General features: G+C 41.6%; 1 long non-coding RNA gene and 1 pseudogene across 1 annotated transcript; one reads left to right on the top strand and one right to left on the bottom strand.

Annotated features, from left to right (window-relative positions):
* Nucleotides 1–78,760: 78,760 nt before the first annotated feature.
* Gm34133 lies at nucleotides 78,761–121,455 on the bottom strand. The gene is made up of 4 exons (XR_390579.2): nucleotides 121,333–121,455; nucleotides 121,025–121,179; nucleotides 79,622–79,845; nucleotides 78,761–79,179 (listed from the first exon to the last, which is right to left on the bottom strand). It is a non-coding gene; the product is annotated as a predicted gene, 34133 (long non-coding RNA).
* Nucleotides 80,005–82,228, top strand: Gm12479 (predicted gene 12479; annotated as a pseudogene).
* Nucleotides 121,456–121,896: the final 441 nt, after the last annotated feature.

Raw genomic sequence — 121,896 nt, forward strand, 5'->3', positions numbered from 1 at the left:
CTCCTTAAATGAACCCCAGGCTATCTTCTGAACATCTACTGGTCAAGGACATGGATATGCTTATTTTGGAAAGCAGTTGTGAATCAGAGCTCTCCAGACACCAATCAAATAAGAATGACACCGAACATGGCTGAAATTAGGAATGTGAAAAAGAAAGGTCAACAATTCAGAAGCCTGGAGACATATTTCCACGACAGTAAGCAATCATTATTTTTTAATTTGTTAGAAGGAATCTGTGACTCGTGAACAAAGAGGGACAGGAGAATGCTTTGGTGTCTGAGAACACAGACAGAAAATGCAGGTCTTGTCTGTTATTTAGCCAACAACTGAAGAGAGCCATCAACTCCTTGGTATGTCTCCACACCAGGTCCCTCTTTGGTACCCTGTATGTTGGCATTCAGCTCTTCCTCTTAGGTCTACTCCACAGCTCACCCACACTTCAAGACCTCACTGATTATCCAAGCTTGCCTCAGTCTTTTCCTTAGAGTCCCTAGAGTATTCTGTGTAGAGAAAAACTCAGCAACACACTGCTTCAGAGACCTTACTAACATCTTTATGAGTCTTGTTTCTTGAGCCACATTATAACTTAATCACAGGCCAGAGTCATGTTCCCCTTGCTGTTTGCTATGGAGTACACTGTGGGTATTCTGAAGGGTTTGTTGATTCTGGTTGGAATGAGAAAATGGCCAGCATTGCAGTTGAATCCAGGCCAATGGCATTCTCAGGAGAGAGCAATGCTTTCCTTTTTGAAAAACCTGTTTATGCTTCAAGATGTAGTCCAAAATGTCACCACCTCTGCCAAAGGCCCAGTGACTGAAGGGCTTCAGAGTTCTGGGGCCAAACCAAATAATATAACATGAGATAATACTTGAAAACCACTGGAAAGATGGCATGTTATCCTCTGGCCTGGAGGGGACTTTTTAAATCAAGATGTGCATTTTGGGCAGCATTGAACATTATCCTTACAATCTTTGCATGAGAGAATGAAATCAATTTTTTTTAAATCCCCAATGTAATAGGTTGAAAAGAGCCTTAATCATCATCTTAATCCAATAATGGCCTGCCTACCTTTATAATAGAATACAATGCAGCTATGCAAAATGCAACCAAAATATATGGAATGATGTCTAAAATACAGTTCTACATGGGAAATAAAGTTGCCCATAAGTAACACAGATGCATAGTTCATTTGTATAACTGCATGGATTTGGATAATATATAATCATATGTGTTTTCTAAAAGATAGCCACCAGTTGTGTTCTTTCTGGGATCATGATTTGGATGTGGGAGGAGGAGAGTTAGAACTTGAGTAACTCATTCCTAGCTTTGCAAATCTTACAGTAAAAATGTCTTTGCTACTTAAGTCACTTTAAAGTCAATATTGTAGAATGTTCTAGAAAGTCACCAACCTAAGTCTTTGCTTCTCTCTCACTGACCCACCAAACTTCTGTGATCTCTCCCTGGAGCAGTCCTGCCCTTCCCTGTACTTTGGCCAGTGCTCTCTTCTCAGCCAGGAATATCCATCCCTCTCATTTCTCTGATGAAGTTGAGAAATTGCCTTTCAGCAGCCATTGAAATTCACCCCTGCTCTCTGGTGTCACTAATGAATTAGTTGCTCGCAAAGTTGATTTCCCTAGACAGTGTTCATGCATGTCTACTATAAACACACATATTTTCATAAAATTATAGGCAAAGAAGCCACCTCTGTCTGCCTACTTAGAAGGAGCTTCTTCAAGGAAGTCTCCATCTGCATTCTGTTCCTCACTGGCACCGCCTTCAGCACCTGGCCCAGTGCCTGAGATACAATGTGTACTGACACAAATGCAAAAACTGGTGCCTCTGAGATGCTTTCCCGTAACGCACACACTCCTCACTGGAACATCTCAAGGAACAATCTTGTTCCAGATATTTGTAATAAACTACTGTCTTTGCTTCCTAGTTATAATGCTGCAACCCTTTAATACAGTTCTTCATGTCTTGGTGATCCCCGACCATAAAATTATTTTCATTGCTACTTCATAACTGTAATTTTGCTACTGTTATGAATTATAATGTAAATATCTGATATGCAAGATGTCTGATATTAGACCCCTGTGAAAGAATCATTAGACACTTCCTCTCAAAGGGGTTATAACTCATAGGTTGAGAACTGATGTTCTAGGCTAACCAGAGGCAACCTTTTTGATTGAATTAAGGAATTAAAAACAAAATAAAAGGGTTTTTGTGAGAGAAGAAATTTATACAGAGGATCCCAGGCAGCCTTTCAGGCTTCTTGGATTAAGCTGACAGAAAATGAAGATGAGCCATCTGTTAAGTCAGTATGTAGAAACCAAACCATCTTTCCAGGTCAACACTCAGTAACTGGCCCAGCTCAAAAAGACTTCTCTGTTCTGCATTACACTTCACCTCTGAGAGCCTCATGTTCATCAGCTTTCAGAAAAATAGATCCCAGGATTCTCTCTGCCAAGGATAAGCTAAGCTATAAGAAGGCTTGTTACCATGCAACAGAAAGCATTCCATACAATATAGTCTGCTTAGTTTCCTTAGCTCTCCAAGGAGAGAACTATCAAGCCTGCCCTATGAAGGGGACTACTGCACACCACAGAGGTTCAGTAGCTAATTTGCTTGTGGTAGCACAACTACTAAGTGGCAGAGCCCATGTTAAAAATCTGACAGCCTGTGGCTGTCAACCTAACACGCACATGCACACACATGTGCACACAGTGACATACACACCATGTACACACACACCCATGCATGTAGGCACTCGGGCACACATACATCCAGTTTCAAATCAATAACCTTTCACAGTCATGAGGGATTTATTTTTGTTACCAGCAGCCACAGATCTTTCTCCATCTTCTATCAACTATTGATCCAAATGTTTATTCATTAAGCACTCAATAAATACCCATAATGTATCAGACATCAGAGCAAGTGCTTGGAATGAATTTCAAGAGATAAATAATATGTCCTCTGAGATCCCAAGCCAAACCCATTGATACTTCACGACAAGAACTCATTGAAAGTAGGGCTATTTTATATTAGAGCAATTTTCTATAAAGAAAATAACTACTGTGGCTATATGAATATTAATAACAGCCAGCATTAACCAGCATTGGCTTATCCTAGATCCCCTTCAAAGAATATCCCATACACTAATCCACTTAACTCACCATAAGTCTGGAAGTGGGATAAATATCATTTCTACGATGTTACAAATAAGAAAACTAGGGTGCAGAGAACTGAAGTACTCAAGGTCAGGCAGCTAAGAAATAGCAGAATCAAGATGCCACCCAGGCAGCATGAATGGAGCTGCCCCAAACATTCTCATGCCAGGTTTTCTCTAAATAAATATCCTATTTCCTCTAGGACAGAACCATATCACAGGCAATGTGTTCACACCTACCATCATATCTTTCCCAAAGTGGCCATGTGAATCTGCATTCCTTTTCTACCATGGGGACATACTCCTACTACATCATTTAGTCATCTCTTAAAGCAACATACAAACTGCATCTGTAACATTCCTCTACTATAAACTGAATGTATGCATATGAACTGCATCTGCAATATGTCTCTATTATGTACCATTTCTAGGAACATAGGGGGAAATTGCAGGCCAGTGCTTTCCAGTGTTAATGGAGTAACGATGTAACTCAGTAGAAGAGCAGTTGCCCAGCATGCACCAGTACCTTGGTTTGATGCCAATCATTTACATATATGTTAATAGTAATACTAACTTGCAGATTTGACAGCATTCTAGCATCTGTGTGTGTGTGTGTGAGTGTGTGTGTGTGTGTGTGTGTGTGTGTCTGTGTGTCTGTGTGTGTCTGTGTGTGTATGGCCAAGCATGGCAGTACACAACTTTAATCCCAGCACTCTAAAAGCCTGGTCTACACAAGGTCTTCTGAGTCAGCCAAAACTACATAGTGAGATCCTACCTCCAAAAAAATTATTTATACATATATAAATACATATATGCATCTATAACTTTTGTAAGTATATATGTTTACAATAACCTAGTAGGTTGCAAACAATTTTTACTTTCCTCCTTTGTTTTCTTTCCATTTCACAGTATCTTGTATGACTTTAAGAATATGAATATATATATATATGTATATATATGCATGTGTGTGTGTGTGTATATATATATATACATATATATATATATATATATATAGTGTTTTTCTAAAGGAAAAGATCAACAGAATACCTAATCAAAGTATTTTATTCTAGCCTAAAAGGTTGAGCTATGGAAATAATCAGTCATACGCCCAGCATCCCAGAGGAAAAAGTAAAATATCTTGGCCTGAAGAAGTGAACAGTTGTAGGTAAATTCACCTATGGAAAACCCATCCTTTTCTGTGAGCCTTCTCTTCAGTGCTTGTGTGTGGGGATAAATCAAAGGCTGCCATACCCTTTTTATTCTCCATATTTCTGTTGGGATCTAGAGTTTTCTGCCTAGATGATAAGCTCTGTCTCATTTCTCTGAAGCAAGAACATAATAGATGCTCGGTATGTAAAATTAATGGGCACCCCATGAAAAAATGCAGTTTGCATAGTGACCATAGCTAAAGCATAAGCCAGCATTAATGCCAATAAAGGGGAGATTCAAGATATAATGGATGTTTTTGCACAACATGAGCAATGCCTAGTTACACACGGCACTGGAATGCAGCAACCCACAGAAGGCACAAGGAGCCTACATAACCATAAAGAACAATCAGGGAGTTATAATCAGTGTGATTCTTCCTTATCTTTCAGCAGAAACTCAAGTCACAAGAAATAATATAATTTTTCTCCAACTAGTTGTATCAAAAAAAATTTAAATAGTCCACACGATATTTTCAAGTGAAAAAAAGTCCTACTTTCAGATTATCCCATGTCAGATGTTTACAGGAGATAACTAGTATCTGTGGTGTGCTTGTCTGTCTGTCTGTCTGTCCGTCAGTGGCACTGGGATTGAACCAAGAGCCTTATTCATGATAGGCAAGTGTTGCATCAGGAAGCTCCATCTCTAGACCCCAAATGTCCCTCTTCAGCCTCATCAACACTCTGCAAAGGATGTACCAAGAATATCCACCCAGAGAGGGGGAGCAGCACACCGGACAGTCATTTGCTCCAAATCGCTTGCATTGTAAGAAACAAAACTGGCCTCTGAACTGAAGTCAAGTCTCACAGCGTAGGTGCACGTTAGCTCAGTTTTATTCTGTGACAATACTAATCAAAGTAATAATATTAATCAAAGTAATGAAAAGCTCACGTTGCAGGCTGCACAAGCAATATCCTTTTGGGATGAGTTAGGATGAAACAGCATCTAATTAGTAGATCATGAGGATGTCCAACCTGCTTGCCTGTCTCCGTGAAAGTGTGAATTGAAGAGAGTGAAGCCATCTGTCTCGCACAGTCTAGAATGGGTGTATGGGTGTGTGAGGAGGGAAGGGGATGTCTTAGAGATTTATTTTGAGTATGTGTATATGTGCGTGCACATGGATGTATGTGTGAGTGAGTGTGTGTGTGTGTGTGTGTGTGTGTGTGTGTGTGTGTGTGTGTGTGTGTGTGTGTGTGTGCAGGTGCCCCTTTGGTCAGAAGAGGACATCAGACACTCTGCAACTGGAGTTACAGGGAGTTATAAGCTGTTCAATATGGGTGCTGGGAACAGTACAAGAACTGCAAGTGCTTTTAATCAGTGAGCAAGCCACCTCTCCAGACCCTATGGTAGATGCTTTTTATGAGGTTACTCTAAAATATGACTCACAGGACCATGGACAGAAGTTGCCGGGGTTTACTTCCACTTTTAACTGGAACGATGTCAAATCTGCAAGTCTTTCAACAGTATTAACACTAACAATGAGACTTCTGACTCTAGAGTCAGAACCTCAGACTTTGATTATTAGTGCCTCAGGAAAAATTGCCAGATATCTTTTCTGTGCCTTAGTTTTTCCCACCTAAAATGGGAATAAAGGGGGCTAGAGACATGGCTCTGAAGTTAAAAGCATGCACTACTCTTACAGAGAACTCAAATCTAGTTCCAAGCACCTACATGGGGCTGTTCACAATCTACTGTAACTCTAGCTCTAGAAAAACCAATGCCCTCTTCTAGACTCTGTGGGTGCACATGTATGTACACACACACACACACACGCATACACCACACACAAATACCACACACACACTCACACACATATCACACACACACAGACACACACACTCACATATGCCACACAACACACACACACACACACACACTCACACATACCACACAACACACACACACATACCACATCTCATACACACACACACACACACACACATACCTTAAAAAGTAATTTAAAAATGTTAAAATGGGAATAAAATTTGAAATCACTTCATATAGTTACTATGAAGACTGGGGACGATAATCCGTAGAAGTGCCAGAAGTCAAGGGTTGAGGCCATACATCCCCTTCTAGGCATGTGCCCTAGAACCCATGGAAAGAATCCAGGAGTGACCGTTAATAAGCCAGGATAGTCCATAAGTACACTAACTATTTGCCCTTCCTCCCATAGATAAGTATGGCTTTCACCCCTCACCAAAGAAACTTCTCTTTCCAACAGATGGGGCTACCACAGAAAACCACAGCTGATCAAAACACAAAGCTGCGGACCCTGGTCCCAAAGGAAACAATTACAAAACGATCCTACGCCTAAAGCTCACGGGTCATTTTGAAAGAGGGGTTGGAAAGATCGTAAGAGCCAGAGGAGAGGGGAGTTTACTATGAGTTGGTGTCTCTTAGACATGTCAGAAAGCTGCACCCATAAAACCTCACCAACATGACTGCCTAAACATGACTTGAATAAAGACGACATCAGTGGATGTGCCAACACGGGAGGGGGAAACCTCAAGGAATCTTCAACCCTGGACAAAGAACTAAGGAATGCTGGGAGCAGGAGAAATATGAATATCCTCAGAGACGACCGCATCAGTCAGTTGTCTAATACCGAATAGTCGGCCTTGAAAACATGCATACATGTAACACTAAATGGACTGAGAGACTGTATTTATATGTTTAGCAGTATGCACACATGCACACACACAATAACAACAATGACAACAACAATCAAAGGAAAGGTGGCCATGGATTTGGAAGAGAGCAAGGAGGGGAGGAGTATGGGAATAAGGAAAAGGGGAAATGATGTGATTAGATTGCAATCTCAAAAAAAAAGTAAAAACAAAACAAAACAAAAACTGTAAAGTCTGGAAAAGCATGTGCTAATAAATGGAAACAGGCAGATCTCTGGAGATCTCTGACCAGGCCAATAAGAGACTCGGTCTCCAAAGATAAGGTGGATGGCTCATGAGGAGTAACACTCAAGGCTGAGCTCTGCCTCTACAACCATGGGTACTTACATGAGTGTCCATCCCACCCCCAGACATGTAGAAACATATACAAGAGATGAAGAAAGAAAAAAAGAAAGAAAGAAAGAAAGGAAGGAAGGAAGGAAGGAAGGAAGGAAGGAAGGAAGGAAGGAAGGAAGGAAGGAAGGAAGGAAGGAAGGGGAAAAGAATAAAGGAAATATATTCAGACATAAAACCACATACACCTAATACTTTCAGCTAAATTACTTTAATTATTTACTTTAATTATTTACTTTAATTTCTGTCATGTTTTGTGTTTTTTAAGACAAGATCTCTCTGCATAGCCATGGTTGTCCTGGAACTAGCTATGTAGACAAGGCTTCCTCAAACGCCACAGAGATTTGCCTTCCTCTGCCTCTTAAGTGCTGGGATTAAAGGTGTGTGCCACCATACCTGGCTATTTTTCTTGCTGAGATATTATTATAATCACGTCACTTCCTCCTTCCATTTCTCTCTCCAAATCATCCTATAAAGCCTTCCTTGGTCTTTTTCATATGTGTGACTTCTTTTTTCATTAATTGTTGTTACATATACATGTGTGTGATACATGCATGTATGTGTGTGTGTGTGTGTGTGTGTGTGTGTGTGTGTGTGTGTGTGTGTATCGTGTATGTATTTCTAAATATAACCTGTTTATTTGGTATAATGTTACTTGAATGTATCTCTCACGGATCTTTGTGGAAGAGAAGGCAGAAAGATTTTAAGAGGCAAAGGAATCAGGAATTTTCTGTGAGATTGTATCTCCTAGGAATGTCAGAAGCTACGCTCATGAAGTCTCACGAACATGGCTGCCTAAACTCTACAACAACAATAGCCATGCTAATGTGGATAGGGGTGGGGGCAGGAAGTCTACACAAAGAACTACAGGCGACAGGGGAATGTGGAGGGAGAGTGAGAGAAATAGTCTTCCCTGGGGAAGAACACACCAATTGGTTATCCAGTACCAAATGGTAAATTACTTTTAATAAGATGTTATTTCCTTAGTACATGGGATTTACTGGTTCAGAACAGCAATTAATTTGGTATTATTAAGAAAACATTTGTTTAATGAGTGAATGAAAAATGTCCATTATAGTTTTAATGCATTACACTACTTCAAAAAGATAACAGGTATTTAAACTAAAATAGCGAAAAGAGGCTAATGTAACTAAAACGTATCAGCGTAGAAAGGTTCCCGGGCTACCGACTTTAAAACATGAGCTAAGCTAAGCATTTGCCTGTGAACACATCTCTGAAGAGTGTCTTTTATTAGACAGAGTAAGGAATCCATCAGGCCAAGCTATCTAAGAATAATACTGTCCCCCACACAAAGCAATCTCACTGACTAAAAAAGCCCCCAAACACCGTTACTTTAACTGATGTTAAATTGGTTCTTAGGAAAACTTCAAACCATATGGACTCCGGAAAGAAAATTTGCACGCCAGCCTCTCTGCCCATTCTAGCTGCAGGTAGAGCTTAGGTGAGCCAAATGCAACGAGTCACTGGTGTGTGGAGCTGTGTGTCAGAAGTCCCTCTGCTCTTCCAGAGCACAGCTTCAGGAAGACACCTGCTCTGTCTCTTCCTACAGCCTCTCCCAGGGCAGCCCTCAGCTCTTTGGATAATTTTTTCTCTGAGGGTGTATATATGTATACTGTTGCTGTGTGTGGGTACATGTGCAGGTGGAAATCAGAGAACAACTTCATCTTCAAGTATCATTCATCATGCACTGTTTTTTCCTTCCTTCTTCTCTTCCTTCTTCCTCTCTTCCTTTCCTTCTTTCTCTGTCTCTCTGTTTCTCACTGTGTCTCTGACTGTCTCTGTCTATCTCTTCCCTCCCTCTTTTCTCTCTCTCTCTCTCTCTCTCTCTCTCTCTCTCTCTCTCTCTCTCTCTCTTTCTTAGATAGGCTTAGAAGTCACCACTAAGATGACTTGGTGACTGGTCAGTCAGCCCACCTGTCCCGTTATCATCACCCGAATTAGAAGAGAACACCGCCATAGCAGTCCTTTGGGTTCTGAGGACTGAATCCAGGTCCACATGCCTTAATGCCAGGGTAAGCTCTTTCTTGACTGAACTACCTCCCCAGGGCTCTTTGGATCATTTTTCATTACACTGCTTTCAACACATCTGCCCCCATGGTACTTTCCTTCTAGACTTTCTTCTCTTTGATCCTTTTGCCTTCTGCTTCGATTACCCAAAGTGGGCATGTCATGTGGGGCCGGGTGAGAGTAATTCTTAAGATATCGCAGTGGTGATCAGTTTTTCATTCCTGTGACAAGATACCTGAGAAAAGCTAACAAGAGAAATGGTTTATATTGCTCCCTTGTTTCAGTCCACATTCATTTGCTGCCATGCTGGGCCTGCGGTGAGGCAGAACAACATAGTGGGAAACATATGGCAGAAAAAGGACAGTCATACCAAGGTAGACAGAAGACAGATGTGGAGGGATGGAGGGAGGGAAGTCCAGGGATGAGACAAATCCTTCAAAGGCATGTTCCTTGTGACCTACTTCCTCTAAGAGGATCTCACCTACTAAAATTCCATTCAGCTATGAATTTATCAGTGAGTTAATAGACTCATGATCCAGTTTTTTTTAATTAATAGTGCCACCAGCTAGAAGTGAATCCTTCAATCTATTAGTCTCTTGGGACCACTTCCTATCAAAGCAAAGTATATTGTTTGTTTGGGATGCAAGATTACTCATAATATTTATTTATTTGGTATGACTTATACCAACTTTAGAAAAGCTCCATGACTGCTCCTATTTCTTCCTATTTTTGAGGAGAAACGGAAGTATATGTTTTCAGTGTTCCGCAAACAAACAGAACAATGGGTTGTATGTGTACCTGTGCATGTCTTTGAGTGTGTGCCTGTACCTGTGAACGTGTAAATGATGAGACAATGACATATACTAACTGACACAATGGGTTGACATGAGTATAGGAGACTGGAAAACTCGGACTCAAAAGCCAAAGACATAGCAACACTCTTAGTCTAAGGTCATGGATCAAGAATCATTGATGAAAATCTGAATCAGATTACCATCAGTGTGAATGCGCATGAGGCTAGGGGTGAGAGCAAAATGGCCTCTCATCTCAAAGACCATCTAGCAGACAGAGGAAAAACAAAACAAGACAAGACAAACAAAATGATGTTTAATTGGTCATCTGTGCCTAGTCCCTTGGCCTAGTCCCCTTACCTATGAATTAATCATTGGAGCTGCTTTGTGCTAGCCCCACCTTCCACCTTGAAAATCCTCTACTTCTTACTGATTCATTTGCATGCACTTTAAGTATTTCCCTGTTCCATTTCTTTCAAAATATCCTCATCATCTCAGATTTAGGAGATCTTGGATACTGATTCCCCTAGCCCTATCATTAAGCAACCCTCCCAAATTGCCATGCACAGCCTTGCTCTAATATGTTTTCTAATAGAAAATACTAAACCACCATGAAGAGAGTCATTGGCAAAGCTTGGTTCCACCCAGCCATTAATCCATTCTCTCTAAGTGTGGCTATTCATTAGCTATTGTCTATTTAACAGTATCATCAGTAAGCGCTGTCTCCACAGCCTGCAGAGCTCCAGAATAAAACCCTGCCAGGCCTTCCTGCAAGACTCCTTCATCTTCACACACCCTCTTTAGATACATGAAAAAAGAATGGAACCCAGATACTGTGGCATTTCCCTTACTGATCAGTCTATCAACCTTGTTGAAAAGAAGTTAATCTAGCATGCTCAGTTTGCTCTGTGGATTCACGGTACCTCCCAAGCTTTATAATCCATCTCTTTAATGATCTTGAGATCTTTGCTCAGGGACAAACGTTCAAACCACTGGTGAATAAATCTACCTTTTTAAAAAAATATGTATGCTTCCAAATAAAATCAAAAGTGGATTAACTGATTATTATTTCTCCCTCTAGAGTAAAACCAGACGGTATATTCTGGATGCTGATTCTTGGTCGAGGGGTAGTGCTGCTCCACGGGTCTGGGAAAGTTGATTTTGATCATTGTTTCAAATTTGATACTTCCTAGCTGTTAACTCAATCATCTATATGTTTTCTACCACTCCCTCATTGAAGTGAAAAATGCTCTCATTTAGTAAACCTGCCTCATTCACCCATCTACAAAGGACTGCGCAAAGTAATCTTGGTGCCCTTCTTTTCAAGGTCCATAGCTCAAGAGTCTTCCTTTGGGGTAGAATTCAAAGCACTTGTATATGGACTCTTTTAAGGGTGGTCCTCCTACTTTGTACTCCATGATAAGCTTAACCCTCACTAACATTCCTGAGTATGCATCTGACTTGTCCAGATGGTAAGATTTGAAAGACAGACTGAATCAATAACTAAAAATTGGGGGGTTTGCAAACACAAAATTTCTTCCACAAAGAGGTTTCTGAAACTGTGAAAAACCAAATACGGGGAAAGAAGAAACTTCAGAATGTGCTGTGACTCAAATGCAACTTGCTTTTTGGAGTCCTTTGGCTAGAGTTTCTGGTTGCAATTCTCTTCTTGCTTTAGAACTGATCTTAATACGTCCCCTATACTCCTTCCCCTTGGTTGGTTAAAGGTCCTTGGCATCGTGGCCCAATTCTTTTATTGCCTATTTATTTTTCAGCTCAAAATGTGTGCTCCTTTAAGTTAGATTCTGATTACCTTGACTGTTTTCCTCAAAGATTTAACAGACATCTTCTACTAGGAAGGCAAAGCTTACCACCACCACCACCACCCATGACCCCACCACCACCCAACCTTACCACCAGACCCTGAATCAGGAAACTCAATACCTCCTATTTCCAGCCAATAGCCAGGGAACTCCAATGTCTGCCCCCTGTGTATGGCTTCCATATATAGAAATCCATCTCTTGTTCTACACCTTTACAAATGAATTGGCAAAAGCCAAGTCAGTTCAAATAAAAAATGAGAATTACAATAAATTCAACTGCAATCTAATCTCAGTGCATCTGATAAATCTAGATGCATTACAGGAGGACCGACTGGGAGATGATTCAGTATAGCCATATTGACTAAACGCCAAGTCTCAGGAATGAATCCCTGCTCTGTTCCTCGTATCCTTGGCAAAACATTTCTTGTCTCTGAAGACTCCGTTTTATCGTTTACATAAATAGATACTTTGACTAGAAGGTCCCCATGGTTCTCATCACCTCTCAAATTCTCTGGATCTGTGAATCTACTGTGAAGTGATCCATGGTTATTTCATAATGTGTATGTGTCCTAGCCCAACCAGCTATCAGCAGTAGGAAGATGCAATCACAAGTTGGGAGGTGGTGAAACAATGGTAGCTTATGTAGTGAGTAAAGGAATCAAATTGGTTTTCTTTTGTTCTCTTCATTTTTCTTAAATGGTCTTTAAGTCCTACTTAAAATATTCTATGGCACACTACTCTGGCCTGAATGGAATAAGTAGTACTGGAAATATTATGGCAATTCCAGTCCTTGGTTGATCCAACTCAAATTTGCTAATGCAAGAGCCTCGGCTAGACATCTTAACTGCTGGGGTTTGTCCAAACCAAACCTCTGAGGTGTTTTCCTTGAATGCTTCTTTTAAACAGAAAGAAGACTTCCTTTTTCTCTCTACCTCTAAAGGTCTCAGAACTTTGGGGTAAAACCAACCAACGAATACAAATCTATTTCACATCTAATACATGTAGGTAATGCATGTGCTAGCAACCATCGAAAACTTAAACATGAGAGCTTTCTCCTTCTAAAACATGAGGAGGAGACCAGAGTCTAAAATATAAGAATGTCTATTGGAAAAAATCTATAATGACAAGGTTACTAAGATCCTGTTGCTCTGATCCAATGAAGCCTTTGGCTACAGTGGCCCATCACATGATTTCACCCTGATTTGAACAGAGTTGTCATTATTTTTGTGCTGTGTTTGAACAGTAGAGACAGTTTGGCAGAGTACAGGATAAAAAATTGCCATATATATTTAAATGATAACAGCCTTGGCTATTTTTAAAAAAACTACAGGATATATTTATGAGACCATGAAAGAGTGAGGTCTGTGGGCTTGAAAACCAGAAGATGAAGCAACAGAACTAGAGTAGAGCCTTGGAGAGGCAAAAAAATGTTTTAGAATTCTCAATTGCATTATGCTCTGAAAACACCCGTTAGAGATCCAGAATATGATGTCACTGAAATGTTTAAACAATATGCTGATTTTATCCCTATTTATACAATCTTTCTGAGGCATATTATTTGCCAGGCTGATGTGTAATAGAAAGTGTAAAGATATGACATAACGTTATCCTTTAAAATCTAATTGTCTGAAGAGGAGATATAATAACTATGTATATGGCTAAAATCCATCACTTCCTATTGATTATTAAAATGGTTTATTAAGACAGAGGAATTTAAAGGTACATAATAAAATGTAAGGGAACAGAATCTTAAGAAGACAGAAAAGCAAAAGTGGGCATGCAGAAACTATGGAGGGACTTGAAAGAAAGACAAGAGGAGTTCAGAAGGAGAGGGATAAGGGGGATAATGGGGACAGAAATTACTAAATAGATTATACACACACACACACACACACACATATGGAATTGTCAAAGAATCATTTTTATACTAAGCATGTAAGGACATACAAAGCTATTTTAGGGAATGACTGAATCATTGTGGTTGAGTGGCAAGGGAGAAGAGAGGGAAGGTTTTGGGGAAGGGTGAGAAGTCTGAGCCAAGTTATGAATGGCTTTAAATCTCACAACAGCAAGTCTAGACTCTATGCACTAGAAACTGAAAGTCCATAGTGATTTTTGAGTAGAAAATGACAGGAAGAGAATATAGCTTTCTGAAGACTAAACTAAAGGAAAAACAATGAACAGAGAAAAGTAAGAGAGCCTGACCCATGGTGACCAGAGATAAGATAAGATTCTCTCTCTCTCTCTCTCTCTCTCTCTCTCTCTCTCTCTCTCTCTCTCTCTCTCTCTCTCTCCCTCTCTCTCTCTCTTTCTCTCTCTCTCTCTCTCATAAGTCAGTGTATGGGGATCACAGTCTCACCTCCTTGGATGGAAACTGAAAAGCAACAAAATTAATAACTATCATACCTCGTGTGAAGGAATGAGGCACTGTACATGTGAAATGAGAAAATAGAATTTGTAGAAGGATCTAAAAATTTTAAGCCAAAATGGCAAAAACAAGGTAGAGCCTATAAGCTAAGGGGCAGCGAGTATGTGAGGGATAACAAATTCACTCCTAAACAGTCAAGGTGTTAGAAAAAAATTCCTCTACCAACCTAGGAGTGATCTCTACTTTCAAACTTTGACTTGAAACCTGAAGTACTGAAAGCCCATGCCACTTCCTACAGCTTCTTTATAAACCTATTCTTAATGCAGAGCAAAAAAGAAGTACACACCCACTTCACGTCTTCCTTGTCTAGTCCCCAGTGAGGATGATTACCCAGCAACCACCTGTTCACTTCCAGTACCTTACCCACGCTGCTGGCCATCATAAAACCAAGCCACAAAAGCAGTCCAGGAAGCCTATAGCAGCTAGGCTTCTACTAGGCTACAAGTGACAGCTTGTGAATAACCAATGCTTGGAGAAAATGCACCCAGTCTGCACTGAGAAGCCATTAGCATCAAGACCAGAACGGGACTTTCTATTATCAATAATGATGGCGATAAATGGCTCCCCAAGGAAATGGTGTGTTCCCTTAATAGCTCTCAAATTATCCAGGTTAGTTTGGTCAGGCAGACCAGAGGAGAGGCACAAATTATTGAGATGATGACAAAGGCAAAGTTACAGTAGAAAAGTTTAAGTGAGGAGAAATTAAGTATTAGTTGCTATTGTTGTTGTTGTCATTGTTGTTGTTTTAATAGCAAGGAGGGGACTTGGAGCTTAAATATATATATTTATTCATACTTTTTATCTTTTGCAGTATTCAATTTCCTGAAGAGTAGAAATGGGAGGATTGTTTTATTTAAAAAAAAAAAAAAAGCAAGCCCCGAGGCTAGGGAGATGGCTCAGTAATAAAAAATGGTTGTACAGGCAGCATGGGAACCTGAGTTCAGATTCTGAGTCCCCATGTAGAAATCTGGGTGTGATGTAGTGGTACACACCTGCAATCCAGTGCTCAGAAGGCAGAACCGTGAGCTCACTGGCCAGTTCATCTTGCCCAGAGAATGACCTGCAGGGTCGGTGAAAGATCCTACCTCAAAAAAGCAAGATGCAAAATATTACAGGAAGACAGCTGACAGCAACCTCTAGCCACCATACACATACCCAGGGTACCAAAGAGCCACACTGCAGCTCCCAATATCTGTGAAGCAGAGTTCTTAATGCATACATCTGAAAAACAAGAATGTTAAGGCAAACCCAGTGGGCACTTTAGTAAAAGATGCTTCCTCAAAGAGCAGGTGTGAAGTAACAGAGGAACAGGGACAGTGACGATAGCCCCCCTGCCCCCCACCGCCATCTTTCTGATTGGCTTTCTTTTGAAAACATTGTCCTGGGGGAGGGGCGGGGTGTTGTTCTGAAATCACTCTGTTATTTGGAGTTGGTGGGAGAGAGGAATCTGCATACGTGAACAAACTGCAACTCAAGCACATACTTCTTGTTCCATCCCCATGAATACAGTTCTCCTGTCTTCTCTGAACAAAGCAAACAGGGAGAGGATGAACACACTCTGCTCTCACAGGCTACTGCCCAGGCGTGATGTCAGAATAATCACAGAGGACCCAGAAGATGACTACTACTGTGGTTTGAAGAGGAATGACACTCATTGACTCATGTGTTGAGCCATTCCTCTTCATTGTTTGGGCCATAGGGGATGGCACTATTAGGAGGTGTAGCTATGTTGGAGGAAGTGCACCACCACTGTGGAGGTGGGCTTTAAGGTCTCCTATGACCAAGCCATGTCCAGTGTGGCACACAGTCTCCTGCAGCTGCCTAAGAATAAAAATGTAGAGCTCTCAGCTCTTTCTCTAATACTATGTCTGCCTGCAGGTTGTAATGTTCCTAGCCATAATGATAATGGACTCTGAAACTGTAAACCAGCCCTAATTAAATATTTTCCTTCATAAGAGTGCCACAGTCATGGTGTCTCTTCACAGACAACTGGAATCCATATTTTTTCCTGGCCTTCTAATGACAACTGAGGAGGGTTTTTTCCTCAGCTTTGATGGGAGACAGAGTTTAGAGATATTTGGAGCCACTTCAAATTAATGAAACGTATTATCATGAACATCATAGTGAAAAAGCTGCCCATTCATTCCACACACTCAATATAAATAAGGACACTAGTAACTGCTCATATATTCACATTTTTATCCCAAGCTAGGATGGTCAGTGCATTCCCACAGACATAGTCTGCCACACTCTCCAACACCTGAATTCTCTGTCCATGCTATTTTCCTTTTCACAAGTGGAAACTGAGGCCCAGAGAAAGTTACTGTTTGAACTGAAGCTTCACAGCAACTATGTGGCCAGGCTGGAACTTTAATTCTGATCTTCTGAGTTTGAGTCCCTTCGAAATGTTTTTCCTCACGGCTTCACGTACTCATCAAGGGTCACCTGTACCAATTGACATATGAATAGAGCTTAAAATCACATCTATCTCTTAAATACCCCAAATAACACACTCACCTCCAGGCCAGTTCCATGAGAGGGTCAGAAACAGAAGCACATCCTTCAAAACACCCAGAAGTGTATTTCCATCTACAAAGGTGTCCCCTCATTTTTGAGTTGTGTGCATTTGATGATCCGCTTATTTGGGTTCTTTAGAAAAGAGGAACTTACTTATACCCCATAGGTCCTCCTATTAATTACACTCTCAAAAGGCTGATTTAAAGACAGCAAGCCCTGTGAAGATGTTTGAAAACAGTGGCCCACCATAGGACATGGAAACGGGCTAATCAGGAAACTCTGATGCTTGTGTCCAGCCTGTCCTTGAAGGTGAATGCAGGGATCTCCTTCCAACATGTCTAAGGAGCAGTCCTGCTCCCAGCAGAACTGTGGCAGGAAGTATGTGAAGAAAGGGCAGACGTTGTCTCTAGATGTGTCACTGAGACCAACAACACTGCCAGGACACTCAGGTGTCACTGGGAGGATCCCTTTAGCTGAGCAAAGGTGGGAACTTAGAAAGTTCTTCTGACTGTAGGAAATCACTCAGCTTGGAATGGAGAGTTTGGGGTTCAGACATAGCTCTGTCACTAAGATTAAAAGTAACCTTAGACAAGTCATTCTCAGAGCCTCGGTTTTCTCTTCTGTAAAATGGTAACACTGACAATACTCCCACAAGACAGAAATGATGTGCAATAGTCAAAGGTATTTGAAGAGAACACCTTTCAGAGAGGCCCCATGCACACCAGAATTGTCCCTGACTCTGTCTGTTCATGTGGTCTGTGAAAATGGTGAGGACATAGCTATGAAGCATAGAATGCTCTCTCCGTTCCTTGTATGGCAACTAGGAGTCCTCAGGTGACAGAACTGCATTTGTGAAGCTATCCTGAATGGCATCTCTTGCTTGCTTTTCCTTTCACCCACTCTTAAGCATGCCCAGAACCCACTGTTAGTTTACCAGGTAGGATCATGGATGTTGTCTTTAGAAGGGACCATCATGCACCCCGGTTTACAACTTGACAGCTCAGAGAACTGTTTTGAGCCTATTGGATGCAAAACCACTAAGTACCAAACATGAATACAATCAGGCAGCTAGCTTCCATCCCCCTGGCTTAAAGGTGGATCTTGAATTCTGATAAACAAGTGAAATTTCAACCAAAGGACAGCAAATTGTTGAAGCTAGTTAGACATTGAACCCATGAACAGAGAAAGAATAGAACATGCCCTTGCTTGTCTCTATCAATAGCTCCAGTGTGAGGAGGCTACGGGAGCCTGACTTCAAGCTGGAGCTGCCAGTAAAACAGTTTCTAATTCTAGAAATATTAAATAACTGATAATGACAAGACCTTGTTAAAGAACTGTGTTGGGGAGGGGTGGCAAGACACTGCTAAAAATAACACACATTCTTCCAGCCGAAGGTACTAGGTAACATATGGATTCGCAGCCATAATGTAGGCTCTCAGTGATGACACCCACATTGCTACCACATGTGGCAAGGCCAAGGCTCCGTATGTTCTGGAAGACATCCAGCAGGGGGTTCTCAGCACCCTTAAAACATCAGAGAAGATGAGGGCACAGAGAAATCAAAGAGAACTAGAAGATAATTCTTGTTCTCAGGGGGCTTGAAGTCAAGCCATCTTCCTGAAGGAGATTTCTAGGCATCCGGTCTTTAAGACATGAGACCTAAGTGTGGAGAAGCTGCTCACACCCTGCCTGGGAACATCTGAAATCCCAGCAGCTGGGCTCCTGTGAAATACAAAGCTAAATCAAGTCTGTATGCAGGATAACCTCTGAAGAGAAGAATAGAAGCTCTGACCAGCCCCTGAAAGGTGGACAGAGCCCCCAGACAGCTCCCCCATCCATCTCAGCGCCTCAGATGTGTACCTCCAAGGCTTGGCTACCTCAAGGATCATTAAATGCTTTTAGCTAAGCTGTCTCAGAGGAGCAACCGGCTCTGAAAGCCAAATTGAAAAAGGTCCATCTGATCGTGTAATTGGAAAAAAAAAGTCGGATCTGTGCCACGATCACACATTAGAGGCATTTGGAGATGAAAGAAAGGAAGGGGCAGTCTCATAATTAGCAGGGGGCTGGGAGTGTGGAGAAGTGATTCTTCTGGAGGCTACACACTGGGATACTGGGATTCAGTTACCAAATGCCACCACATACCACCAATCACACACACACACACACACACACACACACACACACACACACACACACTCACACACACACACACACACTGGAGGAGGGGTGGTTGATACTAAACAGAGTGATTTTCTGAGTTGTTTAGCACACCTTGCCTAAACCTCATCTATGATTCTTTATTTGTCTTTACCCCTAACAGAATAGTGGTTCTCAACAGAGGGTGATTTTGCCTCTGTTCAGCAAAGTCTAGAGACAGTTTGATTTCTCTACTGGTATCTGATGGATGGAGACCAGGGAAGCTGATGAACATGCTATAGTGTAAGATAGACCCTTAAAACAAATGAGCAAAAAAACCATATTTGGTCAGTTATACTAGAGATAGAAAAAAAATCCTGCCGTAAAGTAGACGTGGTACATGCCTGTAATCTCTATTAAATGCCTGTAATCTCTATTCTAAAAAAGTTGAAGCAGGAGAATCATCATGAGTTTAAGGCCAGTTGGAGTGACATAGTGTGTTCTAGAAAGGAGGAAGGAAGGAAGGGAGGGAGGGAGGGAGGGAGAGAGAGGAGAGAGAGAGAGAGAGAGAGAGGGGGGGGGAGGGAGAAGAAACCCTTGTTTAAATAGTATTTTTTCAACCATTTATCCTTAATAAGCTTTTATTTTTATACCCTTACCGAAAACCCTTTTTCCCCTTCAGAAATAAATAAATAAATAAAAATTTTAAAAATTAAAAAATAAAAAGCATTAGTTTCTATGATCATTGTAAAGATGATGATGAAAATGCCCTAGCAATTAAGATGTGCCTATGGTATGCATTCATTTCTACACATGGGCTTCTACACAGAGAGCTTAGTGAGGAAGAAGAGACCTTGACAACACTGTCAGAGCCACATAACTGGACTCCCTTGGAGTCCTGTGTCTGAGCCCATTGAAGCCCTTGCCACACACTTCCCTGGGAACACGCATCTGGAAATAACTCAGAAAAGCCATACTTAAGGCTGCATAATTAATTCCCTTTTTGCTGAGAACAGGTGGTTACCACTATTCCTAAAAATGGATCATGTGCCCTTGGTGGCTCCTCACGCCACAGAACCACATGCTCTGTAGTACTCAACCTGGTTCTATTGGCTGGGCTCCATGGCGTCTTCTGGACCTTCCAACCATGTCTTTTCTACTTTTTCATACTTTAAGGATGGGACTTTACTCTGCCTGGGAGACCCTCACTCTCCTCTCTCAGCCATCTTCTAAGACTTTGAACAAGTCAACAATTAAAAAAAAATGTGTTTTTTCCTGGCAGCTATCTTTGCCCAACACCAAAACCAAAGTCCAGTGATCCTCAGGAGACTCCCACAGAAATCTGTCCCTCACGGCACCAGAACCCTTTGCTCAAGTCCATTGAGCAGTTGATCTGGCCACTTTGAACAATCTGTTTCCTGTTAGTCTCTGTAGGCATCAGATCTACTTCCTCCCTCAAGACTAACATGCTTTCAATAGCTGCATAAGAAAGGGTAGAAGAAAAAGCAAGGAGGGAAGAGCTAGTGAGAAGAAAAGAAAGAAGGAAAGAAAGAGAGAGAAGGAAGGAAGGAAGGGATGGAGTGAGGGAGAAAGAGAGAAAGAGAGAAAGAGAAAGAGAGAAAGAGAGAAAGAGAGAAAGAAAGAGAGAAAGAGAGAAAGAAAGAAAGAAAGAAAGAAAGAAAGAAAGAAAGAAAGAAAGAAAGAAAGAGAGAGAGAGAGAGAGAGAGAGAGAGAGGGAGGGAGGGAGGGAGGGAGGGAGGGAGGGAGGGAGGGAGGGAGGGAGGGAGGGAGAGAGAGAGAGAGAGAGAGAGAGAGAGAGAAAGAAAGGCAGGAAGGGATTAGATTCATCGGCAGAGAAGGAAAGATCAGAGGGAAGGGAGAAAGAGAAGAAGACGAAGAGGAAAGACAAGAACTTTACTGTTGCCTCTTGCTCGGAAAAATTCTTTCTGTTTCTCAGCCATAAACACTGCCCCAACTCTACTCTAGAACCACAGGTCTCTTTCATATCTTTCCTAATACCACATTTGTAGTTTCAAACGCACCTGAATCATTATTTACTGCAAATCAGAGTCCCCAAACCAAAATCCAAAATTCTCACATGATATCACAAGCAGAAAATTCCACACCAGGAAACATGTTTCACATACAAAATTATTAAAAGTGTTGTGTATGCAATTGCCTTTAAGATATCTATGTAAGGTGTAGACCAAATACATGAGTTCTTGAGGCAGGGTCTCTGTGTAGTGTCGGGGACTGGCTTCAAACTCAGTATATAGCTGAAGATGACCATGGTGCTTTAACTAGGAATGGCCCTCATAGACTATTAGGAGTAGCACTATTAGGAGATGTGCCTTTACTGGAGTAAGTAGGCGTGACCTTGTAGAAGAAGTGTGTAACCAGGAAGTATGTAACTTATTGGAGTAGGAGTGGCCTTGTTAGAGGAAGTGTGTAACTAGGAAGTGTGTAAGGGGAAGTGTGTGGCCCAGTGTGCTTCCCTAGTGTGCTTCAGTCTCTTCCCTGCTGCCTTCGGATCAAGATGTGGAACTCTCAGCTCCCTCTCTACCACCATGCCAGGATGCAACCATGTCTCCTGCCATGATGACAATGGCCTAAACCTCTGAACTGTAAGCTAGCCCCAATTAAATGTTTATAAAAGTTGCCTTGGTCATGGTGTCTCTCCACAGGAATAAAACTCTACTCAATGACCTTGAATTCTGATCCTCTGTTGCCTTCACCTCCCAAGCTATTTCAGGTGTATGTCATGCTGGATTATGCCATGCTGGAGACAAAAGCAAGGTTCCAAACTTCATTGGCTATCAGTCTACCCATTGAGATATACCCTGAGCTACACAAGATTAAACTTCTTTTTTATTCTTTGGTTCTACCAGCAAGATATCTCATTAAATATATGTAAATATTCCAAAATCAAAAGAAAAATCTTGAAAATTTTTTTGTGTTCCAAAATTTTGGTATTTTTTTTACTTTTATTTTTGAGGCTTTAATGCATGTATACTTTATTTCTATCATTTCCACCCCACAGTCTTCATTTTCCTACCCCTATTTCTCCCTTCCTTCTCAAATTCATAATTTCTTCTTCTTTATTATTGTTACATATATGCAAATGTATATATAACCTAATAGGATATATATGTATGTATGTATATGTATATATATATATATATATACATACATAGATGTACATATATATATGCAACCTAATAAGTTATATATACATATGAATATATTTAACAATCAGGAAGCTTGTCCCTAAAGAAAACTGAAAATTCTCCGTCTCAGCAACCATTAATTGCCTGTAGCTCTTATTCTAGGGGTGGTAATTTAAAAAGAGAGATCCTTAGCCTGTGTTACACTGACCGTAAGATCAGCCTCTCTGTGCTCCCACTCACTGTCTTATCTCCTGTCTGCAGTGCCTGCCAAGCTTACTTGTTAAATGCCTGGAACAGCAGACAGAACCACTGGTTTCCAGAAGAGTGGCACCAGTTAGTTCTATAATAACAAGTCAACCCTCTGGTTCTTTCAGAAGGTCTTGGGCTTCTCACTTCCGTCTAAATTAGCAATGCTTTTGAGAAGAGCGGCTGCAGAGCATCTGAGACAGAGGCACCTACATTCTCACTCTAAAAATCAGTCCCAGGAGCAATTTATTACAGGCAAGTGCCCTGAATCCAAGAAGTACCTTGAAGTCAGGAGATGATTAATTTGATATAACTGAGGAGCTGCAAACATCTGCTCCCCGTTGACATCTGCCTCTCATTAAGTTCTTCCAGCCCTCTGTCTCCCTCTGCTCTTGAGGGGCAGGGGGATGTGTGTTGATCTGGTAACTCTAATTATACGGTAAGCCCCCCGTGCTCAGGGCCCTTGTGCCAGCCACCTGGTGAGGGCTCAATGAAAACTTGTTCTATTGCATTGTACTCCAGGTCCACCCTAAGCACTCTGTACATCCTCCATCACTCCCAAATAGTCAGAGTGAGAAATAGTAATGAGGCTGGCAAACATGCTGTCATCCTGTGGTTCTGGCTATGGCTGAGTCTGGATAAAATCAAAGCCTTGGTTTATGCACATAAACAAATCAGTTCTGTGAAAAACTGCCAACTCTGTTTGGAAATGACCTTTAACTGATTTTTTTTCTATCCAGCCATCCTTTTCCCCAATGATTTTGGTATCTGCATCATTATCATGAAACCTATCTCTGATACCACTCTATTCTCAATCGTCACTTTCTTGTTGCTGTGATGGAATACATGACAAAAGCCACTTCAGGACAGAATGGTTTATTTGGTACCACGGTTTGAGTGTACAATCTATCGTGGCAGGGACAACATGGCAGGGACACTCTGACAGCAGGAGACTGAGGTAGCTGGTCACATTGTACCCGCACTCGGGAAGCAGAGAATTATGGATGTTGCTTCTCAGCTGCCTTGGTCCTTTGGAAGTGGTCCAAGGACCAGCCCAAGGGATGTGCTCCCCACATTTCAGGTGAGTCTTCCAGCATCAACTAAGCTAACGAAGATAATCCCTCGAAGACAGGCCAGGAAGCTTGTCCCTTCACTGATTCTGAACACTGTTGACAGTTAATATTCACACAAAGCACTCACTCATGAACCTCAGAAGACCAAGAACTCAAGCCTAGAGCAAGCCTACTCTCAGACCAATACATTCTTCCAACAGGTCTGCTTTCAGTCACTTGAGGTGACAAACTGCTCAGTGTCACCAGAGTTGTCCGCCTTGGTGCCTCAGCTTGTCCAATCGTCCTGAAGCCCAGGGGTTAGATTCCACCATCTGGATTCAACATTACATTCAAAAGGCATCTGCTCAGATCAAATACAGCTGTCTCCTAGGACCAAAAAGACACTGAGAATCCACTTCACAACCACCAGCCCAGATTTCAAAACTCACAGATTTCTCAAGTGTCTTATGATGTATTATATAATTTTAGCATGTAATCTACACATACCCTTTCAAATGTTCTGTATTGTTATCACATTAATAGACTAGTCTATGTATGTATGAGGTACAATGTGATGTTTTCATGCAAGTACAAAATGTGTAATTATCACATCAGATTTTGGGGCTGGGCAGATGCCTCGGTGGATCACCTGATTTCAGTGTAAACTTAAGGATCAGAGTTCAGATCCCAGAACCCATGTAAATAAAGCCAGGCACGGTAGTGAGTACCAGGTATCCCTGTGTTCCCATAGTGAGATCGAAGGCGAAAAGAGAGAAATCTCCTGAAGCTCACTGGGCAGCTAGCCTGCCGTGCGCAGTTGTGAACAAAAGACCGTGTCTCAAGTGAGGGAGGAGGTGAGGGCCCACCATCCAAGACTGTCCTCATGTTAAACAAAGATTTAAAACAAATAGTTTTAAATCTATCCATTCCCTCAAATGCTTATCACTTCTTTGAAATAAAAATACTCCAAATCCTCTCCCTGAGTTAATTTGCCATATTATATCATGAATTATAGTCAGCCTAATGTGCAGAGGAATACCAGAAATTATTATTTTTCCAGGGTAATTGTGATTTTGTACCTGCCAACTCTCTCCACTCCTCCATCCCCTTACCCCACTGTCCTCTAGTGACGATTATTTTACTCCCCACTTCTATGAAATCTTTTCTTAAGACCGTTTTCTAAATTTCTCAGATAAGCAAAAACATGTGATATTTCTTTCTCCATGACTAGATCATTTCATCCATGTCTATTCAAATTGTTGGAAATAATGAGATTTCATCGTTTTAATGGCCACATATTATTCTATTCTGTGTATTGTGTGTATGCAGTATGTATTGTTTCTCCCTGTACATGTGTGTGTGTGTGTGTGTTTGTGTATGTGTGTATGTGTTTATGTATGTGTGTGTGTATCCAATGATACTCTCTTCTATTACTGAACACCTCTGTCTCATCTTATAGCTTAGGGCATTGATATCTTATTGTGACTTTTGGAAAGCGGGACACAAGATCACCTATCAAACTCTAACGTGTCTTTTAACATTTACCTGAAGGTCATAGTGGGCAATGGCTTCCCTCCCTTTCTTTCTATTATTGGGTATCTTCTATTATTGTCTTATCTTTATAACAAAATAGCAACCGCCACTAGTGACATACCACAATGGAAATCAACAGGTTATCTCCTTTCATATAAATACTTTTTCTCTCACCACTTTCATAGCTACCTTGAAAACAGGGAAATCTCTCATTTATCCTCAAACTTAGCTAAGTACTTAGCCAGAAAATCTGCGTATAATTTGCTACATTGTACCATACAAAGCATCCAGTTGTGTGCCTTATTCAAAAAGTGGTTTTGGGATGGAGACCTTAGCTCAGTTGGTAGTGCTTACCTAGCAAGCATACAGCCCTGGGCTCAATCCCTCGCCTTGTAATACCAGGTGTGGTGGTGGACACACGTGATCTCAACTCTGGCGAGATTTGTAGAAACAAACCAATGAGAAGTTCAAGGTCATCATCTGGTATGCACTGACTCTGAGACCAAACTGTATGGGATACCTGAGACACTAGCTCATAAAAAAAAAAAGTGTCTGTGTGTCTGTCTGTGTGTCTGACTGTGTGTCTGTCTGACTGTGTGTCTGATTGTGTGTCTGTCTGTGTGTCTGTTTGTGTGTCTGACTGTGTGTCTGTCTGTGTGTCTGACTGTGTGTCTGTCTGTGTTTCTGTCTGTGTGTCTGACTGTGTGCCTTTCTGTGTGTCTGTCTGTGTGTCTGACTATGTGTCTGTGTACATAGATACATAAATATAGTAAAAAACAAAACTGATTCTCCCTTTCAATAAACATTTATCTTCATTGAAGTCTAGCAATATTTTGAAAGTTTAAAGATAGCAAAGGGGAAACAAAGCATTGGAAACAAACTGGTTGAGCCCGGTTCTTTCCCTGTGGATACAACGACAAGCTTAGAGCTTTGTCTAAAAAAAAAATAACACTCTGGGGCAAAAGATAATAGGCTGAGTGTAGGTCCTTCTTCTGTGACCTGCAAGGCTGCAAGACCTTTCATTCTCTATTAGAATATTCTATTATACTAGGCTCAGGCGGCTCCTTCGGTTAATGGTGACAGGAAATGTGACTCCAGGGCCACATAACCACAAATACTGGTGGCCTAGAAGCTGGAGTACACTGATAGGATTGGCAAACCCTGCCTAGACTGCTCTTTGTCAAGGTGGAGAGAAAATACAGTAATGACATACAATCGTTCTTACAGGCTCTGCAGTCGATCTGCAGGATGCCCGGACTGCTCCCTGGGCACCATAACCTATCCCCAACCCACAGAAATGGGCCCACAGATGGGAGCATCCATGGTAGAAAAGAAGTCTTCACTCTAAAATTCATTAATTCTTTTGAAATCCAATCCTTCTCCTCCTGTAGAATAGAAACTCGGGCAAAAGAGAACGTATTTCCTTTGGCAGGACTTCTGAGGCAGAAGTTCACGGTAGCAGCATCCTGGAGGAAGCTGTTCTACCAGATGAGTGGGCACACCCCCAGCCCTAGCCCCAGGGTGAGGGAAGAACCCATTCCCTTTGACCAAGATTGGTTCCAAGGGTATGTGGGCATAAATCAAGCCAGTGAGATTTGAGAGAGGATTTTGCCAGAAGATTGTGGGAAAGGTTTCCATTTGCAAAGGGAAGGAAAGAGAAGTGGGGGGAGAGGGGAAATACACTGGTACCCTCCTTCCTCCGGACCTGGTCAGGACTTGCTGTGTTAGCCACAATGTGACCATTTTGCCACCTAGAGAATTCAGCATGAAGAGGAAGCAAGCATGGAGGAGATCTAAGGATATGTAACTCAGTTGTTAGCTTAGCATATGACTCCAAGTTCAGAACACTGCCATCATGCTGTGGGGTCACAGATCATGACAACTCTTCCCTCTGGATTATTTATGACATGGAGTAAGACTTTTAAGCCACTAAAACTCGTTCTTGTCTGACCTTTGAGGCTAAAACATTTACATGTTTGTGTTTGGCTTCAGACCCTGGGACAAGGAACTGGGTTGCATGTTTTATATACCAAAGCAGACCTGGACCCCAGGTTCTCCCAGCATCCCTCAGTCCCTACCTGGCATACCCTGCCCCCAACACTGAACTTTCCAGTCCAGGGGCTGGGCAGCCCTTCCCTGGAGGCTCTTCCCTATATAATCCAGACACTTTGGTCTCTCTTCTCTCTCTTTCTCTCCCTCTCTCTGTACATGCTCTTTCAATCTTTCTCTTCCCCCTCCCCTCTTTCCCCCTCCTCTTCACAATAAACCTGCCTTTATATATATATATAAAAATCTGGCATGAATTGACTTATTTCACCAGCAGAGAATAACTTATCAGTTTGGGTTTAATTTGTTGAGACGTTCTAAAGATTTTTTTTAAGTATAACTCTCATGTATCATAACAAATAGGTTTCCAGCTCGCTCTTACATTTCTGGACCTATTCCTTGCTGCGCACAGTGTTGCTGGTCTTTATCTTCAGCTGAGCACCTCACCAACTTAGTGGTTTAGGTTTACTCAAATGATGATTCTATTTATGCCCTTAGTTCCATGCCTAAATCACATGCCACCCCTTCTCTCCTTCTTTATATTTACAGACACTCAATTGATAAGCCCGATACCAGACAGGAAAGTGGATTTAGACATGATACACACAGATCAAAGAAAGCCATGTGATGTTCTCTAGATCATTGCCTTCCATTTATCATGTCCCTGCTTACTGCCAGCACTTGGTTAGGCTCCCAGTGAATGAAAGGGAGATGAAGTGAGCTGGAATTGCAAACGACCTCTAAGTGGCCTTCAAGCCCTGAAGGGCCATCCATCCTTCAAAAAATTCTCTTCTATTGCTATAGAATATATCAACTTGTTTATTGAACTTATTCAGCACTTACACAGGAGTTAATCTGTGCATGCACCGTGCTAAGGATTCAGGGTACCAAAATGGATGAATTTTTATTCATTCAACATGTAGTTTCTGCTTTCTACCAGATAAACTACCAAGAATTAAGTTGTGATACAAAAAATACTTGGAACCTGTCCATGGATACAATCATAGAGAAGGAACCCGCTGGATAGATATGAACATTTACAATATATTCACACAAATACTAAATGAAAGAGAGAACATTTCAAGCAAAAAGAACTACAGCACAGTGGCACACAAGCAGACCTGGAGAGACAGCAATTAAGCAGCTCTCCGAAAGTGGGGAAGAAGGAAAGAAAAGAGATGTATCCTGGGTTTCATGGGGAGTTCAGTCTCACAAAGAATGGAACGAGGCATACTTACTTGGTGACGTTGTACATCATCTGCAAGTGAGACCTCAGGATACATAAATGTGATACATGATAAGAAAATGTGAATAGGAGGAATGAATGAGGATTTCACAGCATGTGGGTGGGATTTGAAGACATGAGAACTGACAGGAAGAAACACAAGAGGAACCCAGGCAGAGGTGCTTAATGAGTGCCTCTACCTAAAAGGCTTCAACCCAGAGCACCAGCGGAAGTGAGCTTGCACACAGTTGGATATTTGAAAGTGACATCAGACCAGCACAACGGGCTTCTGAACAAGATACTTACTCAGCCTGCACTGAAAATATACCTTTATAATAACCATAAAATAATCATACTAAATGTGTGATGGGTTTTAAATTTGGGGGAGAAATTAATAGAATACTGAGTTAGATGATTGCTTTTGAATGCCTATATGTTTGATTGAAGATGTATAAGTGAGGCGTAGTGGTTCATGTCTTTAATTCCAGCACTAGGAAGGCAGAGGCAAGCAGATGCCATAAGTTCAAAGTCAGCCTGACCTACAAAGTGAGCTCCAAGCCATCCCAAACTACAAAGTGAGGCCCAGTCTCGAAACAAACAAATTAAGATATAAAAATCTCAAAAATGTCTATGAATGTATTCCAGGAAGTTGTTCTTGTCCTCATTTCAATGAAATCACTAATCATTTGGTTACAACCAAGATGCTTATATATTGGTGGGTTTTTGTGGCAGGAGCAAAATGGAAAATGGAAGCAGGAGGAACAGGAGATAGCTTGAGCAATGCTTTGATTCAGAAATGAACCCTTAATTTCGTACACAAGCACTCAAGCATTGTAATGAATAGAAACTACTGCACAATAGTTTACCTCCCTTCTTTCTTAGTGTAGTATCTAGATCCAAGAGCAATATAAAGAGTTGGCATCATATTTCACACCCATTACAGCTGAGCCTGCACATACAAAAGTCTAATGGCAACAGAAACTATTTAAAATTGCAAACATTCCCCCTATTTCTATATCCTCCTATTGTGGAAAGCATATCAATTCTTGAGCATCTCTAAGAGTATGAATTCAAAAGTAAAGGAAGGGCTGAGGACAGAGGCAGTAAAGTGCTTGTCACATACGCAAAAGATCTTGGATCAGATCCTCAGCAAGTACAGGGAAGAAAAGCCAGGCACAGCAATGTAAGACTGAATCCCAGCTCTGGGTAGCTGGGGAATGGCAGAAGAGCGCAGTGGTCAGACATCCTAGCTAAACTGTGCTTTGGGTTCCATGAGAGACCCTGTCTCAAACTATAAGTGGAGAACCATTGAGGAAGACAAATGATATCAGTCTCTGGCCTCAGTATGTGACACATGTGCACATATACACAAGTGCACACATGCTAACACACACACACACACACACACACACACACACACACACACACACATATATATATATATATTACAGAGAAACACAATACCACAAAAAATTTTACAGTGAAGTGGTGTCTTAGATAAACATCATGAAGCAAGACGTATTTTAATTAATTAATTATTAAATTAGGTTTTTCCCCCCTCTAATAAGTTCTTCTGTTAATCAAATCCTCCTGTACATCAAAGCAATGTTCATTCTTAGCCTCTGCCACATCATAGTCTACACACCTTTCTGGAATTTCTACTAAGGGATCTCTTGTTTGGGAGCTATAAGGCAGAAACAGAGGATTGTCCTGAACAAAAAGTCATTAGAGAAGAGTCAAAGGTTATGAGAATCACTTGTCAAGACTGAGCCCTACCTAAGTCACAGTCGCTCTTCAATAAATGTGCTAGGAGAGTGTGGTAGGCAGATACCCCCCAAAAAAGATGTCGCTCCAGGCATGGGATCTTTATTGTTGAGTCAAAAGCCTCACCTGAGGAACATCAACAGTTAAATGTAGTTAGAAAACCAAAATCTGCTCAAGGAGTTGATAGAATAGTCAGAAAGATCGAAGGAAAAACAAGCATGTTACAAAATCCAAGGACATAGCATTGCAAAGAAGTTATCAACAGAGGCAGACGTTTCTGAAAGTTGGGGAAAAATAAAACCAACAGGTTTATAGGCTGTGTGTGTTGACACACACTGATAACTCTAGCACTGAAGAGGCAGAGACAGGAAGGGTGGGAAGCCCAGACCAACCTTGTCCAAAGAGTGGCTTGCTGTCTCACAGGGAACAAAGCAAACAGTGAGTAAATAAACTAAATCTACTCTTGCAATTCTTCAACAATATGAAAGAGTAAAGAAAAAAAGAGTCACAAAGGCCACATACGTAAACTACAGATTATATCCTAAGACAAATGTATGCCTGCAGCTTTGTTTGGCAGCAAAACCCATAGAGGCAGCATGTATTTTTTTAATGTATCATTAAAGTGGGACAGATATGTGTCACAGCACGTGTGTGTAGGTCAGAGGACAATGTTGTAGATCCAGTTCTCTCTCTTTACCTTGACATGGCTTCTATGGATCAAACTCAAGCCACTAGGGTTACAAGGCAAACACCCCCAGAATATAATCTAACACTTGTCAGATTCTGACAGAGCTAAGAGGATGAGGAATGATTGTTAATGAACGTAAGGGGCTTGAAACCATGAAAAGTTCTTAAATGTAGATTATATCATAACTGTACAACTCTCTATATATACTTACAACTTTTGAATTGGACGTTTAGTCCAACTGAACTTACTATATATCTATTATGTTTCAATTATGCATGTGATATTTCAGGGACAACTTCTGACTCTGTAACCCAAGCTAGCCTCAAACTTATGATCATCTCGCCTCGGTTTCTCCAATGTTGACATCAGCAGCTTCTAGCAATAAAGCTGTTTTTTTAGAAAGGAAGAAATAAAACTTAACTCGAAATATCCACTACAACTCTACAAACCAGTTTTCTATTGTTCTGACAAAACACCTGAGTCAAATAACTTAATCAGCAGAAAGGTCTCTTCTGTCTCACAGTTTCCGAGGTTTCGGTCTAAGGCTAAGTAGCTCCAGTGTCCCCGGCCTGAGGCAACGAAGAATATTGTCCTGGCAGAAGAGACAGCTGCTCACCTCATGGCACCCAGAAGTTAAAAGAGAAGAGTGTCTGAAGACAAGATCTATCTATCAGTAACCTACTTCTGCTACCCAGGCTCTGCCTTCTAATATCCTTTCAGCTACAAACTCATCAATAGATTCATTCATTGGTGACATCAGCTCTGTGATCAAATTACCTCTCACTAACACTACCAACTAGAGACCAGACCATACATGAACCATAGCAACATCTAAAACTACATCACCAAACACCACCAATTCAACCGCAGGAAATGAAATCTTAGTAGGTATCAGGTGTTCAACTCTAACCAATCTACCATGGTGACACCATTGTCCCTAAGAAAAACAAATAGAAACATTCATTTTTCATTCTTTGAAACACAAGAGATAGTGCTAGAAGGACAATTTCATAATAAGAGTCTTTCACACTAAAGTAAACTTGAAAACAGAGAACATTTATGCAAAAAAAATCCATTTACTGTGTCAGGAATGTTCAGTGTTTCCCCTGCTATTTTTGTAGATAATTGAGTGAAAGCTTTTCTTTCCTACATGAAGCATCAGTTTCCAACTGATCCTTTCAAAATTCAGCTTTGAGATTTCATTTCAAGACCATGACTGAAGAGCTTATGGGAAATGCATGTGTTTAGGGAAATAAAACCATTTCCTTTTCTTGAGGCAAACACTCAGAACAATTAGGAAGAAATACATGGGACGAAAGAAACAAAGGAAATGGTCCTACTGAATGTATCTCCTGTGTTGCAGCTATCCTTTTGCCAGCTCCCAAGTAACTCTGCAATGAAATTATGAATCCTTACCTTTCCACCTCCACCTGACCACTCAGTATTTCCATGGTGTAAGAAACTAAGCATGGATGTATTCAGTTGCCCCTAATCTTAACACCCACATTCATTCTCAAGTCCACTCACTGCCTAATAGTTTTCACTGAAGTTGTAGTTTCTTCTAAAATAATAGTTGTATTAATTCTTTCAGACGTCCATATATTCGTGAATGTTTCTTTGATCATATTCACCACTCATTCCTACCTTGGCCTCTTCCAAATTCTACTCCTGATTCCCTCCTGACTTCATATGTTGTTTTGACTTTCAACCCATCAAGTCCAATTTGTGCTGCCCATACACTGACTGATGTAGTCACAATCCTCTGGCACCTGATCTACTGACCAGGAACCACATTCTGAAAGATAACTGATGATTGCTCCTCCAAGTAGCCATCAACTGTCAGTATTGAGTATTGTATTGTCTATGAGTTCATTTTTAACTCCAAATTATATGTACAAACATGGAATATATAATGGAGATCGTCTTAGTCATAGAAAAGACTGTAGCTCTGGCAGTTCAAGACACACCTTGACTATCATTTTACATTCTCACAGTCCATCCAACAGGATGCCTCAAATGCCATTCACGAAATAAGCAGCAGGCCTGACCACACAGCTATTATTTACATTCATAAATTAAGCTCAACTGGACTGTATAGTGATGAGAATAGACTCCAACCTGTAACCCTCACTCGTGTCCAATGACTTAGCACCTGTCTTTCCCTCTGTGTATCCTGTGAATCCTGTGTATGCCGCATGCTCATAAACATCCCTTATTATGCAACCTCATGTTCACACAGCTCTGTGGTCATTATACCTCAGAAGTTGTGTATTTCAGTGGTTGACTCAGTAGTTATAATCCAGAGATTACATAGCTCACCAGTTCTCTACTGTACAACTAACCCTTCCTGAGATTTTAATCTTCTCACTTATAAAATAGAGATAAAACTGAAAACATTTTAAAATTAGTATGATGATTAAATAAATAAAATATAAACCATGCTGCACAATGCTTGGCACACAAATCACTTAATATATGCCATCATTGTCCATTACTTCTGCATTTTGCGTGTCCACTTCTCAGCATTTACACATAAAAAAGAATGGGCAGTGTTTGACTTGGTAAATACAAAGGGAATCATGCAAAATGAGGAAGGAATTGGCTAAGCCATCTAAGAACACACAACAGTAGCACACAGAACCTGTACCAGAGGATTTTGGTTCAGTCATACGTTCAGCCAACAGGTAACAGGCACTGCTGTCATTTTCTGTGATGACATACTAATTTGTCACAAGACACATTCATTAGTTCATAATTTCTATAAATCAGGAGCTTGTTTATAGTTTATCTGGGTCCTTGTCTTGAGATGGCATAAAGGCGTTAGCTTTATGGTAGTTTAAATAGGAATGCCCCCTGGAAAGATTATATATTTGAATACTTAGCCCCCAGTTGACGGAACTGTTTTGGAAGGAATAGGAGGTGTTGAAAGAGGTGCATCGCTGAGATGAAAGGATGGACCATGTAGAGACTGCCATATCCAGGGATCCACCCCATAATCAGCATCCAAACGCTGACACCATTGCATACCCTAGCAAGGTTTTATTGAAAGGACCCAGATGTAGCTATCTCTTCTGAGACTATGCCGGGGCCTAGCAAACACAGAAGTGGATGATCACAGTCAGCTAATGGATGGATCACAGGGCTCCCAATGGAGGAGCTAGAGAAAGAACCCAAGGAGCTAAAGGGATCTGCAACACTATAGGTGGAACAACATTATGAACTAACCAGTACCCCGGAGCTCTTGACTCTAGCTGCATATGTATCAAAAGATGGCCTAATCGGCCATCACTGGAAAGAGAGGCCCATTGGACACGTAAACTTTGTATGCCCCAGTACAGGGGAACGCCAGGGCCAAAAAGGGGGAGTGGGTGTGTAGGGGAGTGGGGGTGGGTGGGTATGGGGGACTTTTGGTATAGCATTGGAAATGTAAATGAGCTAAATACCTAATAAAAAATGGGAAAAAAAAGAAAGAGGTGCATCGCTGGGAACAGGCTTGGAGGTTTCAAAAGCCTTTTATATTCCTAGTTAGCTCTTGTGCCTTGTCTCAGTGGGTCAAGATGTAAGTTCTTAGCTCTGTTCCAGTTCTATGGCTGCTTGCCTGCTGCCATGCTACATCTCTGAAACCGAAATCCTCAAATAAACTTCCTTCTCAACGTGACCTTGGTCATGAGTATCCTAGCACTGTAAAAGATAAATGAGTGAGACACTGTCCTAACCTGAAGCTTGACTGGGAAACTCTAATTCTAAGCTCTTTCAGGTTTGAGGTACAACTCATTAGTGCCAACTATATGGGTTCTTCAGTTCTTGCTAGCTAAGGACCACTCTGAACACTTAGGGGCCTCAAGGCTTACCACTGGGCTCCATCCGTACACCCTTTCACAGAATGGCAGCTTCCTTTTCTAAAAAATCAGAAAAATCTCTCTCTTCAGGCAAGTCCACTTCTATCTAAGAGTTTAAGTAAAAATTTTACATTAACAAAAACAAACAAACCATAAAAACAACTTAACCTTAACTATGTAATATATTTTAATCACAAGAGTAGCTTTCAATTCATCTTATTAACAGATCTCACCTATACTATAGGGGAGATTTTATATGGTATGCACAATGGGGTACAGAGAAGAATTCATGGAGATATTCTTAGACATCTTTATCCCACACTCAACTGTCATTTTCTAAGCAAGTACTTGGCAGATATGATCTCAGAGAGAGAGAGAGAGAGAGAGAGAGAAGCATTACTTATAAATTCAATAATAAGTGCACCACCTATCCTACAAGGTGTTCTAGATCAATTTCTGTTGTTATAACAAATACCCTGGCAAAATACATTAGGGCAAAAAAGTTTAGCTTTCCATTCCAGTTTCAGTCCATCACCGAAGGAAGGTCAAGACAGGCACTCAGGCTATTGCTTTAAAATGAGTCTTCCAGACTCAGTTAATAAAGATGATCCCCCACAGACACGCCCACAGGCCAATCTGATCTTCATAACTCCTTTGTAGACTTGCCTTCCCAGAAGATTCTAATTGAGTTGAGTGTTAAAACTAACCAACCCATTGGGCCAGAACTATATACAGGAAATACAGGTAAAGAGCTGGCCAGTTTCCTGTATATCATAGTGCCTGACAAATGAAATCTAGTTAATCATTATTGTCTAAAAATTAGAATATAAATCTATGAAGAGGTGCACTAGAGTTCTGGGGTTGCAAATTAAGAGAAGAATTCTCAGTTGTTTAGACTATTAAAAAAGACTTCAAAAAATAGAAACACTTGACCCAGTTTTTCTTTTTAAATGTTATCAAATTTAATTCATCACGTTTTAGAGATGGGGCTGGGCAGATAGCTCAGTTGATAGAATGTTTCCTCAGCATAAATGAAGCCCTTGGTTTTAGCCCCATAAACTGAGCATGGTGGCACACATTCCAGCACACCAGAGGAAGAATAAAGTTCAAGATCACCCTCACATAGATAACAAATTCAAGGCTAGCCTGGACTCCATAAGAGCCCATGGACGGGTAGAGGGAGGGAGAAATGTGGGGAGGGAGAGGGGGGTGGGGAGAGAGAGAGAGAGAGAGAGAGAGAGAGAGAGAGAGAGAGAGAGAGAGAGAATTTGGAAATTCAGGCTTTATAAAAGGTCTTACTAAAGGCCACTCAGCTGGTAAGAGAGGGAGGTAAATCTTACAGCAAGCTCTTCTGCTAAGAATGCCTGTGCCTCCCCGTATGTATATAGATTCACAGAGGAAAGGAACTCAGTTTAGCCACAGAGAAGTTAAGATGGGGAAACTAGTGAAATACAAACTATGCACATAGCCCAGGCTTGTATCCCTGAGCATGGAGAATGGGGGTTAAAATTAATAAAACAAAACAAGACAAAAAGCAGGGTCCTTTGGTAGGATGATCTACTACCTAATCAAGAAGCAATTTTCAGAGGATTACACTGGCCCTGGTATGTGAGATGCATTATAAGGAGCATGGTACTTGTAGTGGGAACACCAGGGGAGCACTGGGGCCTTGGATGTGAGAAGACTGAAGCTTACAGAGAGGCTGGAAATCAAAATGAGCAGTCAACAGCTGTGAGGAAAGGCGGCCTATGAGCTTTCAATTTCCCAACGTTTTGCCTTAAAAGACTCTTCCTTCCTCTTTCCAGTGTATCCGTACCTCAGGCCACCTAGACCAGAAGAAGCATTAGCAGCATAGCCCATGCCTCTTTTCTCTAGATTTTGTTCCATGGGAAGCGCCTCCACCATATTTCCTTTTGGTAAAATCCTCGTCTTCCTCCAGTGCCCATATTAAATGCTACTCTTTTAAGGGACCACCTGTGACTCCTTAGACTCTTCCGAAGCTGATGTGACATCAAGCACCCAGAGTCACTCAGCACTTAAAGACCTCCACTTGAGCACTCAGCCCCATGTCCTCACGACCATCTCTAATCAATCTCAACTCAGTGTGAAGATGTCCTCCCAGCCGTTCGAACTCTCGCCCTGCCTATGTTTGAACTGCCTGGGCAGGCAGGGAGTAAGCGCTTGCAGACTTTTGCATGCAATCTCAGTAATTATTAGGGAATTGGAATGAATCCTCAAACCTGCTGTAAAGACTTGAACCCCTAATGGGAATACAGAGATGGGAAATGTTGGGAGATCTTGTATTACTTAGAGTCTGGATTAAACGCAGTACTGCAGAACTCATGTAATAAACATCTGAACGCCCACTTTGGGTGCCACCTGGAAACAGAAATTCAAATATCTTCAGGACACATGGGAAGCAGACAAGTGAGTAAGAAAATGGGCTGAATTGAGGATCCCTGGAAGGCTCTGGGGACAGTAGCACACTGGCACAGACATGTTCTCTCTATGCAGTGACTACTCACACCTCTGTCCCCATCTATGTCTGCTGAGGAGGAATGGAGGCCCAATGTGCTGAGCCATGCAGAGTATGTAAGGAACATGGGGGAAAAGTGGATCTGGTATAAAATACTTGGTACTTTACATTTTAAAATAATTCTTTGAACAGAATAAAAAGATGCTGGGCAGACCTAATTAAATGTATCCATGAGCTGAAGTCTGCCCTTAGGCATCATTTTCTGCCTCGGTGCTGAATACCACTGTAGCTGCTTTAGGATAGTAAATAGAAACCTGAGCTGCAGAAAGCCCACACTGTCTACCAGCCCTAAGGAGGATATCTCTGTCACCTCTTCCAATCCTTCAGGAACATCTTGGAAGAAGGGTCAGAAAGAATGTATGGACCAGGGGATGGGCATGGGGTGGCATGGAATCCTATCTTCCTGATATGACACAGCTATTGCACTCATGGATTCACAACAGCAGTGACCACCTACAGAAGACTGGGTCCATAAACATTCCCTAATGGGGGGAGGGGGGAAGGAGTCATAAAGCCCCTCCCCTCCCTGAGAAGCTATATGCAGTTAGTGGTTGCTTAGAGAAGGGGAGTCCTACTCCTCAGTGGTTTAGTAGCTGTTATGTTGCCCTTGCTGAAGAAAATACCCCCTCCCTCACTTACTTTCATGCAAGAAATAATAAGGAATGAATTGAACACACACACGAGATGGGGGGAGAGACATGAAAGCAGGAAAGGAATTATCAAAAAATATTGTGTGCGTGTGTGTGTGTGTGTGTGTGAGAGAGAGAGAGAGAGAGAGAGAGAGAGAGAGAGAGAGAGAGAATAAAAATTGTAAAAGATTAAAAGATTAGAGGCCAGCCTGGTCTACAAAGTGAGTTCCAGGACAGCCAGGACTATACAGAGAACCCTGTCTCGAAAAAAAAAAATTGTGAAAGAGAGTCAGGCGTGGTGGCGCATGCCTTTAATCCCAGCACTCGGGAGGTAGAGGCAGACTGGTTCGAGGCCAGCCTGGTCTACAAAGTGAGTTCCTGGACAGCCAGAGCAATACAGAGAAACCCTGTCTTGAAAACACAAAAAAAAAAATGTGAAAGAATTATTTTTAATTTCATGAGCATTGATGTTTGCCTGCATGTTTGTCTGTGTGAGAGTGTCAGATCCTCTGGAACTGGAATTACAGCTATGAGCTGCCATGCAGGTGCTAGGAGTTGAACCCCAGTCCTCTAGAAGAGCAGCCACTGCTCTTAACTACTGAGCCATCTCTCTAGTCCTGAAATAATGTACTTTTTAAAACCCACATTTATATGGAGATATGAAAAGAAATTGGGATTTTAATACATAATTTCACTTGACTGTACACTTAGCATTTTTCTGATTTGTTTTGCTTTAATATTTTTACTTATTTTCAACAATTTCATACACATAAGCAATGTATCTTGATTATATCCACCCCACACTACATCCAAGCCATCCCCTCCAATTAGCAACAAATTGTTCTCCCACCTTCGTGTCTCCTTTTTTTTTTAACAATCCACTGAGTCCAGTGACTGCTGCCCTTATGTGCACGGGTATGAGATCATCCACTTGAGCCTGGACATCTTACAGTGACCACACCCCTGAAAATAGGATGCACCTCCAAGGTGGAGCTCAGCAGTCATCAACAGCCAATAGCCACTCTGCTAGGAGTGAGACCTAATGAGCCTGTGACTCACTGTGCTGGGATGCTGACTGCCTCAGTCTCACACAGCTCTCGTGTAGACAGCCATGGCTCTTACATTCTTTCAGCCTTGTCTTCCACAATGGCCACTGAGTTCTTTTTAGGGAGATGACTTATACTATGCTGTAGTGTTGTTGTTGTTGTTGTTTTAACCATAAATAGAAGGAGCTGGTGACAAAAACAAGACAGGTTAAATGACTATTAAAATGTAATCTTAACATATACAAAGGAAGGGCTAGAGAACCTGCTTCCAGAAGGTATGAAAATAAAACAGGTAAGAAACCAAACAGATATTGATAGGAATAGAAGAGGAACTTAGTAGTGTTCTAATGAAAGTGAACTCAGGCTGAGTCCCCTTCCTGAAGACAACTAGATGGGGCTTTCTTTGAGAAGAAATAAGACTCATTCCATTTGGACCAGGTCACAGTCAAGGGGGCTATAAAACACCCTAGAAGCAAAGCATGCATGCTGGCCAACTGCACCATGGACTCAGAAAGTTGCGGGAACCAAGGCTAAAAGATGAGGATCTGAGGGCTGCCCGCAGAGGACTGCACTCTAAAGTTGCAGAAGGAGAATGAACTCAGAAAATGCAAGAGTGCTTGAGTGAGAACAGCAAAGAACAGGAGGTCGATCCGAGGACACAGACATGTAGGAACAAATTGAGAGAAAGAAAGCTTACGAAAATGACCAAAGAGGATGTTGGGACAGACACAGCCCAGCCCCAAAGGCCAAGGTGTTTGCTGAAAAGATGGTCTCCTTACACTGTTTTGGACCTGACTCCCCCCTCAAGGTACAGCAGCTGGGAGAGGCACTGCCACCCTGTCAGAGCTAACAGTGTTTAATTATTTTATCCTGTGTGTGTGTGTGTGTGTGTGTGTGTGTGTGTGTGTGCAAGTTCTGGTAGAGGCTAGAAGAGAAAATCAGATCCCCTAAAGCTGGAGTTACAGGCAGTTTTGAGCTGCCTGACACGGGTCCAGGGAACCAAATTCAGGTCCTCTACAAGCTCATCAAGCGTCCTTAATCACAGAGCCACATCTCCAGCCCTTGAAGATATTGTTGATGGGTAGTGAACTGAGTCATTCATTTGAGGTGTCACTAGGAGAATATTCTTTCCATGCCTGAGAGAGAAATTTAAGAATAAACAGAGTTTTGCCTTGACTCTGCAAGGGCAAAGCAAGCCATGGAGAAAGGATTCGTTATTCTCAACTGCCATCTTCCCACATCCCAGTCACTAATGTATTTCCACCCCTCCCAAAAAACCTCCTGTCAGTTGAGCACACACGCATGTTCTTAGGTCACATCTATTCATCACCGTCACTTTTTCTAAAGAAAAACAAATTAATGTCTATTGGGAAAAGGAAGAAAATGAAGCAGTCTCCGTGAGGACTTTAGTGGACCTGAGACGTACATATTCAGAAACTCCCTCTTCCCCATTAATCCTCCCCCCCCCCGCCCCCATCCATTATGTGGGATTAGTTCTTTGTAAATTTGGATTTGTACTGATGAATTAAAATCTTGGCAAGCACTGCTCCTGCTGACTGGGTGCTTCTTTGTGCTTTTTGTAAGACCTATAACTCATTGCACCTGTTGCTCCTGAATGGGTTCTCCTGCGAGTCAGGGTATGAGTGTGTGTGTGTGTGTGTGTGTGTGTGTGTGTGTGTGTGTGTGTGTGTGTGTGTTCATTGAAAAAGAAAGATCTCCAGAATGAAAGTAGAGATTGTAAAACAAAGGACCGAACTATAGGAGCAAGTGAAGATCTTTTCAGGATAAGCAAAAACAAAAAGAAACAAAAGTCCACCAGGGAAAGCTCTAAGAAGGACAGCATACGTCAGTGTTCCTTGTTCATTTTGGCATAAGGGAGGAGGAAGGCATGTTCCAAGGATCCCTGCAGTTCTCGTTGGCTACTCTGAACTTTCCTTGGGATCAAGAAAAGAATACAGTGGTACTCCACTTAAAACAGCCCATTCTCCTTAGGAGGTCAGTCTGGGCCTCCGCAATTGAATAGCAACTTGCCCTGGGTAGCATGCCGGCTGGTGTGGGGCAGGACGTGAGAGTCCTCAGGCCCAGACAAACTGTTCTATGCTAGCTTTTTGGCTATTGTTCTTTAAGATAAACAGTAACCAGATGCACAGTTGCAAGCACTGTGCAGGAAACTCCATATTTTATCACATGTCACATTTCTGAAAACTTACATCATAATCTATGTTAGAAGGATGTAATTTTTTTTCAATGAAATGGTTTTTTTAATGGGAAAAATAGAATGTGGCCTCAGATATGTATCTTAGTATCTGAATAAACACCCCTACAGAACAAACATTTTTTGGCTTTATAAGTTATATATTATTTATGAGATAAATCATTCAATATATTAAAGATCAGGCCATTAGTTTCATAATACAATACATTCTCTCCTTTTATTGGCCAGATGGAGCTCTTTCTGAGATGGAAGTTGGCCAAATGGAGCACCAGGAATCTTCCTTGAGACTTCTATCAGTTTTCCTTCTCTCTGGTCTTCTCTTCCTCTCCGCTGCTCCCGCCTCCATCACCATTAAGGAGCTTTTCCTGGGCCATCTTTGAGCTTGTCTTCATGATATTAATACTCTGCATGGCCCTCCAAAGAAGTAGAATGAGTGTGGGCCTAGAGACAGGAATGCTCTCTTATATATTGGAAAGTAATGATCATCTGTGGGGCACGGAGACACTGCTGGATAAGCTTTAGGTCACCAAAAACGTCAACACAGAGCTTGTTACTAAGGGATCCGGTAATGGCTCTCCTTTGAGAGGCTTAGGCATTTATGACTCGTGGTTCCAGTGTGTCTGCCCTGCCTGGATATTGCCAGACTCTGGATTTGCTTTCAATGCATCTTCTAAAGTTTGCTGCAAACTTGGTCTCAGAGTCATGGTATTGGGAGTTTGGTGGACTCCTTCCTAGGTGGAGACTTTTAAGGAACCCATAAATCAATTGTTGGTGCATGCTATCTTTGAAATAAAGGTAGTTGTTTGGTTTTGTTTGTTTGTTTTGCTGTCATTTAGTATTCACAGAGGGTTGCTCTGAGAGCCAGAGTGTAACACAGCCAGGCCCCTTTCTTCATTTGTACCAGTGTGGCCAAGTCTATCTACAACAAGATCATATAGTCAAGGCACAGGTCCAGGGCTGTCACTCTACTGTTCAGAAGTTCAACCTACAAAACTGTAGGCTAGATTCACCTCTTTTGTTTATAAAGTTAACTTGCTTCAGGAATTTCATGATGTTAAAACAAAACTGATTCATTATGTCTTAGACCATTCAGGCTGCTATGACAAAATATCTTAGAGCAGATGATTTATAAGTGGCATGAATGCATCACTTGCAGTTATCTCTGAAAGGAGTTAGTGCCTGGTGAGGGCTTCCTCTCTGCTTCAAAGATGTCAGCTTCTATCTGGATCTTTACCAATTGGAAAAGAACAAGAACCTTTACTTTCTCTCTCTCTCTCTCTCTCTCTCTCTCTCTCTCTCTCTCTCTCTCTCTCTCTCTCTCTGTGTGTGTGTGTGTGTGTGTGTGTGTGTGTGTGTGTGTGTGTGTTTTACATATACAAATGTGCACTTGTGTTACACACACATGCATAGGCCAGACTAGGATGCTACGTATCGTCTCTTATTGTTCCACACTGTTATCTGGACACCAAGTCTCTCAGTGAACCAGAAGTTCACTGTTTTCTGCTAGGTGGGCTGGCCAGCAAGCTCTCAGGCTCCACCCATCTCCGCCAACACCCCATCGTCAATTCTAGGGTTGCAGGCACACGGCCATGCCTGGCTTTAAATGTGAGTGCATAGGATTCAAACTCAGATCTTCATGCCTAAAACAAGCACTCTTCCCCACTGAGCCTCTTTAGAAATGAAGAACGCTCAAGGTGCCTCTGCTGCTAGTGGGTAGCAGAACTAGGGTTAGAAACCACTCAGTCTAGAGCCCCTGGTGTCACATAGCATGTACTGTGTCCACACACGACTGAGTGCTGTGCTCCGAGTTGAGATACACGATGAATAGGATATTATTTATTTGTTGCTGTTTTATTTAGTTGGATGCAGGGTTTCATGTATCCTGGACTGACATCAAACTCACTACATAGCTAATAATGACTGTAAACTTCTAATCCTCCTGCCTTTAACTCCTTAGTGTCTAGATTACAGGCATTGACCACCACACTCAGTTTGTGCAATAATAAGTAAGGAACAAAGCCAGACTAGACAAGTAGTCTACTAACCTGAGCTACATCTTCAGCTATGCCATTATTCTTAAGGGGTTTATAATTGATGCAGGAGATAGACACATAATTACAGTTAGATTGAATAGTGCTGGCTTCTCTGCATTTTGATTACTGGGATTGTATATGTTGCAGATTACTAAGGCAGTATATACAAAAGCAAGAAACAGCTATAGTGACCATGAGATTTTTATCAGCATGAGCCATCGCAAAAGAGCTGAAGAAGAATTAACCATAGTAATTGAAAGAAAAGTCTAGAATGCCAGTTGGTACTTTCATCCCTCAACAGAGTTTTGATCTGTTTATGAAACTATGAAACAAAATATGTGAGACAAGCTTGCCTTGAGAAAGAAAGAATGGAAGAAAGGAAGGAAGGGTAAGAAAGAAAAGAACAGAGAGGTAGGAAGGAAGGAAGGAAGGAAGGAAGGAAGGAAGGAAGGAAGGAAGGAAGGAAGGAAGGAAGGAAGGAAGGAAGAGGCTTATTTGGATCAGAGATTTGGAGTCTGAAAGTCCAAACTACTACAAAAAATTCAGACTTACCATAGATTTTAAAGTAAGAGGTTGAGATGTCAGTATATATTGGGGAACACAAGATGGCTTTGGAGAGGCTGCATTGGAGGGGGCTAAAAATGTAGAATGGGTGGCCACTGTTAGCAAGACTCCATGACAAAACACAAATCTCCCTACTTCTCTGTCTGTCAGTGTGGAGCAAGTATGAAACGAGAGGATGTCCTTGGGTATCATTGCTCAGACACCATCCACCTAGTTCTTTGAAATGCCCTGGACCCCACTAAACAATCTAGGCTAGTTGGACAACAAGCACCTGGGATGTGTCTACCTCTTTCTATCAACATGGGGAGACACTAACATATCCAGCTTTTTTGTTTTCAATGTTAGTTCTGAGGAATAAAACTCAGATCTTCATGATTAGGAGGTGAGTACTTTCCTAACTGAGCAATTATATCATCTCCTTTCCCACTTTTTTACATGACCTTTAAACCTTCAATGATTCTTTCCGGGGGATAAAAAGACAACCTCGAAATCTTTAATGATCTCACTAATGTCTACATTAAGGTCCTCAGTCTCATTGCTCCCAGCTTCTATCATACATTCCAGCCACACAAAGGGAATAAATTGCATTCCTTAGGCTTTTTTCCCCCCCACTTTGTGTGTTTTCCAGAACCAAGTTCAGAACATTCTGACAAAAGGAGACTATGGGACACAACTTACCCTGAATCCTTAGTAGAGGTAATGAAGATAAGACAAACATCCAGGAACTCTAACCCACACTGGAGCATTGCAATGAAAGTCGGGAAATCTGTTCTCAGTCTTCGTCAGAGGCATTTTCCTTGCTCTGCCCCAGCCTCATACTCCTCCCCTGTGTAAGAAGCATGTTATGCTCTAGCTCTCAGCACTTTTAGAAGATGCAATAGGATGGAAAATGTAAAAGCACCATGTGCTTCATTACCATAAGGAATTGCAGCTCAGCCCATACTGCTGCTGCACATATGTGAAAGTGGAAAAACAGCCTTAAAGGTGCAGATGAAAATAATGACTAATCTAAATCTTCTTAGCTCAAACATCCAACCTTATTCAACACAAGGATATAGTCATTTTAATTCAATAAAATAACATATAACCTATGACTTCCAAATACATTTCTCCTCCTCTTCTTCTTCTTCTTCTTCTTCTTCTTCTTCTTCTTCTTCTTCTTCTTCTTCTTCTTCTTCTTCTTCTTCCTCTTCTTCTTCTTCTTCTTCTTCTTCTTCTTCTTCTTCTTCTACTTCTCCTCCTCCTCCTCCTCTTCCTCCTCCTCCTCCTCCTTCTCCTTCGCAAATACAAATTACTAAACAGGATAGTACAGCTATTTCAAAGATGTCATTATCAAATCAACTGAGAGTCACAGTAAATTCTATGAAAATACTGGTTCAAATGCCTTGACTTTCCTTCTCTGACTCCAGAATTCACTTTCCCCCCAAAGTTGTTGTCTTACATAAAAGTTCCAAAGAAACAAAGATGTCGTATCAGGCAAGATGTGACAATTGATGCAATAGTGGCATGATGGTTAGAGGAGAAACCAATCGCTTGGAATTGAGGCCAGTTCCACAGAGGCAATTCACATCTAGTACTATAAATCTAGTCAATAGTTCCTGCCTCCGATGTCTTAGGCCCTAGTGGAAAACTACTTGTTGTTGTTGCTGCTGCTGCTAAATAGACACAGTCCTGCCAAGTTCCCTTTGAAATATGTATGTTTGGGTCTGCATCTTAGTGCTGATAAAAGCTATAGAAAGTCATCCCCCCCCGCCCCAGTGGAACCAGGTAACTGTTTAATGTTCAACTTTAAATAGGCTATCTATACAACACCCCAAGGCTCAGATAATATCAGAAGAAGGAACAGATCACATGCAACAGCCAGAGGAAGAGTTCAAGCATTGTGGAAACTGTTTTCTTGAAGACCATGGATGTTGCAGTCTGGAATTCCCATCATCTGAATCACCCATGTAAGGCCTTTACAAGATTGGGCATATCAACACGGAATAGGAAAGGTTTAATGAAGCCCAACATCTCTTTGAGGAGTTACAGACCATTAATGATTGTTCTGAAAAGGACAGACATTTTCTTCAGTTGTGTAGCCACTGGTGAATTGTTTATATTCCTGCAAATATCAGAGCACATTAAGTCAAAAGATTGTCTCTACAGCCAGAATTTAATCCTAAATATTTGGGTAATATTCTAGGAGAATTTATTTCAAGACATTGCCTTCAAAAACCATCCTGGAGGAGAGATCTCTGCAGGAAGGCAGGTAGGACACAGGACAGTAAGAATCTAGCTCCAAGTTGAAGGGGACTGAAGTCCCATAGGAGGAACATCAATACGAACTAATCAGTACCCCCAGATCTCCTTGGAACTAAACCACCAATCAAAGAAAACACATGGTGGGACATGTGGCTCTAGCTGCATATGTAGATGAGGATGGCCTAGTTGGTCATCAATGGGAGGAGAGGCCCTAGGTCCTGTGAAGGTTCTATACCCCAGTATAGGGGAATGCCAGGAATGGGGATGCGAGTGGGTGGGCTGGGGAGCAGGGAGAGGGGAGGGGGTAGGGGATTTTTGGAGGGGAAACTAGGAAAGGGGATAACATTTGAAATGTAAATAAAGAAAATATCAAATAGATAGATAGATAGATAGATAGATAGATAGATAGATAGATAGATAGATAGATGAAAAAGCAAGAAGAAAAAGAAAAAGAATCCAGTCCGAGCTTCCTCAAACAGACACACGTGGTCTAATGTAACTGTGCAGCTCACTATGGAAGTATTCTTTTCCTTTTTAATTTTTTACTATTTAGTGCTCAGTCTTGTATGTATGTCTCTGAGGGTTTTGCTTTTGTCTGTATGCTGTTCTGTTAAGTTTTAAGGTTGCCCTGTATGTTTCTTCACTTAGTCTGCTACAAGGCAGTTTTCACTAAACCTTTCACCCATAGCTCACATATTCCTGCTCACTCCTACGACATTTCCTCTTTTTCTTATCCTCACCTCATCCTCTTTTTATGTCTTAATTATAATCTTTCACAGCTTTAACATTCTCTAAAATCTCTGTTGCCTACCAACATACCAACTTTCTCCTCTCAAATACTTTATGTATCTCAATTATTTTTTTTAAATCAATCTAATACTAATATCTATATTCACCCATTTAACTTCCCTCTTAATTCTAATTTTAGAACTTAACTAATTATAATTTTAACAATTAGCATGCTAGTCTATCCCATCCTATGCTTATTTTGTTTATTTATTTGGTTGGTTGGTTGGTTGGTTGGTTGGTCAGTCGGTTGGTTTGGTTTGGTTTGGTTTGGGTTTTTTTGTTGTTGTTGTTTTGTTTTGTTTTGTTTTGTTTTCTGTCCTACAACAGTTTTAAAAGTGTTAATGTCCTTACAGTTAAACTTATTCTGGCAGATGACATTCTACTCAGGGAGTGAGATAAATTCCACACCAGGCATTTTGAGCCTCTAGACTAAGAAAATATTTCCTGAACTATTCACCTCAACTAAAACACATCCACTTGACCATTACAAACACTTCAACTGAAAGAATATAGCTGATGAAAAAATTACCAAGTAATGAAATAACCCCAGGTATGTGAACCTCTGTACATAAAGCAAAGTAACATAAGAAACACAAAAACCAAGGCAACACATACAACTCCATCAAAAACTACAAATCTCACAGTAATGCCATCAAGTAAGAGTGAATTAGATGAAATCCCAGATAAAGAATTCAAAAGAATGTTCAAAGAAGAAAGGGGAAAAAACAAGCAACTTACTGAGAACACAAACAAGAAAGCCAAGAAAGACAAAAAAGGGACCAAAACATAGAAATAATAAAGAAACTCTGATCTGTAATGCTGGAAATAAACAGCAAAATAAATCAAATAAAAAGGCTTTATGGATCTATCACCAATAGAATGGATCAAGGTTAAAAAAAAAATTCTGTGCTTGTGGAAAAGATGGGAAAATTGGAGGTACCAAATAAGGTTAAGATGAAACAGAAGTTAACAGCAGGAATTCTAAACTATACATAACATTCTGAAAATACTTATAGGTCACAGACATAAAAAACATTCTTCTAAATATATAGAAAATATTTTCAAATGAATCTTGCTCCCCCAAAAAATTCAGTTTGAGAAAAAAAAGATGCCAATCCAAGTACAGTGAGTATTTAGGACAGCAACAAACCAAACCAGAAAAGAAACTCTCTTCATAATTTTTATAATTAAATTATTAAGTATACAGAATTAAAAAAAAAGATTGAAAGTCGCAAGCAAGAAACACCAAGCAGACATAAAAGAGTAACAGTAGCAACTAATATCCTAGTAATATGCTTGTTCTGTCTGGTTGGCTGCTTGGTTTGTTGGTTAGTTGGTAGGTTGGTTGGTTGATTGGTTGGTTTGGTTTTTGGTGTGGTTCTTGTTGTTGTTGTTGTTGTTGTTATTCTTGTTCTTGTTATTCTTGTTCTTGTTATTCTTGTTCTTGTTTAAATTTTCAACTAAAAATTTAAAATCCAAAAGGGCTTGGACTGATGTATTTCAAGTTCTAAGGTAATAATTGGCAATCCAGATTAATATACCCAAAGACTAAAGGAATTTATCACCACTAAATCAGCTCTAAAGAAGTACTTAAAGGAATTCTTCAGACTGCAGAGAAAAAAAAAATCCATCTATGAGGCCACAGAAAATCATCCGTAATAGTAGTTAAACAGAAGAGGAGGAAGAGGAAGAGGAAGAAAAAATTCAATAATATAAAATGAAAAAATGAGAGAAATTAAAAAACTTTCAAGAATATTATTAATGCTCTCTACTCTCCAATCAAAAGACACAGGCTAGTTAGGTTGGTAAAAATCAGGAACCTAGAAGACAGGTGTCCGCTTGGCTCAGAAGGCCTCAGCCTCAGGAGCAGCGGGCGCCATCTTGGTTCCGGGACTCCGCCGAACTTAGGAAATTAGTCTGAACAGGTGAGAGGGTTCACCACAGAACCAGACAGCTTCTGGAACAGGCGGAGCCACAGAGCCGCTGAGGCAGCACCCTTTTCGGGCCGCAGACAGCTGGCCACCGTCCCGACCAGAGGACAGGTGTCCGCCTGGCTCAGAAGGCCTCAGCCTCAGGAGCAGCGGGCGCAACCTTGGTTCCGGGACTCCGCAGAACTTAGGAAATTAGTCTGCACAGGTGAGAGTCTGCACCACAGATGCTGACAGCTTCTGGGAACTGCCAAAGCAACACAGCTTCTGGGAAAGGTCCTGTTTTGGGCCTTCTTCTTCGGCCAGGAGGAGGTCCAAACACAAGATATCTGCGCACCTTCCCTGTAAGAGAGCTTGCCAGCAGAGAGTGCTCTGAGCACTGAAACTCAGAGGAGAGAGTCTGTCTCGAAAGTCTGCTGATAGACAGTAACAGAATCACCAGAAGAACAATCTCTAAACAGAGTCAACTATAACAACTAACTACAGAGATTACCAGATGGCAAAAGGTAAACGTAGGAATCTTACTAACAGGAACCAAGACCACTCACCATCATCAGAACCCAGCACTACCACTTCGCCCAGTCCAGGACACCCCAACACACCTGAAAATCTAGACCCAGATTTAAAAGCATATCTCATGAAGATGGTAGAGGACATCAAGAAGGACTTTAATAACTCAATTAAAGAAATACAGGAGAACACTGCTAAAGAGTTACAAGTCCTTAAAGAAAAACAGGAAAACACAATCAAACAAGTAGAAGTCCTTACAGAAAAAGAGGAAAAAACATCCAAACAGGTGATGGAAATGAACAAAACATTACTAGACCTAAAAAGGGAAGTAGACACAATAAAGAAAACTCAAAGTGAGGCAACACTGGAGATAAAAACCCTAGGAAAGAAATCTGGAACCATAGATTCGAGCATCAGCAACAGAATACAAGAGATGAAACAGAGAATCTCAGGTGCAGAAGATTCCATAGAGAACATCAGCACAACAATCAAAGAAAATGGAAAATGCAAAAAGATCCTAACTCAAAATATCCAGGAAATCCAGGACACAATGAGAAGACCAAACCTACGGATAATAGGAGTGGATGAGAATGAAGATTTTCAACTCAAAGGACCAGCAAACATCTTCAACAAAATTATTGAAGAAAACTTCCCAAATCTAAAAAAAGAGATGCCCATGAACATACAAGAAGCCTACAGAACTCCAAATAGACTGGACCAGAAAAGAAATTCCTCCCAACACATAATAATCAGAACATCAAATGCACTAAATAAAGATAGAATACTAAAAGCAGTAAGGGAAAAAGGTCAAGTAACATATAAAGGCAAGCCTATCAGAATTACACCAGATTTTTCACCAGAGACTATGAAAGCCAGAAGAGCCTGGACAGATGTTATACAGACACTAAGAGAACACAAATTCCAGCCCAGGCTACTATACCCAGCCAAACTCTCAATTACCATAGATGGAGAAACCACAGTATTCCACGACAAAACCAAATTCACCCATTATCTCTCCACGAATCCAGCCCTTCAAAGGATAATAACAGAAAAAAACCAATACAAGGACGGGAACCACGCCCTAGAAAAAACAAGAAGATAATCCCTCAACAAACCTAAAAGAAGACAGTCACAAGAACAGAATGCCAACTTTAACAACAAAAATAACAGGAAGCAACAATTACTTTTCCTTAATATCTCTTAATATCAATGGTCTCAACTCCCCAATAAAAAGACATAGACTAACAAACTGGCTACACAAACAAGACCCAACATTTTGCTGCTTACAGGAAACTCATCTCAGAGAAAAAGATAGACACTACCTCAGAATGAAAGGCTGGAAAACAATTTTCCAAGCAAATGGTATGAAGAAACAAGCTGGAGTAGCCATCCTAATATGGGATAAGATTGACTTCCAACCCAAAGTCATCAAAAAAGACAAGGAGGGGCACTTCATTCTCATCAAAGGTAAAACCCTCCAAGAGGAACTATCAATTCTGAATATCTATGCTCCAAATACAAGGGCAGCCACATTCATTAAAGAAACTTTAGTAAATCTCAAAGCACACATTGCACCTCACACAATAATAGTGGGAGATTTCAACACACCACTTTCACCAAGGGACAGATCATGGAAAGAGAAACTAAACAGGGACACAGTGAAACTAACAGAAGTAATGAAACAAATGGATCTGACAGATATCTACAGAACATTTTATCCTAAAACAAAAGGATATACCTTCTTCTCAGCACCTCATGGTACCTTCTCCAAAATTGACCACATAATAGGTCACAAAACAGGCCTCAACAGATTCAAAAATATTGAAATTGTCCCATGCATCCTATCAGATCACCATGCACTAAGGCTGATCTTCAATAACTAAATAATAGAAAGCCAACATTCACGTGGAAACTGAACAACACTCTTCTCAATGATACCTTGGTCAAGGAAGGAATAAAGAAAGAAATTAAGGACTTCTTAGAGTTCAACGAAAATGAAGCCACTTCATACCCAAACTTATGGGACACAATGAAAGCATTTCTAAGAGGAAAACTTATAGCTCTGAGTGCCTCCAAAAAGAAACTAGAAAGAGCATATATTAGCAGCTGGACAACACACCTAAAAGCTCTAGATCAAAAGGAAGCAAATTCACCCAAGAGGAGTAGACGGCAGGAAATAATCAAACTCAGGGGTGAAATCAACCAAGTGGAAACAAGAAGAACTATTCAGAGAATCAACCAATCAAGGAACTGGTTCTTTGAGAAAATCAACAAGATAGACAAACACTTAGCCAGACTCACTAGATGGCACAGGGAAAGCATTCTAACTAACAAAATCAGAAATGAAAAGGGAGACATAACAACAGATCCTGAAGAAATCCAAAACACCATCAGATACTTCTACAAAAGGCTATACTCAACAAAACTGGAGAACCTGGATGAAATGGAGAAGTTTCTAGACAAAGACCAGGTACCAAAGTTGAATCAATATCAGGTTAATGATCTAAACAGCCTGATATCCCCCAAAGAAATAGAAGCAGTCATTAATAGTCTCCCAACCAAAAAAAGTCCAGGACCAGATGGGTTTAGTGCAGAGTTCTATCAGACCTTCAAAGAAGATCTAATCCCAGTTCTTCACAAACTATTCCACAAAATAGAAACAGAAGGTACTCTACCCAACTCATTCTATGAAGCCACAATTACTCTGATACCTAAACCACAAAAAGACCCCACAAAGATAGAGAACTTCAGACCAATATCCCTTATGAATATTGATGCAAAAATCCTCAATAACGTTCTTGCTAACCGAATCCAAGAACACATCAAAACAATCATCCATCCTGACCAAGTAGGTTTCATGCCAGGGATGCAGGGATGGTTCAATATATGGAAATCCATCAACGTAATCCAGTATATAAACAAACTCAAAGACAAAAACCACATGATCATCTAGTTAGATGCTGAGAAAGCATTTGACAAAATCCAACACCCATTCATGATAAAAGTCTTGGAAAGATCAGGAATTCAAGGCCCATACCTAAACATGATAAAAAGCAATCCACAGCAAACCAGTAGCCATAATCAAAGTAAATGGTGAGAAGCTTGAAGCAATCCCACTAAAATCAGGGACTAGACAAGGCTGTCCACTCTCGCCCTACCTATTCAACATTGTACTTGAAGTCCTAGCCAGAACAATTAGACAACAAAAGGAGATCAAGGGGATACAAATTGGAAAGGAAGTAGTCAAAATATCACTTTTTGCAGATGGTATGATAGTATATATACGTGACCCTAAAATTCCACCAGAGAACTCCTAAGCCTGATAAACAGCTTCAGTGAAGTAGCTGGATATAAAATTAACTCAAACAAGTCAATGGCCTTTCTCTAAACAAAGGACAAACAGGCTGAGAAAGAAATTAGGGAAACAACACCCTTCTCAATAGCCACAAATAATATAAAATACCTAGGCGTGACTCTAACTAAGGAAGTGAAAGATCTGTATGACAAGAACTTCATGTCTCTGAAGAAAAAAATTAAAGAAGATCTCAGAAGATGGAAAGATCTCCCATGCTCATGGATCGGCAGGATCAATATAGTAAAAATGGCTATCTTGCCAAAAGCAATCTACAGATTCAATGCAATCCCCATCAAAATTCCAACTCAATTCTTCAACGAATTAGAAAGGGCAATCGGCAGATTCATCTAGAATAACAAAAAACCTAGGATAGCAAAAACTCTTCTCAAGGATAAAAGAACCTCTGATGGAATCACCATGCCCGACCTAAAGCTTTACTACAGAGTAATTGTGATAGAAACTGCATGGTACTGGTATAGTGACAGACAAGGAGACCAATGGAACAGAATTGAAGACCCAGAGATGAACCCACACACCTATGGTCACTTGATCTTTGACAAAAGAGCTAAAACCATCCAGTGGAAAAAAGACAGCATTTTCAACAAATGGTGCTGTCACAACTGGCTGTTATCATGTAGAAGATTGCGAATTGATCCATTCCTATCTCCTTGTACTAAGGTCAAATCTAAGTGGATTAAGGAACTCCACATAAAACCAGAGACACTGAAACTTATAGAGGAGAAAGTGGGGAAAAGCCTCGAAGATATGGGTACAGGGGAAAAATTCCTGAATAGAACAGCAATGGCTTGTGCTGTAAGATCGAGAATCGATAAATGGGACCTCATAAAATTGCAAAGCTTCTGCAAGGCAAAAGACACCCTCAATAAAACAAAAAGACCACCAACAGATTGGGAAAGGATCTTTACCTATCCCAAATCGGACAGGGGACTAATATCCAATATATATAAAGAACTCAAGAAGGTAGACTCCATAAAATCAAATAACCCCATTAAAAAAATGGGGCTCAGAACTGAACAAAGATTTCTCACCCGAGGAATACCGAATGGCAGAGAAGCACCTGAAAAAATGTTCAACATCCTTAATCATCAGGGAAATGCAAATCAAAACAACCCTGAGATTCCACCTCACATCAGTCAGAATGGCTAAGATCAAAAACTCAGGTGACAGTAGATGCTGGCGAGGATGTGGAGAAAGAGGAACACTCCTCCATTGTTGGTGGGATTTCAAGCTTGTACAACCACTCTGGAAATCAGTCTGGCGGTTCCTCAGAAAATTGGACATAGTACTACCGGAAGATCCAGCAATACCACTTCTGGGCATATATCCAGAAGATGCCCCAACCGGTAATAAGGACACATGCTCCACTATGTTCATAGCAGCCTTATTTATAATAGCCAGAAGCTGGAAAGAACCCAGATGCCCCTCAACAGAGGAATGGATACAGAAAATGTGGTACATTTACACAATGGAGTACTACTCAGCTATTAAAAAGAATGAATTTATGAAATTCCTAGGCAAATGGATGGACCTGGAGGGCATCATCCTGAGTGAGGTAACCCAATCACAAAGGAACTCTCACAATATGTACTCACTGATAAGTGGATATTAGCCCAGAAACTTAGGATACCCAAGATATAAGATATAATTTGCTAAACACATTAAACTCAAGAGAGCGAAGGCCAAAGTGTGAACACTTTGCCCCTTCTTAGAATAGGAAACAAAACACCCATGGAAGGAGTTACAGAGACAAAATTTGGAAGTGTGACGAAAGGATGGACCATCTAGTGATTGCCATATTCAGAGATCCATCCCATGATCAGCTTCCGAATGCTGACACCATTGCATACACTAGCAAGATTTTGCTGAAAGAACCCAGATATAACTGTCTCTTGTGAGACTATGCCAGGGCCTAGCAAACACAGAAGTGGATGCTCACAGTCAGCTATTGAATGGACCACAGGGCCCCCAATGGAGGAATTAGAGAAAGCACCCAAGGAACTAAAGGGAACTGCAACCCTATAGGTGGAACAACAATATGAACTAAGCAGTACCCCGGAGCTCTTGTCTCTAGCTGCATATGTATCAAAAGATGGCCTAGTCGGCCATCACTGCAAAGAGAGGCCCATTGGACTTGCAAACTTTATATGCCCCAGTACAGGGGAATGCCAGGGCCAAAAAGGGGGAGTGGGTGGGTAGGGGAGTGGGGGCGGTGGGTATAGGGGACTTTTGGTTTTGCATTGGAAATGTAAATGAGCTAAATACCTAATAAAAAATTGAAAAAAAATCAGGAACCATTTATTTATTGATTCTAATTATATATCTCACCACAAAAGACAGACACTACCTTAGAGTAAAAATACGAGGAAATTATTTTAAGAAAATTGACCTAGAGAACAAGTTAGTGTCGCTGTTATAATATTTGACCAAATGAATTTCAAACCAACATTAGTGAGAGAATAAAAAAATCATTTCACATTGATTAAAGGAACAATCCATCGAAAGGACTTTATGATTCTACACATATATGCCCCAAACACACATGTACCTAATTTTGAAAAACAAATACTGTCATGTGTAAAGTCACAGATTAACTTTAACACAATAGTGGTGAGTGACTTCAGTACCTCATTCTCACCCATTAACAGGTTTTCCTCCCAAAAGAAACAGAACTATATAAATTAAATAGCACTATAGATCAGGTAGACTTAAAGACATCTACAAAACATTCTATCCAAACACTGAACATTTTTCTCAACATCTCATAGAATATCCCTTAAAATATATTAAATATTAGAAAACAAAGCAAATCCCAACAAATACAGGAAATTGATATGACTCCTTGTATTTTATCTGATCAAAATATTATAAGACTAAAGATCAACAATCAGAAAAATCCTGGAACATACACTAAGTTCATAGACATTAAACAACACACTACTAAATAAATGGTCCTTGAAGAAAACAAGAAGGAAGTTTTAAAATTTCTTAGAATAAAATGAAAATGACATCATAACATACTGAAATTTATGGAAAACAATATTTCCATAAATGTATAAAAAACATTTATATATCTAAGGAAAGTTTATAGCTCTAAGTGCACACGTTAGTAAATTAGAGTGAGCTGGGAGGTGGTAGTGCACACCTTTAATTCCAGCACTCAGGCAAATCTCTGAGTCCCAGGACAGCCAGGACTACACAGAGAAACCTGTTCTCAGAGAAAGAAAGAAAGAAAGAAAGAAAGAAAGAAAGAAAGAAAGAAAGAAAGAAAGAAAGAAAGAAAGAAAGAAAGAAAGAAAGAGAGAGAGAGAGAGAGAGAGAGAGAGAGGGAGGGAGGGAGGGAGGGAGGGAGGGAGGGAGGGAGGGAGGGAGGGAGGGAGGGAGGGAGGGAGGGAGGGAGGGAGGGAGGGAGGGAGGAAAGAAAGAAAGAAAGAAAGAAAGAAAGAAAGAAAGAAAGAAAGAAAGAAAGAAAGAAAGAAAGAAAGAAAGAAAGAAAGAAAGAAAGAGGGAAGGAAGGAAGAGGGGGGAAGACAGAAGGAAGAAAATAAGGAGAGGGAGGGAGAGAAGAAGGAAGGAAGGAAGGAAGGAAGGAAGGAAGGAAGGAAGGAAGGAAGGAAGGAAAAAAGTGTACTCAAATAAATAACTTGAATCTCATTAGTGACTTGGAACAATAAGAACAAGAAAAACCCTAAATCAGTAGATAGGGAGATGGCAAGATGGTTCAGTGAGTAAGGGTACTAACTACCAAGTCTGAATGTGATCCCTGGAAATCATGGTGAAGGAAAGAACCAACTTCTGCAAATTGTCCTTCACCCCCATGGTACCCACATCCATATCCAAGCTTATAAATAAATAATTAACCAGTAAATGAAAAATCATTAAAGTCAATACAGAAATTAATAAAATAAAAATACAAAGGATCAAGGCAATAAATGGTTGGTTCTTGAAAAGATAATGCTTATGAATTCTGAAATTAAGTCAATATTAGATAAACAATTTAAAAAGATCTGTAACACTCAGTGACATTAAAGTAGTAATTAAAAATCTACCGCATAAAAATGTCCAGACCTACATGGGTTCATTACTGCATTTTACCAGAATTTCAAAGAGCTAAGATCAATGTTTCCTGAATTATTCTATAAAATAGAAAAGAAAGGAACATTACCCAAATCTTATGTAATATTATTACCCTAATATTTAAAAACAAGAAAAATTCTAAATGAAAATTAAAAGTTAATTTTGGTAATGAACATGAACACACAAATTCTCAACACAACTCTTGCAAAGCAAATTTAAGAATACAACAAAAAGAACATTTACTGCAACTCTGATCATTCACCATGAAGTTGAGCTTGTTCTAGAGATGCTGGGATGATTCAACATAGATAAATCAATATGTGACAAATTTCATGGACTTTAGGGCAGAAATCACATGGTCATTCCAGTAGAAACAGAAAAGGCTTTGACAAATCCAACATTTTTGTATGCTAAAAGTCCCAAAGAAAGATAGGCAGTGGTGGTACAAGCCTTTAATCCTTGAACTTGGAGGCCCAGGCAGGTAGATATCTAAGGATCTCTGAGTTTGAGGACACCCTGGTCTGTTGGTCGACAGAACAAGTTTCAGGACAGCCAAGGCTACATAAATAAACCTTCTCTCAAAAAAAGAAAAGAAAAAGAAAATCTTAAAGATATTTAAAATAGAAGGAATATACCTCAACATAATAAAAGCTATATGTGACATATACCCAATGTTGTATTAAATGAGAAAGAACATCAGGCATTTCGACTAAAATTGGGAGTAAGATAACACTGCCCACTTTCCCTTCCCTTACTCAATGTGTTTTGGGACATCTTAGCTGGTGCAATGAGACAAAAGAAGCAAGTAAAGGAATGTAAAAAAGAAAAAAGTCTAAGTATCCCCATAGGCAGATGCCATGGTTCTATAATAAGAGACTAAAGGCTCCACAAGACTAGCCTTCATGCTCATAAGCACTTTCAGCAAAGTGTCAGTATACAAAATCAATATACAAAAATCAGCAATCTTCCCATATGCCAATGACTCTTACTGAAGAAGAAATCATGGAAACTGCATTCACAATAGCAAACAAAATAAATCAAAAGGGGGTGGGGGGATGATCCTAACCAAGGGTGTAGAAAACCTACACAAGGGAAACTTTAAAACCCTGAAAAGGGAACCAGAAAGACACGGGTGGAATCGCTTCCCGTGTTCATGGATTGGAAGAAACAATATGGCGAGAATGTCTGACTGACCAAAGACAATTTACAGATTCGGTGCAAACTCATCAAAAGCGCAGTGACATTCTTCACATAAAGGGAAGGAACAAACTTAAAATCCACACTGAAGCACAAAAGATCCCAGACTGCCAAAGACATCCCTAGCAGAAAAGAAAACTGCTAGAAATATCTTCATACCCAGATTTTAAGTTATACAACAAAGGCATAGTAATAAAAACATCTGACAAAAGCAGACATAGAGATCTAGGAAGCAGAATGAAGGACCCAGATAAAAGGCTACACCACCATTCCTTGGGAGGGGAGGAGACAGCATATTCCATCAATGGTGCTGGGAAAACTCAATATCTACATGTAGAACACTAAAAGTAGACCCTTAACTCTCACCCTCCATAAAAGTCAGCCTCAAAATGACAAAGGACTTGACCCACAAACTCTGAAACTGCTAGGAGAAACATGGCTACGGCTGATGCCAAGAAGTGCTTGCTGACTGGAGTCTGATATGGATGACTCCTGAGAGGCTCAGCCAGAGCCTTACCGATACAGATGCAGACACTTGCAGCCAACCATCAGACTAAGCAGGGGGATCCCAATGGAGGAGTTAGGGAAAGGAATGAAGGAGCTGAAACCCCACAGGAAGAACAACAATATCAACCAACCAGACACACACACACACACACACACACCCCTGCCAGAGCTCCCAGGGACTAAACCACCAACCAAAGAATACACATGGAGGGACCCATGGCTCTAGCTGCATATGTAGCAGAGGATGACCTTGTCTGGCATCAAAGGGAGGGGAGCCCCTTGGTCCTATGAAGGCTTAATGTCCCAGCATAGGGGAATGCTAGGTCGGTGGGGCAGGAGTAGGTGGGTGGGTGGGTGGGGGAGCACCCACGTAGAGGCAGGGGGGAGGGGGTTGAGATGGGGATTTTTCAGAGAGGAGACCAGGAAGGGGATGACATTTGAAAAGTAAATAAACAAAATAACCAATAAAAAAGAAAAGAAAAAGTTCTGCACTAAAAAAAGAATGGTCAAGGGAAGAAGTAGCCAGTAGAGAGGGAGCAGATCTTTGCTCTCTGTATATTGGACAAAGAGTTTGTACCTAAAATAGATACATAGATGATAGGTAGGTAGGTAGATAGATAGGTGATAATAAATAGACTCATAGATGATACATACATACATGGATGGATGGATGGATGGATGGATAGCAGACTAGACAGACAGACAGACAGACAGATGAGTCGTGGATTAAATAGATTTCTCAAAAGAAGTACAGATACCTAATAAAAATTTCTTTTACATGTTCAACATCAGAGAAATGCAAATTAAAGCTGCTTTGTGGTGGGGAAGTTGGAGAGAGCCATTCCACTTCATCTTCCACTGTTCAGTTATCCTCAGAGGTCACAGGAAGGTGTGGGATCCCATGGAACTGGAGTTACAGGCTGTTTTGAGGCACCATGTTGGTGCTGGGACTCAACCCTGATCTTCTACAAGAGCAACAGTGTTCTTAACCACTGAGCACTCTCTCAAGGTCCAAAGCATTCTTTTGTTTTGTTTTGTTTTGTTTTGTTTTGTTTTGTTTTGTTTTGTTTTGTTTTGTTTTGTTTTTAAATCTTGATACTAGAACAGCCTCCTTACGGTGACTGGCTGGAGTTCACTACATCCCATCAACCCTCAGCACTCATCGGACACACTCAAACATTGTCTTCTAGATGGCCTTCCTGGTAGCATTTGGAAGTCAACTCATTCTCACTATAAATACAGTGCCAACTTAAGAGACCAGCCACATCAGGTCTATATCTCCACTCTTTACAGGTTTTATTTGGAGCTGTGTTTAAAACCCACGGGTGTTTTCTCTATTCATACTCATTTCTCTGTCCCACACAGACTTCAGTTCAATTCAGACTTTCCCAGATATACCCTGCAGGCTCAGTGAACATCTAGCTAGCCATTTTCTTGATGGAGCAACCCATGAGCAATAAATATGTATGCTAATTCGGTAATTTATGCATTCATTAACTCATAAAGCATTACTGAACACCTCTTCAATGCCGTGCTGTATGTTAGGACTTGAGAGTGGATGAGACAGAGTCCCTGCTGTGAAATGTCCACGTTCACCTTCCTTGAGGAGACAGGAAAGTACATAACTCAGCTCAGTTCCGCCCAAGTGATGTAACATGAGTCTGTGCAAGACACAGAGGCAGAGAGGATACGTGAAGCATGTTTCCTGGAGGGCTGTGATGGCCAACTTCAGAGAGAAGGCCATATTTCAGCTACTCTGAAAGAATGAGCAAAGGCTGTGGCTGGAGCATTGCAGGCAGTTCTAGGCAGAAGGAACCCTCTGGAAATGTCTAGAAGCATGGGGACGCCTCTGTCTATGCCTTCCGGTGTGCTAAGAATCTATTGCTCATGAGTGGGCACAGCTGTTAGATATTAGCCCGGCAAGGGAAGCTGAACTCAGATCAGATCAGTTTTGAGCATCCTTCTAAAAAATATATGCTTGCCCAGTAAGTAATATAACTATGGGAAGATTTCATTGCAAAATGACTCAGCTGCAGGGATGAAAAGACCTGAGAAGAGCAGCCATTGTTAAAGATAGGACAACCAGTTAGACATGTCCAAATCGTCAGAGCAGAACTCGACAAGTGAACATGGATTCAAAAGGTGTTCAGGGTAATAACTGACAGCATTCACTAACAGTCTGGGCATAAAACACCTTGTGTTCACCATACATATTTTGGTCCCATATGTGATCAATAAGGCTCCCAATATGTGAGTAATATGGCACACAATTAAATGAAATTCTTATTTCTAACAAATTTTAACTGATTTCTAACGAGCAGCAGTGAGGTGATGGATGGAAGACACCATGTTGGCATGTGCTGGCATACTACATCTGAGGCTGGATGGACCTTACACAAACCCTTACCTTTGCTACTTTTTCACCTCCCAAGCAGCTCGCTGACTAGGGTGATTTGTTGCTAGGGTTTCTCCAGCCCTAACATTCTGTGGGTCAAACACTTGGGATTGGTGGTCACCATGTCCTTCCCCCAGCTGAGTCACCTCTGAAGCAGGCGTTCTTTGGTGCTGAGCAGGAAACACAGAGTCACTGATGTCACCCCCAAGTTCCATTCTCAGGAGGCAAGGATAAGTAGGTCATGTCTGAAGTTGGGACAGATACCAGAGGCAACTCCTGTCCAGTGCTTTGCTTGGATGGTACAGGAGAGTTGACCCTACTTCCTCAAGGCAAGGGCCCTTGGAATTTTTTTCTTCAGAGGAAAAAACCCTTTTTCCAAGCCTGAGCATATGTGTTCCTGAAATTCCTTTATGTTTTTTGTTTGTTTGTTTGTTTGTATCAGTTGCCATGACTAAAACGCCTATTGATACTATCCTAAGACTTTCCCAAAAGATGCCCAAAGTTCCCTTACTGCCTGCTGTCCTGATTGTGGCCAAGACCCTCAATCCACAGAGAGCAGCACGATGTTCCCTTCAGGGTCTTAGCCTATAAACGTCTCCACCTCTGCCTATTCACCTACCTGTAACTTAGGGAAGCATACTGTGTACTACCAAAGCCTACTGTGTACATCAGAGACTCCCAGGCTTCCCACAGCAACACCACAAGGTGAACATCACTTCTCCACGTTAATGATGCAGAGAATGAGGTTTGGTGGTTCATCAAATGCTGGACTGGGATGTGGCCCAGCCAGGACTCAAATTGAGGTCTGTGGTTTTCAGTCCACTGTGTTCTCCTTCAATGACCATAGCTAAGCCCTAAAAAATATTCTGCTTGAGTGTGAACCATCTGGACAGCCAGTAAGCAAATTTGGTGTCTTCTTTCACCTAAGAAAAGCATGGTCTGGTTTAATTTTGGTAATAATAATAATAATTAATAATAATAAGTGGGACACAGTTCACCAACTAAAGCATATTAAAGTTAGACCTCTAGGTTCCTCCTGATTTTCCCCAATAAAGTTGTAACTTATGGGATTTACAGTGAAGAAACTCTGGAAACCAGTCTGCCTACCTTTATAGCCCTAGTATCACAATTCCGTGTGGCCCCAGATAATCCATTAAGATTAAGCCTCAGCCTTCCCACGTCTACGTGGAGATGAGCGTCACACATACCTCGTCCTGTTGTTAGGAGGGGTAAATAAGATGCTGCGTGTCAAAAGCACTTAACATGGAGTCTGGCATATGGCAGGAGCTTGATAAATCCCAGCCATTATTATTACCGTAATATCTCTGTGCATAAATCTATCTACAACTCTGATTGTTTTCTTAGGACAGATGCCAACGGGTAAAATCGCTGTATCAAAGGGTGGCTCATCATACAGAATGCTTAATTATCCCCCAGAAATTGTCGAGCAGTTTATACATCCAACCCAGAACCAGCAGGAGCGGATGCTCCGTGGCAATGGACTTGAGAGACACGACAAGCGCAGCAGCAGGTGATTTAATGAAAGTGTCCAAACAGCCAGCACGAGCAGCCCACGGGTAATGGCAGAAACGTTAATGTTATTATTATTATTGATTTGATGTGTGTGTGTGTGTGTGTGTGTGTGTGCGCGCGCGCGCGCGCGCGCGCGTGCACCCATTTTTTTGTACAAGGAGGTCAGGAGAAAATTTGTAGCTGTTGGCTCTCTTCTTCCACCATGAGGCTCATCAGACCTGGCAGTGAGCTCTCTGCTCCTATAAGTGCCATAACACCAGCACTTTTCTTCCCTTTTCTTTTTTTAAACATGAGACAGCCTTCAGTAGCTCAGACTAGCCTGGGAATCATTATATAACCAAGAATATCCTTGAATGCCTGATCCCCCTGCCTCCACTTCCTCCCAGGTACTAGAATTTCAGGCATGCACCACCATGCTCAGTTTATGCTTCTCTGGGTTCAAACCCAGGACTTCCTCCGTGTTCGACAAACACCTTCTACCATGTGTGCTATATCGCACCTTCGTTAACAATCTTTCATGCCTCCCAGCTAGAGAAAGAACCAGGTTCCTGGCCAATCCTTCCAAAGTCCTTGATTTAAAAAGGGAGAAGGAGCAGGCTCTGAGGACGTGTTCTCCCGATTCTGCTGGCACAGTTTGGAGCTAGCTTATTCTCTCTGTGCCTAATTTATTCTCTTCTTCACCAGTTGTTTTACATGGTGATTACATATAAACCATGTCTCCCTCTCCTATCTGTTATAGTTATGTATGAAAAGGAATGAGACCATTCCTGATGATAATACCTATGGATATTTTTCTTGTCACATGGCTCTATGTCTGCATTACAATCATGATCCTTATTGTAGTAGGATTAGCATTTAATAATATACATTTTATATGTTGGTGTACAGTGGAATATAGATCTAGCTCTAGCATAATCTTTCTGTGCAACCAACGGCTGGTGGCTTTGCCAATCTGCACCTCTTTTTCCTGACTGTAATAATAAAGAACCTGGCCCAGAATACCCCCAGTATCAATGTTCCTATCACCATGCCTTCCCCTACATCAAAGTTCTTTGTATGGTGTGAATATGAAATGTCTCTCAAAGGTTCGTGTGCTGAACACTTGGTCTCCAAATCTTGGTGTTATTTGAGGAAGTGGTGGACAATTTGAGAGGTGGGGCCTAGCTGGAGAAAGAGTGTCACTGGGGACATGCTCTTTAAGGTCTCAGGCTGGTCCCCTGGCCCTTCCTTGCTCTCTGCTTCCTGGTTGCATGAGTTGAAGAAACTCATCTACCATGCACTCCTACTGCTTCGATGCTCTACCCAAGATCATATGGCCAAACAACAAGAGCTAAACCCCCTGAAACTGTGAGCCCCAGTATTGCTCTGGGGAGTTCCCTCGGGTATGTTGGTTACAGCTGTGAAAAGGGAGTGAGCAGTCATTCCTCAACCTCACACTCCTGCAAACACTAAACTGGAGAGTTCTTTTGTGCCGACATGAAGAGAGGCGCACTTCCCGAACATCCTAGGATAGTCAGAGGTTTTCCTGGCGTCTGCTGTACACTGATACCCTACTGCAATTGTGACATGTAAAAAAAAAAAAAGAAAAAGTATGCACACAATGCCAAAAAGTCCTGGAGTCACAGTTCTCCCTGGCTAAGAATCCTCTGTGTTCTAGTTTCATTCTATGGCTATGACAGAACACCAGACAAAGGAAACTTGGTAAAGAATGGGTTTATCTGACTTATCCTGCCAGGTCATAGTTCATCCTTGGGGAAAGTCAGAGCAGGGACTCATGGCAGGAATATGGAGGCAAGAACCATAAAAGGATACTGTTTGAGGACCAGCTTCCTGACCTGCTCTCTGGTGTTCTCATGCCAGCTAACTTTCTTATACAGCCGAGACACCAATACTACAGTAGGTTGGGCCATCCCACATCAATGATCAATCAAGACATTGCACCACAGGTGTGTCTACAGGCCAATCTAAACTAGGCAATTCTTCGGTTGAGGTTCCTTCTTCCCAAGTGACTCCAGGTTTTTGTCAAGTTGATAATACCCTGCACATGTTGCTATGTCCTTAAAACTCATGATCATTCGGTGTTTATTGCAGAACTAAATACCTTTTTACATCCATTAAGTCTCAAAATTCCAAATGTCCCCAGTACTGAGGCTGGCATGAACTTATGCCCAGCTACCTACCTGAGAGTTCTTGGTCATTTCTAGTGTCTTCCACCTTTTTTATTCTATTTGGAAGACTGACTCAGTCCCCTACACCTACACTAGGTTATCGCCTGTCACATGGAGGTGGCAAACCACAGTCTTAAGGTCATCTGTCCCAGCCAATGGTCAGCAGGCTGGAGAAAATTGCTCAGTTTTTCTAACCTTGCTTCTGTTTCTTCTATGAAACATTGGTGATACTTCAAAAATCAGTTAGGGACAATTAAATATGACAAATGGACATGTACCTGGTACCAAAGAGGAAGGAGAACTCCAAATGGGAAGCTGTTGCTTGTATTTGTCCCTGTGGCTTGGGAGTGCCACTCAGTCATTTCCTAGCCACCACCTCAGGGCTTAGGCCAAGCCTTCTTCTGAGCCAGAGTCAAGCAAGAGCTACTGAGGAATGGAGTGGACAGATTCTCTGGTTAGGCATCAGAGAAATGTTATGAACCAGAATTGGGACTTTGGTTCTAGTGAGCAGAGCGCCAGAAGAAAGGAATTGCTTTAGCAGGTGTGTTTGGAATCTGGCAGAGCATGCTGGGCCTGGGCCAGAAGCACTGAGCAGGCCTGAATGCCTTCTGTGTTGACTAGCTGGGACTGAGACCCAGGAGGGAGCTTGAAGAGAGAACTCTCGGGTAAATACATAACAGCCAGACAGTGGCTGATTTTTTCCTTGGGCTCCCCATGTCTCTTTCAAAAGTGTGGCCAAAGTCTGAGGCCTTCACCAGATCACTGGATCCAAGAGGAGTTCCCAAAATAGCTCAGACTCTGGGCCTGCCTGGGAGAGACATAAAGATTCATTTACAGGAGAAGGTGACCGCTCTAGATATCTTCAGCAGACCAGTCTACGTTAATGCTTCTGCGCCCTCAAATCTGGGATTTATATAACCCTCTCTGTCCTTGTCATTGCCAGCAGAAATGCCCGCATTATCTTAATTCCAGAAGGGAAATTATTCCAATTTTTGAGGCCATCATTTTAAAGCTGTCAAAGTCAATATTTTTAACAGCCTAGAAAACTTTTTTTCTACAAATGGAAAATGTCTAAACAGGTTGTGCTCCAGATCTTGAGACAACTAGGGGAAATCTGCAGTGAGATGGAGAAATGCCCTATGCTGAATCCATGGCTAGGGGGGCACATTCGTTTGTCCCAGCACCAGTTTGTCCGGTAAGAGTCCCTATCAGGATCCTTGCCTTAACGACTTTCAGTCTGTTCTCTTCTAGTTACAGATTAGTCATTTGTCTAAGACTCTGAATTTGTTGTTAACAAAGCAATGAAAATGGCCAATAAGAAGAAAAGAAATGATCCATGCCCTCTGAGCCTGAACCCTTACCAAGTGTTAGCCCATCTCTGTTTGCATTCTCATCAACCATTAAGCTACTGCATGTGTCTGTCACTGTCCTAGAGATGCCAGAGTTCATGAGAACTTCCTGAAGGGGAGGGAGAAAGCTTCCGGGGAACTCCCTTGCACTAGGTTAAGAAGAAATGACGTGTCTCCCTTTTCAAGATTTACCTATCAGTTTCCATCCGAATGAGTCGTCATTTCTACCTGATTAACTCTCCCAGACAGAAACCCGAGAATGAAGGAAGTAAGTGCACAGGCAGGAGAATGGATCTCTCTAAGCAGAATCACAATCAGGCTTTGTCTTTGGGCTAAGAGGCCATTTGTTAGCACCTGGGGAGCTTGCCAGACTCTTTGAGAAGATGGAACCAGCCGAGTGGACACCTCCAGACATCACTGTCCCAGATGCCAGACTGAGAGATCTCCAGGGAAGAGGCTGAAAAAAACCTCTCTTACGGGCCCATCTCCTAGTGAGGAGCTGGAAAACACCCCATTCCTGTAACTCGGAAGCAGGATTAATTGATTGGTCTCATATGAACCTAAAAGCCGTTAAGAGCAGAGAGGATGAAAAGCAATTCAAATTGCTTTATTACGATTTTGTAGTAAAGTACCAGTTTAGCCCTCAGCCCTACTGTGAAGCAGCGGGTTCCCAGATATTGACTGCACAGGCATGTGCTGCTGGAGGAGAGGAAATGCCTGGGTCTGCAGAGCAGAAACATCTGCTCAGCTCTCCAGCAGGCCTGTTGCTGGAGCTGGGGAGGGGGCTCCCCTCCAGGTGGTGTCACTGCAGGCAGGAGACAGAGGAAGCACTCCCAAGGGGAAGGATTGGAGACTATAGATGGAGACTCCTCCTTTTTGTTTTCAAAGACTCCATTCACTTGCTATGAGAGGGAATTATAAATGGTTTTCTAAGGCGGTCTGTAGACTTCCCATCACAAAGCAGCAGTGCGATTATGGGAGCTGGAATGATCATGACAATAAGGATTGACTTCTCAAGCTACAGGGTGAGAGGCTTGGATGCCTTACATATCTTAATTCACTTCACCCTCAAATGACGCTCCTTGTAAGGTAGCGCTATAATCATTCATTTGTAAGTGATTAGGCACACAGGAGAAGCAGTTTGTACAACTAGTAACTGCAAACGCCACATTCGAGTCCAGCCATCTATCTTTAGTGCTCCTAACCTTAATCCCTAGCTGTGGGAACAGATGGCCACCACCTATACTTCTGTCTGTGCAGAGATGACCAGGGCCAGACCTTAAGGTGCCCAGTTTTCAAAAGCAGCCTATAGTTAGGAAGATTTGTTCGAAGTCATGAGAATAATATCACAGCCTAATTTAACTCTGAGTCAAGCTTTTTGTAACAGTTGAGCTACCATTCCCTGACCTTAAAGTTTGGCCTTAATCTGTGTTAAATGGATATCTAGCAAAGAATGCTAATAGGAAGTCAATTGGTATTAATAATAATAACAGTAGTGATAGTTACCGTTTATTGAGCATCTATGACGTGTAAAGGTGTCTCCTAAGCATGAGTTTTAATCTTCACAAATCCTTGCAAGACTGTATCACCCCCATGCATCAAAAAGGGAAAGATGAAGCTCAGGTCTATGTCTGCTCAACAACCATGAGCAAACCAGAGAGAAAATGAAGAAGATAGTCTCACCTACAACAGCATCAAGGGGACAAAGAGGTTAGGAATGAGCTGTTGCCAAAAATGCAGGCAACAACCAAAACAAAACAAAAAACAAACAAAAAACCTCTATTCATCAAAGGAGTAGAGGAAGTCACAGAATAGAAGAAAACATTTGCAGGTACCCAGGGATTGTGGTTCTGAACATATAGAGAGCACAGCTACTCTACCTTGCAGTGTGGCATAGGATCGGCTCCAAACTTAGATTTCCTATAGGATCTACTGGCTATGGTTTAGATACCCAACCCCAAAGAATTGAGGAGTCAGATTGGCTTTTGTACACCGCTCAGAGTGTACAGAATGTGGGATCGACCCAAATGCTCATGAACCAATGAGTAACCAGAGCAGTATATCCATCCAAAGAGACCATCACTCATCCTTAAGATGGCATGAGAATCTACAACTGCTGCCATGTGGGTGAACTCTGAAGATGCTACGCTGAGTGAAGTACGAGGGTGAAGGGACAAACACTGTATGAGTCTACCTGTGTGGAAGACCTAGAGGAGCTGGACTCCTAGACACAGGAAAAAAAAATGCTGAGAACTGGTGAGCTGGCAGGAGGAGAGAGCAGGAGGCAGTTGGTTAATGGAGTGTAGTGGTTTGAATAAAAATGGGCCCCATAGGCTCATAAAGAGTGGAACTATTGGAAAGGATTAGGACCTATAGCCTTGTTAGAGTAGGTGTGGCCTTGTGGAGAAAGTGTGTCACTGGGGGTGGGCTTTGAGGTTTCAAGATGCTCCAGCCAAGCCCAGTGGCTCTCTCTATTGCCCACTGATGCAGATGTAGAACTCTCAGCTACCTCGCTAGCTATCATGTCTTCCTGTGAGCCACCATGCTTTCTGCTATGATGATAATAGACTAAATCTCTGAAATATAATCCACCCCCAGTTGACTGTTTCTTTATAGGAGTTGCCGTGGTCAAGGTGTCTCTTCACAGAAATAGAACACTGACAAAGACACAGAGTTCTAGTTCAAGATGGTGAAATGTTTGGGTATGTAAGATGATGATAGGTATGTAATAATGTGAATGAATTTAAAAGCTATGGAGTGACATGCTTTTTAAAATACCTTTTTTACTCGTATTCGTCTGTCTGTGCATATGTATTTGTGTATACACACACACTGGCTCATATGACATTTAGAGGACAACTCACAGGAGTCAATTCTTTGCAAATTCTGAGGAATTAATTCAGACTTAGTGGCAAGTGCCTTTGCCCACTGAGCCATCTCACTCACCCCAACAATGAATGATACACATTAAAAAGGCTAGAATGGTTTCATGTTATATATCCTTCCCATACCCCTTCAAAAAAAAATCCCTAACCAAATGCTACAGTGCCTAAGATAACAGGAGCATATTCCTGGTCCAGCCTGCACTAGAATTACCAAGTTCCTGAAGCCTACTCTGGTGTTAATCCCATACTTGCTGTGAACTAATTAAGTGTATACAGAGTGCTATATACACTTAAATACCATGTAGCTTGAACAAGACGAATCAAACACATCATTTGTCCTTGCACCCTCCCATGTGGTTTTGGCAATAGTGGCCACCACCCTCCAGGCTCTAAAACCTCGGCAAGAGTACATTTTCCTAGGGGTACCAAGGGCTCTACTCTTAACTATGGGAATGCCCCAAACCTCACAATCCATCAAATAGACATAGATAGATAGATAGATAGAGAGAGAGAGAGAGAGAGAGAGAGAGAGAGAGAGAGATGGTATAGGTATAGGTATAGATGATTAGATATAGATATAGATATAGATATAGATATAGATATAGATATAGATATAGATATAGATATAGATATAGATATAGATATAGATATAGATATAGATATAGATATAGATATAGATATAGATATAGATGATATAGATATAGATTAGATATAGATTAGATATAGATTAGATATAGATATAGATTAGATATAGATTAGATATAGATATAGATATAGATATAGATATAGATATAGATATAGATATAGATATAGATATAGATATAGATATAGATATAGATATAGATATAGATATAGATATAGATATAGATATAGATATAGATATGTTTACGAAACTAAGTAAAAGTTCTAGGACCCAGTGATCTTGCAACTCACTACAGCCAAATCGGTGTTACCAACTCCAGCCCGCTCATTCTCAGAATGTTATTCTGACCTGGGCTCTGAAATATTGCACTCAGTAGCAACCTTGCTGGTTTCTTTATTGCTGTTCAAAGTTATCAGAAATCTTACTTAGGAAATATTTGCAATAAATTAAAATATTACATTTTCAATTATGTTTCTCTTTCAGTGTTAAGGGGGAAAAAATCAGGATGTAGCTTCATGTATAAAGTGGGTTTTAATTGCTCCATTCTTTCCAGGACAACCTGGGCATGGTTATTGATCTCCTTTAAACCAGGTTTAAGTGTTTGGGATGATGGAAATGGTTTCTCCTCTCCTCCTTCCACTTAGTGTCTTCACACTTTGTATCCATTAGGAATGCATGCTAATTCTAAAGGGCATTGATGCTATCGAAAGTCAAGCTTTAAAGTGGGGTGGGGGCAGCAAGATGGCTCAGTGAGTGAGGGTGCTTGCTGCCAAGCTTGAGAACTTCAGTTGAATTCCAGGTCCTCTGACCTCCACAAGCTCACTGGAGCAGGTGTACGCTTGTGATCTTCTTCCACTCTGCACACAAACTAAAATAAATATAAAGATACATAAATAAGATCCGATATTTTTAAATTCTAAAGCTTTGACTCTAAGAAGAGTTCAGCCCCCAGATTTGTTTGCGTACAGGAGAAATGGGGAACACTCAAAAAATTGCAAATTTAGATCTCTCTACAATTGTTTGTGTCTACTGCTACTGAGCAACTAGCTGGTCTTGGATTGGTATTGTTGACAGGTTAAAGAATTGGACATAGTACTACCGGAGGATCCAGCAATACCTCTCCTGGGCATATATCAAGATGTCCCAACCGGTATGAAGGACACATGCTCCACTATGTTATAAATAAATATAACTATAAATAGCAGCCTTATTTATAATAGCCAGGAGCTGGAAAGAACCCAGATGCCCCTCAACAGAGGAATGGATACAGAAAATGTGGTACATTTACACAATGGAGTACTACTCAGCTATTAAAAAGAATGAATTTATGAAATTCATAGCCAAATGGATGGACCTGGAGGGCATCATCCTGAGTGAGGTAACCCAATCACAAAGGAACTCACACAATATGTACTCACTGATAAGTGGATATTAGCCCAAAACTTAGCATACCCAAGATATAAGATACAATTTGCTAAACACATGAAACTCTAGAAGAATGAAGACCAAAGTGTGGACACTGTGCCCCTTCTTAGAATTGGGAACAAAACACCCATGGAAGGAGTTACAGAGACAAAGTTTGGAGCTGTGACAAAAGGATGGACCATCTAGAGACTGCCATATCCAGGGATCCACCCCATAATCAGCTTCCAAATGCTGACACCATTGCATACACTAGCAAGATTTTGCTGAAAGGACCCAGATATAGCTGTCTCTTGTGAGACTATGCCGGGGCCTAGCAAACACAGAAGTGGATGCTCACAGTCAGCTATTGGATGGATCACAGGGCTCCCAATGGAAGAGCTAGAGAAAGTACCCAAGGAGCTAAAGGGATCTGCAACCCTATAGGTGGAACAACATTATGAACTAACCAGTACCCTGGAGCTCTTGACTCTAGCTACATATGTATCAAAAGATGGCCTAGTCGGCCATCACTGGAAAGAGAGGCCCATTGGACACACACAAACTTTATATGCCCCAGTACAGGGGAACACCAGGGCCAAAAAAATGGGAATGGGTGGGGGGGGGGTATGTGGGACTTTTGGGATAGCATTGGAAATGTAATTGAGGAAAATACGTAATAAACAAATAAAAAAAAAGAATTAGCATCTGCATGAGCCACCGATCTGTTCTTCTTGTGTTCCTGTAGAGCACAGTCCATCTCTGCCTTGAGTAGGAAAGGGTTCTTGGACATGAACCCAGCAGCCTGCCTCAGAGGTAGATGATCATTGTTTTGTAGGTGCCAACTTCTACAAAGGGAAGGTTATATAGTGGGCACCTCCAATATGTTCTGTTGTCACGCCCATGCCCTGCTCCATGAACTACTTTCTATCTTCCCACTCCTAGAAAAATATCTTTCCCTCACTCAACTTCTAATAATGTATGAGTTGGTTTAAAAATTATTAATACTGGCAAGGACATTTGGTTTATAGAAATAAAGCAGCATTTTGCATATTTCTTCTAACTCTTGTAAGTTTTTCAAAACAACAAGAAAAAGGGGCTTTTGAATCCTTTATATTTTCATAACTTAGATATGTTCTCTTAACATTGTTTAAGCAAAAATAATACATTTATGATCTATAGTTACAGGATATATATATAAGGGGTATGGCAAAACAAGAATTAGGAGGTTGAATCTTTGGGACAATAAAGAACTCAAGAGCAATAAAAATTCTGTGTATACTAATGTTGGTGGTTATGTGGCTATATTCTCTGTACTAATATTGTTGGCTACATAGCTGTATGTATTTCTATGTATATTTAAAATGCACACAAAACTTTCTGTATATACACATGCATAGACTATGCCTCAGTGGATCATTATAGTGATATTATACTTCAATAATTTTTTTATTTAAAAAACTCAATGGTGATATTCTCGTGGGAATGTTAAGCCAGACTTCCAGGAAAATATGCTTGATTTAGTTCACTTTTGTCCTTCCTGTGACATCCCTGAAGAGAGGAAAGCATGTGGAAAAGAAAGACAAAGACAAGGAGGACAAAGACGGTTTCGCAAGAGGATTTTACTGATTTTAGAACTGAACAGAGCAGAGACTCCAAACCTGGTGCCAGCAGACAGAAGAAGAAAAAGCACAAGAGGTCAGTGGATCTTCCCTCACAGAGCCTTGAGTAGGGGAGAGACACTTAGCACTTGGATGCAGAATGAAATACAGAAATGAATGAAAGGTTAGCTGGGAGTTTCTTTGGCGAGGGCCGGGACAGTCTTCCTTTACATGGGCACCCAGGTCCTCCTTCCCTGTCCATCCTCCGTCTGATGCGACAGTTCCTTCCAGAGGCATCCCAGCCTCAGAAACACAGTTGAGAGCCAGTGGAGACATCAAACTGAGCTGTTCCATTTACCTCCTGAGCACACACACACATGTACACACACACACTTGGGTAGGGTGGGGTGGGTTCCAAATGTAGCACCATTTTGAACGTGGATGGTAGGTACAAGATCCTCGAGGAATCAAGAAAAAAATCAGCATCATGACTTTTTAAAAAAAGAGCTGAAATAAACATGTTTTTAAATTCCAGGAAACTGAAATAAGGCTGTGGGAAATGTAAGGAAAAAGAGACTTAACTTTTTCGAAATCACTGATTGTATGAGAGGGTGCATGAGAAGACACATTCTGCTGTGTCCAGAGACTAGAAGACAGATAACTTGAGGGAGGAGCTGTTCCTCTTCTTCTACCACATGGATATTAATTGGGGCTGCTTAGAGTTAAGAGATTTAGCCCATTATCGTCATGGCAAGAAGCAGGGGGCCAAGCAGGCAGACATGGTACTGGAGAACGTGCTGAGAGTTCCACAGCAGAAGGACACTGCTTGCCATACTGGGCATAACTTGAGGACAGGAGATCTCAAAGTTTACCCCTACAGTGACACACTTTCTCCAACAAGGTCACCCTTCCTAATGTGCCACTCCGTATGTGCCAAGCATTCAAAACATCACTCTGGATGGCCATTCCTGTTCAAACCACCACAACGCCTTTGCACAATGTGCCATTTTGCTGGCCCAAAAGGTTGATTTTTAAAAGAATCCTGATGCTGGGTGTGATAGCACACATCTTTAATGCCAGCACTGAAGAGGTAGAGGCAGGTGAATATCAGTGAGACAGCCAGCAATACATAGAGAGAACTTGTCTCAAATAAATAAATACCAAAAGAAGAAGGAGGAGGAGGAGGAGGAGAAGCAAACAAGAAAAAGCCCTGATTAGTCTCTGTAAAGGGGTAAACTCATAAAATAAGAAAGAATGCTATAAAGAGGGGAAATTTTTCTCTATCTAAAATACATTAAATAAGATTTTTCTGTATTTAAAATATGTTAGTAGTAGTTTAAGTCTCAGAGTAAAGAAAGCCAAAAGTGTTCAAATAGAACAATTTCATAGCAAGCATGGTGGTACACTCTAGAGACAGACAGCTAGAACTCCATGAGTTCAAAGCCAGCATGATCTACAGAAAAACTTCCAAGCCAGGTATGGTTGTATATCAAGACACTATTGAAAGAAGAGAGGAGAGGGGAGAGAAGAGGAGAGGGGAGAGGAGAGGGGAGAGGAGAGGGGAGGGGAGGGGAGGGGAGGGGAGGGGAGGGGAGGGGAGGGGAGGGGAGGGGAGGGGAGGGGAGGGGAGGGGAGGGGAGGGGAGGGGAGGGGAGGGGAGGGGAGGGGAGGAAAGGGGAGGGGAGGGGAGGGGAGGGGAGGGGAGGGGAAAATCTTTGCATAAAGAAAGAAAAACACACAAATTGAAAAGACAAGCAAGAAGAAGACTATACTAACAAAGAAAACTAAAGCCAAAGAAATAAATGGGAGGAAGGAAACAAGCCTGAGAATGGAGAGAAGCCACATGCAAGTGGGACAGAAAGAGCTCGCATGGGGCTGATTATCCTGAATTTCAAGACCCTGGAGGCAAACATAAAGTATGAAAACCTCTAGAAATAGATTACAGGTCACAGAGCAGAGAGGCACATAAAAAGGATTAGACCTCTCAGCATCAACATTGATTTTTCAGTCAGTGGAGCACAGTCTTGACATTTGTGAGAAAATTCATAATATAAGAATTTCATAGCAAGTCAAGTATGGCCCACGCTTGTAATCCCTGAAGTTTGAAAGTGAAAAACCGAAAGATCAGGAGTTCAGGGCCATCCTCTTTGCGGCAAATTCAAGGCCAGCTTGGGCTACATGAGAACGTACCAGGAAATACCCCCTCCAAAAATCAATCTAAATTATCACTCAGATCAGAGAGAAAATAGACAAATTCATGTACAAACCAAGCCCTAAAACATGCTTACCTCTTGAACACCTTTCCCCGGGAACTACTAAAGGAGGAGCCTTAGCAAGAGAAAGACTGTGTTGAGAAAAATGTGTTTAGGAATAAAAACACAAACTCTGGGAAATGACAAAGAGAATTTTTTATGTGCACTCGGCCTGGAGAAGCCACTGGAGCTAAACTGGGACTATCATACTCTAAAATAGAATTCTCCAGAAAAAAATAAAATAAAAATGAACAGAGTGGGCACTAATTTTATCTTATCTACTTAAGCACTTATAATATTTGCTACTAGGCTTTTGATATATCTGTTATTGTGTTTAGAAATGTTTTTCTTGTGATAAGCAAATAGAAAAATTAATGAAACCCCCAAGCAATGATAAACCACAAGGAAATCAAAAATTTCATGTGAAAAAATTCTATACTACCTGATTGGTCTGTGAACTATCTATGGACTTGTAACAGTGTCTCTCTGCCTTTGGACTTGACACCAGATTGTTATGTAATCCTATCAGGAGCCAAGAAGATTAAAAGGGGAAGACATGAAGCCGAGCAGTGGTGGCGCATGCCTTTAATCCCAGTACTTGGGGGGGCAGAGGCAGGTGGATTTCTGAGTCTGAGGGCAACCTGGTCTACAGAGTGAGTTCCAGGACAGCCAGGGCTACAAAGAAAAACCCTGTCTCAAAAAAAAAAAAAAAAAAAAAAAGAAAGAAAGAAAGAAAGAAAGAAAGAAAGAAAGAAAGAAAGAAAGAAAGAAAGAAAGAAAGGGAAAGAAAAGAAAAAGAAAAAGAAAAAAGAAAAGCGGAAGACATGGTAGATGATTATGTAACAACAAAAAATAACATTACATATATTTTGTGTAGACAACATAGAAACACAACAGAAAACAGCTAAGATTCCACAGCAGATTCCTTTATAAAGTAGAACAATGCAGGGAGAGTTAGGATTTTTTTTTAAAAAACTATATAAATTATATATTTTACAAAAGCCTGTAGGCTACTTTATGTTGAGAGAGAGAGAGAAAGAGAGAGAGAGAGAGAGAGAGAGAGAGAGAGAGAGAGAGAGAGAGAGAATATCTTTGGGCACACGTATGAGGGTATCTTTGGAGGTCATAAGGAGGTATTGGATCTCCTAGAGCTAGAGTTATAGGCAGTTGGGAGCTGCACCATATGGGTGCTCTCAAGAGCAACATGTACTAAATCTTAGACACAAAGCCATGTCTTTGGTCCCTGTCTACAGGTTCTAAATATTGCCCTTTTCTACATCCAAAGGTTAAAGAACATTATTACAATAGTTCTCTATTCACAACTCTGCCTGAACAGAAGAGGACATACAAAGATGAATAATACATCACTGCATGATAAGTTGAATAAAGAGCAAATCACTTTTGAAACACACAGGAAAAGAATGGAGTCAGGGGCAATGAAGGTAAGAGTTCTTGCTGCTACTGTAAAAGACTGGAGTTTGGTTCCAGCACTCAGAGGGACCCATTTCAGCTCCAGAGAAACCAATACCTGGCTTCTGTGGGTACCTGAAAGTACATGTGCATGTACATACACAAACAAACACACACACATACATACACACACACACACACACACACACACACACACACACACACACCCTTGCACATACACACAAAGCTTTATGAGAGAGAGAAAGAGTTAGTTCCAGGGGACCTGAGTTCAATTCCCACCATCCACATGGCAACTCACACCCACCTGTAATTCTAACTCCAAGGAAGCAAACACCTTCTTTTCCCTTCTCAGGACCCAGACATAAGTGTGGTGCACAGGAGAAATACCTGTGAAAATATGGTCGAAATATTTCTTTAATTTAGAGACAGAGAAATTATAGTTGATTGGAGGGAAGAGCTCCATTAGCCAATGCTGTGTACCCAGTCCTCTAAATGGCACACGGTAAATCCACAGGCCATTCTGCACATCCCCGCAGTCAGTGTTAAAAAGAAAATGAGAATTACTGTTGGAAGCTTTCCTATGGCCACAAAATAAGACCAAGTCACTCTTTTCTTTAAAGAGTCTTATTGAGCCAGGCATGGTAGCTCACACCTTCAATCCCAGCACTGAGGAGGTAGAGGTAGGTAGATCTCCATGGGTTCAAGACCAACCTGGTCTAGTAAGTTCCAGTTCATAGTAAGATCCCGTCTCAAAAAAAAAGAGAGAAGGGGGAAAAGGGAGGGAGGGAGGGAGGGAGGGAGGGTGATAATATCCCCAACAGTGTTCTCAAAACATGTTAATGGTAAGTGGACTCTTCAGTGTAGAGCAAGTTCATGCTACCAGCAGCAATTTGATCAAAATTAGTTAATGTACATGGCCCATATGTGGAGATCAGAGGACAACTTGTAGGTGTTCATTCTCTCCTCCCATCATGTGGATCCTAAGGATGAACTCAAATCATCAGGCTTAGTGGCAAGTGTCTTTACCATCTGAGACATCCCCCAACTGGTTTTGGCAGGATTGTTTCTGTCAGAGACAATTGTGACCTGAGTCCTTCCCAATAGCAAAAGCACATTGGGATGAAGGAAGTTAACTTCACCCCAGTTCTATTTACCTCGGTTTTTCTCAAGGAAGAAGGGTAATGGTATCAAGGGTACTGATATCAAGGGTACTGATATCAAGGGTACTGATATCAAGGGTACCGATGTCAAGGATACTGATGTCTAGGGTACTGATATCAAGGGTACTGATGATGTCAATGGCATTTCACTTGCCCTCAGCACCAGGGAGTTCTGCTGAAGGGTGTATGAGTGGTGTGCTCTGCTGGAGCTGGTGGCCCACTGCAATCACTGGGCATCTACAGATTCCCTCTAGGACTCTTCTGCCCTCTGTGTGAATAATATACATTCTGAAACAATGAAAACTAAAAGAAAAGTCTAAATCGCCATCCTTTAGGCCTCTGAAAGATCCCCTCTACTGTTTAGAGTCTTGAGACCCTAAAGTGTAAAATAGCACCCCCATGATGGAGAACAATATGTTTTCTCAAAAAAGTACTACCATTATACTAAGAGTGCAGTGATGGGTATGTATAAAATATCCATTATGCTAACTAAGAATATGAAGAGGGGAAAAAAGAACTCCCATATGTTCAATACTGAGTGTATATTGAAAAGAAATTAAATCTACATATTAAAAAAAATCTGTGTTCCCATATTTCTGTGACACTATCAGGCATGGCTGACATAGAACCTAAGTGGATGGGGACCCAGAAGGAGGGGGTAATAAAGGAGGTGGGGGATGGGGGAAGACAGTGTGAACTGCAGTCACTATGTAATATGTGAGAGAGAAGATTAATAAAAATAATAAACTGAAAACAGTCTATAAATGGATTTTAAAAAGCTGGTATGCAATGAAATATTATTCAGCACTATAAAAGAATGAAACCCTGTCATCTGGATGGAGCACTGTGTCTAGTGGAATAAGCAGAGAACAGAAAATACCATGTACTCAGATTCATATGCAGACGCTTATGGAATTGATTTCCTAGAACTGGAAATTATAACAAAGCTCACTAGAGGCTAAGAGGAACAAGGAGGAAGGAGGATACAGGGACATTGCATACAGTTACATAGGAAAAAACAGTTCCAATACTCTTCATATTGTGATGAGAATACATAATAGCTTATTATATATTCTATAAGGAACTAGAAAAGAGAAAGTTCACAACTCACATACAGTCATCCTAAGAGGTTCTGCCCGTGCCTGGCAAATACAGAGGTGCCTGACAAATACAGAGGTGGATGCTCTCAGCCAACCATTGGACTGAGCACAATGTCCCCAGTGGAGGAGCTAGAAAAAGGACCCAAGGAGCTGAAGGAGCTTGCAGCCCCATAGGAGGAACAACAATATGAACTAACCAGTGCCCCCAGAGCTCCCAGGGACTAAACCACCAACCAAAGAAAACACATGGAGGGACTCATGGCTCCAGCTGCATATATAGCAGGGGATGGCCTTGTTGAACATCAATGAGACAAGAGGCCCTTGGTCCTGTGAAGGTTCTATGTCCCAGTATAGGGGAATGCCAGGACCAGGAAGCAGAAGTGGGTGGGTTGGTGAACAGGGGGAGGGGAGAGGGGAGGTTGTTTCGGAGGGGAACAAGGAAAGGGGATAACATTTGAAATGTAAATAAAGAAAATATCTAATAAAAATCAAAATGAAAAAATAAAATTGAAATGCTAATTAACCTGATCACCATATGCACATATATACTGAATTATCTATCACACTGTATGCCAGAAATATGGATAACTATGCTGTTTCCATTAAAATAAATACACAGATCTTAAGCACAACGTAAGGTGCCTTAAGTACATTCAAGAGCTGGCACACCTAGCTGGGAACTGGTGTCCAGATTCCCACCATGAAAGAGCCCTCAAGCACACTTCAGTTTCGTGCCTACACAAGTCATTGTTATCAACAAACTGAACAAAGTGTGCTTTTGTTATCAGTTGATTTTCACATTGCTGTAACAAAATACCCGACAAAACAACATAACAGGGAAAGGATGTATTTTGACTCAGGTTTTGATGATGTAGTCCATCACAGTGGATAATGCACGGCAGCAGGAGTGGGAGCCAGCGGTCACATAGCATCTGCAGTCAGAAAGCAAGGACAGTGAATGTTAATGCTCAGGTTCTTTTATCAATGCAAGAGTGTAGCCCATGGAATGGTGTCACCCATGCCCCAGATGGGTCCCTAAGCCATGATACCATGCGTCTTCCCTGCTCAGTAAAATCTTTCCAGAAACACCCTTATTGACACACCCAGAGATGTGCTTCCAGGATGATTCTAAACCCAGTCACACTGACACTTTCGTAAGGTATGTAAACCTGTAAGAGTTCTACCACAAGCAAGAAAATTGTTTTTTCTTAAGTAGACTAAGTCGGACGAACACAAACTTGTTCACTGCAGGACAAAATGTTGTACCCTCTTATTTCAAACCATGTGCTCAGTTTTTTCTCTATAGGTTCCGTTTTGCTCTGACTAAAAACAAAACAAAAATAAAAAACCAAAATCTCGGGTGAATGTGGTTACCTGGCTCCCTGTGAGCGCCCTGGGCTTCAGAATCTTCAGAATGCAGACGGCACCTCACAAAACTATTTTTCAGGATTGGTGCCTTCAACCAGGTGTCTGAGTTCAAAGTTTCAACTGGACCGATTGAGTCCTGTAGTTGTCATGAGGCACTGGACTTGTAGAGTTGATGCAAGCTGAAGCTGGGTAAGAAGCGTGAAGGTTCTTCAAGAGAAGTGTCTGCCAGACTGCAAGAATTCAAGAGACTTGAGAATGTGACTGTGGCTTTGACAAGAGGTTGTAAGAGGTAGACTCAAGAGACAAATTTACTATAGGTCAGAAGACGATCTATTGAGGAGAGTATTAGAAGCCTGGAAAAGCTTGTTCTTCTACACTACGTGGGAGCAATGTCACAAGACCCAACGGCTTACTCTTTTAATGCCCCCACCAGCTTTATCAATTTTTCATCTTTGGATGATGAAGAGGATACTGAAAATATAGACTCATGTTTTAATGAGAAGACCAACTTGATTAACAACTTGGGAACAACTTTCTTTGGCAGAGTAGAATAGGAGAGTTTTCAGGGAAAGACTTCCTTGAGAAAAGCCAAACTTCAACAAGGCTGTGTCACACCATTGAAGGCAGTTGACAACACTTACTACAAAGAGACAGAAAAGGAAAATCTTCAGGAACAATCTATCCCATGAAATGATTGTTCTTCCCTGAACGCTAAGAGAGCTATATCAGGAAATATTCCTGTCCAGCTGCAGAGAAGATCTGTTAGACTCTCTACTCAGAAGGAGCAGAAGGAGAAAAACCATGTTGTCTCTGTTGAAATGAAAAACAAGAGATGCACTGCTCCCTAGCTGACTGTCCCCCCAACAAAAGAATGAAAGTTTCTCATAAAAAGAAACCAGAGGAAGAGGAAGAAGGCAGTGCTTCAGCTACTACAAGAAAGGATGAAAGAGAAACCCTGGAGAAAGCCAAGGGCAAACACACTGTGCCTGGTGGGCCACCTGCAATGGAGAAGGTTCTTAAGAGAACTGATGAGCAAGAGATAGAGAAAAGGCTGAGAATGCAGCAGGAAGTGGTGGAGATGCGGAGGAAGAACGAAGAGTTTAAGAAGATCACTCTCACAGGGCCAGGGCAACCTGTGAAGAAATCCACGAGCTAGGTTACCAAAACAGGTGACTTTCACTTCCTCACAGATGAGCAAATCAAACAACAGTGCAAGAACCAGGAAGAGTATAAGGAAGTGAACCTCATGTCTGAACTTTGAAACCATTCTTCCACTCCTGCCTGAGGGACCAGAGGATGTACTTAAGCCTTTCATTAAGCCTTTCAATCTGTCCAAAGGAAAGAAAAGAACATTTGATGAAGCAGCTGCTATGTATGTGCCCATTGCACAGCAGGTTGAAGCCTTCCACAATCGAACCCCTAACAGATACCATCTGAGGTTCAAGAAAGGCAAGAGCTTGTTACCCTCCAAATCTGTGAACAAGATCCCCAGACCAAACAAGACCATACTGCAGACCAAATATCGTACAAGGGCTGTGACCTGCAAAAGTGCAGCAGAGCAGGAGGCCGAGGAGCTTGAGAAACTGCAACAATACAAAAATTAAAGCATGGGAACTTGAGCCCAGAAGTTTTGAAAGTTGTCCAATCTTGCCCAAGAGACCTCCTGTTAAGCCTCCTACTCAGCCTCTTGGTTTTGATTTGGAAATTGAGAAATGAATTCATGAGTGAGAGTCAAAAAAAAAAAAAAACCATAAGATAAACAATTTGAATTTCATTCTAGACCTTACGATACTAAGATCTTGGAAGATGTTGTGGGTGTTCCTGAAAAGAAGGTAATTCCAGCTACTGTCCCTAAGCCGCCAGCTATTGCATTGAACAGGATCTGAGTGCCCATGAAAGAAGACGAGGAAGAGGAAAAACCAGTAGTGATAAAAGCTCAACCTGTGCCACATTATGGGGTACCTGATAAGCCCCACATCCCAGAAGACAGCAATGTGGAGGTGTGCCCTTTCTCCTTTGATACCCGGGACAAAGAATGCCAGTTGCGGAAGGAGAAAGAAAAGAAAAGTAATGCAGAAAGGGGAGGTGCCCAAGTTCAAGGCACTTCCATTTTGATACCATTATCCTGCCAGAGAAAAAGATGAAGGATGTGACTCAAGCTGCGCCTTTCTCCCTGGAGACTGCCAAAAGAGGTCCCCACAAGGCTGAGATACGAAAGCACCAGGAGGAAGAACAGAAGCAGCAGAAGGAATTCGCTTGCTTCAAGGCTCGTCCAAACACCGTCATCTACCAAGCGCCAAAGAAAGAAGAAGTAAAAATCAGTTGCTGAGAACCCTTCTGGTTCTCTAGTTCAGGAACCTTTTCAGCTGGCCACCAAGAAGAGTGCCAAAGAGCAGGGAGGAGCGAAAATGGCTGAAATGGCGGCCTGGAAACCGCAGCAGTTGGAGGAAGTCAGGCAGCAGGAAGAGGAGCGGCAGAAGGAGGAGCTAGCCAAGCTCCGGAAAGAACTGGTGCAGGAAGCAAATCCAATACGCTAGGACTCGGCCGTAGAGGTGAAATCCAGCGAGCTGCCTCTGACTGTCGGTGTCTCCTAAGTTCTCCGCTCGGTTCCAGTAGAAGCTGCATCTACATCACAGGCGTGGAGAACACATCTTCAGACTCACCCACCGTGTGTGGAAACACACCTGACAGCTGTGGATGCCAGGTGTTTTGAAGATCACTTTACACAGAAACTTTGAAGTTAATAAGACACCACTCAGTTAGACTTTCATCAGACTTCTTGTAGCTATTTCCTTCAGACATTACTTGGTCTTAACTCTGGCTAGTATTTCAAGTATTCGTTTTGGCATAGTCGACTTTTCACCTAATCTCCCCCTACTCTCCCTTTATATGTATATTTTAAGCATAAAATAAAGGCACTCAAGTCCTGGGCTGTGGTTTCAGTCACAGTGTAAGTGAGAAAAATAAAATTGTATTTCAGAAGGTGAGCCCCTCAATCGGCACACCCCTTTATTTGGGTTGAAGTAGGAGGGCTGCCGCAGATAAGTGTCCTTCACATGTATTTAACTTCCTCCTGGGGTGCTATTCCCCGACTCACCTTGGTCTTTCTGTACTAACCTAAAAGAACGCCCCTATAATGCCTGCCATTTTCAAAGCTGCATAGCATTCACCTGTGCTGTGGCTGGAACCACGATGGCTACACCTCCCATACCTTCCACAGGTGCTGCTAGGACATTTAGAGTCCTGGAGTCATCAAAGCAGCATTTGGTTTCCACAGTGTTCATGAGCCAAACTTACCCCATCCCTAGGCAGAAGCGGGAGCAAGCCCGACCTCTATAATTAGAAGTATTGTTATGACATCTGTAATGAGGTTATGTTTATGATCGTTTATGGCTATCTTTGTCTCCAGCATTTCAACATGAATCTTCTCAAAAAGGCTGCTGGTGCAGGGGAGAATCCTGAACCGCAGAGGCTATGAATGAAGAAGGCTTTCCTCACCTACAACACTCAAGGTAGCCGTGGTTGAGGTTCCCACCTAAGAGAACTCCTCTCCATGCAGAGGCCAGGCAAGTGTGCTCTCTCCGGCTTTCAGCTAAGCCCAGCCATTTGGGGATCTTATAGAGAGCTTAGATTTGACTCACACTGTCATTCATGACCTTATCTACTGATTAACACACATAAGCCCTCATGCTCATTTCCTTATCTAATGCTCAGACACATTCTGGGTAGGAAGCCATATCTTTCCACACGGAAGCTCATCGACTCACAGTCTTTTCCAGAGCACCCTCTGGAGCTGTGGAATCATGGAAAGCGCAGGATGAACCCAGATCCCAGGTGATACACTGCATTAGTCATAGGGCAGGGTTCAAAGGCAGCCTCAAGGAGCCCTAAGAGGAAACATAGCCAGGTGCGCTGGTGCACATCTGTAACGCCAGCACCCAGGGGAGGCCACAGCAGGAGGAGCATGAGCTAAAGCCCTACACTACCCAAAATGAGACAAAATCAAAACGCTAAGGCTGGAGTGTGTGCCCAGCATTCAACAGGCCCTGGCTTCAACCATCTGCACACCAAAATAAATAAATCAAGAAACAAATACAAATCAAAGGTAGAATGCTACCCAGAGCAAAACACATCACCGAAGATATGGTGACAGGGATATGGACATCCATTCACACAGTGACTACGATGAACAGCCTTGGCAGTCATGTCTTAATGGCCAAATGACCTTCGTTCCACCTACTTCACAGTAGAAGTTGAATATCTTCTGGATTTGAAACTCTACTGGCAAAGAAAGACCAGGTCACAAAAAGGACAAAGAAAGTCAGAGTCTCAAAAGGAAACAAGGATACTCACAGTGTTCGAGTGCTCAGGCTAACATAACAAATTACTACAAGGTAGATGGCTAAAAAACAGTAAACACCCAAAGTCCAAAATAAAGATGATTTTGGCTGGCTCTCTCTCTCTCTCTCTCTCTCTCTCTCTCTCTCTCTCTCTCTCTCCCTCTCTCTCTCTCTCTCTGACTTGCCTTAGCCTATGGTGGCTATCTGCAATCTCTGGTGTCCCTTACAGTCATATCCCTGCAATCTCTGCCTTTCTATCCATATGACATTTTTTCCTCTGTGTGTCTACATCTTTTCCTCTCTGTGTCCTCACATGGCTTTCTTATAAGAACCCCAGTCATTGGATGGAGTCCATCCCTATACAAAATGACTCTTTCTTCACTAATTATATTAGCAGGGTCCTGTATTCAAATATCACATCCAGAATTCCCTGATGGACATGAATTGTAGGGGTGGGGGTTCATATACCGTTCAAGCCGGTACAAATATATTATCTAAATTCAACAAATGCCAGATGGAGACATAATGGGGGTGATACAGCCCATAAATTGAGACCTAACTTAAATGAGTGTCTAGAGAGTCGAGTTCAGAATCCAGGAAGGTGACAACATGGTGAGGACTGAAGCAAAGCCACTTGGAAGAGAACAACTTTACCTTGTCTCCCCGGAGGCACGCATCAGTAACTCATAAGCTCCTTATAATCTAGTTCCGCGTTTGCCAGTCATGTCCTTAGACTAACCCTCTCTAAAGCTTTTCTTAAAATCTCTGTCCAAATGAGTTACTGCTTCCTCTTTACTGCTTCTGCCCAGTTTCATTGACCCTAACCCTTACCACCCCTATTAAATTCTGTAAAGTGGGATCCAGAAGTAGAAAAACTACAACTCCAAATTAAGTGACTCAACTCAAAAGATACAGAGCCTACTCAGTCTGTTCCCATCACAGCGCAGGGCACACATTCCAGCCTTTAGAGCCTCGTGGCTGCCCTACACTTCTGCCTCCTGCCATCTCTGGGGAGGTAAATGAAGATGGGGATTGTATTTACTACTGTGGCATAAATGCCGCTAGAGCATGGAAGAATGTTCTGTCACAGTGAATGCCCACAGGGCTTCCAAAGGTCCTTGAGCTCACTCATAACTCAACATCTTCAATGTACCTTCCTCCAACCTTTCTTCCATCCCAGGAGAAAAATCAGACCAGCTGGGAGTATTTGCACCAATACAAATCCACCCCATAGCCAGCATCCTTTCAGTCCCTGAGGATTCTTCCTAAGGGCTTTCCAGTGCACCCCTCACAGGGCAGGCAATGTGGTAAACCAGCTGTTTAACAAGAGAGGCTCCCTGTCCCCAGAGACCCGGGACAAGCTTCTGAGATATGTAATATGTCTCCATTAGCCAAGCAGCCAGTTGTGGGTGTGCTTCCTAGTCCTATAGTCCAGTGTTCATTAACTGCCCGTCTGCCAGAGTCTTGGAACACCAGCGTTTAGAAAGGAGAAAAGGAAAGCATTTCCCTGAAGTCTGCCTTCCCTGTCCCCTCCATAATCAGGGAGACCTAGCTTGATAGCTGAATCACCCAAGAGAGTTGAGTAAGCAGGAGCAGACATGGCTGCAGAAAAAGAAGTGGAGACAGAAAAGGGCAGGTACCCAAGTCCTTGTGTCCAGGGGGTAAGAGAAAGAAGCCATGGCAGTTGATAAGAGCTGGGGCGAGAATGTACATGCTTTGAATTCTGCAATTACTACTTAGTCAATATCTGTCCCGGGACAGCTTCCAGAAGTTCTTACTCCTAAGAGGTTATAAAAGGACCTCCAAAGTATCTAAGGACAGAATGCATAATGTAGGTGAAGCTCTCAGCACAGAGCCTGGCTCAAGGTAAACTATAACTAATGTTCTGTTGCAGGTTGATTTCTGTCCCTAAGAAAGGACAGAGGCTGGGCTGGTGGACAGTGCTCTCCTGATGAAAGGTATCCTCATCCACAAAGAATTCCACCTCCCAAGTTCTGGGTTCTTCCAGGTGGAATCATGCCCATATTGACTGGTGTTAGGTCACGGCCTTCAACATCCAGTACGGTAGCTACTAGCTATCAAGCTGATCCATGTGGAGATGTAAAATCCAATTTAGGTTTCTAAGAGTTAGTACAAAAAAAAGTGAGCAAATTTTCTTTTATATTATTTGCCTGTTAAAAGAATAATGCAGTTAGTTGGCTTTTCATGTTCATGTGCTCTTTATCGGTGGATTCTGCCAACCACAGAAGAGTCCTTCTGACACAGTCACTTCCTGGACCTTAGACCTGTCTGGCAGTCCAGGCTCATGCTCCTGTCATCTCTGTGGCTGCCACCACAGCCACCACCTATCTGCTGCCACCCACCGATGCCACCGCCCCTGCCACTGGCATTAGCACTAACATGGTAGCAGGCAAGACCTGGACCTGGCTACTTGCCTGTATAGGCTTCCCTTCTGAGAGTTGTAACACTTTGGTCATTTCCAGCTGGACCAGAGACCTACAGAACCCCTGGTTCCTTGGAGGATGGCACAATCTGGCAGAGAGGAAATTTCATTATACACTAACTCTGCTGGCACCTGGATCTTGGACTTCTAATTCCCAGACCCAGCAGAAGTAAATTCCTGTCTTTAGTAAACTACCCAGTCTTGGGTATTTTGTTGTAGAAACACAAAGACCAGGACATGACCACATAAGTTAGGAGAAAATTACAGTCAGGAAACCAAGACAGGCTCCCATGGGGCCTGTGAATACAGTAACAATGGCAGCAATACATCACATGCTCACCTCCTGGTATGGTGGGACCCTTACCAAAGGGGCCAAACCTGTTCAAGACGGATTCTGTGAGTGGCTGGTACTGAACCTGGAAGACTGTAGACCTACACCGAACTGGCCTGAGTCCGTGAGAACTACAGTATCACCATGTGCGAACCTGCCGATCAACATGGTAACATAAGCACTCAAGACCATCATGTGCTCCTCTCTTGGGTGCTCTCTCAACAGAGATCAAGAATCCAGATACTCCCCCAAAGGAATTCTCATGCAGCTCAAGCCCTGAGCTATATGGGAAAGGTGGAGGAGACAGCCAGAACAGAGAGATACCAGAAGAACACTTCCAAAACACTTAGTATGTCTTCAGACCGACCGACCCTGCATCAGCCAGTTTCCAACATGGATACAGAACAGTTCTCAGAGAGCTTTATCCCAATGCCATTGGGAAACACAGCAATGGCTAGGACCATATGTGGCCTACCATGGCTAAAGAGATTCCCAGAAGTCCCTTCAATCTCTTAGTCCAAAAAGCGTCAGAAATCGGATTAAGTGAAATCTAAGCTAGACAACAAAATCCATCATCCAAAAGTGATTCTTCTCTAAGGACATGGGTCCTGTCCTTCAGGGAATGAGTGTGAGCAACTTTTGTCAGACAATGCCTCCAGTTTGGAAGCTGGAAGTGTGACATCTGGTCTTACCTCCATGAAGAACTCAGTACACTTGAGTGTGCTGCCATAACCCCATTTTAGGTGAAGCTGGGGATCAAACCCAGGCAGCTGGCTTGCTAGAGCATCCTTCTAACCACTGAGGGACAGCCCCAGCAACAAACCAGTAAATGAAGGAGGTATACGCAAGATACAAGAGATTGAAAAGGCAAGATTTCATAGCTTCTGAGAGCTTGGATTTGCGCTCCACCCCGGGCTCATACATATTGTTGTTACAGTTGGCATGGAAATAAGTATTTGCAGCTCATTTCTGGGACTCTATATGCATGGTCCTTCTAAACACGTGTGTTCTGTTACCAGCGAGGTGAAAGCTACTAATAGGATCCATAGAGACATCCAGTTCTTGAGTGCAAGTTATGCTAGTTTATTTTATTGTTTTACTTTGTCTGGGGACTTTTTGCTTTTGTTTTAGGCAAGCTCTCGGGTAGCTCTGGTGCCTTTTAATTCACTGTGACCTCCTGATTCTCCTGTCTCCCCTTACCTTCACTGCCCATATGCTGTGATTATGTACGCCACAATACCCAGCTATCACGTGTATTTTCAAGGGTTAAGCAGTGATAACAAATCCATACACTTGAGTTACTTCAAGTTCCTGTAACTCCTAGGAATGCAGAAGCTACTCTCTTGAAGACTCAAAGCATCCTGGAATTGTCCATAATCTATGAGTCTCAGATCCTGGTCTTATTCCTAATCATCCAGCACGCATCTAAGGTACCAACTAGTTCCTAGATACTTTCCTCATCTCTGTGACCAGACCTCTGACAAGAAACAGTTTAAGAGAGAAAGTTGTTTCGGGGTTTTAATTTTTTTGAGTTTTGACTTGCAGTTGAAGGGTACAGTCTATCACAGCAGGGACAGCCTGGCTGCACCAAGGTGAATGTTCACACTGCATCTGTAGTCAAGACGGAGAGAGCTAACAGGAAATAGGGCCAAGTTACATGACTTCAAGGCCTGCCCCAGTGACCCACATTCCCCAACACAGCTCTTCATCCTAAAGATTTCACAATGTTCCAAACAGCACCTCCAGTTGGAGACCAAGCACTCAAATATATGAGTCTATGGGGTGGTATGTCACATTTTAATCACATCATACTACTGTTCTCTTTTCTGACTTTGTAAAGACATGGGAAAGAACAGCACAAAGAATTCTATGATGTAGGGGGAAATTATCTGGGTCATATTATCTACACAATGGGAGTGATAATACTTCTCTAATAGGGTTACTATGGACATAAATTAACAACCCCAGAGTCAAAGGCCTGGCACAATACCACATCAGCCAACAAAGCATGGGCCCCAGTTGTAAAGTTTCATGTCACTTTAAATGGACCAAACAGTAAAACATGACATCTTGCTTGCAAGAGGGAGGCATGCGTGGAAGTATATTTACTACCAGGAGTCAAAAATAAACTGTGTCCAGGGCTTAGTAGAGGAGATTTCTAAAGATCTTCATTGTGCTGGAAACTTTTGTTATTGCGGTTTTGTTGTTTCTTCGTTTTATGGTACAATGGCAGGATTCTTTATGACCCCCCCTCCCTGTTTTCTTTTCAGTCATCAATTGTTTATTCTTGGGACCAAGCTTAGTGGTTATCAATATCAACATCTCTTTAAACTACTTTAGGTGCAGTGGTGGCTCAGAGGATAGTGTGTAAGTGTGCAGATAGGATGTACCCAGCATCTATGTAGATGCCGTGTGAATATGTCAGCATAATTTTATTTGGTATCATTAAATTTCTCATTTTATTTAATATAATATTTTGAGACAGGGCCTCATGTAGCCAAGTCTGGTCTTAAGTCTAGTATACAGCTGAGAGTATCTTTAAACTTCTGTTCCTCCTGTCTTCACCTCCTGCATTCTAGGATTAGAGGAGTGTTCCACTGGAACCCATTTAGTACAGTGCAGGGGATCAAACCTAGGGCCTCACACATTGAGAAATAAGCACTTTCGGGGCGTGGTGGCACATGCCTTTAATCCCAGCACGTGGGAGATAGAGGCAGGCGGATCTCTGAGTTCGAGGCCAGCCTGATCTACAAAGTGAATTCCAGGACAGCCAAGGCTACACAGAGAAACCTTGTCTCAGAAAAAAAAAAAAAAAAAAAAAAACTCTACCAACCAACTATCCCCGCTTGGTCCGACTTGCACCTCTCTGTAAGACTCCATCCACAGGTTAAAGAAACACATGCAAGTCTGCTGCATTATCCTTTGTCATTTAGGATTAGACATCCAGGATGCCTTACAGTGAAAAGGCTACCTGCTGTACCCTCCTGCTGTCCTCCTGCTGGGTCTCTTCCCTTCTCCCTGGCTTCCTTAGCTTCAGCTGTACCTTCTTGACCACAAAGCATGCTTAGACTCATTTCTCAAGGACTGCTTTTTGTCAGGTCTGTGTTAAAATATCTCAGAGCCCTACCTTGGCCATCATACATAAAATTATAACCCTGACACCCCAACTTTTGTGTGCCAGGACACACAGACACATATGCCCTTACTGGGACCATGAGAGGAAGAGTTTGCCCATTTTTCTTACTACTGTGTCCCCAGCATCCAAGGCAGTTTCTGAACTATGCAAGGGACTTTAGATGTAAGTATTAAAGCAGTTAAGGCACATCATCATCACCACCACCATCATCATTAACATTGTGGTAGTATTTCCCAGTGCTGTGAGATCCTGTCTACACCTCTCAAGTGTACTACCCTATACTTGAACCTATTTGTATCTCCTAGATAACACTGTTCAGGCCTTGTTCTTATTTCATTTTCCCACTAACCTCTATATTACCCCCTTTCCATGCAGGAATCAATGGAGTAGCATACCTTGAGGTGATATACATGTATAGTAAGACATAGGAATGACACTACCATCAGGAAAACTGACAGCATGATAATAACAATAATGATATTTGCCGAAAAGTCAGTATGCATCAAGCGCTAATGTATCTACCAAGAGTTCAGTTGTTGCTACTATCATTTTGCTGTGAATGGGTTGAATGGTAGAGTTTCTCCTACTGTATATGATGAAATGCATGAACCATGATTTAACAGTGCTCTGGACGAGGGCCATCGCTGTGATGCCTTCTACCCCAGGAGACAGCCTGCTTGCTTATCGAGGATGCTGATGTCATTTGTCTTTTATTTACATTTGTATACCAATAGCCAACTTCTCATCAAAGCTTCAAAATGGAACCTTTATTTTCAGTTCTATGAGAACCTTTATTAAGAATCCATCACTGCCCATTCTGGTGTATATTAAACAGGGAGGAGATGCCCTAGGGAAAATATGGGTGGCTATCTGTTGTGTATGTTAAAGACAGGTGCAAAATAAGTGGTTATAACATTCTAGAACATAACACATCTCTGTGTTGGAGTCATAATCAAAGATTCTTAACATATCCTCTCCTCCTCTTCCTCCTCCTCCTTCTCTCTCTCTCTCTCTCTCTCTCTCTCTCTCTCTCTCTCTGTGTGTGTGTGTGTGTGTGTGTGTGTCTCTATCTGCTCTCCATTTTTCTCATCTGTCTCTTCCTGTCTCTGTCTCTTTGTGTGTGTGTGTGTGTGTGTGTGTGTGTGTGTGTGTGTGTGTGTGTGTGTGTGTGTGTGTGTAAAGTATATGCTTATATGTTTATGGTGTGTGCACCTGTGAACAAATGCAGAGGCCAGCAGTATACTCATCTCATCTGCCGCTCCCTGCCTTGCTCTTTCTCTGTAAACCAAGATCTTGTGATTTTTGATTGGATTGGCAAACAGTAAGTCCCAGCAATCCTCCAATCTTCACTCACCACCATGCAATGCTGAGGTTACAGGAATTTCTGGAACTACAGCCTGCTTGTTGTGTGAGTTCTGGGGTCTGAAGCCTGGTCCTTATGCTTATGCAGCAAAATTTCTCAACTGCTGAGCCATCTCGCCAATCCCTAAATTCTCTACTTCTAAAGGAGAAAAAAAGTCCTCCTATTAAAATAAAAAAATTTTAAAGCTAAAATATATAGCCAAGTCTTTGCTCTCTTCTCTTCACAAGCTTAATGCTAGCATCACCCTGAAATTGAGGGCATCCTCTGTTCAGATGGCTTCTCTGGGTTCTCCTGAAGGGCTCTTATCAGGCATCCTTCACAGAACTCATGTTCTGGGATGTCTTCTTCAATTCCCCTTGACCAGATAGAGAACTTCCAGGAAGGCTGTGATGACCTCATCCTGTGGTAAGAATTCTCAAAGATTCTGTCTTACTCAAATTGCAAGTATAAATTTAAATGAACAACTCACTTAGGCAGAATTTCTCCTTGGACCATTAGTCATTATTGAGAGCTTGACACTTTACAAATAAAATTAACATCTCCAGGTGACTGCAGAGTTGTTTGCATCACAGACACATCCCTTCTGCTTTAATACTGAAATTTTGTGGGTTTATTAACATACATATTTAAAGATTATTGTTTGAAAAGCCAACTCCTGTAAGGGTCTATTAACTGAAATAATGTGGTTGTTTGAAATGACCCTAGAAAAATATTAACATTGTTAGCAAGGCCATGTGATTAAGTATCTCAGAAGTGAAAGATATAGCCCGGCATAATGGTGTATACAAATAACCTCAGATTCAAGGAGGTAGGAACAGAAGGGTGGAGTATGGTCCTATGTTGGAGCCTTTCTCCAACCGAAGAGAGATGAGTGTTCAGCCCTCAATGAACCATTTATATTAAACCCTTTGCTCCCAAGAGTCAGAGACAATCACATAGATGAGGGAGTGAAAAGGGCATAAGATCCAGAGGCGATAGATGATTACAAGGAAACAATGCTTTCTGGACATACCAAGGCAGCTGCCCATATGAGCTCTCAATAGCTGTGATAACATGTATAAGACCTATAAAAGCTCAAGACAGACAAATCACAGCCTGGGAAAGACAGGTGTGCTCTATGTCTCAACCCTAACTAAGGAGCTATTGGGATTGGCAGTTTATAGCTACCGAGAAGGGGAGAGTTGATTTTCTTAAGTATGTGACCATTGGAAGGTTCACAATGCTTAAGTGCGATGGTTCTTAACCTGAGGGTCACGACCCCCAAAGGTCAATATTAAATATCAGATTCTCTGTGTATCAGATGGCTACATTATGGTTCATAATAGTAGCAAAATTACAGTTATGAAGTAGCAATAAAATAATTTTATCGCTCAGGGTCACCATAACATAAAGAGCTGTATAAAAGGTTTGCAGTGTTAGGAAGGTTGAGAACCACTGCTGTGGAAGGCCACACGTCCAAGAACATATGGGCAGTACCAATTGTCCCTGATGTGTTCAATAAAGCGGGGGAAGGGTGTCAAAGTTGAGTGGGTTGGAAATAGGGAGCGTGGAATTGAGAGGAATTGGATGATGGAGGAGGGAAGTAAATATGTTCCAAATATGTCATACAAAATTCTCAAAGAATTCATTTTTAAATGGGGAGGGGGCAGTGTGAGTGAGGAAAGAAGCCAATAGACATAACTTCCATGAGAAGTGCTTTCTATAACGTTTTCAAACTGGCCATGAGATCAAGAAAAGCACCAATTCTAGAATCTCTATAACTAACTGCAGAGATGCCAAGCCCCTCTTTGCTGCAGATATTCACTGACTCTCATATTTCAAGTTCCTCAAAAGGAAGGATCATGGGATAATACTGGAAGGGCATACCCATTTAAATCCATTAGACTAGAAGTCAGAGGACGCCTACGAATGGGCACTGCATGTTGTGAAGTCAAGACAGTTCTTGACTGTTCAAATGCTTTGTCAAAGCTAGGAACATACGCAGAGAACATGGGGTAAAGCTGTTTTCAATGAGTGATAAAAGTGACAATTGTAAATGCTTTGATAGAGGGTTTTAAACAGATATTACTTTTTACCTCCATAGTAACTTTGCACTCACCATTTTATAAACACCAATTTATAAATGGCACAACTAAGAGTCAGAAGTATCAGGCCATCCTCTGAAAGCTTAACTGACTGAGGCAGGAACCAAAGCATGTCTGTCTAGCATCGTCTTCCCCGATGCTTTTCCCTAAGCACTGGAGGGCTTCACTGCTGTTTGCTTGGTATTTTTGTGTATTAATTGCCTCCTTTGCTCCAGTCAGCCTCCCCCGATGTAGTTATTTCTATTCTTGTTTGAAAGAGAAGAAAACTGGGGAAGGAGGGATCAAGAAAACAAGTGACAGCAAAGGTTACACAGGCGATGCCAGGGTTCTCCCAACAGCACCTCCCCAACACTCAGCAACAGAGCTCTATCTGCAGCAGGAGAAGGAGACTCAAATAGAACTGAGTTGCCACAGATCCTTAATCAGATACATTCCATTTGACGGGTTTTGAAGTCTGTTGCCATGGTTGTTAAGACCAGCATGCATTCCTTGAGATTACAAACCATCTCACAGTTGATGATGCTAGAGATTGTTGCTCTGAGGTATCATTGCAGGAAAAGGAAAACCAAACCTGCATGTTGGGGGAGGGTCTTACACCACACTAGGCTTTGGTCCTCAGGGCAATCTTTCTACTTGGGGTAGTATTTAAATATTTTTGCTGATCTTGACTGCCATGGTTACTATAAAAGAATGTGCCTGCTCTTCATAAACAGTTGTCAAAATCAGGAAGAAGCAGAGAAGGGGAATGTGTAATGTCGCTATTCCAAGTCAACTACAATGCTTTCATGTATATTTTCCTTTTTTTAAGACTGCATAGCAAAATACTGTTTCAAAAAATAAAGTAACTGGAGAGACGGCCCAGCAGCTAAGAGCATGGACTGCTCTTGCAAAAGGACTCCAGTTTGGTCTTCAGAATCCACATGGAACAGCTCACAGCTGCCTGTAACTTCAGCTCCACAGGATTCAGTGCCCCCTTAAGGTCTTTGCAGACAAACACACACACACACACACACACACACACACACACACACACACACACAATTTTTAAAAATAAATAAATAAAATCTTAAAAATGAATAGTTTTACATGTTTTATGTGTTTTTACAAAGTTGTCACAATACCATATACATTATATATGTATATATTTTTTCTAGATCTCATTTTTTCTTACTCCTTAAAACATACCATAAATAACACTGTATCACTTGTGGCTAATAGTCTGTGAGACACTATTATAATTCTTATTTTTCTCAGGATAATAATCCTTTCACCTTGTTCAATTGGTCTTGACCAAAAGGACATTAGTATAATGGGTCTTTACACATAAACATTCTTCTAATTAGTTGATTTCTTTGGACAGACACCGATAGGATTCAGAAACTGAACTAATTATCATTTTTGGACCCTTAACATTAGTAAATTATTTTTCAGAATATATGTATTTCACACTGTGATATCACTAATATTGTTTGACTATCTCCCCCTTAGCATGTTGACAGAATCCACTGAAAAGTGCCTGAGCCTGGGCAAGGTATTCTGAATGCAACCATATTAAAGATTCATGCTTATGGTATAAACAATCTCTGAGTTCACTGGATCAAACTAGCTAGATAATAATAGCATGCCCCCAGAATCTCAGTGCTAGGGAGACTGCAGCAACTGCATCGAGAGCTTTAGGCCAGTCTAAACTACATACAAGACAAGCAAGCAAGCAAGCACTGGGGTGGAGAGATGGCTGCACTGTTAGGAATGCTTTCAACTCTTTCAGAGCTAAGTTTGGCTCCCAGCACCCATGTTAGGGAGTTCATGACCACATGCAAATCTAGAGGACCTGATGCCCTCTTCTGGTTCCTGCAGGCACCTAAACATGTGTGACATGCATTGTCATAGATACATACATCATCATCATCATCATAAGTAACAGAGGGACTAGGGATGTAGCTTAATAGGAAGAGTACTTACCCAGCATGTAAGAAGCATATTCAATACCTGGCAACAAATAAGCCAAACCTAGAGACACACATCTGTAATCCTAGAACTCAGAAAGTATAAGTAGGAAGATTAGAAATTCAGGTCATTCTAGGATACATAGTGAGTTCAAAGCCATGCTGAGCTACATGAGACTGTCTCAAGAAAGGTGAACACTTTTATGAAGATAACTGAAAAGTCTTGAAACTACTGTGGCCCTTTTAGCCATGACTGTTGCTTCTCTTCAACTGAGCACTGTCAAGAATGCTACTATAACCACAAGCTCAAAGCAGTATCCATGTACAGTATGCTTAGAGTATTTGGCTCTAGTTATCCTCCTTGGAGCTGAAGACTTTGAAAAGATTAGCCCATCCAAGTTGCTCAACAGACAATCTTTGCTGAAGCAACCATCACTTGGGAAAGGTCATTTGAAATTTCTTCCTAATAAAATACCCTACTGTCAGAATATTAAATCTTAAAAGAGATGAAGCTGGAGCTAGAGCGCCCACACTCAGTGCTTAGGAGTCTTGGCTGCTCTTGCAGAGGATCCAGGTTTGATTCTCAGCACCTACATGTTGGCTTATAAGCATCTATAACTCCAACCCTACAAAATATAATGCCATCTTCTGGTTTCAGTAGGTACCAGAAACACAGTAGGTGCACAGATACACATGCAGGCAAAATAGTTATACACATAAAATTAAAAAATAAAACTAAATCATTTAAAAAGATGAAACAAAGACTCTACAAATGAGTGGATCCTTCACTAACGCACAGACAACTTCGGAGAGATAGAAAACTTATTTTCGCTAAAATCCTTGTCTAGGTTAAAGAGTAGGAGGAATGTTCCCAGAATAGGAAAAATAGGAGCATTGTCTAGACTGAGGGAGGGAAGCTAAAGTGGGAAGACATTAGAGTCGGAGAGAGATTCAGAGACTGAACAGAAAACAGAGTTCTTATAATGTTGGAGAGATGGGGGATCAAAAGAGTTGGTTCTATTAGGCTTTGTGACCTGGAAAGGACAGATCTCAAGGTCATTTTTCTCTATTTATATTGTATAACTGTTTGGCTGTTACCTCATTCTAAACTGGAAAAGTCTTCACCAAGCTCCATATACTTTATATGTTGATTTTGTCCTGCCAATGTTGATCTCTTCTATCCCATATCCAAACCTAGATTCTAAACTTCACTTGTACCATCAACAGTCTCTCTTATGCTACTCTGACCACTGTCTTAATCACCATTATCATTTTCCTCTTCCTTATAGTGTATCAGACAGCTTCCAATTTCTGTAGAAAATATTGGAGGCAAACTACTTAAAAGGGAAAGGTGTTAAATGGGCTCATGGTTTCCATCCAAGATCAATAGGCTCCATCACTGAGGTCCTATGATGAAAAAGAACACTGTGGCAGGGAGCATATTACAGATCAATGTTGCTCACTTCATCATAGTCAGGAAACAGAAAATGAAATGGGGGTTGGAGGAGGCTGGACATAAGATAGACTCTTCCAGGGCATGCAAGATATCTCAGTGGGCAAAGGCGGTTATCACCAAGTCTGATGACCTGATTTCAATCTCAAGAACCCCTATGATGTAAATAAAGACCTGACTCATGTAAGCTGTTCTTTGGCTTCCACATGTGTACTATGGCATACACATACACACACAAAATAAATAGATGATAGACTGATGATAGATAGATAGATAGATAGATAGATAGATAGATAGATAGATATCAAAGATTACACCAAGCAAATAAGGTATACAAAGAAGAAAGGTAGTTCCTTCCTACAGCTGGATTCCAGTTACTACAATGTTCTTGACCTCTTGATAACACCTCCTATTTATGAGTCTTTCAATGATGAAGTTAGTGTCTTTATGATCTAACTGCTTGTCCAAATCTCATGCCTCAACATTACCTCATTAGATACAACACCTTCGACATATGAGAGTTAGGAGGACATTTCAAGACTAAATCATACTGTACATTCTATACACACTCCCATATCCTTGACAGCCCTGCCTGGTTGCAATATTGACTCAGTAGATATCTTGACCTAGGAAGTTTGTGTCAATCTATCAATAACTATCAGTCTATGAGTCATGCAACCAAGAGAAGGTCAGTTCACTAAAAGCTTTCCATTGCCTGATATAATTCTCACAAATTATAAATCAGAGGTAAAATTTGGAAGTCAAATTTTTATTCTAAAACAACCCTATTTTAGCTACCTTCACCGTTTAATATTAGAGTCAAATTAAAAATTGAAACTTAATTCCCAGAGCCAGAGGCAGGTGGATCTCTGTGAGTTCAAGGCCAGCCTGGACTACAGAGTGAGTTCCAGGACAGCCAAGGATATACAGGAAAACTTGTCTCAAAGAAAATGAAAGAAAGAGAAAGAGAGAGAGAAAGAAAGAGAGAGAGAGAGAGAGAGAGGGAGGGAGGGAGGGAGGGAGGAAGGAAGGAAGGAAGGAAGGAAGGAAGGAAGGAAGGAAGGAAGGAAGGAAGGAAGGAAGGAAGAAAGAAAGAAAGAAAGAAAGAAAGAAAGAAAGAAAGAAAGAAAGAAAGAAAGAAAGAAAGAAAGAAAGAAAGAAAGAAAGAGAGAGAGAAATCAAAGTGAAATTTAATTTCAGTGTTTTATTTTGTTTATTAGTTTGTTTGTTTGTTTGTTTGTTTGTAGTAAAATTTATACGTGGCAAAAAATACTATCAAAAATCCATTAACTCACTTTTAAAGTTTTATCTAATTTTTCAACAATGCTAGAAAGGCCAACAAGCACAATTATTTCTCTGGTGTTAGAACAGAACAGAGATGCTTCAGGGAGGCTCTAGAGAAAATTACTAACATGTGTTTAGTGGCTATGTAGAATGAAAATATAAACACTGTCTTGACCTCTAGATAGAATCAGATAGCAAGATCTTATCACTGGAAGAGCTGCATGGCTGTGTCCAGACACAGCAACCAGGCATCCTAGCTTTCCTTTCACAATCACTCTGAGTTTTTACTGTGACGACATGAGAGAAACACTTACACATCATTGTAACTCTGATATAGCTAGCCCTCCACAAAAACATGAGTTTTACACTGTCTTAGAGCTATTCACTCATTTACTCTAGAAATGTGCACTATAGTCCTAGTCTGTGCCAAACATCATGTTGGGTACCAGAGCAATTACACAGAGAAACAAGACTATTCATGATTATTTAAGCATCCATTGTCTTAATGATGGAGAGACAAACATCATCCAAGCCAATATTAAGTCAACCTACCAACAGCATAGGCACACCAGTAGAGATACAGACATGGCTCTATGAGAACACGGTGGAAATTTACATCAATCTTACCTGGATAGGTTATGGTGACAGTCACAGGAGTCTTGGAGAAGTTCCTTCAAGATAAATTTAATAGTTTTTGTAAGCCACCTAACATGGATGCTAAGAACACTATAGGAATCCTCCTAAGAGCGTTATACTGAGCCCCCTCTCCAACTCCCAACCCAAGCCCTCTGAATCTTAATTGCATTCTCTCCAAATTATTAAATAGTTCTAAGTGGAGGATGCTGGTAACTACTACCCAGAAGATAAAGAACAAAGCCATATTATGATTGTCCCCCAAACCAGAGCTTTCAAGGTTCCCAATACTACATTCACATTTACTTTTTCCACTTGAAATTGTTAAGCACTATGGCTGTAGAAATCAGAGCATGGATCTAGAGTTCCTCACCTTAGTATCCTATAAACTTGAGAATTATCCAGCACTATAAAGACATTATTATTATTATTATTATTATTATTATTATTATTATTTTAGTTCTGTGTATGTCTGAGTGTTGGAATGTTCATGTACATACAGGTATCCTTGGAAACCAGAAGAAAGTATTGATCTCCTGCAACTGGAATTATATGCTGCTATGAGCTTGGAACTTGGATGCTAAAAACTATACAGGAACCCTATCAAGAGATCTTATCTCTTAAGATCATGATCTTAACCACCCAAGCCCTCTGAATATTAATTACCATCTCCCCAAAATATGGAAAGTACTCTTATCTGGGAATGTTTTTCATTAACTGAGATGATATATGTGGAGTAATAATAGTAGTACCTGAAATGAGATGAATACATGAGTTATCAGTTCTAGAGCCAAGAGTTTAATGATGAGCAGAAACACAAGGCAGGAAAGAGTATGGGATTCTAGGCAGATGGAAAAGCTTATGGAAGTAATCAGAATTAAGAAAGCACAGCATCCATTAAGGGAACAAGAGAGTTCAGGTCGGTGCTTCTTCCATAGAGTGTGTAGTTCCAGGGAGGGACTAAGACTAAAAGTGAAAATATGGTTCAGATTTCAAAAAGTTGTACAAACCACATGAACAAGTCAGAACCTTATCTTCAGACAAGGAGAGACAGTGATCTTGAAACAGAGAAGCAGCACGATGGAATTCTGGGAGGATAAAAATCCTAGCAACAGAGTGCAAAGTGAGTTCAAGAGGAGCAAATCCATAAGCAGAGATGTGCAGGAAACGTCTCCAGTAATCTTAGGAAGAAAAGTTCAAGGCAGTGGTAATCAGACAGAAACACAGAGGAAGAACTGGAGTTGGAGGATACCACTGTGTTCGGGTTCAAGCAATGATGGAGCAAATTGAAAGACAAGAGACGTGAAGAGTCAGCAGCACCCCTTGCTGGAATTAAAAATGACAAGAACATTGATTTCATCAGCGTTTGTGTGCAAGGGCGGCGAGTGAGACTGTTGATCGGGTGGCTGGAAGCTAATCTGGTACACATTGCAACGCTCTGAGCTAGAGATACAAATTGAGGAGTAACTAGATAGCCATAAGTAGTGAGAGCTCCAGGCACGTTCCAGGAAGCAGGGCTGAGCCTGCTGTCTTCTTGGTAGCCTACATACTCCCGGGTCTTCACTCTTCTGAGATTAAGTGAGACATAATCTATGCTACGTCATCTTTATAGACAATGTTTTCAAGCCCTTCTAGAGCTATTGGACTTCCACAATGGTTTTACTGTACAAAACATTACCGAGGTCAAGCCACGTCATTGTCTAATGTAGATACATTGTTGTCAGTTAGCATTGAACTCATCAAGAGAAAACCCTTCCTTGGATTTGGAGGGATTTGATACCTCCTAACAGAAATCATGATGTCTTATTACGAAAACTTTGCCTCCACCTGACTTAACCCCAGATGTTGGAGGTACTAAACTACCCACTTTTTGTAGCACAAAAGAAATGCATCTTCAGAACACAGCTGTGCACAGAATTTCCAAGAAACCTTATCCTTTCATTGAAGAAATCAAAGCTCAATAAATTAATAAAATTTTCAAAACGAAAATGTATTTTGAAAACAGAAGAAGCCAACGTTCACACGTCATTGTTACCTGACCCAATCTGTCTTCCTTACAAGTCAAAACGTCAGAGTACTCTCCCCAGGTAAGCCTAAGCCATTCACTGTGTGCTGAGCCTGTAGTGATTTGTGTGACCGTTCTAGAAAAAGGAATCTAGATTACAGAACCATGTCTCTGAAAGGTTGGTGATGAGCCTACTTCCACCCCAAACGTCATCCCCCTGCTGATTATTTGAAACAAACACTTTGTTGTTTTTGTTTTTTGTTGTTTTGTTTTCTTTTATATTAGGTTGCTGTGACAGCTATTCTTGGTTGTCAACTTGTCTACATCTAGAATTACCTAAAATCCAAGTGGCTGGGTATACCTGTGAGGTTCTTTCTTTTAATTAAATCATCTGAAGTGGGAAGACCTACTTTTAATCTGCATCTTGTGAGACAGGAAGATCCACCTTTAATGTAGGCCACACCTTCTTCTGGCAACCTCTGTAAAGGACGTGGGGGAAGGAAGGTTTTGCTCTTTGCCTGCTTGATCTTGTTCTCACTAACAAGTCCATTCCTTCCCTGGCATTAGAGTCTACCTCTTTAGGATTTCAGCACATACTGAAGGCCAGCTGAGACATCCAGCCTCATGTCCTGAACAATAACTGGATTCTTGGGCCCTCTGTTGGTAGACAGCCATTGCTAGACTATCTAGACCATAACCCGTAAACCTTTCTAATAAATCCCCTTTCTATGTATGTGTGTGTGTATGTGTGTATATATATATGTGCGTGTGTATATATGTGTATATCCACATATGGATATACATATATGTGTGCCCAGTGCTATCATTTATGTTCCTCTAGAAATCCCTAATACAGTCACCATTTCTGTACCTTCGTAGAGTGATGTGATGGCTAACACTGACATCAAAATGGCAGACTCTGGAATCACCTAAGACAAATACATCTGAGCATGTCTATGAGAGAGGTTGTATATTAATAACTGAGGTAGGAAGACCCAACCTAAATATGAGTGGCACCATGCTATGGGCTGGGGTCCTGGGTTGAATAAAAAGATGAAAGTGAGCTGGATATCAGCCCTCATCTCTGGCTGCTTTCTGACAGTGTGTCACGTGATCGGCTGCCGTGTGCTACTGCTGCTGCTGTGTCTTCTGTTATGATGGGCTCTGAGCCAAAAGAAGCACTTCCAGGACTCACTTTTGACTTATATTTTGTCACAGCAGTGAGAAAAGTAACTAGGCCAGGTGTAAAGAATGTACGAGCAGGAATGTTATTAGCTTGTTGGTCTCGAGCTGACTGTCGGGCAAAAACGGCTTTTGACTATAAATAGTTCTCTCAAGGTGACTGGTGAACAAGATACGAACAGCTTGGTGATTTCCCCATTGTCCAATTTTCCTATCTGATTAACAGTGGGAGCTGGCTATACCAAATCACCACTTGATCGTAGAATTGGCCTTGGGCATAGAATTGAACAACTGGATTCTGGTTGTGGTGGCCCATGACCGCAATGCCAACACTTGGAAGGCTGAAGCAGGAGCATTACCATAAGTCTAAGGAGTTGCATCAGCTACAGAGTTGAGAAACTACCTGAAAGGAAGAGAGAGCGCGGCCAAGAGAACAAGCAAAAGATCAACCCACCCCAGCTCAGAACGTGAACAAATAATCAAATTTCCCACAAGTCCTGTATCTGTGTTTAGAGGCACTAAACATGGTATTCCCTCACAGGTTTGCGTAAGCATTAGTGGAATAGCGTATGTGAAAACATTCAGTATGGTGCCAGGTAAAACCTTGGCTCCAATATCAGATCTGACATTGAGTTTGGGATCTAGGGTCATGGGTCTGCTTGTGCCAAGTGTTCGACCTTTTCTCTGGTTACATAGTGGGAGAATAGTGTTGAGGTCATAGACCCTGAATCATATTACTTTAGACCTTATGTGACCCATTTTCCCATTAACCGTCAACAGATACATCCCAGCCCAGTTGGTTGGGAAGACAGGATGAGCAACAGCTTGCAAGTTTTTCAAACAAATTTACTCCAAATGAAACTTAATATAAGTTTTTACCAAGGGAACATTCCAAGGAAGGTCCCCTTACTACAAGGAAGTGAAGAGAGCAAACTGGGTAAATGGAGCAGTTTGCAAAAGGTCAAAGGATTTTTAAGAGATCTAGCCAAGATAAATAGTGCAGATTGAAAGGGGAAAAAAATTTAAAATGGATTAATATTTTAGAGCTTGGTCTCATGGTCCAGTATTAAGTTACTTTCCTTGTGTGCTATAATAACTATGTATAATAATAATTATACTATATAATATTGATATATAATAAAATAAGCACACTGCTAGCATGTATACGTCAAGGGAAAATTGACGTCTGGATCCACCTGACATTCACATCACCGCTTGCTACTTATACAAAGAAATATTAATGTACCTGGTCACACAGAGCTAAGAGAAGAGATCTGGGATTGCGTCTTCTTCATGACCAAATCCTCTCCAGCCAACCATGCGACTTCCTGTAAGCATCTGTGAGAAGCTGTGGACTTTGCCATCCTGGGCCATTTATCCTGGCGTGATGTTTAATTAGTGCACACAAAGTTGATGTGAGAAGCTTGGCAGCTCATCCCCTCACCCTGGTTGGGTTCATTGCCTCATTAGAAATGCCCTGGATGGCTGACCACCCAGACAAAACTAACAAGCATATTTTTCACCATTCACAGTCGCAGTTAAGTAACATTTTTTCAAAAAAAAAAGATTTAAGATTTACAAAGCGCCTTTATGTGTGCGACGCTCCGTTAGCGGATTGCAGTCAGAACACCAGACCGGACTTTAAAAGTTCAGATTGCTCTTCCAGTTCTGCGACACTGGGGAGAGAATCCTCCCACAAACATCTCCGTTTTCTCTTCTTCCTCCAGTGACACAGAGACAATGGTGCCCGCATCAGGGAGAAGTGTTTAGATTAACTGAGATAGTACATGTAGAAAGAGCTACTACCTCTATGTGGGTAGCATCGTTACTATAACCCAGTCTGCTGCCTATCAGTTTCTCCATACATTTAATTTAATGAGCAAAATCGATTTCTGTACACGATGGTGGCCCCAGACAGATGCTCTGAGAAGATGGGACAGAAATATCTCAGAAGACCACAATAGAAAATTCCGGCAGGGAAGCTGGGACAGATGATGTCGGCTAAGTTGACAGGTCTTTAGATAGGATCTCATCGGCAAGCTGGATAGCTTAGAAATTATTTCTAGCTAAACAAGATTCTTGTTAGCTGCTGAGCCAATGTGAGTTTGTTGTGCCCATTTGACAAAGGACACAGTATAGAAAAAACGCTCGAGTTGACTCCAGAATGGAAATCTTGCCTCTTGCAGCTCTTCTTTTCTCATGTTTCACATTAAAACACCTGCATGGAGTCTTGAGCCTCCCTCAAGGTAAGGGCGTTGGGGCTCACCCCGGGAACTCTATCCTGAGGAGAGCAGTGATTACCACTCCTATCTTTCACAGTCAAATAAATATTTACTAAGTAGGGACACACAGCATACATTAAGATTAATGCTTCACACAGGTTTGGAAATGTCTGTCATATCTGTCATGTTTCCTCATCTCCATGACTGGGAAGGGCTCTGCTGTCTCCCAGCAAGAGCTGCCATTTTCCTGATGGTGCTCAGCAGGAGACCGGCCCTGATTACACACTCAGAGCCACAGGACCAGCAGCTAAGCCTGCAAGGCCCAAGGGAGTAAAGGCAAGATTATAAAGTTAGTGTAGAATGAGGTCTGCGGTCACTCTACAATGTTTTTAGAGGGCAATTTAGTAGTGATTTCAAATAAAGAAAAAGTGCTGCACCTAATAGGGACATCTGTGTTTATGGACTATTAACAGTAGCAAAAAAAAGAAATAAAATAAAACCGGAGAAAATTGACAATCGTCTATCTTAGGTTAAATAGCCTGTACAGAGTTTTGTGTTCCATGTGTCAAGTTGTCAAAGGCCCGAGGGTTTAAGGGAGAGTTTTCACTTAAAGGATATTGATGTGTTTCCCCAAGTGTCATTCACCCAATGCCCGTGCAGAGAGGAGCTAGCCGGACTCGGGTGATTTTATTTTGTTGTTCTTCTCTCCTCTCAGAACGGTGTCAACTCCTGACACTAGTTTGGCTGCTGAAATGATGGTTTCCGGTTTCATTAATGGTACATTTACAATTCCTTTCAGATGACCGGGATCTACTCTCCTTGGAAAATATACATAAGCATTATGAAAGCCACACATTTCAGCTGTCGCTCTTTCCGTTGGCATATCAGGTCCTGCTGTGGCTAGAGTCATCAGGAGATGGAAGGAAACCTGACTAGCTATTTTGGGATGGTGAGAGAAACAGATCTTGGGAGATGAAAAATGGAGACAGTGTGAGGTGAGATGGGAAATAGCAAACAGAGAGGTATTTGTGATACAGTTGACTACATTTCCCCAAGTATTTAGAAATGGATTAATGGCATTCCTGAATGTGCTGGAATGCCCTGCTCATACCAGCTGTGTTTTCTCTGTGACTCATGCCCTAGGGTCTCTTCAGCTCCAGTATGTGAGTAATCTCACTTACCATCAATGTCAACTTCCTAAGGTTTTTTGGGGTTTTTTTTTTTGGTTTTTGGTTTTTTTTTGTTCGTTTGTTTGTTTGTTTTGAGAGGGGGTGCTCTGTTTTGCTGTTCTATACTTAATTGCTTCCTCCTCCTCCTCCTCCTCCTCCTCCTCCTCCTCCTCCTCTTCTTCTTCTTCCTCTTCTTCTTCTTCTTCTTCTTCTCCTTCTCCTTCTCCTTCTCCTTCTCCTTCTCCTTCTCCTTCTCCTTCTCCTTCTCCTTCTCCTTCTCCAAAACATGAGCTTCTAGACTAGAAAAAGTACAACCCAGGGGTAGAAATCTTGAATCTGACACTACACACACACACACATTCACAGATGCACACACACAAGCATTTACATACACACACACCCCGTAGGAAAGAAATATATATATTCTGTTGTTCAAAGAATGACCATTAATATGGTAATGTTCAAAAAATTCCTATCTGTATTTATAGTGAGTGTGTACAGTTTCCTAAAAGAGGTGGGGGGTTTTTTACATCATAAAAAAGGAAACTGGAGAATCATTACAAAGGCCCTGTCATGAACACTTTCTGATATTACCTGCATGTTTAGAACATTTTCATTACTTTAATATAAACATCAGGAAAAACAATACCGTGTGATTCAATTTGAGCCCTCAGAACCAACCCAGAGTTTTTGCTTTGGGTTCTGTAGAAGCAGGACCTGCAGAAAGGATTCTTCCATGAATGAGAAGGGTTCTCTGGAGAAAATGGGAGAGTTAGAAAATCGGGTTAGGAAAATAGAAAGAAGCTGAGTGTGGTGAAAGATTAGGTTGCATTCAGCCTTAGGCTGCATCTATGGAGGATGAAGGATGCTGTCATTTGGTCTGCTTTGGGGCAAATGAGCTGGAGTTTCCTATTGCTGCACTTATGGACAGAAAACCATGGTGATTACAAAGTAAAGAAAGGAACTGCACCTCATAGAAATGTCTGTGTTCATAAACTCCGGACTAAAGAGAGCTGAGTCATCTTCCTTCCATTAGTGAGCCTGTATGGTAAACCACTGGCTCCAGGGATTCCCCAAGGATGTAAGCCACTACAGCTCATGGACCCTGAGGAAAGGCTGTCTCAGAGCTCAGACAGAAGCCTCTCAAAAGGTTAAGGAACATGATAATGAGGAATAAAACATTCACGACCTGTGGGAGCGAGTCCAAGGACACCTGCATATACAGTCAGCATCCACTAGACACTAGTCCTCAATTTGTCACTCATCATGTAGTGCCTGCCATATGCCAGACAGTGGGCTATAAACTGAACTTACAAGAATGAGAGATCATTTTCTGAAGGAGTTCCATGCGAATGTCTGGCGGTGCAGATCAGTTAGAAGAGTATCTGCCTGCCACTTGTGAGTCTCTGGATTCAATCCCCTGCACCACATAGACCAGGTTGAGGTCTCAAATCTGATGTTGTACCATACCTGGCTTCTTCCTTTTCTTCTCATCATGATTTCCCAAATGTGGTCTCAGCACTGAGAGGTGGAGGCAGGATAATCAGCCATTCAAGGCCATTCTCCATTATACTGTAAGTTTGAATCCAGTCCAGGATACATGACACTATTTTTTTTTACTGTTGTTTTGTTTTTGTTTTGTGAAACAAGCTTTTCTCTACAGAGCCCTGGCTGTTCTGGAACTCACAATGTAGACCAGGCTGGGCTCGAATTCACAGAGATTGGCCTGCTTGTGCCTCCCAGACACTGGGACCAAAGGTGTGTGCCACCATACCCAGCAGACTTTTTTAATTTAATGAAACATTAAAACATCACAAGCAGAGCTGTTAATGAGATAGAGAAAGAAACAAGGAAGACAAACATGTCAGCACATATCACTGAAAGATCATTTTTGTTTCATACTCTCATGGATGAAGGTGTCATGAAACTATATACAATGGAGCATATAGTAGCCAAGAATGGATTTAATGCACAGCTGCAAAGAAAATGCAATCTTAAACACTACACGCTTTTTTTTCTTTTTAAAAAATGAATGAATGAATGAATGAGTGAATGAATATCCCTGCCACAGGGAATAGCACGCTGACTAGGCAGAAAGATAGGGCTTCTTCTATGTCTGGAGAATAAGGTTAAAAATGTAAGTGACAGACCACATGAAGCTCAAGAAGAAGGAAGACTAAAGTGTGGATGCTTCCGTCCTTCTTAGAAGGGAAGAAAAATACTCAAGGGAGGAAATATGGAGACAAAGTGTGGAGCAGAGAGTAAAGAAAAAAAATCATCCAAAGACTGCCCCACCTGGGGATCCATCCCATATACACTCATCAAACACAGACACTATTGTGGATGCCAAGAAGTGCTTGGTATCAGGAGCCTGATAAAGCTTTCTCCTGAGAGGCTCTTCCAGAGCCTGACAAATATAGAGGCATATGCTTTCATCCAACTATTGGACTGAGCACAAGGTCACCAATGGAGGAGTCAGAGAAAGGACTGAAGGAGCTGAAGGGGTTTGCCACCCCATAGGAAGAACAACAGTATCAACCAACCAGATGCTCCAGAGCTCCCAGGTACTAAGCCACCAACCAAGGAGTACACAAGAAGGGAATCATGACTCCAGCCGCATATATAGCAGAGGATGGCCTTGTTGGGGATCAGTGGAAGGAGAGGCTCTTATTCCTGTGAACGTTCGATGACCCAGTGTAGGAGAATGCCAGGGCAGAGAAATGGGAGTAGGTAGGTGGGAGTGGGAACACCCTCATAGAAGCAGTGCGAGGGGGACTAATATCCAATATATATAAAGAACTCAAGAAGGTGGACTCCAGAAAATCAAATAACCCCATTAAAAAATGGGGCTCAGAGCTGAACAAAGAATTCTCACTTGAGGAATACTGAATGGCTGAGAAGCACCTGAAAAAATGTTCAACATCCTTAATCATCAGGGAAATGCAAATCAAAACAACCCTGAGATTCCACTTCACTCCAGTCAGAATGGCTAAGATCAAAAATTCAGGTGACAGCAGATGCTGGCGAGGATGTGGAGAAAGAGGAACACTCCTCCATTGTTGGTGGGATTGCAAGCTGGTACAACCACTCTGGAAATCAGTCTGGCGGTTCCTCAGAAAACTGGATATAGTACTACCGGAGGATCCAGCAATACCTCTCCTGGGCATATATCCAGAAGATGCCCCAACTGGTAAGAAGGACACATGCTCCACTATGTTCATAGCAGCCTTATTTATAATAGCCAGAAGCTGGAAGGAACCCAGATGCCCCTCAACAGAGGAATGGATACAGAAAATGTGGTACATCTACACAATGGAGTACTACTCAGCTATTAAAAAGAATGAATTTATGAAATTCCTAGCCAAATGGATGGACCTGGAGGGCATCATCCTGAGTGAGGTAACACATTCACAAAGGAACTCACACAATATGTACTCACTGATAAGTGGATATTAGCCCAAAACCTAAGATACCCAAGATATAAGATACAATTTCCTAAACACATGAAACTCAAGAAAAATGAAGACTGAAGTGTGAACACTATGCCCCTCCTTAGAAGTGGGAACAAAACACCCTTGGAAGGAGTTACAGAGACAAAGTTTGGAGCTGAGATAAAAGGATGGACCATGTAGACACTACCATATCCGGGGATCCATCCCATAATCAGCTTCCAAATGCTGACACCATTGCATACACTAGCAAGATTATGCTGAAAGGACCCTGATATAGCTGTCTCTTGTCAGAGTATGCCTGGGCCTAGCAAACATAGAAGTGGATACTCACAGTCGGCTATTGGATGGATCACATGGCCCCCAATGAAGGAGCTAGAGAAAGTACCAAAGAAGCTAAAGGGATCTGCAACCCTATAGGTGGAACAACATTATGAACTAACCAGTACCCCGGAGCTCTTGACTCTAGCTGCATATGCATCAAAAGATGGCCTAGTCGGCCATCACTGGAAAGAGAGGCCCATTGGACACGCAAACTTTATATGCCCCAGTACAGGGGAACGCCAGGGCCATAAAAGGGGAGTGGGGGGGTAGGGGAGAGGGGGTGGGTGGCTATGGGGGACTTTTGGTATAGCATTGCAAATGTAAATGAGCGAAATACCTAATAAAAAATGGAAAAAAAAATTTATCTATTTATTTTATCTCATGCGGATGAGTGGTTTGTTTGCATGTATGTGCATGGATGTATGCCCAGGTTCCCTCAGAGGTCAAAAGAGGACGCTAGATCTCCTAAAACTCTAGTTACCCACAGTCATGAGTTAGCATATGGGTGCTGAGAAGCAAACCCACTTTCCCTGCAAAAACAAGCACTCTGAACAGCTGAGCCATCTTCCCCAGCCTGCATTAGACACTTTTGAACAAGTGGAAGAACCCGAGATCACTGGACATAGAGGAAAGCTCTGCACAGTCAGCATGGCTGACCTGCTCCTACCCCGCCAGTCCCACACAGTCAGCATGACTGAGCTTCGCTCCAGCTCTACATTACATGCTGGGTTATTTTTTTTCTGAGACAGTCATTAAACATTCACTCAGAAAACATTTACTGAGAGCAGCAACAAGCAACAGACACACAAGACATCCTGAGCTCTCTGTCTCACACTACGTAGCTGTCTCTGCCTGGGAAGTAAGGCTTGCAGAGCCTTGACCCCTGTCCAGTACCCAAGATGAAGGCAGTAAAAGAAAAAATGAACCTGGTGGTATTTATTTAAAATCTCAGGAGAGGGAAGAAAGGGAACTAGAAGTTGAAGGTCAGCATTGGATATATATAAGGAGTTCCAGAGCTTTTTTGTGAGTGAAAGAATGAATGAATGAATGAATGAATGAATGAATGAATGAATGAATGAATGAGTGAATGAATATCCCTGCCACAGGGAATAGCACGCTGACTAGGCAGAAAGATAGGGCTTCTTCTATGTCTGGAGAATAAGGTTAAAAATGTAAGTGACAGACCACATGAAGCTCAAGAAGAAGGAAGACTAAAGTGTGGATGCTTCCGTCCTTCTTAGAAGGGAAGAAAAATACTCAAGGGAGGAAATATGGAGACAAAGTGTGGAGCAGAGAGTAAAGAAAAAAATCATCCAAAGACTGCCCCACCTGGGGATCCATCCCATATACACTCATCAAACACAGACACTATTGTGGATGCCAAGAAGTGCTTGGTATCAGGAGCCTGATAAAGCTTTCTCCTGAGAGGCTCTTCCAGAGCCTGACAAATATAGAGGCATATGCTTTCATCCAACTATTGGACTGAGCACAAGGTCACCAATGGAGGAGTCAGAGAAAGGACTGAAGGAGCTGAAGGGGTTTGCCACCCCATAGGAAGAACAACAGTATCAACCAACCAGATGCTCCAGAGCTCCCAGGTACTAAGCCACCAACCAAGGAGTACACAAGAAGGGAATCATGACTCCAGCCGCATATATAGCAGAGGACGGCCTTGTTGGGGATCAGTGGAAGGAGAGGCTCTTATTCCTGTGAACGTTCGATGACCCAGTGTAGGAGAATGCCAGGGCAGAGAAATGGGAGTAGGTAGGTGGGAGTGGGAACACCCTCATAGAAGCAGTGCGAGGGGGACTAATATCCAATATATATAAAGAACTCAAGAAGGTGGACTCCAGAAAATCAAATAACCCCATTAAAAAATGGGGCTCAGAGCTGAACAAAGAATTCTCACTTGAGGAATACTGAATGGCTGAGAAGCACCTGAAAAAATGTTCAACATCCTTAATCATCAGGGAAATGCAAATCAAAACAACCCTGAGATTCCACTTCACTCCAGTCAGAATGGCTAAGATCAAAAATTCAGGTGACAGCAGATGCTGGCGAGGATGTGGAGAAAGAGGAACACTCCTCCATTGTTGGTGGGATTGCAAGCTTGTACAACCACTCTGGAAATCAGTCTGGCGGTTCCTCAGAAAATTGGACATAGTACTACCGGAGGATCCAGCAATACCTCTTCTGGGCATATATCCAGAAGATGCCCCAACCGGTAAGAAGGACACATGCTCCACTATGTTCATAGCAGCCTTATTTATAATAGCCAGATGCTGGAAAGAACCCAGATGCCCCTCAACAGAGGAATGGATACAGAAAATGTGGTACATTTACACAATGGAATACTACTCAGCTATTAAAAAATGAATTTATGAAATTCCTAGGCAAATGGATGGACCTGGAGGGCATCATCCTGAGTGAGGTAACCCAAACACAAAGGAACTCGCACAATATGTACTCACTGATAAGTGGATATTAGCCCAGAAACTTAGGATACCCAAGATATAAGATACAACTTGCTAAACACATGAAATTCATGAAGAACGAAGACCAAAGTGTGGACACTTTGCCCCTTCTTAGAAATGGGAACTAAACACCCATTGAAGGAGTTACAGAGACAAAATTTGGAGCTGTGACGAAAGGATGGACCATCTAGTGATTGCCATATGCAGGGATCCATCCCATAATCAGCTCCCAAACGCTGACACCATTGCATACACTAGCAAGATTTTGCTGAAAGGACCCAGATATAGCTGTCTCTTGTGAGACTATGCCGGGGCCTAGCAAACACAGAAGTGGATGATCACAGTCAGCTATTGGATGGGTCACAGGGCCCCCAATGGAGGAGCTAGAGAAATTACCCAAGGAGCTAAAGGGAACTGCAACCCTATAGGTGGAACAACATTATGAACTAACCAGTACCCTGGAGCTCTTGACTCTAGCTGCATATGTATCAAAAGATGGCCTAGTTGGCCATCACTGCAAAGAGAGGCCCATTGGACTTGCAAACTGTATATGCCCCAGTACAGGGGAATGCCAGGGCCAAAAAGGGGGAGTGGGTGGGTAGTGGATTGGGGGTGGGTGGGTGGGTATGGTGGACTTTTGGGATAGCATTGAAAATGTAAACGAGGAAAATACCTAATAAAAATAAAATTAAATTTAAAAAAAAAGGAAAAAAAAAAGAAGCAGTGCGAGGGAGGATGGGCTAGGGGGTTTCTGGGGTGGGGATAACTGGGAAATGGGAAACCATTTGAAATGTAAATAAAGAAAATATCCAGTAAAAAAGAATTCCTCAAAAATAAAAATAAAGCAATTACACATTTAAATATATATGTAAATATACATATACATTTATATATATATATATATATATATATATATATATATATATATATATATATATATATATATATATATGTAAGTGAGCTCCAGGGAGGAGCTTCAAACAGTTAGTGACTTGGGAGCCTAGCAAGCCATGTTCTCTTGCCAGTGGCTCACTTGCACTGAATCTTGGAATTAATGGTTGACAATAGAGATGAATGAACATGAAGCATCAGAATGAAGGCTAGGGACCCCTGGGTCCAGAAATGAGCAAGATGCTCAGCAGAAAGTGAATACTGTGGAAGGAAGACAAGTGCTAGGTGATTCTCACCTCCTGCTCTGTGCCCCCTTGAGAAGCCCTCCTGCTAGCTGCTCCGAAATTTGCTCAAACTTCATCCAAACTCTTATCTTGACTCTCCTTGTTCTTGCACTGACACCACTTGTTAAGCTCCTTGCAAATTTTCCAGTGATTTCCTGATTAGCTCCTGCATCCCCAGTCAGCATGCAAAGGCTTTGCTGGTGAGGGGAAGAGGGAGGAAAACATGGCAGAGAGAGGAAGAAAGAAAAGCCTTTCATTTCAGTCTCTCCAGGTCAAGCACATGGCAAATGGAAGTCAGAGCTCACGTGTGCAAACAGACATAGCAGCACCAGTACCCTGAAGGTCGTAGGTGTTCCTCTCAGGTGAGGAAAAGAAATAGCACATTGTAGGTGGAAGGGGAACAGAGAACAGCAGCAATGCGCATGACTTCTCAAAATTAGGAAGATCGGCACAGCACAGAAACAAAATAGAGGAGGCTCTCTGGCATCAGGACTTGGTCCTATGAGAAAGATGCCAATCCCAAAGTGGGATGAGGAGTCAGTCAGAATCCACAAGGACTGAAGAACAAGAAGGGAGAAAAACACAATCAGAAGCTGTGTGCACCTTTCTCTGATGAGGGACTCTCTTTTGATGACAAAGTCGACTCCCAGAAATCTACGGTTGAAATGTGGAAAATTTTAAACTTCTCAACCAGAAATATTTTCGAGAGACATTAGGAAAGGAATAAGGAATATAAAAGGGTCAGCACCTGGAAGAAGGAACAGACATAAATCATAGATACTAAACAGACGTAAAACATAGATCAATCAAAGAGTTTAGTTTGATCCTTTCATGAACTCCTGCCCACCCACAAGTTGAAGTCTTCTCTCCACATATGTGCTGTGGCATGTGCACACACACAAAATAAGTAAGTAAATGTGTCTCATTTTGTTTTTTTCTTGGAGGCTGATAAACAGCAGTTAAGTGAGCTCCTCAAATGATAAGTTGGTAGTTAGGGTGCTTGCCAACAAGCCTGATAACCTGAGTTTGATTTACAGGACCCACAAAAATAGAATGAGAAAGCTGATCCCTACAAGGTATCTTCATACGCACACCTTTGACACCAATGTTCCTCACGATCACAGCACAGGTGACAAATCATGTGTAACTTTTAAGGTGGGGGGGGGTTAAGGTGAAAATAAGGGGTCAGGAGAACCTAAGAGAAACTTCCTGGGATGATCTGCTGCCAGATGGTGAAGGTATGATCACTCTAGTGGACGTTCAGTCGGTATGGATAAGGAGCACTTGAAGAACGGGCAAAAGGACTAAAGACAAACTGGTGTTTTCCTTTTTTCAAACTCTAATTGACTTAAATTAAATGAGTCCACATGATGAGTGGTTTCTGTGTCAGAGAGCCATGACCTAACCACCATTCTTAAGCTATGAAGAAAAGGACCAATAAAATAGTAGGATAAAGGAAGAGAAGCAAGACAAACACAGGATAGCTGGAGAAAGTGAGGACCCTTACCCAGTTTGTCAGTGGATTGAGTGAATGAGACCACAGGGGAGCTCTGCTTTGTTGCAGGGAAGAGATGTTGATAGGAGATGTGTTGGCACCAGAGTTGAACTCCCTGAGCTAAGAGACGTTAGGTTGGCAGGGGATCTTTGCCAGGGCACACTGAATAGCTTCTACCATCTTGAAGACTTGTAAAGCTACTGATTCTTTCCATATTCAACTCTGAAGCTACACCTAGAGCTGTTTTAGTGTTTGTGTCCACTGGGTTGAGGCCGGTGAATATGCCTAAGAGATATTTCATTTGACACTTCTTCCTAAGCGATAGTAGGTCTTATTCTTTGGAAGCCAATTTTGGTTCAGTCTTGAATGACATAAAAGAACCCTATAGAAATTAGCATTTAAGCTAAGCATGATGGTCCATGCCTGTTATCCCAGAATTAGAAAGACAAAGGCAAGAGGGCCAAGAATTCAGACAGGCCTTGAGAATGTAGTTAGTTCAAAGTCAGCCCAGAATACATGAGACCCTGTCTCCAAAAAAAAGAAAGAAAGAAAGAAAGAAAGAAAGAAAGAAAGAAAGAAAGAAAGAAAGAAAGAAAGAAAAGAAAAGAAAAGAAAAAGAAAAAGTTTCCATTCAATCCAGAGTGTATATTTTATATTTTCTGGCACTTTGTCTTTCAGGACATAGAAGAACTGATGGTGCCATGCTTTTGTTTGGGTTTTGCCTGGTTTTGAGACAAACGCCAAGGCTATGTAGGCCTGGCTGACCTGGAAATCACTCTATAGATCAGACTGGCCTCAAAGTCTCAGAGATCCACTCACCTCTGCCTTCAGAGTGCTGACATGAAAGGGGTATATCACCAAGGCCAGGGACAAGGTACTGCTTTATAGTGGTGAGATGGGAAACTCTTCCCATAAAAGAAAGAAAAGGAAGGAAGGAAGGGAGGGAGGGAGGGAGGGAGGGAGGGAGGGAGGGAGGGAGGGAGGGAGGGAGGGAGGGAGGGAGGGAGGAAGGAAAAAGCTAGAACCAAGTTCTTCAGTAGAATACTTTTCTCCGCACTACAGACTCCATTGAAATGGCTGGCAATGTCAAGAGGATAGAAGGATCTATAAAGGATGCTTTCTTTCTTTCTTTCTTTCTTTCTTTCTTTCTTTTTTTTTTTTGCTTTTTCTTTCTTTCTTTTTTTCTTTAAGCATAACAGATTCCACCTAGATTGAATGATTTCATTATTTACTTCCTACTGTTCTCCTAAGTATTCTTCCCCATTGAATATCATGTTTTACATTTTACACTAGGAAATCTAACCATGAAAAAAAAAAAAAAGAATTAGCATCATTACAGGGCTGACATACACAGGAAGGTTTTCCACGATGGTGATCCCCTTGATTCCCAGATCATCTTTATTCTGCAGCGGTGACAACTAAGACCCACAAGAGATGGTCTGCACAAGGTGGCCCAACTACAAGGTGGGACAAGCATAGGCCAGGTCTTCTTCATTCACACCTCATACAAAAAAAAAACAAAAAAAAACAAAAAAAACAAAAACAAAAAACACCTGGTGAGATGGCTCAGTGGGTAAGAGCACCCGACTGCTCTTCTGAAGGTCCGAAGTTCAAATCCCAGCAACCACATGGTGGCTCACAACCACCCGTAATGAGATCTGATGCCCTCTTCTGGTGTATCTGAAGACAACCACAGTGTACTTACATATAATAAATAAATAAATCTTTAAAAAAAAAACACCAAACTTTACAGAGAATTACTTCTTTCTTAACACAAGACACTTGAACCCATGATATCTTGACAATGTGCTTGCCTAAGTATGACCTGAAGAATCACACCACTAATTGGTAAGTCAACCCATCTAAGATAACAATTGCTAGGCAATCAATGGCTGCCGAGATAGGGAAAACTGTTCTTCTCCCCGCACAAATCTCCTAATAAATTATATAGTCCCAAGTGATAAGCCCCATGTGATAAGTACACAGACTCATAGATTAAGTATGTGTGTGCATCTATATGTCCATTTGCATTATGTGTTTATATATGTATCAATAATAATTAAAGAGAATTTGAGAGGAAGTGGAGGAGAGGAAGTGGAATAGTGGAAGTGATGTAAATATAGTACACATGCATACAATTCTCAAGAAAATTAAAAAAAAATAGACTCTGTAGAAGCTGTGGATAACTACCCAACACATACTATTGTTGAGGTGACTGGTCTTCAGGATAATTCTGTCTCCATTATCAGTCATCACTTTGGGAAGAAGCCACTACCCAATGGTCTCCAGATCAAATTCCCTTTACTCCTTAAGCAAGAGACACTTACTTAGGAATGAGTTTCTATTGTGCCTCAAAATTAATCATCTTCATCTTCTTCATCATCATCAGTCCTGTTGATGGCCATGCTGACAGATGAAAGAACACTTCCACTGAGCCTTTCACAATCCTGGAGTTTACTGTGAAACACCCCAAGAAGTTCAAAGGAACGTCTTGCTTAGGCAAATAATAATCTTGCCAGAACAAGATGGCTGTTACCTATAGCCAAACTCATCATGGTGCATTCCCTGTTGCTCACTTAGACTCAAGAAAACGGAGGCTTGGAGATGTTGCACAATCAAATCACACCTTGTAAATCAGGATCTGAGCACAGAACTCTTTGATTTCAAAGCCCAGGATACTTAACCGTGTAATGAACCGAGCTTATTTTGTTACATTTCCACAAATAGTTGGCTACTGGCAGTAGCAAAACAACCAAGCAAGCAAACATACAAACTCTTTGCCTTACATCTTTACATTAGGAAAACGCCAGACTCAAGATACATGACTTCATGCATTCACTCTTTAGGTCTATTAACTGATTTCTGTAGACCACTTTTCATTCAAATATTGATATATGTATGTCCTTGGAGAACTCAACCGCTGAAGATGGTGGTGCCCAATTCTTTTTATGCTCATAATCTATCTTTTTCTTTTGAGATAGAGTCTCTATATATAGCCTAGGCTAGCCTCAAATTTATATTCCTCCTACCTCTACTATCTGTGTGATAAGATTACTGGTATGCCCTGCTGCACCAGGTTTTATTTGTAAATACTAGGAATGTAAGCATGCATTCAAAGAGTTTATGTTTCCTTCCCCAGGCAGAAAACACTCTGTTGTAGTTGAGGTAGAACTGTGAAGCACTTAAGCTTGTTGTAAAAATTTGTCCTTTACTTACAGGCCTGCTGCTGGCAATTCATATACCGCCTTATACTAAATAGCACTCCACATTGTACAAATTGTTCAGTTCAAACTCTCTGGCCACAAATTACTACAGTGAATGTATATAGTCAGTTGTAGTGAGTATAACATTTTAGTCAAATTTTGGTAGGCATCAAGGAAGGATTATATTCATCTGCCGATCTTGACATACCCATTAGTAAACTGGTTTAGTTTAGGACACATATTTACAAAGAAGTGATTTCAGGAGATTCTAGAAGGAATCAGCTCAGAAGAGCAACTCGATTTTCCAGAAGGGAAAATATAGCAGGCATCATAGGAGTGGGGACTCTTAAGCTATGCCATGAAAGGAAGGTTGGAAGGAACATGGGGAAGAGAATTCAAGTAGAAGTGATAACATATGGGAGGCACAGTGATATTTCTTGCCATCATCACAGATGAGAGGACTGACCAGTGAAACTGAGCATTGCTTAAAGAGAGTCCTAGTCAGCCTATGCTAAGCAGTGAGCAGTGAGGTTTATAATGATGCCTATGAACCTAGGATGGAAACATTCGCTACTGAACCTATCAAGACCTCATATTTCATTATTTTGATTTGTAGTGCTAGGGATTCAACAGAGGTCTTTGTGCATGCTAAATAAGAACTTTGCCCCTGACCCCACTTAAAAGAAATTCACGAATATCATTCAAGTTGGTATTTATAACACTTTGCATTGCTATTGATAAGAAAACTTGACTTTTGAAGTAGTTCAATTGGTAGGATACTTGCTTAGCATGCTCAAAGCCCTGAATTTGATCCTGAGAAATAAAACAAGTCTCTAACCCAAGCACTTAAGAGATGGATGCAAGAGGATCAGAAGTTCAAGGTCATCTCAGAATAGCTAGCAGGCTCAAGCCAGCCTGAGCTACTTGAGACCCTGTTCTGATAAAATGATTAACATCCCCTCTCATCCATGTGTAAGGGCCACTTGTAAGAGTGTAGTAAAGGGAACATGATTACCACGGGTGAACAGTTAATCCATGAATGGTTTCATCTAGCCTGACTTGGTACATCACAACTTCCACACACCTGGATGGGACAACGCTATAGATGCCCCAGCTCCTGGGCTAGTGCCATTTCCAAACAATTAATAAAACGTTCAGCCTTGTGAACCTGCTGCCCTTCAGAGGCTATAAAGTGCCAAACCTTTTGCCTCACAACAAAATCTCAGCCATCAATGGTTGTTTTAAAACTATAATTCACGGGACCTATCTATTCTTAGAACATTCTACATCTACATTCTTTCTACAACTTTCTATATGCCAGTCCTGGAACCTTGATCAGCTCCTTGTTTACTCCGTGTGAGCTTTAAGGAATTCACAAAGAACTTACTGGTCACTGCAAAGCCAGGCATCATGTGGTGTGCTAGGAGAAACACAAGAAAAGAAAGTACCATGTCTGCTCACAACAAGCTTGCAATCTGTCACAGATAAACACAAGAGCCAAGTATATGAGTCAAGAGAACACAGAATTAAACATCATCACGTTGCGAGGTGGCCATCCTGCCACACTGAGAGAAGCTAAAACACTATCTTTGGAAAGCACACTGAAGTCAGAACCTGAGTTCAAGCTCGGGCAGCATTGCTTTCTAGTACAATGACCTGGACAACCTCTTGGAGCCTTTGAACTCAATGGCTTTGTCCCCTTCCTGTCATAAAATTCTATAACTCTCCATGACTCATCTTGAGACGCAATGAAGGCAGAGTAAACTTTGTATGAGCAGAAAGGAACAAAGGGGCATTTAAGATATGAATAGTGTGAATCAGAAAAAGAGAAAGAAAGAAAGAAAGAAAGAAAGAAAGAAAGAAAGAAAGAAAGAAAGAAAGAAAGAAAGAAAGAAAGAAAGAAAGGAAGGAAGGAAGGAAGGAAGGAAGGAAGGAAGGAAGGAAGGAAGGAAGGAAGGAAGGAAGGAAGGAAGGAAGGAAGGAGAAAGGAAGGAAGGAGAAAGGAAGGAAGGAGAGAAGAGAAGAGAAGAGAAGAGAAGAGAAGAGAAGAGAAGAGAAGAAAAGAAAGGAGAAAAGAAAAGAAAAAGAAACTGGTGATGTGTGCAGGGAAGACACTCATTATGAACTAAGAGTTAATAAAAACCCACTGCCATTCTGACCAGCATGGCCACTGCCTTTCACTCACAACCCTTGGCCCTCCTCCTCTCCTACTGCCATCCCATGTAATCCTAACCTAGCTAGGTCACCAGAAATGGCCAGAAATGGAGCTCTACTCTAAGAAATTCAGCTTGTTGACCATAATAACCCTATGTACACTAGTTCAGACAAAAAGGAGCATATTGAAATGAAGCAGGAGGACCTTGCACATTCCAAGTGTAACGGAAGTGTAAACCAGGCCTCGTGTGACTTGGAAGCAGCCATTCACTTCATCTGATGCTCCAAGCACTCGCTCACTTCATGTGAGGCCCTGAACCCTGTGGTGTCTTGCTGTAACTATTTTCTGTCCCCTTCTGACCCTGCCATCTTTGTCATGCTTGCCCTGATATAGCGGGGCCATAGCACCAAGCCTCTCTCTAGCCATTCTTGAGGTACAATGTTTCATGGGGTGGTACTGATACTTGTTCTAAGGGAAGCCTTTGATTAACCATAGACCAGTAGATGAAGCTGTAATTCTCTGTAGTTCCTCTGCTTATTAGATGCTATAGACTCTATGGTACCCAGTGTGTCTCCTCTCAGGCCCTGGTTCTAGCTTGAACAAGTTAGGCTAGATTAACAGAATAACTTACCTATACTGAGCAAACCGACTATATTCCTGCTGCTTTGCACAGACTATTAATGTATTATAGTTTAGACATATACATAATTAAAAAGATTGGTGAGCTAACACAGTGACCTCACTATCCTATATAGCATCCTATTAAGAAGTAGTACTCCGAGTTCTATAAAACAATAAACTTTTATTTAAAAACAAAAGGCTATTCTTAGTTTGGCGGTTGTCTTCATAGAGTATCTACCAATGGAATATAGTGAACATAAAGGCGAAGTGAAGGAGATGAGTATTACGAAATATTGAAGACTCAGTGTTTGTGTGTGTGTGTGTGTGTGTGCGCGCGCGCGCGCGTGCACGTGTGTATTCAGGTGGAGAATCAGAGTCAGATACTTGGAAAATATTTTACTTTCAAATGGCAGACAAGAAGAAAGTAAGGGGGTGAGCCACCCTCCAAGACAAGAAGAAGGAAGCATGACTGGGAGTGATGGTGTATGCCTCTAATCCCAAGATTTAGGAGAGAGAGGCAGGAAGATTAGAAGTCAAGGCCAGCCTCAACTGCATAGGCAGTTTAAGGCCAACCTGTGCCTCATGAGACATGAGACAATGTCTTAGGAAGAAAAAGAATGAAAGGGAGGGAGGGAGGGAGGGAGGGAGGGAGGGAGGGAGGGAGGGAGGGAGGGAGGGAGGGAGGGAGGGAGGGGAGAAAAAAAGAAAAAGAGAAAGGGGAAACTAAACTACCCTTTCGTTGCTAGCAGCCATCTGCCACAAACTGTCCAAGAACTAGACATACAATTACTTACGCCTCATAAAATCTAACAGAAAGCTACTATTAGTCCCACTACCAGACAAAGGAGCTGGTACAGCCGACTTTACATGCGTGCTACAAAACCAATATTCCACACAAGGCCCCTTTGACTTCAAAACCCACCTTCAGTCAGCACCCCTCACTCCTCCAGTGAGCACAGAGGTTCTAGCACAGGCTCTGAGGCAACTTCCTGGAACTTCCCCAGTCTTGCGGCAAGAAGCAAGTTTTCTCAGTCCAGGAAAGGTCCTTCTGAACACACACCCACACACAAAGGAAATCTGTTCAAAAGATTGGGCTCACATGAGTGTGAGAGCTTAGAAAAGTTTCAGACTCAACCTAAACCCCTCACCCTTCACTCTGCTGGACCCAGCTAAAACTCCTGATCTTAAATTCCAGCTGTCTTGGGTTGAGCTGATTCAAGGTCTCCTTACCATATACTATCTGCTCTGATCATGAGATCTGGAGTAAGCGGGTCCGTGGCTAGTTCCGTATGCAGAGTTTTACATAACTCAAATGATCTGCGTGTCTTTTCTCCAGCCTCTGTTGATGAGCAATCTGAGAAAGAAATTGTTGACAATGATGAACATGCATATACATAAATATGCATGAGGCCAAGATAATGCAGCAGTTATTGCTATTATTACCCCTACGTTGCTTTGGATGCTGTGATCCGTAGCCACATGATCAGTCCTATAAAGAGGGAAAGGTCACCCGCCTAGACCTTATTACAGGCAAACAATGGTTTCTGCAGACTACAAAACATATCTGAATATTGAAGAAATGCAAAGAAGTCCAAGTAAATACACTTACCTCAGGGAAAAAAAAAAAGCTAAAACCACGTCAGCACAGACATTTTAAAATGAAGATGGACCAAGCGCTGAAGACAGAGAAGAGGAAATCAAATATGCCATCGAAGTAATCTTCCATGCTGGCCCTCAGGGGACAAGCTAAGTAACCTAATAGGTGTTTTCCATCTTTGAATTCTATGACTGGAA

The sequence above is a fragment of the Mus musculus genome, chromosome 4 (genome assembly GCF_000001635.26).
Source record: "Mus musculus strain C57BL/6J chromosome 4, GRCm38.p6 C57BL/6J".
Lineage (NCBI taxonomy): Eukaryota > Metazoa > Chordata > Mammalia > Rodentia > Muridae > Mus > Mus musculus.